Source organism: Phaseolus vulgaris, chromosome 2, assembly GCF_000499845.2.
Source record: "Phaseolus vulgaris cultivar G19833 chromosome 2, P. vulgaris v2.0, whole genome shotgun sequence".
Classification (NCBI taxonomy): Eukaryota; Viridiplantae; Streptophyta; class Magnoliopsida; order Fabales; family Fabaceae; genus Phaseolus; species Phaseolus vulgaris.
The window spans coordinates 37,625,389-37,737,534 of NC_023758.2; the positions used below are offsets into that span (position 1 = coordinate 37,625,389).

The 112,146-nt window shown below is 30.4% G+C and overlaps 8 protein-coding genes across 14 annotated transcripts; 7 read left to right on the top strand and 1 right to left on the bottom strand.

The window, feature by feature from the left end:
* The first annotated feature begins 12,941 nt into the window (after positions 1 to 12,941).
* LOC137811858 (probable protein phosphatase 2C 9) lies at positions 12,942 to 21,220 on the top strand. Its single transcript, XM_068613713.1, has 6 exons — positions 12,942 to 13,304; positions 13,487 to 13,583; positions 16,547 to 16,786; positions 17,123 to 17,399; positions 20,055 to 20,209; positions 20,816 to 21,220. The coding sequence occupies exons 2-6, from the start codon at positions 13,548 to 13,550 to the stop codon at positions 20,954 to 20,956; spliced, it is 849 nt and encodes a 282-aa protein (XP_068469814.1). The 5' UTR covers positions 12,942 to 13,304; positions 13,487 to 13,547; the 3' UTR covers positions 20,957 to 21,220.
* A 4,412-nt stretch (positions 21,221 to 25,632) lies between these two features.
* LOC137811860 (outer envelope protein 64, mitochondrial-like) lies at positions 25,633 to 39,395 on the top strand. Of its 3 annotated transcripts, none has more exons than XM_068613714.1 (13): positions 25,633 to 26,027; positions 27,233 to 27,385; positions 27,466 to 27,590; positions 29,758 to 29,883; positions 30,234 to 30,416; positions 30,594 to 30,735; positions 33,347 to 33,512; positions 33,718 to 33,852; positions 33,959 to 34,159; positions 37,833 to 37,960; positions 38,049 to 38,100; positions 38,476 to 38,545; positions 38,827 to 39,395. In XM_068613714.1, the coding sequence occupies exons 1-13, from the start codon at positions 25,783 to 25,785 to the stop codon at positions 38,907 to 38,909; spliced, it is 1,809 nt and encodes a 602-aa protein (XP_068469815.1). In that variant the 5' UTR covers positions 25,633 to 25,782; the 3' UTR covers positions 38,910 to 39,395. The 3 variants fall into 3 exon arrangements, 2 of the variants coding, with proteins under 2 accessions (XP_068469815.1, XP_068469816.1); XR_011081182.1 differs by having other exon boundaries at positions 25,649 to 26,027; positions 37,843 to 37,960; positions 38,827 to 39,215; XM_068613715.1 differs by lacking the exons at positions 37,833 to 37,960; positions 38,049 to 38,100.
* Positions 39,396 to 41,396: 2,001 nt separating this feature from the next.
* Positions 41,397 to 52,145, top strand: LOC137811861 (metacaspase-1-like). The gene is made up of 6 exons (XM_068613716.1): positions 41,397 to 41,880; positions 45,425 to 45,652; positions 45,991 to 46,321; positions 46,423 to 46,540; positions 46,619 to 46,798; positions 51,800 to 52,145. The coding sequence occupies exons 1-6, from the start codon at positions 41,589 to 41,591 to the stop codon at positions 51,857 to 51,859; spliced, it is 1,209 nt and encodes a 402-aa protein (XP_068469817.1). The 5' UTR covers positions 41,397 to 41,588; the 3' UTR covers positions 51,860 to 52,145.
* Positions 52,146 to 53,501: 1,356 nt separating this feature from the next.
* On the top strand, positions 53,502 to 55,788 carry LOC137811865 (metacaspase-3-like). Its single transcript, XM_068613721.1, has 5 exons — positions 53,502 to 54,057; positions 54,326 to 54,662; positions 54,732 to 54,849; positions 54,926 to 55,123; positions 55,599 to 55,788. The coding sequence occupies exons 1-5, from the start codon at positions 53,637 to 53,639 to the stop codon at positions 55,656 to 55,658; spliced, it is 1,134 nt and encodes a 377-aa protein (XP_068469822.1). The 5' UTR covers positions 53,502 to 53,636; the 3' UTR covers positions 55,659 to 55,788.
* On the top strand, positions 55,599 to 63,120 carry LOC137811863 (ABC transporter G family member 1-like). 3 transcript variants are annotated; one of them, XM_068613720.1, is made up of 9 exons: positions 55,599 to 55,718; positions 58,997 to 59,352; positions 60,706 to 60,785; positions 60,901 to 61,371; positions 61,469 to 61,555; positions 61,628 to 61,753; positions 61,844 to 62,038; positions 62,123 to 62,212; positions 62,364 to 63,120. In XM_068613720.1, the coding sequence occupies exons 2-9, from the start codon at positions 59,013 to 59,015 to the stop codon at positions 62,949 to 62,951; spliced, it is 1,977 nt and encodes a 658-aa protein (XP_068469821.1). In that variant the 5' UTR covers positions 55,599 to 55,718; positions 58,997 to 59,012; the 3' UTR covers positions 62,952 to 63,120. The 3 variants fall into 3 exon arrangements, with proteins under 3 accessions (XP_068469821.1, XP_068469819.1, XP_068469820.1); XM_068613718.1 differs by having other exon boundaries at positions 61,469 to 61,753; XM_068613719.1 differs by having other exon boundaries at positions 55,600 to 55,718; positions 59,000 to 59,352; positions 61,469 to 61,753.
* Positions 63,121 to 84,459: 21,339 nt separating this feature from the next.
* On the top strand, positions 84,460 to 86,571 carry LOC137811866 (protein EXORDIUM-like 2). Its single transcript, XM_068613722.1, has one exon. It carries the CDS (start codon positions 84,776 to 84,778, stop codon positions 85,682 to 85,684), a length of 909 nt encoding a protein of 302 aa, XP_068469823.1. The 5' UTR covers positions 84,460 to 84,775; the 3' UTR covers positions 85,685 to 86,571.
* On the bottom strand, positions 86,481 to 92,880 carry LOC137811867 (polyadenylate-binding protein 2-like). 3 transcript variants are annotated; one of them, XR_011081185.1, is made up of 7 exons: positions 92,720 to 92,880; positions 92,510 to 92,618; positions 91,640 to 91,710; positions 88,126 to 88,317; positions 87,919 to 88,046; positions 87,544 to 87,728; positions 86,481 to 86,704 (listed from the first exon to the last, which is right to left on the bottom strand). XR_011081185.1 is itself a non-coding variant. In XM_068613723.1 (6 exons), exons 1-6 carry the CDS (start codon positions 92,765 to 92,767, stop codon positions 87,680 to 87,682), a joined length of 597 nt encoding a protein of 198 aa, XP_068469824.1. In that variant the 5' UTR covers positions 92,768 to 92,880; the 3' UTR covers positions 87,427 to 87,679. The 3 variants fall into 3 exon arrangements, 2 of the variants coding, with proteins under 2 accessions (XP_068469824.1, XP_068469825.1); XM_068613723.1 differs by lacking the exon at positions 86,481 to 86,704 and having other exon boundaries at positions 87,427 to 87,728; XM_068613724.1 differs by lacking the exons at positions 86,481 to 86,704; positions 91,640 to 91,710; positions 92,510 to 92,618; positions 92,720 to 92,880 and adding an exon at positions 88,495 to 88,648 and having other exon boundaries at positions 87,427 to 87,728.
* A 10,869-nt stretch (positions 92,881 to 103,749) lies between these two features.
* Positions 103,750 to 109,691, top strand: LOC137811862 (ABC transporter G family member 1-like). Its single transcript, XM_068613717.1, has 9 exons — positions 103,750 to 103,895; positions 104,639 to 105,030; positions 106,765 to 106,844; positions 106,955 to 107,425; positions 107,518 to 107,604; positions 107,701 to 107,826; positions 107,936 to 108,130; positions 108,267 to 108,353; positions 108,776 to 109,691. The coding sequence occupies exons 2-9, from the start codon at positions 104,697 to 104,699 to the stop codon at positions 109,469 to 109,471; spliced, it is 2,076 nt and encodes a 691-aa protein (XP_068469818.1). The 5' UTR covers positions 103,750 to 103,895; positions 104,639 to 104,696; the 3' UTR covers positions 109,472 to 109,691.
* The last annotated feature ends 2,455 nt before the right edge of the window (positions 109,692 to 112,146 follow it).

Consider the following 112,146-nt stretch of genomic DNA (forward strand, 5'->3'; position numbering starts at 1 on the left):
AGCTAGGTGCTCATGACCTCGGATTTGAAGGAATGGAAGCCTTTCAAGTTGGCCTTCAAGGTTCGGTTGATCATTGGATTGGGGATTGTCTTGAAAGGTTGGTGCTCGTACCCCTGACTTTCCAACATTGTCGTATTCGGAGCAGTGCTAGTCTGGGTTCCCTTCAAGACGATCTACGTGTGTGGGTGTGGGATATTGATTTTTCCCGATGAGTGGAATTGCTTGGGGCAGCCCTACTGGGATTTTGCCATATGCCCTGAGTAATATGGGCTGTCTTGGGTGTTGCGAGCTATCTGATCTTGAAGTGCCAACAATTCTACCTTGTGTTGTTCTTTCAGGGACGCCATGTCTTGCTCATTTTGTCATGCCTCTAACTCAGGGCGTCCTTCATTGTTCTATGCAAGTTCTCTTCCTTCCTTCGGAAAAGAGCCTTAAGCTGTTGGTTCGTGTTACTTTGTGGATAACTCATGTTGATAGGGTGTGTTTAGTCGTTATAGTGATTATAGGAAAAGTTTTACATGAATCCCACTATGGGTGCCACATTCTTTTTATATAATATTTAAAACTTTGAGTCTCAAAGACAATATAGAAAATAAAATAAAAATAACAATGAAATAGCATAATTTTGAACTCCACAACCTCATCTAGTATTATTTATTATTTATTTTGGTGCAAGTCCTCTGAAATGTAATATTATTTATTCTCCTTACAAGTGTGATAAAAAAAGTATTACAATATATATATTACTAAAAAAATTATTAAATAAGAATTATTTTTAGATATCAAAATAATTAGTTATTACATTAACTAAATTAAAAACTATTTTATAAACTAAAAAAAAATTGGTATATAAAGCAGTTTTTATTATTAATAAAAATTTATAAAATAGTTTTTAAATTGGTATCTAACCATTAGTTACTAAATTTTTAGTTATTAACTGATATATATATATATACATATATATATTATTAAGTAAATATTCAAACAGACGTTTAAAATATTGGCGTGTTGACTATAAGAGTAAGACTTTAACATAAGTCCATTTTAAACCCTTAATTGCAATGCAAGAACTTTTATTTCTCTTAGGTGGTTGTTGTGTGGATTACGACAAAGTGTTTTGAAACTTAAATGTACTCATTGAACATTTGAAAGATGCAATTTTACTTTTTCATCTTATTCTTTGTTGTTTGTAGATTTATTGAAGAATTTCCTCAATGTAATGAAGGTCTTTATGATTAATGATTTGCACTTGTTTTAGTTTACTTATTTTAGTTGTGTTCTTTTCCATTTAATTTTTAATGTTATTAGTTTCCCTAACTGGGTTTTTACAACAAAACCTTAATTTGTGTAGGATAAGTAATAACAATAAGAGGTCTTACACTAGGATGCATGAGAGTATAGTGGGTAGCTTTTATAGGTTTAATGATTGTCCAAGTTCTTATGGTAGGATAATGGAATAAACTAATTAACAATCATGCTTGTGGGTGCTACTATGGTAACAAGACAATTATGAGAACATTAAGAACATCAATAAATCACTGAAAAGTGTTTTACACATCTTCCTTGGTATTTCATACTAAAACTTTGTATTTTTCAGTTATGAAAACTATAATTATTTATGGCATGAATATTGTGTTTTTGAAGCTCATTTCTTATAATAGATCATCCAAGTAATTATCACTTTTTTATTTTAACAAATATGAAAAATGATGGTAAGGGAAGGAATTTCATAAAATCAAAGCAAAGTAGAAGAAAGGAATTACAAAACCAAGAAAGTATGGGAGAAGAACATGGAGAATTGAAATTTTGGTTGCGATAGATAGATTATCGAAGGATTTGAAGTATTGAAGATAATCATTTGTAATGTTTGTTTTTATTATACTAGTTTATTCTGGGTTGTTGATCACAAAAAATAATTATTATTTTTTTTTTTGTAATAGTTGATATTGTTTAGTGAAGTTTGTTTTGTAAAGTTATTTAATGTAAATCCAATTATGATAATATACATGTAGAATTTAGGTATTTATTGTAAAATTTGGGTTATATTGACTGTAGAAGCATAATTTTGAAGGTAATCAGTGATATAAAACAACTATAAAGAAGAATGCTTAATATACATATAAAAAGACAATGCATTCAAAATCAGATTTTGTCTTAATTAATTTTGGGCACATTATCTTCCTAAATATTATAAGTAAAATTGTTTCAAATATCTTGCATATTGCAATGTGATTGAACTATATTTGTGGTTACAACAACAAAATGATACAAAAAGATGTCATTGCTAATGGAATCTTGGAGTTAGTATAAAGTAATGTTTTTGTTGGTTAAGAATTTGGTGCAAATTGGGCAACTAAATTTCAGTTGGTTATTGTTGGATATCTTGTGACAAAATTAGACTAGCTCCATCTTGTGACAAACTTGGACCATTTCCATCTTCTTTCACTAAAGCAACCTTCCTAGTTTCTTTACTTTTCTTAGTTCTGGATTTGGTGCACAACCATCTTTCTTACATGATCTTTGGTTATGTCCTAAAATACCATATAATGGTGGAATTGGATTGGAATACTTTGTCCTACCAATATTGTTAGTTATGTATATCTTGAATGAAATATCCATATGGTTGGTTACTTTCTACCATGTTTAGCCAAATATCACATAAGTTCTTTATTTCCATATTTTTTTAGCACAGGGGAGTACATGCATGCTCTCATGGTATATATATTAAGAAAATAAACCAACAATTAACAACATACATACTTACAATGAAACTAGAATATTTAGAAAATTGAGTAGAGATTGACATGTTAAACCTACATGTATCAATGTGGATATTAAAATTGATATTCAATTTTTAATTGAAATTTTAAAACTCAATTTTTTAGTGATGTTAATCTCCTAAACACATAAGACTCTAATGATTGTGTTTTATTTTTTCTTTTCTCATCTTGACTTTGTTTTATAGGAATTAAGTGAGTCATTTAGTAGCCAACTTCATTTTGTTATTTGAAATTGTTCTCATTATATAATACCTAACTTCTTCCAAGTACATTCAAATTGGCTTAGTCTTATGCCTCACAATCTTGGTTTTGAAAACTTCATGGCATTGAAAACTTCACAATTGTTGTTGACTGTGTTGTCAACTTTACACTCATATTTGAAAATAGACAATTGATCATAACTCAAATCTTCACTTCTTTGGATAACCAAATTTTATCTTCAATCTTTTGCCTTATGTTACCCATGTGCTCTTTAAATTTTGAAGTTGTTTATGCCCTTCTTCCAAAACAAACATCTAAATTTCAAGTCATTCCACTACTTGTTGAAGTATTCCACAAATGCATTGCATAAAACATATGATGCACATTTGGCATGACCTCCTTTAATTCTAGAATTGACCCATGTAAAAAAAATTACACAATTCATTAACCAATACAAGTAAGTCCTTTCATAAGTATGCAATTTTGAAAACCAAGTTCTTGAATAATATTAGTAAATTTTCAATTTAATCCTTAAAAAAGTATAAAATAAGCAAAACACTCAAGATTGCATGTGCCTTTTGCATGTTATTAATACAAGTTGTTGTTCACCTGATAACCTAAATCTTTCTAAAGCAAACCACTTCCTGTTTTCCTTATTCTCCATATCAATAATCACTCGAGCAACTACATACATGTGGTTGTTTGCATCCTATTTCACAGCAGATAACAATTGCCCATCAAAATATCCCTTCAAGAAGCACCCATAAAACCTAAGAAATGGTATGAACTTGTCTTGAAACCTTTTTTACAAGCATCCAAACATAAATACACTCTTTCAAATTGGGGCACAAATTTTGTTATACTAGTGTAGTCCATTTTACATGTTGAACCATAATTGCTCCTTAACAACTCATGAACATAGTCATATGCGTGCCCATACCGATCCTTGTAACTACCTTTTTATTCTTTGTCTTGGTACTTTCATGCCTCTAAATATTTTTTATCCTTTCATAAAAACATCAAATTCTCTTTTAAGGTAATAAAAAATCTTAGTACTAGTCTTTTAAGGTAATAAAATTCAGCTTATTTTTTTTAGTTGTTTAATTTGCTTATATTTTTAGTTTTATTTTATTTGTTGAGTTGTTTTTCTAGTTTTACTTTTGTTCTTAAATATTATTGTAAGAAGTAGAATATTAATTTGAATTGTGGGAAAAGTATTAATCGGACTTTGTGTTTAAATATTAGAATAATGAAATGATATAGACGTGGGTTGGAAAAGAAAATGTGTTGAATCCATATTCAAATTTAGTTGATATTGTGATACATGAAAATTAAACAAGATGATTAGTTGGAACATGAGAATGACAAACAATAAGGAATTAGACTACTTAAGCCAAGTGAATGTGTGTGAATCTTAAACACGTTGAGAGTTTCTCTGATGAATTTACAATTGAGGTTGTTTGATTTTTTTATTTTGTGTTACATTATAAAAGAGTATAAAAATGATCAAGCCCTAATATTTTTTATGTCTTGTTCAACATGTAATAACTAGTTAACAATAGAAAGTTTTGTTAGTTGTACCATAATTGTCTTGTTTTTTATTATCAAAATACGGATGTTGTAACATTCCTACTTTTAAATAACTATATTAATTATTTTATCCTTATTTTAAAATAAGAGTTTAACTCTTGAGATTAAATTTATATTTAAAAAATATATATTTCGTATTCTATCGAGATAAACTGAAAAGTAATTATAAAAATAAAATGAAAATAATTATAAAAATAAATAATAAGAAGAAAAGTAATAAAGTAAGTAAATAAATAAATAATAATAATTAATTATTATATATAATTATTAAAAATAATTAAAATAATTATTCAAAAGAATCTTCTAATAAATAAGAAAAAATTAAAATAAAGATGAGAAATTATAGGATTACATTCAATGTAATCATGACTTTTAAAAAAATTAGCCTATAAATAGATGGATGAAAGGGATATATATATATATATATATATATATATATATATATATATATATATAGAGAGAGAGAGAGAGAGAGAGAGAAAATTTGAAATATCACAAGAAATTTTAAACCTTTTAACAAAGATAAAGGAGAAATGAGATTAAATTTTTTCATATTAATCTTAATAAACTTTTATATGTGTTTTATTAACCTTTTATTTATTTTAAACTATATATTCTTTTACTATTTTTTTATTTCTATTATTTAATTTAATCTTTAATTATCTTCAGTTATACATTGATCTATTTATTTATTTCTATTTATGACACTTAATTTATCTTTAGTTACACATTTATAATTATGTCATTTAATCTATAGATCATGATCTTGTTTATTATAATTATATCATTAATTTATCTTTTGTTAGGCACTGATCATCTTTATTAAAGTTATAATGTTGTCATTTATTTTATCTTTAGTTAAACACTAATCCTTTTTATTAAATTTATGATTATATTATTTAATTTATCTTTAATTATGTATGATCCTCTTTATTAATTTATATCTTTGTTACTTTATTTTCCTACGAATACAAACTCGTATAATTTATTTACTTAAAAATCTGGCTTGGATTCTTACTTCTTTTTTTATTTTGTATCATTTTAAACATCAATTTTTGTATATTCAAAATATATATATAAAGTAATAATAAACATAAATTAAAAGTAAATATTTTTACTGAACTTGGATAAGAGATATATTCTTATTTTTATACTTTTTATATTTGTTTAAATGATGTGTACAAATTATCAGTTAAGATAAATATGAAAAGTCTTAATAGTCATTACGTTATATGATCCATGAAATGTCAAGAGTATGTCTATTAAGAAAAAGTCCTAGGTTTCGTTGCAATGAGTTGAGATCGGGCTAATGTATAAGTGTTTGTGTTTGAGAAGTCACAGTTTGGTACAATGTGAGATGAAATGCAAGGACCATGATGGGATCTAAGGAGGTATTTACCAAGTTGGTGAATATTTGGATAATCTAAAATAATGATCTTGATTAGGATATTCATAGACCAAACTTGAGACTAACATGACCAAGGTTAGGTAGTTTAATATCTATCACTTTTATTGACTCATAAATGGTCAATATTCTCGAAAAAAAAACTTAATTATGATTGTATCAATGTTTTTAATGATAAATATTCAACTACCTAATCACTTCCCAAGTAACTTTTGATGTTCATAATGGATCATCAGAAGTGAAATATGAATCCATATATTTGATCAAGTGAGACTTTGAGTCTTATGGTTGTAGATCAAATCATAGACCCCATTGTTTGTATTGTATCTTAAGTTTATTAAGCTTGATGTTAAGACTTACAAAGACCTCACTCTTTTTCGTGTTTTTCTTTCATATGCACATGTTGTATGAGTAGAAGTAGAACATACTCAATAAGAGTTGTTTGGAAAATTTTTGATAGAACTTCTTTAGAATATTGACACATGAGAACATAGTTTTAATGTCTTTAGAATGTATAAAATATATAAATAATTATCTATTTTGATATAAAACTCTTGTTATTGTGCAAAACATATATGTTTTTGTAATGTATTATGAACAATTACAAAGATGTAAAATATTGACATAGATTTATATATATGAGGTTATATTATGATTAATGTTCTCTATGAGAAATCTTATTAAAAAAATCTACTCCTAATTTCTAATTAAATAACAATTATTTATACAATAGTTTAGGTGTTATAGGTGTCTCAGACATGACTTTAGATGAAGATATGTCTCGTATTATAACTAAATTTGTTTATGTCTTTACATTGTCCATATAGTATAAATTGTTAAGAAATCTTCCTAACAATTGGATACCACATGTGACAACTCTACGAGGTTCAAGAAGTTTGAACATCATATCCATAGAAGGACTTTTGGCATTACACAAAGGGTATGAGTTTTTTTTTTATAAAATAATAAAATAAAATAAGTATTTCAGAAATATCTCAATCCTTATAAAAGAAAAAAACATAATAAGATCTCCTAACAAAGAACATGAGCTAGAGCTAGAGAATGATGGGAACATCAATAAGTAAATGTTTCAAAGAATAAAAGGGAGGAAATTTTTAATTTTCAAAAGTTTCTAGATCTAGGGTGAAAATCATTTTGTGTTTGAGACACGTTATTCATGCTTATCTTACCTTACCTTACCTTGTTTGCCTTGTCTTATCAAAAAAATTGTCTCTTCAATTTGAGTTCGACAAGTGCCTATCTTCTTGCATTCTTTGGCATTTTTCTCTATTATGACTTCTACTTGGACTTGAAAAGGTCCAACAATCTAAAAATTACTAATTACAACAAAATTATAATAATTAAATCCTAAAAATAATTACACAAATTACGAGAGAAAATAAAATAAAAAAATATGTTAAAAAAAATCAATCAAAGAGAATTTTATTCTAAAAATAATATTTAATTAATAAAGATCTTTCTCATCATAAACTCGTCATTCACTTTCTTGAACAGAATTCAATATTGAATTTCAGGAAAACCTACAGAAGAAGAAACTATTTAATATGTTACAATCAAAGATGAATGTTTCTTTTCTTTTTACTGCATAAAATAAAGTGGGTATAAAAAAAAACAAGTTATTTGCAAAAAAAATCTATTCCTCCTTCAAATTTTCTCAAAATAGAATTAATTTCATTTTCCAAAAAGGAGAAATCTTTCAAAACTTTTTATTTTCACTTAAAAATAATTATTTTCAAAGAACTAGAGTTTATATTTGCACATACTTATTATGCTAACTAAGATGCAAATAATCATTATTTTAATCTAAAGATTCACAAGAATTACAGTTAGCATTTGTTTTCTTTTGAAATTTCTAATTAATGTATCTTCTGTAATCCTTGCAAGACTTAAAATTTGGAGAGATATAGTATTTCATAAGTTACATTGTTTAAATATTCAACCTTAAATCATTGATCTTTCAAATCTTAGATATAAAAAGACACACTAAAAAAAATCAATATTATCTACGGATAAATTCAGCATTATCTAAGTAAAGCACCCACGTCATAGGACTCGAACCCAAGCCCCATATTAATATTGCAAGAAAACTGCAACAAGAGAAGAGTTAACCACTAGATCAGAAAAGTTCTTTGGTCATATTATCATTTTTATTATTATTAACATAATTTATACATATTAATATAATTATTATTATTAATAATAAAATAAATTATATTAATATTATTAGTATTAATATTCATATTATTAATATTATATTCATATTATTAATATTATATTCATATTATTAATACTAGCGAGAACACATGCGCTCACGCGTCTGTGTATCCGCATTTCTTATTTTTTCATTTATATATATTTATGTTTAATATTAAAATTTGAATAAATAATATTATTATTTGCACATTTATCTTAACAATATAAATTTATAGTATATTATAAATAAAAAATGACATTATCATTATTATATAAAATTATTATACTTTGTGTGAATTGGCTTAACCAATGCCATTAATTGATCATCATTCTAAGTGTTTTATTCTTTACAAAATTTATTTTCTAAGAATGTCACACACATTAACCACTTTTGCAATTCAAAACTGTTCATCTTCTCCCGTATTTCCACTAATATTTTTCTTTCTCTCAATTTTGAAGAGACATTCTTCTTTCTATGCAACTGTTTGAAAAGTAACCACTTTTTCAATTCAAAACCGTCTCCAACCTCTATTTCAATTTAAAATTGTTCCTCCACATATATTACATATTTTAGAGAAAATAAGAAATGACAACAATATCCATAATATAATCAAATATTTATATAAGGATAAAATAGGGAAAGAATTAAGAGCTGTTAAATAGGAAAATCCCTTTATATATATATATATATATATTTAATTAAATATGTTAAAAATAATTAAATAATCATATTTTTTTATCACAATAAATCAAATGTAATATTATTTTAATAATGTGATTCTTAATGAGTAAAGAAATTGAAGTTATTAATTTATAAAATAAACTAAACGTCTCTATTGGAAAAAATAAAATGTATATATTAAAGAAATAGGAAAAGAAAAATAAGATAAATAAAAGAGATGAAATATAAAGAAAATTAGCAATACACATTTCAGAATCTAAAAATTAGAGTTTTTTGAAGCATTGAGGAGACGGAATACATGGTGAAGTGGTTGTGATGAAATGTGAAGAGGAACAGTAATACACTGTTTCAGAATCTCAAAATTAGAATTTTGAGGAGGCGGGAGGCATAGTGGCAGCCAAGGAAGACTCTGTGCGCTTGCATTTAGATGTTGGAAGGGTCAACAATGAAGGCGTTTGCTCACGCTGAGCATCACAGCTTGGAACTTCTCTATTTCTTCTTCTCTATCTCCTTCTTCCTCTTGTGCTTGAGAAATATGAAAGAAAACGCACCAAAATTGAATTTGTTGAAAGAATACCAAAATTGAATTTGCGCGCACTTGGGACTCTGTAGAAAGAATATCAAATAGCATCAGACAATAGTTTTTAAGATGTTTCTATATTCTTCCTCTCTCATAGTTTTCTTATATATAATTTGTTTTGTCTAAAAAAAGTAATAGTGCATAAACCCACATTTCACCCCTCTCTCTCCACTCTTCTTTAATAAAACGTATCAATCTCTTCACTCTTCTGTCCATTAAGTGAGAACAAATAAAATAAAATTAAAAAATGCTTATTTAATAAAGAAGAATATTAGTTTTAAAACAGAAAAGTAACCAATTTCTCCACTCACCTGCCTATGAGAACAAATAAAATAAAATTTTAAAATTAAAAAACGCTTATTTAATAAAGAAGAATATTAGTTTAAAACAGAAAAGTAACTCATTTCTCTCCACTTTCCTGTCAGTTAAGTGGTGAGAACAAATAAAATAAAATTAAAAAACTGTTTTATTAACTTCTAAAATTATAAAATGTCCAAATAACCAAAATAAATTGATAAAACAAAATATTAAGTAAGGATAAAATAGGAAAAAAATTTATAGCAGTTAAAGTGGAGAATCCAAAATGTCCAAATAACCAAAATAAATTGATAAAACAAAATATTAAGCAAGGATAAAGTAGGAAAACAATTTAGAGCAGTTCAAGTGGGAATAAGAAATGACACAATGACCATAATACAATAATAAAATTAAATATTAATATAAGGATAAAATAGGAAAAAAAATTAAGAGCAGTTAAGAGAGAAATCCCTTTATATATTGTTAATATTATATTCATATTGTTAATATTATATTCATATTGTTAATATTATATTCATATTGTTAATATTATATTCATATTGTTAATATTATATTCATATTGTTAATATTGTTAATAATAATAAGTATAATAAAAATCATAATCATACTAAAGCATTTGTTTGGTGTAGTCGTTAAATTTTCTTTGAGTTATTCGAAGGAACCTGGCTTCGAATCCCATTCATTACACATTTTATATTTTGGTGCCAAAATTTACATACGGAAAAATCCGTATGTAAGCCTTCCCGCTCCATGGCGCCAAAAGTTACATACGGAAAAATATCTGTATGTAATGTTGATTTTACATACGGATTTTGATCCGTATGTAAGACTAATTTACCTACAAATTTTGACGGTTACTATGGAATATTTTCGTAGATAAAAGAATGTGAAGATTTCCTTAAAAACTTATTCGATGTGAAATTTTCATTAACTTTCAAAAGCAATTTTTCCTTTTTTTTAACTTTCACATCTTTATTTTTCATTTTCTTTTTTTTAGCTCTCTTGGTGAAAAAGGTTTCAATGAATATGTTTTTTAAATAATAAGTATTAGAAACACCATAATATATAACACCTCTATCAAATTGACATGGTCTTCTTAATAATAGTTTCCATAAACATAATCTCACAAATAATATTAGCATTATAGTTAGCAATAGAGAAAGAAAACAAGACTTGTTTATCCACAAACAACTCATCTTCTTTGTTTAACCATTGAATCTCTTGAGGACTTGGGCCAGGAATGGTTGATGAAAATAGTTTCCATTAATGATTTATTATTGACTAGAGTTACTGTAAGAAAAATATTGTCTTTTGAGAATCATATCATTATTACTACAAGAAGTAGAAGATAAAGAATTCGAGGAAAAAAGATGAATGCATACTATCCACATGTCTTTCTTCTTTTAATACCACATTTTTTTTTAGAATTAATTAGAAAAAGATTAAATGATAATGATCATTATGCAAGTAATAAATATTTTGGTGTAAGAAATCACACTTGAAGATAATTTATAGAAAAAAAGTATGTATATCAATTAAAATAATTTCCTTTATTATTATTATTATTATTATTATTATTATTATTATATTGTTATAGATTATTACTCTTATTCTATACATTGATGACGAAAAAAAGGGATAATAGTCTTCCCTAAGTTGTATGTTAATAAGAGGAGGAAAATATTAGCGTGTGTCTGTGATACATTAATCTGAATGGTTAATGTAAAATATGAAAGGTTGAAATTCATTTAGTTTTTATTTATTTATTTACGGTATTATTTTTTTGCATTAAAAGATATGGAAATTAAACTTCTTAAGTAACGTTTTAGTTTTGAGTCTAATAAATTAAAATTAGATGCTATTTTTTTTTATCTTTTGGATTTACTTAAAATGTATTCGCATAGTAAACCCTTTTATACTTTCATTTAATTGTATACCTAAAATAAGTTATTAAATTTTATGATAATTAATTAAAATAAATTTAAATTGATTTCTGATTACATAAAAGTGCTACTAAACAAATTTCACTGTCCTAATTGCACTATATAACTTTCAAAATAGTTATTATAAAAATCAATAAGGTTATCACAAAATATTATAGTATAAAACTATTTTACATTCTAGTATGTATGCCTAATTTAATTAAAATATGATGATAATGTAATATGTTACAATTATACAATTGAAAAATATATAATTTTTTTTAAGTGATTGAAGTGACGTTATTTAATGGTTAAATATGAATTATCCATCCAACATTTAGATCAGTTCAACCTAAATTTTGCTGGTTTATCCCAAATTTTTCACTTGTTCAACGGTTGGTTTGACGAGCAGTTTTTGAATATCAAACGGATCTTTCTAAAAGATAATTTTAATGTGGTCGATTTCTTCCTCTTTTGCAATTAGCTCTGCTGCAGCACCTGCTCTAGCTAATTATCCAGATAAATCTCATTTTAAAATAATCAATTAAATATAACATAGGTAAAAAAAATCCTTCTTTAATTATAAGATAATGCAATAAATTATGTTAAATACTGACTCGCCTAAATAGTTACGTGTTATCTTATAAATACATGTTATTATGTTGAAACAAATGTAGTATTTAATAATAATTTAACATTTAATAACAAACCGAGAATCACAATCAAAGACATAATAGCACAGTGGAAGACCAAACGATCATCAATTATTTCGCAAGTGTTAGAGTTCTAAAATAGTATAACTTTTAAACTAATAATACATAAAAATTAAACTGAAAAAAGTCCAAATACTGTGGTCCATCTTCCATGTAAATCTTGAAAAAATTAGAAATAAAAGTGTATGTAGTTGTAATTTTACAGCAGTTGAGTACAGAAAGGAGTATTGTAGAGTAGTGTTGTAATGTGGTTTGTTTTTCATTTTGACCCTTTTAGGGAGAAGAGTGAGGAAGCAAGAAAGAGAATATGGAAGGTTGAAAATTTGGGCGACCTTTGAGTGTACCCCACAGATGGGGTGAGAAACTCAAGCAATGAATGGGAATGCAGTAGAATACAAAACAATACCATCAGCTGGTTAGTTGTTGGGTTTATAGGAAGGAAGGAACTATGTAATGTTGTAATTATGTTATTATTGTGAAGTGAAGTGAATCCTCAAAACAAAAACAGCTGTAATAAATCATAGAAACAAACAAACAACGAAACAGTGTCAGCAATAAAACAAGGCACAGAGAAACTGCAAAAGTCAATAAGGGCAACCTATGCCTTTTGGCCCCCATTCTCATTCCGTTGCTAACAAAACTACACAAAGACTTTCTCAACAAAACCAATACCAGACGGTTATCTAAGTCTACTCTTCCAACCATCCCCTATTCCATCTTCCTATTCCTATTCCTATTCCTATTCCTATTATATCAATCAATACAATTTCGCTTCTTATGTGTTCTTCTCCTTCTTCCCTTTATTTTTTTTCTCTCTCTCCTTCCTCTAACAATTAACTAGAGACGACCCAATTACCTTGCAGATCTTTTTCCAGGGAAAAGTTTTGATTTTTTGATCGGTAAGGGACTTTTTGGATTACCACTCCATTATCTGGGTCTTGGGAATTTCCCTTTTTTTTTCCTTTTTTTTGTTTTTTTTTTCTGGGATGATTGAATTGCTTGTTTTATTGATCGGCCTTCTTTTGGAATTTGTTTAGTTTTGGACTTTCACTCACGTTGAGTTTTTTTTTCTTGTTTGCAGTTTTGTGATAAGAGTTAGATGTTGAGTGATAGACGGAAAGGTTAAGGTGGGGCTGGATTATATGGACAGTCTTTGTTGCTTCAGCTCTGTCAGCCAGGTGAGGAATTCTGTCCCTTTTGTAATATTTTCTTTTTCTTTTTCCCTTCTTTTGGAAATAATCAATCTTCATATGAGGATGTCATGTGGTGAATGGCTGATTGAGAATTTGAGAATTAAGCTCTGGTGCTGTGCTAGTGAATGGACTTGTGACTTCTCCAAATTTTATTTTCTTAATCTTACTCGATGAAAAAGGTTTTGTATATTGATTATTTCTGTTTAACAGTTGTCAATAACCAGCTCTTCTAAAAGCTTAAGCTTTTGATAGAGACGTAACAATGTTTTTTTTCATGTCTCTGACATGGTCGTCCGTGCAAGAATGTTTTGGACTTGAAGACTAGAGAATGAACGAGCATGCTTTATCTCATACTTCATACTGACATTTAATTATAAAGAACAGTGGGGCCATGGAGATTTTCCTATAATAGGATTGCACTACAAGGATTTTCTTACCTTGTTTAAGGATGCACTGAATAAGTATATCTAGGAGCCGGTGATTCAATGCTTGCCTTTTGAATATGGTATAGTCCTAGTGAGAGTTAAAAAGTAAATTAAAACTGTGGAGAGAAGCTTTGGAATCACATGGTTTCCGATTAAGCAAAAGGAGAGTATATGTAATGCAAATTCAGAAGAACATGTGCTAGCATTGGGTTGGATGTGAAAATTGGCAATCATACTATACTAAAAGGCTATGTGGTTTTGGTATCTTCTATTTATTGCGAAGTGACTGAGAAAAAGATGTAAATCATGGACTTTGGATTGAATCGATGAAATTGGTAAATGACTGTCTTATTTGTGATAAAAAAAAGGGGCTCACCAGGCTTAAAGGGAGATTGACTAAATACCTACAAGGCCAACTGTGTTTATGGTATGTCTTAGAAATTGGTTTTGGCTCTAATTCAACACTACAAAACTTACTTGTGAGGTGAGAGTTTTTTCTTACATATATACCTTAATTTGGTCATAGAATTAATTGATGTAGGATCTCCATCACATTTTCCTCGCAATGATAATTGGATATTTCAAGTGTGAAGTTTGCAGAATTGAACACTTGTTGGTGGTCTGATAATGACATAATAACAAGTGACTGGACAAGTCCAACAACAATAGTTCGGATAAACTCTGATCTTAGAATTTGAATTTTAGTCTAACTCAATCCACAAAGTTAGTTAATGATGTGAGAAGTATCTTCCATTTATATACTTTAATTTGGTTACATCAGTAGCCAATGTGAAATTACCTACACTTGAATGTTGGGTGGAGAAGTGCCAGCTAAAGCACGAGTATTGAAATATAATATTTTGGTAGATGAATGTACTTGCTAGATAAAATAGGATTAATGTTGGATATTTATAGAGGAATACCACCTATCGAGGAGCATTTGACATACTCTTGCCTGACATGATTTGTCCATGTGTGGAGGAGAACAACTAAATCCCCTGTTGAAAGAATTGATTAGATGGAGGATAGATCAATAACAGGGTAGTGGTTGCCTAAGGAAAAATCCTAGAGAAAACATTGAAAAAGCATATAATGTAAAAGTTCTTTCTCATAATTTGGTTTTAAATAGCAGACAGTGGTATTTTTTTATTGTTGTACCTGACATCTTTTGGTTTTGTTGTGCATACAGTAGAGTTTGCATAGAATAAACTCAAACCCTTGGTCATAGAAGCGCTAATTCCAAGTGATTATCTTCTGTTTTTCTCATGATTAAACTAATGGATTGTTGATCCTTCGTTATTTAATTTAGGCTATATAATCTCCACCTTTTTGCACTTCAAATTATGTGTGTGCCTTGATGATCCATTCTTCACTTCTGATGATATTCACTTTCTTAACTGCCATAAAATACGAACCATGGAAATTCAATCTGAGCTCTGGTTGGAAGAACTCCTTTACTTATGATTGAAATTTTCTTTTTACTCCATTGTTCTCTTTCCAAGCATTCTCAGAGGTACTGCAAAATGATTGTTGAATAATGTTCAGAAGAGAAGTGGATGGTTGACATGAGGCATGTCCAGAAGATCAGTTGATGATTAGAATGAGAAAATTTGAATCTTCTGAATTGGCTTGATCAACACATAGCTGGAAGAGAACATGATGAATGATGCAAGAATAGATCTAAATTAAAAAAACTGCCAAAAAAAGCTAAAAAAATATACCAACTATGCCAACCAATTTAGGAATAAGAACCAAGTAGCTATGATATGGCCTAATGGAAAGAAATGAGCTAAAGAAGGCGAAAGCAGATAAATCCATGTGAGGAGTTAATTCAAGGAAAAAGAGGTAAGCTAAGCTCTGGAAAGAATACAACACCAATGCTGGAATAGACCCCAACAAGTCTAACATGGGCCGGAGCAACCAATAGGAACAAATGTTATCAGACAATGGGAGTTTCTGATACTTCAAACTTGGTAGCAGATACAGCGATGGAATCAGATCATCAGATCAAAGATGGTTCCATGTCAATTAACTCTCTCAAAAGCTTAAGCTATAAGTGAAAGCCTAAAATTGACTTTATTTTTGTTTACAATTGGCATTTGCGAGACATGCTAATTTCAAATGGCTATTTTGGTGATGATTAACACAAAAAATGGTCTATTGTGCTAATCAGTGGGTTTTGTTCTACTTTTCTGTAATGCCTCTTTTATTTCCTTGTGGTGCCTTATACTATGTTTAGTTATGCTGATAGGCAATATTTTTGTACCATGCCAATGATTGATTTGTGGCAGTATCCGGGCATTGATTAAATAGTAGACACCATTGCTAGATGGAAATATAAGATCATTGAGTATTTAATATGTTTTTGACATTGTCTTAGTGATATCTTCCGACTTATATTCCCTTTCGATAATCACAGATGTAAATTTTTCCTTTCCTTTCCTTTAATATATATACATTATTGAAATATGTTAATCAAAATCTATAAAATCTTCTGTTGTATTTCAATTTCTCTATCTTTAGGTGGTTGGAGGACGTTCTTCATGTAACTCTGGCAAGGGCAAGAGCAGTCAGTCCTCAGTCAAATATGGCTATAGCCTAGTTAAAGGGAAAGCAAACCATCCCATGGAGGACTACCATGTAGCAAAATTTCTCCAATTCAAAGGGCGAGAGCTTGGCCTTTTTGCCATATATGATGGACACCTGGGAGACAGTGTGCCGGCCTATTTACAAAAGCATCTGTTTTCTAATATCTTGAAGGAAGTGAGTTGTTGAATCAAACTAAAGAGCTGTTATGATTTATTACCATAATTTCATCTGATTTATCTGGAAAAGGGTTTTTCTTCATTTCTATTTTATATTGCGTATAGTATACTGATTTCTTTTGTTCTCAACTTCCTATACCTTATGGCAATCAATATAAGGCTATCAACCATATAAAAGTATAAAACATTTTAGTTTTAGTCTTGAAGAGGTTGATAAGATCTCTGTCCTACCAAGATAAATTTGAAAGGTTGAGTACTGCTAAATTTGGTTTATTATACTTTTTTTAATATCTCAAATATATTTATGATTGTGAATTTGTTATTCTTTATCCAGGAGGACTTCTGGAATGATCCATTCATGTCCATTTCTAATGCCTATGAAGCAACAGATCAGGCAATTCTTACTCATAGTCCTGATTTGGGGCGAGGAGGATCAACTGCAGTGACTGCAATTCTCATAAATAATCAGAAATTATGGGTAGCCAATGTAGGAGATTCACGAGCTGTTGTGTCAAGGGGAGGGGAGGCTGCACAGATGACAACTGATCATGAGCCCAATACTGAGCGGGGCAGCATTGAGACAAGAGGTGGCTTTGTCTCAAACATGCCAGGTTCATCAATTAACCCTCTCCAAGTTCTCTGAGTTGTTGCTTTATGTGTTCAATGCTGATTTTTTGCTATAATGAGATATTACTAGTCTCATAATCTAATTTGCATTTTCAAATTACAACATGTGACTGTAAGAGAGATGGAGATGATATGTGTGAGAGAGATAGAGGTTTGACTCATGATTTTTATTCATTAGAAAAGTCAAGGATGGGTTGAATGAAACTATGGAAGTTTAAAAAAGTGAAGGATAGATTAAATTAAATGAAAGTAAGTAAGCTACAGTCCTTATAAGTAACCTGAATTTCAATGTAAGATATTATCCATATTGCTTTATATATGGCCACCGTTCCAGTTTTTAGGATGACTGAATCATACGAGATATCTGTAAAGTAGAATGATTATCAGATGGTTGTGGCTAATGCATGTTAAGTTGTTAACTTCACTACACTTGAGAATAAATTCAAGATAGATTTCTGTAATTTTATTCTACATACTTTGAGATAGATTTCTGTAATTTATTCTGCAGTGATTTTTTTTGAGAGATATTTTTCTCGGACTAAATGACAAATTATTCCTATATGCTTATGCTTAGTCTTTTCTTAGAAAATTGGATTAGATGTCACTGTCATGTGCAAAGCTGCTTGGTTATCTTTATCACAACACAACTTCATTTGTTGAATGTTCCCTGAATTTTAATTTTGTATTGTTTTATCCAAATAATATCATAGGCAGCTATGGCCAAGTTCTATACTCACCTTCCACCCTTGATCAAACAATGTCAATGTACTTTATGCATCAATATAACATATTTGTGTTCCTTTCATTCATACGATCCATTCTGGGTTTTGTCTTGTTGGAAAGTTGCCTTAATTGTGGACGGCACTCATAACCTGCCTTATTTACTACCATTTTGGGAGTTGTCTTAATTCTGGTCTTAAAAGGTTGTTGGTTTAGTCTTGCATCAACTAGAGATCTGACTTGATAAAACATATATAGATTAGGCAATTCTTACTTTATACGGTTTTGTGGGATTAAGTTAGACATTAAGGTCAATTTGTAATTTATATATATATATATATATATATATAGAAATTTATATAATTAAGTTTTAATTAATTTCGTATAAATCTATTTTCTATTAAATAAAATGTGTAAAATGTTCAGTATTTTAAATAGAATCGAGCTAACAAGCGGTTGAGTCATTCATAAGCTTGAATAAAGTCATTCACAAGCTTGAATTTTGAAAGAAAAAGTTCATATGAACTCAAGTGGAGTTTTGAGTCAGCTGAATCAAGCTTGATTTATTTCCGACCCTAGTGTGTGGATTATAATGCAAACATAGAAGAAAAAATTCAGCCTCAGATTGTCTATTTAGGTATTTTTTTTGTTGGGAGAACAGTTAAAATTTTCAAACAAATGCAAGTTGGTGGAAATTCAAAAAAAGTGTACTCCATGAGGTAGTAGAATATATGTTGACTCTTGGAGAATTCCACTATCATTATGAGAGGCTAGGTGGAGAGGTGGGACAATTTAAGTTTACTAAATCACATTTTTGAATGAAGTCATTTACCACCAATAGGAAGAGAGAAGACACTGTACTAAGTAAGACACACATAAGTCTATACTTGATACCATCTTAGGAAATGAACTTAAAGTTTAACTTAACCTTACAAAATCAGCTTGTAAGGTGATGATGTTTTTACCCAGTTAAATACTATAATTTGGACATATTTCTAGTCCATGTGGGATTTCCAACACTTATAATTGAGAAATTTTTTTCAACTTTGTTTAGAAAACTTGTAACCGAGCAGGCTTTCCAAATTTGTTCAAAAAACTTGTAATGAGAACAATTTTCTCAAAGTTAGTTATCTTGTTTAAAAGAGTGAACATTTGTTGAGATGTTCTTGTGAACATAGACAAGAAATGTAGCCAATAAGTTTATTATTTTGGAATGGAATCATTTGTTTCTAGGGTTTTCTAAGTTGTCTTTAAGTGATGCTCCAAATGGTTACTATTTTCTGTGTTAAAACGCTACCAGAGGGGCATGCTACTCATTTTTGGCTACACTTAAATTCTGTCCCAATTTATCACATGTTCACTTTGTAGAATGACTCTGAACTTCTCTGTTTGGACTTAGTTCTTCATTGAGCATCTTTTTCCCATTAATCATGATTTGTTATTACTATTACCTTAGTATCATTATGGTTTATTATTATCATCATCATCATTATTTTTTTCTAGAGAATAAAGGAAAAAGTATTATAGTTCAACGTAACTACTCTCTACCATCTATAGTGTCCTACACTTGGGATAAGTATTACACTCTTGAGGAGAAATCATACTAGGAGGAATGATTTGACATCACTGTAAAGTCCAAATTACATGAATAATTTGAGTGGATAACTTTATCACCATCACCACAGTTACTGTCAAATTAAAAGTTCTTTTTCAAATAAATTATATCTGCAAGACTAATTTGAAAAGAAAAAAAAAACGTTTTACATTTGAAATGAATTAAGAATCGTTTGATTACATTCAAAAGTTAAGATAACAAGTAGTAATAAAGTTTACATTCTATAGGGCATTACTTGGTATAAGTTTGTGAAATTTTACTTTCTATTTTGTAATAATTTCTTCATTTTTGTGGTTTATATCAGGTGATGTTGCAAGAGTGAATGGGCAGCTAGCAGTTTCTCGGGCCTTCGGAGACAAAAACCTCAAAACACACTTGCGATCTGATCCTGACATTCAGTGCGCTGATATTACCCCAGATGTTGAGCTTTTGATACTTGCTAGTGATGGTCTATGGAAGGTTGTTTTTATTCTCTTTTTCTCTGTTTTTCCAGTAAGGAAAAAAATGCACTTTCCATTCCTTAACTCACCTTGGATTTGTTATTTCTTTTACATCTGTCCTACAACTAATTTAATTCATTATTATTCCAATTTTTTCCCAGATCCAAAAGTTTGTCCCAGTTTCTAACTAACATCATTCCAATTGCTAATAGTGGCATCTTATGTTTGGACAAGTGCACCATTGACACTACATCTAGGATTTCATTTCATTATCATTCCAAATATTTTCCCAACAGAAAAGCTAATGAATGACATACACTTCCAAAAGGCTCTATTATTGAGTCAAATATATCAAGAATCACTAAAAAGTGTTACATAGGGTGTTGCTGCTAATACTTTTTTTAAGCCATACATGCAAGTTCCATTAGCATTTTCAGCAGGTTTAGTGATTGGAATGAGTGTTAAAAAATTTTAAGTCTCTTGTATTGTTGGTAGTTTATGCATGAAGCTTTTACATAAATGTTTTCTTGTTTTGGAAGTGTTAACATAGAAGTCTAAGACAATAGAAAATGAAACTAAATGACACATTGTTTTGGTAAATAATTATTCCATGCATTTATTCCAGGTAATGGCAAATCAAGAAGCTGTTGATATTGCAAGAAGAATAAAGAATCCACAAAAGGCAGCAAAACAACTAGCCACTGAGGCATTGAACAGAGACAGCAAGGATGATATTTCCTGCATTGTAGTTCGTTTCAAGGGTTGAAAAATGGAACACACTCTCTCTCTCTAAAATCAGGGTATATATTTATATTCTACAAATCAAGATGCAATTCCATACCCATCAAAATCCATTATTAATTTGGAATATCCTGCAAAAATAGGTTTTTCCCCTTCCCTTCTTCATATGTAAAAATATAAAATTTTAATTCTCGAATTTAGGTCGTGGCGTTTAGTATTTCTTTATTTCTTCGTTGTGTAGATTCACACCATAATTTTCTTTTAATATGCATCATTATTATTATTGCTATTACTGTTATTCATGCATTTATTTTAAGAACCGAATGTATTGAAGTGATCATAGCTTGAGTTGCTTTGTTTCTGGCAACAATTCAAGCTAGAATTGCAATTGTTAGAGTCATCCATTATTATTTAAAATTGATGTTGTGATTTTAAGTAACAATGATTATTTCCTATTGTATACTAGCTTTTCATAGAAGTGAGAGGAAAAAAAAAGCAACAGAGAACATTTTTTTATATAAAAGTTAGAAATTAGAATGACAATGCAAATTAATTTTCATATATATTTTTGAAACAATTATATGTATATTCTTTTAGCAAATATTACTTCTTGGATAGATACCCTCATGGTTTTTAGTTTCATAGTGTGTGTTAAACTTCCAAAATACCCTTGTTTATAATTAAAATATTAAACTTGTTTTCTTTCTCCCTCCATAGAAACAAAAGTATGGCCACCGGTAGTGAGTATTGATGTTGTATTTGTTGTTTCTTTTTCTCTTCTTCAAACAATTATCGCCATTTGTGCCCATCAACAAACATGTATGAGATAAATTTTCGCTGTTTGATTTCCTGAAGATTTTATTCGGTTTTTGCTTCGGCTGTTTTTACTGCACTTCCATAGCTTTTTCTAGCACCCCCATACTTCTTAACATACCAAAACTATCCTTTGTTCTATAAATGTTTTTCATTTTGAAATGAGTGATTTGGAAAAAATCTGAATTATAGAATTCGGAAGCTATTTTCGAATCTGAAAATACCTTGTGGATTCTATAATTCAAATTGTATTTCATTTAAGAAAAAAAATTATACAATTTAGAAAGTATGGATCATTCGGACTGTTTCGCTACATATTAGTTCATCTTAGATTTGGTCTGTAAAATGTGAGTTGGATTGGTCCACTTTACATAAGAATTGTGAGTTGATTTTATTGGTCTGTTTCATGTAAAAGTTGGCATGCGGATTAGGTCTGCATAAAAAAAATAATTAATAAATTTATTTTTTTAATATTTCTTTTTTATTAAATTAATTATTATTCTTATTTAAATGAATTAGGTAAATGATCTCGTATTATTACTTTCACAACACATAGGTAATAAGATATGGGTAAACAAAATTATTATGATGTCATCATTTTTTATGAAATTATAATTTTAATTATACTAATAAATTGATTACTAAAATATTTTATTAAATATATAATTTTTTTAGGTTAAGATAAAACAGGTAGATACATTATTAATTTTAATATGAAAAATGTATAAAATTATATATATTCAAATTTTATTATAGAAATCACTAAGGTTTGAGTATTGAAATCTAAATAATTTATGCATTTTAAAAAGACAAAAAAAATAATTAAATATTAAAAAATTATTATTGAATTTTATGAAGGTATTATGAATAAGAGATTAAAGGTAATTTCCTTCATTGAACATTTTTTTTTAATTTTGGAATGTGAAATTCATATGCTTTTTGGGTTATAGAATTTAGAAGTTAAAATTTGTGTTTTGTATTATACAATATTCTAGATTACACAATCTATAATACATATTTTATATTTCAGATTGTAGAATTTAGAATGGAAAAATTTAGAATTTTTCAAAATAGGAGGTTGCATGAAAATATTGTGGGGGTGCAGAAAGAAATTTTTATATTTTTAAAATATGCGGGCTAGCTCGCCCCGTCCTGCACTTGGCCTGCGTGGGCTGTGGGTTATGCAGGACAGACCTAAACAATCCAAATGCAAATCAATGAGACAACAAAAAATGCATAATGAACCCAAGTCGTTCCAGACACCAAAGCACCTCTATAAGCAACAACGGAATCAAACCCAACAACACAACACAACATAAATCTTTGTTGTCCAAAAAGGCAAACACACAACCTGCAAAAAGAGGCAATGGAGAGAGTAATCAGCAACGACAAAACAAAATATGCAAACTCCCCTTCAGTCCAGACAACCAAACCCAACAAACTAAAAAATACAAAGCATTAATGGAGACTATAGCGCGACACGATGAGAGCGAACACCAAAGAAGAAGACCAAACCCCAACCAATGGCGACGAAACTCTCGCACCACCCACCATCATGACCAACATCACTAGTACTCCAAAGAACCCAACCCCAAAACACAAAATGAAAAACACGACAATCGTGAACTATACGCGGTGCAATAGGGGAGACGAAGCGATAAATGTCATCCATCCACTACTACGACCAATATCACTGGAGATCCAAAGAACCAAATCAAAAATATAAATGCAAAGAATTGTGAGTAAGCAACGCAACGAGGGAGAAGAGAAAGCGAACGAGCGCGCCAGAGAAAAAAGTGAATGTTAAAACACAAAACTTAAAATTTTAAAATACCACATATAACATTGATTCCCCATGCAACTGATGTTATATGTGCTTAGTACATCTATTTTGAGTACAACCGTTGTAATATCAGGAATTGCAAAATTGTCACCGCTTAATGTGTAATGATTTGATCTTGAACATAATGCTTTACATCAATTTTCATTTAATTGATTTAATAGTTTATTGTAATATTTGTATTTTGCACTAATGCTTGTACAAATATTTAATACTTTTAATGTTATTGCACACCTGGACATTTATATGGTAATCATATTTTAACAACAACCTAGGGTTATAAGTAACCGCCCAAGTGTTGAGATGAAGCTGAGTAGGAGCCACGTTGAGCGCCTTAAGGACGCCCATCGTGAAGTTATCAAAAGGTAAATAAACGTGTAAGTCTGAAAACAAGCAAGAATACATGTAAAAGAAAGGTGACTCAGAGGGAGACCGACCCAAACATATGGTCTCAGTCGATAAGCATGGCTCAACCCTAAAGAAGTCAAGGCTAGCATCTGCCTTTAAAATTGGAACCCTCTCCAAAAAGTCTGCGACAGAGGTCTCGGTCGTAAAGGCAAAGGTGATCCTAGTTACCTTAGGATCCACTCAATCAATCTCTAGGGGGGAGATGACCTGCTCAAGGGAGTCTGACCGGCCGACAGCACCGTCCGGGTCGTCCCCTCTAGCCGCCTCCTCCACAGGGTGCAACACTTGGATTGCACCGACCGACAGAGGCTCGGTTGTAGAGGAGTTAGAAACAGAAGACGAAGATGAGGACGAAGGACGCACGGGACGAGGAGAATGGGGAGCCGAAGAAGAAGAGGTAGGACGAGACAAAGAAGACATGACTAACCTTGTGAAAGACGAAATACAACAGCTTAGGAGGACAAGGAGTGTTCGGGTCTCGGAGCAAATATCGAAGTAGTAGCGCAATGTCTCGGCATTGTTGGGACCACTATTTATAGCCCTCGAGGGTCTCGGGAGACGAAGCGTCGCAACCATCTCAATCGTTAGATCTTTTCGATCCAACGATCATTGTCGCTTGACGCCCAAAATACCCCTCATCAATACGGGTCACGTCATGCGTGCAGGCACCGCCTGATGTCACGTCAAGCATCGAGAACCCCAATCGTCACACCAAACTCAGAAGCCCGATCGAGATATCACTCTCAAAAGACTCTTCGAATTAATCATCCTCGAGCCTGAGGGGCAAGTGTACCGGTGAGGACCGTACGACTGATGTCACATCTCGGTCCCCATCACTGGATCGACTGAGGTAGAAACACACTTCTATAGGACCGACCGACAACACAAGTCCAATTATGTTCAATCAAGGTTAGTGAAGCTAATCCACGATTAGGAGTTAGGTAATGCAACCCTAAACGCGGTCCAACTCCTTAACCTGACCCAATAAGGAAGCCTACAAAAGGTAATATAAATAGCACATATTCCAAGAATCAGGTATGTCATCGTACAATGCTCTTAGAACTGAATACCAAACATCTTTGTTGACTTGAGCGTCAGAGTGCCTTCTGCAGGTACCCTCCTAGCCTGGATTACAAGAAGACCAAGAATTGAGACTAGAAAGGAAGAACAAGAAGTTTGCAAGGAAAGGAGCTGAAAGTACGACCGATAGAAGGAGAAAAAAAAATTCTCTCAATAATTTTCTAGGCCCCAACTTCCGTACTAGAACACCTATATTTATATAATTTATCATAATCCTGATATTATTAAAAGTTTTAATTAGACATTTAACTTTTTAAATTGGGATCAATTTGTTCTCTGATACATTCAACGTGACAACAAAATGAGACATAAAAAATGAAATGAATACTAATTTATAAAATTAAAAGACGTAATTGATTTTTTTTAATAACATACGGAATTAAATTAAATAAGTTATATATGAATAAGAAAAACGGAAGTAATTAACCAAACAAAATTGAGAGATATAAAAAGAAAAACAAAGCTGTAAAAAATAGAAATAAGGAAAAATAAATGGTGTTTGAATTTATAAATTAAAATTAAAAAAAAATATAAATGTAATTAAAAAAGGTTATTAAATTGCAGAAAAGAAGAATCTGGTGATTCCACTTCTTCCGTGAGAGTTTGGTTCTCTTTTTCTTAGCTATGCAATGCACAAAGCCATCAACACTAAAACCCTCCAAAAACCACTTTTCTAATTCCCTTTTAAAACTCCGTTTCTCTGCTTGATCATGTCCCAATCACTGAAGCTAATCAAGGAACATGCCTCCAACCCCAAATTCTGGTTGATCATCGGAGTAGGAGTTGCCGGAATCGTCGTTCTGGTGGAGACACGGCGTAGAACACGGCGGAATAAAACACACAAACAAGACTTTGGTGCTTTTGTTGAGCGTTTTGAGATACTTCCCTTTCCTCAGCTTCCTCCTTCTGCTGCCAAACAATCGCTCTCTGCTCTAACCTTTGCCATAAACGAAACGTTCGTCTCTTTTGACCTCCCCCCAATTTGTTTTTTGAGTTTTGCTTCAGTTTGATTATAAAAGTTGACATTTTAATTAATTATCAATGTTTTTCTTTAATGGGATTGAGAGAAAATTTGCTGATGTTATATCATGTTAGGTCTTTGATATCATGACATTTGATTTGCAATAAAGAACATTGTTGTTACTCTCAATCTCTGGTTAGGTTTTAGTATTCGTTTGAGTAAGGTTTACAATTTTCTTTGGTTTCCTGAGGTCAAGAAAATATTTGCTTACAGGTTTGAGGTTTGGTATATGATATATGGGAAATACATTCTAAAATTTGTTGAAATTTACAAAATTACGAGTGAAACTTATCCAATAAGAAGTATGTATTACAAAATTTTGTAATTTCTAATAAAATTTCAATCAATAATAATAGATAGTGTATTTAAGGAATATAACTTTTTTTTTATTAAAACTCATAGAGTAGACATCATGAAACCTTGACATCCCAGGTTGACTCCTCGAGGCCACCAATCATATGCCATCCTATGTAAATGCCATAAAAAGAAAAGAAAAATACAAACACATGGGTAAACACATGCAAAAAAAAATAACACTCCCAGGAAACAAATCAATCAAATTTAAGCTCTCGGAGGCTAACCTATTTTGAAAAAAAATGTAAACTAATTATAGGAGGCAAAAAATTAAACCAAGTAAAATCTTGCCTATATATAATCCCAAGATTAACTAAACTATCCGCACATCTATTGCCTTCTCTATAAGTGTGTGAAACTTTAAAATCCATCTCTATGCATATTTAAGTGCACTTCAACCATCTACCCTTCAAACTCCAAGCAGTCTATTAGAAAAAGCCTAAATGTGACCATCATAGAACATCCTTCTAATACCAAGGATGTCAGAATAGGTAGAGAAACCCCCAATGTACTTCCCACGACTACCTCCAAATATACCACCACCACCAGCCCTATGTCCCAAGCCACCTCAAGCACTACCATTCATGTTAACTTTAACCCACCTTGCACTTGGCATCAATCAATTACCCTGACAAACACTAGTATCTTTCCTTGGCTTCGTTTGAATATCAAAATCTTCAAAATAGTAAAATCAGTAAATATTTAAGGAGTGTAAGATAATGTCATTTGTTGTGGTTTCTGATTTAAATGATTTTTTGGGCTGTTTGTATTTGTTGGGGTTGCAGATTTGATGTGAAAGACTATGTGACGGGCTTTGGAAATCCTACGTGGAAGAGTACACACAAGAAAGCGGAGAAGACTGCTCTTGTGGTGACTGCTCTGCTCAAGAGTGGGGCCACTTGTGTTGGCAAGACTGTTGTGGATGAGTTCTCTTTTGGGTGATGAGTCCTTTAGAAGTCCTTTAGCTTCGTCTAGTCAACTGAAACCATTTGATATACTTAAGGCATTGTTGTGTCAGGATTTCTGGTGAGAACAAGTATTATGGAACTCCAACTAATCCTCGGATGCCATCGTGTGCACCAGGAGGGTCTTCTTGTGGTTCAGCAGTGGCTGTTGCTGCAGGGCTTGTGGACTTTGCTGTTGGTAAGTTTATGTTGTTACCCCTAATAACTTGAAATTCTATTTTTATGTGTAATAATACTTTTTAATTTTGTAATCATTTGTGAATCTGTCATTTTCAATCTAGCAATCCTCCCTTTATCTTGCTTTGGTGATTCTGATGCACTTGTGTTTTATGAATGTTATTCTATTAAGTTATCAGAAAACCAACCAAGCCGTTAACCCTTAGGTGTGTATGCAACACTACAATATTCTTTAGTAAATCACGTTGATTAAGAAACACTTTTTAAGGACCCTTTAAAATATTCTTAATAGTTTTACCTCTAGCTTTTTATGAGTTTTTTCTAGTTCTAGCGATTAGGTTACCTGCAATCTGATTTAGTTTGCTTAATGGGGCTTCTACAGCTTGTCCACATGTGTCCAAACTCCAAACTACCTAAGGTGAGTTTCTATCATCTTTTCTATGTTAGGTGCTACCTTGACATTTTTTCCAATGCATTTGTACCTAATCTTATCTTGTCTGGTGGTATGTCTACTCATCCAAGTCAACATCTTTGCTACATTGAGTTTAATTACTTTTTGAAGGTTATCCGACTTGAGAGTCTACATAACTAGTGGGAACTTCGTAGACTCTCGTAAGAGTCTTCTTCAAATGGAAAAAAAATAACTATATAGATGTTAAAATTTCAGCTACTGAATATGTAACAGATTTTTTTTTAACAAATAAAACTCTGAAGTCCAAACAAAAACCAAGTCCCCTAAGTAGATGTTCTGTGGCATAAAAAACGTGGGAAGAGAATTCCCCAAACACATAAGAACAAAATATTAAAGGAAGAAAAATCTCCAACATAGGAGGCAGAAACAGAGGATGAAAATGGGGAGCATGAAGAGCTTATCTCTTCATAAAGGAGAGGAAACATAGAGGAGAAGGAAATGATCTATCTAGAGGCTCAAAATGCAGTCCCTACATGAGCACTCAAAATTACGCTCGATATGGAGGAGAAAGAAACCATTGGACAATGGAATGCAGAGGTGAATCGAGGCTGAGCTAGGGTGAAAACAAAGCAAAGAGAAAAGAGGGAGGAAACCCTTATTGCAGTTCCTTTTGGAGCTCCAAATTTGTGACTAAACGATGTTCCCTGGTGTTGTTTTGATTAAAATTATTTTGCTCAAATGGACTAACTGACTCAATAGTAAACTCTTGAGTCAGCTCAAGTTTGTTTGAGTCAGCACGAGTCTATTTTGAAACCGAGTTTACATGCGAGTTAACCTGCAATTACTAGACTCATGATTGTTCGAGTTTGCGAGTTAAGTCACGAGTTTGATAACTATGCTGTTTTTGACTTTTGACTTTCAAACATTCTCTTGCATACAATATCACCAGTTTTGCAGCTGCGTGGTAAATTTTTCCTTTCAGCTGAAGTGGTTCTATTGTTTTGTCACATAACATATGAAGCACCCATCCATTTCATGTATCCTGCTTCAATTCTATAATTTACATCTTCCTTTATTCTTATTAGTTGTTCTATACGTTGGACCTGAAATACTTAAACTATTAGACCTGGAGTTTTTGTTGTTAAATTATTATATTAACTTGTTCTATTTAATAAATTAGTTTCTTCCCTCTCTTTCTATTGAACTAAGTGCCAATATAGTAAACGATATTTCAAATGTCTGGAATTCTTGCATTTTTTAATTTGAACTTGCTAAGATTACCATTTTGTTGCTTCATTTGGTTAATGAGAGAATTGGGGGATGATTCAAATTATATATCTTAATGCCTGTTTATTTAATTATTATTACAGTAAATTTGTTTTGTATGTTTTAGTTTCTCTTGTAAAAACAATGTTAAACGCTTAATTTAAGGAGTGTCCTCATTGTTGTCTTGTTCCTTAAACGTTCTTATTGCAGTAGTGAGCTGAGTAGGGGCTTGCTGATGTTATGAAATTAAAGTTATTCTTTATGGTGATCTATAACACAATAGCTGCATAAGTTTCACGATTCCAAGTCTTAGTTCGTTTTTGTGATGTTTTCATTATATTATTGCTGTATGGCATACTAACCATGATCTTTTTTATTTTATCCAGGATAGACTTTATTTGCACATGCAATTATATTGAGGCCTTGAAAACTTGTTACTTGATTTTACATAACTATATATTTAACATGGAAGATTATCGTGTCATGGCAGGTACTGATACTATAGGATGTGTGAGAATTCCAGCAGCATTCTGTGGTATTTTTGGTTTTCGACCATCCCATGGGGCTGTATCAACTATTGGAGTTCTTCCAAATGCACAAAGCTTAGACACTATTGGTAAGATTCATAATTTTTTTTGTTGCCATGATTTTAATCAATACTTGATCATAAGTTATGTGTATCAACTCTTGACATTTTGTATCATTTTCTCTTGTGGCTAACTTTGTTGTTTTAACAAAGAGCAATTAGATACATGGGTTACTTAGTAGTGCTTTATGTAGTTGTACAATATAAAGAGCAATTAAATATGTTAGTACTCTTGATTTTCCATCCGGAGTTTTTAAATATGATTAAGTTAGTAAGCAATCACCACATTATGAGATGAATGGAATTTGATCTTTTTGATACAGTAGTCTGTGCTATTTTATTTAGATTGTTTTTTACTTTGTTGTTTAATTGATTCGCAGGATGGTTTGCTTGTGATCCATCTATCTTGCATCGCGTTGGACATGTTTTACTTCAATTGAGTTCTGTGGAGACCAAAAGGTCCAGGCGTATCATATTTGCTGATGATCTTTTTCAGTTATCTACAATTCCTACACAGAGGACAATACATGTTATTGGTAAAGCTATTGAGAATATGTCTGGGTGTAAGTTTCTTGATCTTTGAAGACCAGTTCATCCTCCTTTCATATTAGTAATTAGTAAATTAATTATAAAATACTAGTTTTATATAAGAACAAAGTTTATCACTAGATTGAATCACCAAAAGAAAAGAAAGTTGTGGAAAATATGTTATGAAGTGTTTAGTCTATTTGGTTTTGCAGATCAGGATCCAAAGCATTTGAATCTCTGTCAGTACATTGACTCTAAGGTGCCCAGTCTAAGGCTTCATGAGCAATCAACACACCGGCAAAATGAAACATCTATATTGAAAACTCTCTCTTCGGTTATGCTTTCATTACAAGGGTATTCCTTTATAAGTTTTAAAGTTTTACGTTTGATTTATTATAATATTAATATGTCAACTTGTGCTGTATGCTTTTCTATTAAAAAACTATTTGAAAGAGAATGATGTTGTATGAGTAAGCACTGGATGGTTCTCTAAATGGATTACAATTATAAAAGAAAACAAGGTATAATGAATCTCACCTATCTGGGTAGCAGTAATTGGGAGTACTCTGAAAAAAAGCCGTAAACTGAACACATGGAAATTTATGTTGGATAAGCATAAAAGAAAATTGTGTTTGATAACAGTGGCAACTAGCCGTGTAAAATGTGCTGTTGATGGTAACTACCAAACAAAAGCTAATTTTCATTTCTATAATGTGCTCAGAGTTTCGAGCATTTATATTGGATTAGTAAAGTTCATGAATATCCTTACATTTTGTGCTCCAATAATGAGAAAGCAATTTGCTACAGTTGGTGTAATATTTCTATTGTAATTACATATTTCTTAAAACAGATCCACTGATGTAATGAGAATATACTTTTTTTGAATTAAACTTTTCTCCGTTGTCTGTAACTGTAAAATATCGCTTTTCCCTTTTTTAGCTTATTACTATTGAAAATATATATAAACTGCTCATTCTTATCCAACTTGTTCTGTTTTGTGAAATCCATTTTAAAAAGGTTATGTAAATTGTGTATAGTTCTTCATTCATTTTTAATGGTTCTTTGTTTAGCAAATATAAAGAAATTTCTGTTGAAAATTTAATTGAAAAGTTGTCAAAACTCAAAGCTATCAGAACATTCTACTTTTTAGCAAGAATTTCATTCACTTGGTTGTTTTAAGGGTCCTAAATTTCCTATTGTTTTGCTAATACGAATGTCATTATGCATATATGAATTTTGGACAACATACTATGGATATGCCTTGCTTAGAATATTTTCTTAAACAATTTATTGTTGGGAATTGTTGGACATCCTACATCGACTAGAAATTAGGTCAGAGTATACTATATAAGTGGGGTGCATTTCTCACCTTACAAGTCAGTTTTATAAGGTTGAGTTAGACAAAAATCTACTTACTAAAATGGTATCAAAGTTTTTTGGGCCATTATGCCATCGTTATCGAGTTCCTCTTAGACCACTTATAAACATCTAATCCTACTTGCAAGATGTTCCTCGACGTGAGAGAGGTGTGTTGGACATTCCACATCAACTAAGAATTAGGCCAGATTGTAATATATAAGTGGGATGCAATCCCCACATTACAAGCCAATTTTGTGAGGTTGAGTTTGGCATAAACCCCCTTACTAAGATAGGGAGAATCCTCACCTTACAAACTAGTTTTGTGAGGTTGAGTTAAGCATAAACCCAATTACTAATATGGTATTAGAGTCTATCTTAGCGAGATTTGTTAGGGCTATCATGCTATGTGCTATCGGGTTCCATGATGTAGTTCCATGGATGTACTTGTCTCGGCATGAGGGGAGTGTTGGAGATCTAACATCAACTAAAGATAAGACCAATTTACAGTATATAAGTGGGGGCATTACAAACCAATTGGTTTTGTAAGATTGAGTTAGACATAAATCCACCTACTAAGATGAATGATAACAAAATAAAACTTCTTAACACAAAGGCAATGGATAATTTATTATCCTGGGATTAATTTCCCCATGCTTTGTGTAATCACATTGAGACAATAAAAGAATATCTTCCACCCTGAAAAATAATGTGAATACGACAATAATGACACCAATCTCTCCGATATTGATGCTAAATAGTCTTTTGATTTTTCTCTCAGAAGGATCTTTTCTCACACACAAGTGAGGTTCTCTTCTTTGAAATCTCCCTATCTTGGTTTCAACAAATATAAATGTGGAATGAATAAAAGGATTTGGCTTTTATAGCGAAGGGGCTAATGAGTGAACCTTATATTAAGGGGAGCTTTTCTTGATTTCTTTACTATAGCTTTGCTTCAAACTCTCCCTTATTTCAAATCTCTCAAGTTGCAATTGCTTGGATTCCAATATATCACATATCCAATGATATATTGTACATTGATATCTTTGATTTTGTTTTGGGGTTAAAACTTGAATGTTTTACTATCATAATGCACAATGTAATTCTATCGTTGATTCCATAACTCATGCAAGAAGTATTGCAGGGAGTGTAGTTGGTCAATTTTTAAGCTCTCCTTGTTAAAACCATTGGTATGGATCCTAAGTATATCAAGAATGTTTATGGGAAAGGCCTCATTTGTGAATATAAGTTTGGGATTTTGATGCTAGTTAGGCAGGGTTACCAACCAAAAGAAACTCCACTTTAGGGTACTATGCTCTTGTTGGAGGTAATGCAACAAGCTGGACACGACTTATATGTTCTAGCTTGAAGGGGAGAGTTATAATTATAAAATAAGGTGCAAATCTTGTATATCAAGAATATTTAGATTATAAATGTATTATTAGGTATGTTTTTATTTATTCCAGTATCATATCTTTATTATTAGAGGATATGGTATCAATGTCCCTAAACCCTTTATTATTTAGACTTTATACAACTCAATGTCTCTATCATTCCTTTAGTTTAACCAGCTTTAAGTCTATTTGACATGTCTTTATCCCTTGTTTAGGTATGAATTTAAGACCAATTATGAAGAATGGGTTAAATCACTCAAATTCAAGTTAGGTCGTGTGTCTGATCATGTTATTGCAGCCATTAGTACAGTATATGATAATATAAAAGCCTTGTATAAAGTCAGGACTGAGATGCGAGGTGCTTTTCAGAGTCTATTAAAGGTATATTGTTTTCTTACTCTTGTTTCTTTTATAGATTTCCTTAGGCAATGAACTTTCATTTAAATATTAGATTATATTAGTGGTGGTCTTGAAATAAGATGATCAAGTAACTACCTCTTATTCTTATAATGAAGTAGCTCAATTCATTTTGGCATTATATGCTTGAATACTACCCTATTATCTCCTGGTTTTGATTGTCCCACAGGATGATGGAATACTAGTTATTCCTACGGTAGCAGACAGTCAATTAAAGCTTAATACAACAAAAGGTTTTTCTTCTGAGTTCCATGACAGAACATTTGCATTATCGAGCATTGCTAGTGTGTCTGGATGTTGTCAGGTAATTTGTCATCTTTTAGGTTCAGAGGTAATATTTTTTGTTGTTGTTTCTTATTCATTGTTCTATAATTCTCTGACTGATATATAAGCTTTTACATTATATGCAGGTTACAATTCCATTAGGATATCATGATGGTTGTTGTGTGTCTGTTTCATTCATCTCTTTTCATGGAGCTGATAAATTTCTTTTAGATGCCGTCTTGGATATTTATTCAACTCTTCGAGAACAAGTTAGTGTTGGTTTTGATTTGGTGTCATTACCTGATATTAGTGGCAACATGGAAACTTCTGAACTTTTGAAAGAGAAGGTTAGATTTCACTGAGCAATTCCTTCAAGATATCATTTCTCAAAATGTTTGTTAGTTTATTTATTTAGTTAATCCCCTTATGTGAAGTTGGATGCTGCCAAACATGGTATTTGTGTTTCAGATTGAAATGTTAAAGTCTTTTGATAATATTAGAAAGTGACTTTTAAGCTTAACTTAACCTCACAAAACCTTTTGCAAGGTGAGATTTGCATTCACTTGTATGATATGATTTTATCACATCTCTAGTTGACGTGAGCACACTCTCTCACACCCAAGATTGAACATCTCAAGTGTGAGACTATATATTTTTGGATGGTTTGATAGTGACTGACATGATAGGCCAACAAACCTTGCTAGTATAGATTTTGATACTGTCTTAGAAAGTGAGTTTTAGACAATGTTGTCAAACTCGATGATCCTAAGAGGTTCACATTTCATAAAATTACTGATAAAACAACCATTAAATTCGTAGATGTTTAGTACAAACAAACTATCCAAGGAAATGAAAAGAAGGATAGTCATCCTCCTCTTTCATCTTCATTAATTTCACGTTCATCACTACCAACAATTGGAGGGACCTCCAAATAATCCATAGGTGCTGCTGCAGCACCAGTAGCATCTTCGTCTTCTCTAGCTTCAACTAAGAAGTCTTTATTCGAAGCACCACTCCAAAGTTGAATTTGCTTCGTTCTCCTCCATAGTCCATTTATTATTTGAAGCAAAATCGTCAATATTATAGTCATTTGTTTCTCTAACATCCTTCTTCTTGTTCAATCATAAATTGGCAATTACAAACACCACATCACTCATGGTTTTTTTTGTAAACAATTTCTTTTTTTGATGTGGACCTAAATAATTATACAATTACTTAACACATCATAATAGCCTAATAGGTGTATAGGTAAATAATTATAAAATCAATTTATAATTTTAACTTCTTATCCTCTCAAAAAGCACTCTAATTACGCTCACAATTGGATGAACTAGGAGTCAAACTCAATACGGTAGTAAGTATCGTGTGATACACGATACGATTCATACGAAACGATACGATTTTGCTCTCCCACGATACGAATCATGGGAATAATCGTTTTTGCTCTCGTATCGCACGATACAAGTGCGAATTGTTAAAAAAAAATCGCAGAATCGCTTATGTATCGTGCAGTGTATTTGGGTTTGGTAAAAACCCTAATTTTTTTTTAACCACGAACTTGCTTCTCCTTCAACTATGATTTTCCTCTTCTCCTCTAATGACACAAACATAGTGACGCATGAAGAACGACGACAAGAGCGAATGATGAGGAAGCGAACTGTAGGAGGAGCGTGATAGGAGCAACAACGTCTGAGGCACGGGAGTTGCATACCAACTTGTGCTCTTCCTTATTTCGACTGTCAAGCGGCACCATACGAAAAGGAAGAGACAACTGCAGCAACAGTAACACGCCCATGGAGAATGAAGAGGCACTTGTGTAGAAGACAACCCTAATGTTGGCCACCAACCCAAATATATTTTTTTCATCTAACAAAGGAGTTGGGCCATATAATCCAGCCCAATTTCACCATTATAATATTAACCTAATATGCTACAACCACTCTTTTTAAATGTGGTATTAATTATATTTTTACATGTTTATATGTTTTATGTTATATTTTTAAATTGTTTATGAATCTTACGATTCGCTATACGAAACAATTCGCGATTCGAAATATAAGCTCTTCGATTCACGATACGATTCACGATTCAACTACATACTCTAATAGCAAATGTTTGTAATTTTGGATGTTCATCACGGTTAGATATTATTAGATATAATTAGGTATTATGAGATATTATAGATATTGCTAGATATCTCTATTTATGTAATGGGCTTAGCTCATATGTTTCTTTTCCTATATAAACATAATCCTATATGTTCAATATACATAAGAGATTTATTCTTTTTTTTTTCCTTTAATATGGTATCTAGAGCGTAGAGTTAGGGTTCCATTTTTATTGGTGAACCCACCGTTCACTGGAATTTTCCAACCACCGCCCCACTGCCTTGTCGGAGTCGTTGTTGGAATCGTCTCTGCAGACGCTGACGGAAGTGCTGTCGGAGCCTCCATCATTGCTACTGCCACCAATTGACTGGTGACTGGATTTGTCCTTATCATTTATGGCTTCTTCAGTTCGCTCTTCTGCTTCTGCTGCCACTGTGGCTTCTTCCGCTGCCATTATGTCGAATCCGTCTATTTATACTAATTATGTCAATGTTCATTTCTCCATTGACAAATTGGACAGAACCAATTATGACACTTGGACCTCATATATTAAACTATGGCTTAAGAGTCAAGGTTATGTTGATCATCTTATTCGTTCGAATGTTGCCGAAAATGAGGTTTCCTGTTGGTTGAAAATTGATGCTCAATTATGCATTGTTATCAAATCTTCCATTCACTCATCTTCAAAACAAAACAAATTTTTTGTACCAATAAGACATGTTCAGAAGTTTGGGAACAAACAAAATTATTATACACCAATGATACTCAACGTCTTTATGGTGTGTGCCAAAATCTGCTCACAATTGTTGTTACCAAACGTCTTGATGGTACACTAGCAGAATATATGGGTAAACTTCATGCTATTCTTCATGATTTTAATGAGTTATTACCTCCTACCCCCACTCCTGCTCAAGAATTGGGACAAAGATCCAAGTTCTTCATGTTATTGGGTTTACATGGCCTTCCTGATGATTATTCTCATGTTCGTGATCAAATTTTGGGGTCTCCTATCTTGCCCAATTTTACTTCCACTTGTTCCACCCTTCTGCGTGTGTCAGGTAAACACACCACTGATATAACGCCTCATGTTGATGACTCTTCTGCTTTAGTCTCTCAGCATAATGATCGTTCTCACCCTCTCATAGGTACGAAAAATTTGTTTTAAAGATGAGTGAATGGTGGATTTGATAACAATGCATAATTGAGCATCAATTTTCAACCAATGGGAAACCTCATTTTCAGCAACATTAGGATAGGTAAGATGATCAACATAACCTTGACTCTTAAGCCATAATTTAATATCTGATGCCCAAGTGTCATAATTGGTTTCATCCAATTTGTCAATGGAAAGATGAACATTGACATAATTAGTATAAATAGATGGATTCGACATAATGACTGCGAAAGAAGCCACAGTGGTAGTGGCAACGGAAGAAGCCATAGAGGACAAATCCAGTCACCGGTTAATTGGTAGTAGCAGCAAAGGTGAAGGCTCCGACAGAGGCTCCAACGAGATTCTGACGATGTCTCCGACAAGGCGGTGGCTGGAAAATTCCAGTGAACAGTGGGTTCACCAATAAAAATTGAACCCTAACCCTATGCTCTAGATACCATATTAAATGAAAAGAAAGAATAAGATAAATCCCTTGTGTATATTAAACACATATGGTTATGTTTATATAGGAAAAGAAACATATGGACTATGCCCATTACATAAATATGTAATAATATCTAACAGTTTTTATATAAGACATGGATATATACCTATTTTTCATCCCAACTCGTGATGAACAACTCAAATTTTATCTTGGCATCATATAACAAAATCATGCTTAGATTCATTTGCTTTAAGAGCAGATTGTGGTATAAATCTAGGACGGATATAAGCCACTCTAAAGGGCATACTTTTCAGGGAAATGCAGCATTCAAAGAAAGGCAGTGGAGTAAGGCACTCAGTTACTACACCGAGGCCATCAAATTGAATGGGACGAATACAACGTACTACTGCAATCGAGCAGCTGCTCATTTAAAGTTAGGATGGTATGAGGTTTATCATGTTTTTCAATTGGTACAGTAATATTTTGCACCGTTTCTGTCTTATTGGTATTTACCCTGTGAAGTTATGCAGCTTTCAGCACGCTGCAGAAGACTGCAGCAAGGCAATATTGCTTGATAAAAAGGTGAGAAAATGGGCATGAGAATGTCACAGTGGCTATGGAAGTTTTTCCCAATGTATTATTATAGTTGTAGTTATTATAATTTTTAAGCTATAATAATATCCAATCCTTGGAATGGAGTCTTACTAAGTGTCATATCTTCTAATATTTATTTTTATAGTGCTGGTCACACCCTCTTACCTGTAATAGATATCTGTCTTTTGCAGAGAAACTCATCATAGGTGCTTGCTTTTGTGTAGTTTGATAATGATTGATTTGGCAATTTAATTCCTATATTTTCTATGATTCCTTTACATTATGAAGCCAGCTAAATTTTTGCAAATATTTACAAAATGAATCTGCTTTGTTAAGAATAGTGCATAATTTATTTCCATGCAGAATGTGAAGGCATATCTGCGACGTGGAGCTGCTAGAGAATCACTACTATGTTATGAAGAGGCACTTGAAGGTAAGTCTTGATTGTTATGCAAATGTATTTGACTTCCACCTATTTTAATTCTATTAAAATCATGGATTCATTCCGTGACACTGGACAATGTCGAGGCAACATACGGCTTGTTGAGGCTTGTCTTGGTTGGATTCTTGCATTGGTGTATGGTTCATTGTTGCGACAGTAGTTGCCATGTTTGCAGCAGCACTTGTTTACTTATTCGTGGGTCATTGTCTTCCTAGTACTTTCATATATTTAACGCTGTTTCTCTCACTGTCTCATTTTTTCTTGTTATGCAGATTTCAAGCATGCTCTTGTTCTTGAACCACAAAACAAGGATGCTAGCCTAGCTGAGAAAAGACTTAGAAAATTGATGAGTTAACACTTGGTGTGTTTTTTTCTCCCTTGGTCTCCCCTCTTCAATATAATGTTAATAGCGTTGAAAATATGTACGTGATTATGGTTCCATTCTTGCACTGACCCCACCTTTGGGGTGAAGGAAAAGAGAAGAGATGAGCCACTATTGATGAGGTGATTCATTTATCTCATTCTGTGCATATCTTGTAAGAAATCTTATCCAACCCTGTTTAATTATGCTTACAATTTTGGATCTACATTCATGAGAATGGTGTAGTTGCCCCCTGTACATGTTAAGCGAATAGTGCAGCAGCTTATTTACTTTGCCTTATAGGTGTTGTTTGCATCTTCTTATGAAGGAAATGTTACTCATTTTTTAGTATTTTTTATAACAAAGAAAACCTACTTGAGGTGCTGGGTGTTAATTAAATAGTTCACACCAGTTCCTCAACCAGTGTGATTGTAAGAATACATTCATATTTTTTAAAAGTTACCCTCAACTTCTGATATATTTAATGAATGTTAATGCCTCATAAGTTAAACCTTTCACGCTGCATTTAATAATATGATTCTCAATGACCTTATTGTACAATACTCAGATCCCGTTTTTAAATTTTGCACAAACACTCATTTTATAAATGCATTATGGTTAAAATTAGAATAAAATTGAAATTAATAAAACATTAATTACAAAGGTACTACTTATTTGTGATTTAACATGTTTATATTTCATTCAATAGATCCAAACTGATTAATTTCAAAGTTTCAATTTATTGCTTGATAAATCAGCTTTTAAACATGAGCCAATGAAAAGTATAATGTGTAGCCAAACATGCTATATGGAACATACTATATCAATTAAGTAGTTTTATCTCATTTTTCCAAAAATTTCTATTCTACCTACTTAGACCAATCACTAAACCTATACCTAATAACGAGTTTTAAAAGTGAAAAAAACAATATTAGAAGAAAGTTAAGAGAACTCTAATACTTACCATGCTAGCCTAATTTTTTTCTTAATTAATAATTTGAGTTTGTTCTTTATTTTAATAATATAAAAAAAAACTAAAATTGAAATTCATTATTTATATTTCCAAATAAAAAGTGAGTTGTGTAGTTATCAGGTTAAAAGTTAAAAATTTCTTGGAGACTATACTCTCTTTAATTTCTTAATAGTAAATACACTCACATGTCTTAAAAGGTAAAAGAAAAACTTGTCCTTCACGCACACAGATCAACCCACAAGTAAATTCATCCATTACAAAAATTAAAAATAAAATAGGTCAAATAAATTCAATTAATTTTATAAATAGTTAATGATGAAGTTATTATTTCTCTGAAGTCAATAGATCCTTCTATCAATATTTAAAGATTAAGCTTATAATTAAGTTTTTCATGAACTCACCTTTTAATTTTTTTTTCAAAAATATTGTTTAAATGTTTTACAAAATTTAATTTTTGATTTTTTTTAAAAATGTTTAGTTGGTTTGAAATTATTATTTTTGTGATTGAATTTGGTATTCATCCATACAAAAAATATTAATGGAGGAATTGTATCAAAGTTTTATTAAATGCATCATACTGAATTAGATTTTTCATAAAAAAAAATGTAATAAGATATGTTTCATCCATTATCATCCAAAATAAACTACCATTAACATGTCTTATTTATTTTTTAAAATTGCGCTAGATGTTTTTCACAGTTAACAATACAGTCATCAATGGGTTATAACAAGGAAGTAAAATAATGTCAAATAATTATAAAAAAAAATAGTTTTCATAGGAAATAATACTGTAGTTATCACTTTCTTTTACAGTAGTCCAATATCAGTGACTTCATAGCTTCATACATAATAGGAAATAAAATCTTAAATCTTTGGCATATCAAGCTCTGGAGTGGCGTGAATATATGTAAAAACGTGAATTGATAGCTGATAAAAAATAATTTAATTAGATTAATTTATAATATTCTTTTTAATCACTTTTATACGTACTAATTACCAATTATTTTTTATGTTAATTTAGTACGAATATATTAATGAGATGCTTACTCATTTTTTGTGTGCAAGTGAGTCTATTAAGCTGAGAGCATCTGGTTCTTACTGCTATCATAGTGAGAATAAGGATCAGAACCATATCTTTCTTAGACGACGTAAATTTGATAAGGAATTCTTAACACATTTTCTTTTTCTCCTCTTTATGACTCCTTAACAACTCACTGTTATGGAATTATTCTAAGTCCAGTATTCATATGTTGACTAATTAACTAGAGAATAACTAAAGAGAGAAATAATTTTTGGCTGCAAGAGAACAATTTTAAAATTACATTGTACCACATTATAGTTATAAACGTGTTTTTTACAATTTGTTTTTCAGTGTAGAAGTTATCAAATTAACATTTTTATTTCTTAAGTACACTAACCTTAGCCAACACTAGTTAAAAGTAAGCATCTGCCAACTTTTTTATTCTATGTTTCTCTCTTTTTTCAAAAGACAAAGTTAATGCATGCACGCTTTCTGGGGGCCCTCACTTTCTCATTGTCAATTATGTACAACACAATTTTCAGCTTTCAACTTAGAAAAAGTTTACTTAACGTCTAGGTAAGCATGAACACACGGTGAGAGTTGGGAGCATATGAGTCTGCATCATAAATTTTGATGCTGCCCACATGCTTGGCCTAGGAAAAACTTCAGTTAATTAGCCATGGAAGCTACATCTAAATGCAGAAGGTACAGAAAGAGTGTTTTATCTCCCACAAATACATCCATGAATGGTTGCTATGCGTCCAAAAATATCTCTAGTTTTCTGTCAAACGGAGAAGCAAAAGTTTCCTGTAGATGTTGCAAAGAAGAGTGTCACTGCTTATTGCCCTCAAGAACAGTCTCATCACACTTTAGCAATTCAACTTTGGAACAACATAGTTCAAAGCAAGAATGTGGAATATGCCGTCCAGTGAAAAAATTTGGAACCAGATTGTTGATGTTGGGAAAAACGGGTAATTTTCCCACTAAAACAAAACCCTAACAGAGCTACCCGACAAATAATATTGAATAAATAAAGCGGAATAATAAAAGAGATAAAGAGGAAAAACACACCCGAAAATTGTTAACGGAGTTCGGCCTGTTTAGCCTAATCTCCGAGCACAGCAAAAACAACTCCCTTTTATTATTATGAGAGAAGATATTACAAATTGGGATATATAACAGTGAAGGAGAAGAGTTTAATTTATAACCCTCAAACCTCCTTCCCAAACAATGAACCCACCGATGTGGGACTTGGGATTAAGCCAAAATCAACAAATCTCCACCTTGGCTTAATTTCAAGTCCCACCTAAAACAAATCTTCTCACAACATAACAAAAAACAAACTTTACAGTGCTTCAAATTTGCGCCTCCGGGCGCCAACTTCAAATGTGCAAAATATTAACCAAGTCTAAACAATATTCAAACTTGGCCCTTGTAACCACCTTGCCTTGTAGCAAACATCTTCTTTATTAGAAAATTCTTCTTTCTTTGCAAATACCCATTTGCACCCAATTGCCTTCTTACCTTTTGGTAATTGTGCCAACTTCCACGTCTTGTTCTTCTTCAAAGACTGCATCTCCTCTTCCATCGCACCCGCCCAATTACCACTTTCTGAACTCAGAATGGCTTTTGGGTAAGTGGATGGAATGTCATCAACAACTGGAAGTGCATAGGCAACCATATCCATGAAACGAGCAGGCTTCTGAATATCTCGTCTTTGTCTTCTAACTGCAATTGGCGCTGATTGTTGTTGAGATTCTTGGGTAGGAACCTCTTCCTCATCTGACTCTTCTTCTGCCATAGGAGAGTCACTTGTGGTATTTCGTGTTGGGATCACCACTGTCGGCTCAAACTCCACCTGCTTCCGAACACACTCCACCTGTTGTGGAGTACTATCAGCTCCTTCTGGATTTACCTTCTTTAACATGGCAGATTCATCAAAGGTAACATCCCTGCTGATAATCGTCTTCTTTGCCTCTAGACACCACAAACGGTATCCCTTCACTCCAGGACTAAAGCCCATGAAAAGAGCCTTCTTTGCCCGTGGATCCAACTTTGATTCAATCACATGATAATATGCAATAGAACCAAAAACATGCAAAGAATCATAATCAGTTGCAGGTTTTCCAGACCATACCTCTAACGGGGTTTTGCCATCTATAGCAGATGATGGCAAACGATTGACGAGATGTTGAGCGTATGTCACAGCCTCAGCCCAAAACTCTCTGCCTAACTCAGCATTAGACAACATACAACGAACTTTCTCCACAAGTGTCTTGTTCATACGCTCCGAAACCCCATTCTGCTGTGGTGTTTTTCTAACAGTGAAGTGCCGAACTATGCCACAATCTTGACATACCTTCAGGAACGGATCACTCTTGTATTCTCCTCCATTGTCTGTTCGGAGAACCTTAATCTTCCTTCCTGTCTGGTTTTCAACTTCAGCTTTCCACTTAAGGAAAATTTCAAGCACATCATTTTTGTTCTTCATAGTAAACACCCAAACTCTCCTGGAAAAATCATCCACAAAAGTGACAAAATAATGCCTACCTCCGATTGACGGAGTCTTGGCAGGTCCCCACACATCTGAATGCACATAATCCAGAATACCCTTGGTATTGTGAATTGCAGTGCCAAACTTCACTCTTCGTTGCTTTCCCAGAACACAATGCTCACAAAATTCAAGTTTGCAAGCCTTCGTACCTTTCAACAATCCTTGCTTGGTAAGAATTTGCAAGGATTTCTCTCCAGCATGTCCCAACCTCATATGCCACAACTTCGTTGCCTCAGCATCCTTCTTAGAGTTAGAAGTTGCTGCCGCTACTGTCCCCACCACTGTACTACCTTGATAGTAATACAAATTGTTCTTTATCACGCCTTTCAACATCACCAGTGCTCCCGAAGTTGCTTTAAGAATTCCATCTCGCATCGTCACAACTAGGCCTTTAGATTCTAAAGCCCCCAATGAGATGAGATTCTTCTTCAACTTTGGCACGTACCGTACATCCCGCAAAATTCTGGTGGATCCATCATGATTCCGCAGCTTGATTGAACCTATCCCGACTGTCTTACATGGATTATCATTACCCATGTAAACAACCCCGCCATCGAGTTCTTGAAAATCAAAGAACCATTCCCGAATGGGACACATATGATAAGTACAACCTGAATCCAATATCCACTCATCTGGATACGATGATGCTGAAAGCGAGACAATTAAAGAGATATCTGATTCCACGTCACTTTTGCATTCTACAACATTTGCATCTTGTGGAGTCTTCCCTTTCTTCTGCAGTTTTGGACAGTCTTTCTTCCAGTGTCCTTTCTCATGACAGAAAGCACACTCATCTTTGGCAACGACTCGACCTTTAGACTTAGACATCCCTCTTCTCTCCTTTGTTTGGCTTTGCTGACGACCTCTTGCCACCAATGCTTCTTCTGATGTCGTTGATTTGGTTCTCATCTTATCCTGCTTTCTTAATTCATGACTATATAAAGCAGAACAAACAGCATCTAACGACACATTCTCCTTCCCGTGAAGGAGCGTAGTCTCCAAATGTTCAAATTCATCAGGAAGAGATGATAACAACATCAAAGCCAAATCCTCATCCTCAAACTTCACATCTAAATTCAACAGGTCTGCTACTAATTGATTAAACATAGTGATGTGTGCATTCATAGTAGTACCTTGTTGGTAGTCAAATCGGAACAACCTTTTCTTCATCAGGAGCTTGTTCTGACCACTCTTCTTCAGAAACTTGTCCTCCAATGCCTTCCACAGTTTGTGTGCAGAAGTCTCGTTTTTTACAGCGTACTTCTGCTCTCTGGACAGGCAGGATCGAATAGTTCCGCATGCCAACCGGTTGATGATGCTCCAATCTTTCTCCTCTACCTCTTTTGGTTTCTCTCCTTCAATAGCAATATCAAGACCCTGCTGAAAAAGAGAGTCCAAGACCTCTCCTTGCCACATGCCAAAATGTCCAGTGCCATCAAATATTTCCACCGCCAATTTCAAGGTGGACACCGGGAACCTCGACCATGATGAAGAGGAGCCCGACACTCTGGATACATCCTTGGCTTCTTCTTCTTGATTTGCCATTACAAACTCAAAATATAATATTCAATATTACAAATAATTTCAAACAACCCAAGGCGAACCTTCGGCTCTGATACCACTTGTTGGGAAAAACGGGTAATTTTCCCACTAAAACAAAACCCTAACAGAGCTACCCGACAAATAATATTGAATAAATAAAGCGGAATAATAAAAGAGATAAAGAGGAAAAACACACCCGAAAATTGTTAACGGAGTTCGGCCTGTTTAGCCTAATCTCCGAGCACAGCAAAAACAACTCCCTTTTATTATTATGAGAGAAGATATTACAAATTGGGATATATAACAGTGAAGGAGAAGAGTTTAATTTATAACCCTCAAACCTCCTTCCCAAACAATGAACCCACCGATGTGGGACTTGGGATTAAGCCAAAATCAACAGTTGAAACTTGGTAATCTAGGAGGTTCAAACAAAAATGAAAATTTGCTGAGTGCCTCGTTATCTCATTCAATGCCCTCTTCCTCAGCCTTTCCCAGCACTGGCAGGTATAATAAACGAGCGGTTCTCTGTGGAGTTTCTTACAGAAAGAAATTCAGGCTCAGAGGAATCATTAATGACATTAGGAACATGAAGGAACTGCTCATCAAGAATTTTGACTTTCCAAATGAGTGCATACGAATCCTCACTGGTATCTCTAGAAATTTGTTATTTGTTTCTGTTCATTTGATGGATTTCACTGTATCTTTCTAGTTTGTATTAACGCTTCACAAAGTCAGTCTGAAAGCACGCAAATACAGTAATTTGATACTTTACAATAGGAACAAAATATTTCTTAGATTATCTATAGATATTGAATTAAAGTTTAGTTCACAGATGATCTGAAAATTGGTTAATACGAATGAAATTACTAATACAGCTTATGTTGTTCTACCACTAATTTGTTTCTTGAGAAGTATCTCTCATACCTGTTTTCAGTCCCATTGTGCCACAAAGTTTTCTCATTTCAAAACTGAATGAATATTGCAGAACATGAGCAAAATGCAAATTTGATACCAACGAAACACAACATAATGGAGTCCTTAAGGTGGCTGGTGAAGGACTGTGAGCCAGGAGACTCATTAGTCTTTTACTTCTCGGGACACGGTTCTCAGCAGCCAGATTTCAAAGAAGATGAAATTGATGGGTTTGATGAGACTCTTTGTCCTGTTGACTATTTGATAGAAGGAATGATCATTGACAATGAAATAAATTCCACCATAGTTTGGCCACTAAAGAAAGGTGTCACACTTCATGCTATTGTTGATGCTTGTCATAGCGGAACAATTCTTGATCTATTGTTTGTCTATAATCAAGAAAGGTAAGTGCCTTTTTTTTTGTTTTCTGCCATATGAATTTTCCACTTTCCATTGACCACAACCCCATTAAAGGAATTTGAATTTGCATGGTGTATGGTTGTAGTGGGATGTGGGAGGATAACAAACCCCCTTCAAAAGAACCCATAAGAAAACATTCAAGTGGTGGATTGGCAATTTGTCTTAGTGCATGTGAAGATAATCAGACAGCTTCTGATAGCTCTGTAAGAATGTTTTGGATTTTTATTTTGACAATGCAATGTAGATGGATCCTCATGGTGGATTTTGACCAACCTACATAGGTTTTTGGTAAGGGAATGAATGGTGTTTTGACTTATCTTTTCACAAAAACAATCAGAGAATACCCTGGAATAACTTATGGTCGTCTCCTACAAAATATGCATGAAGAGATTAAGAAGATTAACCGAAGCAGATGTAATAACCTCATATGCCAGCCTATCTTCAATCGTAAAATTCCACAGGTTCTATTCCATCACCATTCATTAAGTTCTGTAAAAAACAGACACTCACTCACACTTAAATTCTCTCTAAAAGAAACACTCTTCTTTGTAATTCTCTCTATTGTATTTCTTTCTGTGGTGTATCTTACAAATGAGAGAACATCCTTTTTATAGGCTTTAGGAAGCTCTTCTAGAAAGATCTACATTATGACCTTAAAATCCCACTTACAACTTTTGACCTTTCACCTATCCAAACCCTCATTCTATAATATTCTAGTAACTTCTAATTTTAAAACCCACAAACTAACATTTAAAGTTTATTCAACAAAACTCCCCCATAAACTTAAATGTTTCTACCATCCATCATGCCAATCATCTTCTTGTATTTGTCGAAAAGTACTTTCGGTAGCGGTTTTGTGAAGATATCTGCAACTTGATCCTGACTTGCCACATGCACCAATTCCACACTTCCTTTCTTCACATGATCACGGATAAAGTGAAAACGAACGTCAATGTGTTTGCTTCTTTCATGGTTCACTGGGTTCTTTGCCAACTCAATTGCTGATTTGTTGTCAACTTGAATCACAGTTGCATCTAGTTGCTTTAGCTCCATCTTACTCAACAAGTTTCTCAGCCATATCGCATGACATACACACCAAGATGCTGCCACATATTCAGCTTCACACGTCGATAGCGTCACGATCGGTTGCTTCTTTGAAAGCCAAGAAAATGCTGTGTTGCCCATAAAGAATTCATATCCCGATGTACTTTTCCGATCATCTATGTCTCCGCACCAATCGCTGTCAGAGTAACCCACCAACTTGTAATCTTCTGCTTTTGAGTAGAACAATCCGAGTGATACAGTACCTTGGATGTACCGTAGGACTCGCTTCAACGCCTTCCAATGTGAGTAAACCGGTTCCTCCATGAATCGACTTATGATGCCGACACTTAATGAAAGATCCGGCCTTGTGCATGTGAGATAACGAAGGCTTCCTACCAAACTCCGGTATCTACTTGCATCGACACGTTCTCCTCCATCGAACTTTGAGAGTTTTGCACCTGGTTCCATTGGTATTGATACTGGGTTGCAATTTTCCATCTTGTACTTCTTCAAAATCTCCTTTGCATATTTCTCCTGTGATACAAAAATACCTGTCTCTTTTTGTCTAACTTCCAAGCCAAGGAAAAACTTCATCAATCCCAAATCTGTCATCTCAAATTCCCGTCTCATTGTGCCCTTAAACTCTTCTATCATATCATTATTGTTACCCATAAAAATGAGATCATCAACATAAAGAGCAACAAATATCATGTTACCTCCATTGTTCTTTGCGTAAAGAGCATGCTCGTAAGGACATTGCTTGAACCCGTTCTCCTTGAAGTATGTATCGATACGAGTATTCCATGCCCGCGGTGCTTGCTTCAACCCGTAAAGTGCCTTCTTCAATTTTAGCACCTTCTTCTCCTCTCCGATTTTCATGTACCCAGGTGGTTGTTCGATGTAAACTTCTTCTTCAAGCACACCATTCAAGAATGCCGACTTGACATCCATTTGAAATATCGACCATTTAAATTGAGCCGCTTGGGAAATGAGCAATCGAATTGTCTCCATTCTTACAACGGGAGCAAACACCTCATCGTAGTCAATTCCCTCCTTTTGTTTGTATCCCTTTGCAACGAGTCGCGCCTTGTACCTCTCTATCTCGCCTTGAGCATTCATCTTTTTCTTGAATATCCACTTCACACCAATGGGCTGACTTCCCTCTGGCAATTCTGTTAGCTCCCATGTGTTGTTGCGGTCAATCGCTTTAATCTCCTCATCCATGGCAGTTTGCCACTTCTTGTCTCGCACCGCCTCTTCAAAGCTGATATTTTCAGCATCTGCCAAAAGACATACTAGGTGTACCTCATTTGTCGAATCATACAAATCATGCAAACTTCGAATTTTAGGTTGTCGTGGTTCATCTTCATCATCGGTTGTTTCGGAATTTATACTTGTCGGTGATGATTCTCCAACTTCAATCATAACCTCTGAAGAATTGTTCCAATCCCACTCGCTTGCTTCATTTATTTGCACATCACGACTCACCGTCACCTTCTTGCTTATTGGATCAAGTAGCTTGTACCCTTTTGTCTTCTCATCATACCCAATAAAAACATACCTTTTGCTTTTGTCTTCGAGCTTCGTTCTTCGTTGATCTGGTACGTGTGCATAAGCCACACTACCAAACACTTTGAGATGAGAAACTGTTGGCTTTTGTCCGCTCCATGCCTCTTGTGGTGTTTGATCATCTAACTTCACATGTGGACATCGATTTTGCACATAGATGGCGCATTGCACAGCTTCCGCCCAAAATTCCTTTGGCATCTTTTTGCTCTTAAGCATTGTTCGAACCATGTCGAGAATGGTCCGATTCTTCCTCTCGGTCACACCATTTTGTTGAGGAGTGTATGGTGCAGTTAGAAATCGCCTTATGCCTTGCTCCTCGCAATACTCCAAGAAAGTCGTTGAAGTATACTCGCCACCTCTATCAGATCGTACAGCTTTGATCTGTTTATCAGTTGTCCTCTCCACCATCACCTTGAACTTTTTGAACACCTCAAATGCCTCGGATTTTTCTTTCAGAAAGTAAACCCAAGTTTTCCGTGAGAAATCATCAATGAAGGTAATGAAATACCTTTTACCGCTGAAGGACTCTGGAGTAATTGGTCCACATATGTCGGTATGAATCAATTCGAGAGGTTGCTTAGCCCAATATTGAGCCTTCTTTGGAAACGAGGTTCTCACATGCTTGTTGAGCACACATTCTTCACAAAATTTTCCCTCGTAGTCCATGTTGGGTAGCCCGTGCACCATATTCTTCTTCGCTAACTCTTTTAGTCCACCATGATGTAGGTGACCAAAACGGAGATGCCACAACGATGCCTTATCTTCTATGTTGACTTGCAAACATTTTTCTCGTATGCTTCTCAAATTCAGCTTGTACATCCGATTTCTTGCCATCTCAATTCGGGCAACCAAACGCCCTTGCTTGTTCTTCAAGTGTAGGAGTCGATCTTTCAAAAATATCGAGTAACCTTTCTCCGTGAGTTGCCCCATACTCAAAATGTTGGACTTGAAGTCTGGTACGTAATAAACATCTTGAAGTGACCCAATTAAGCCATCCTTTTGTAAGTAGCAAACCGTACCTCGCCCTTTGACCTCCACCTTTGATGCATCTCCAAATGAAACATGACCATCTTCAATCTTTTGCATATCTTTGAATAGGTACTCATGACCGCACATATGGTTGCTTGCTCCAGAGTCGAGGTACCACAGAGTGTCATTGTTAATGTTGACTTCATCTTGAGCCATCAAGAGAACACCTTCATTCGTTTCGACTTCCAAGGCTAGGTTGGTTGTTTCTTCTATCTTTATATCAGCACGACAATCTTTTGCAAAATGCCCCACTTTACCACAATTGTAACATTTGTCAGAGTTACAATCCTTCGCATAGTGACCATATTTGTGACATTTGTAGCACTCGATGTTGGAATAATTCGATCGGCCGCCTCTTCCTCTACCACGTCCTCTTCCACGCCAATTTGGTTGGCTCGACTGTTCCTTCTCCTTATAGTACCCTTCATGGTTGCTGCCTTTTCCACCACGACCGTTTCCACGACTTCCACGACCACGCCCTCTATATTGAGAATTTTGATGATAGAGTACCTTTTCGTCTTTGATTGACGCCTTGGTTTGAAGTGCTTGCTCGAGTGTTTCCTCCTTCTTCTTCTTCTTTCGTTGCTCGTGTGCCTCGAGAGAACCGGCGAGCTCGTCGACTGTGAGCATCGCAAGGTCCTTTGACTCTTCTATCGCGCACACAATACTCTCAAAATTGTCTGTTAATGTTCTCAAAATCTTTTCCACAACTCGTGCATCGGTCAGAGTTTCACCGTTTCGGTTGAGTTGATTCACCACAGCCTGTACACGCGTGATGTAGTCAGATACACTTTCTGACTCCATCATCTTCATGTTCTCCAACTCGCCACGCAGAGTTTGTAGACGCACTTGCTTAACTCGGTCAGCTCCTTTGAACACCTTCTCCAATATGTCCCATGCTTCCTTTGAAGTGGACGCACCAGCAATCTTCTCAAAAATTGCCTCATCAACAGCTCTATACAACATGTACAAAGCTGCCTTATCTTTCGATCGCATATCTTTCAATGCCTTGGTTTGAGCTGCCGTATAACCCGTGGTATTGGTTGGTTCTTCAAAACCTTCTTCGACCACCTCCCATGAATCCTGAGAACCGAGAAGAGCTTTCATTTGAATGCTCCAGTTGTCATATCTGGTCGCCTTCGTTAACCGTGGTAGCGGTATTTGACCCGTCACATTCGCCATTGGCTCTTGATACCAAATTGTAAAAAACAGACACTCACTCACACTTAAATTCTCTCTAAAAGAAACACTCTTCTTTGTAATTCTCTCTATTGTATTTCTTTCTGTGGTGTATCTTACAAATGAGAGAACATCCTTTTTATAGGCTTTAGGAAGCTCTTCTAGAAAGATCTACATTATGACCTTAAAATCCCACTTACAACTTTTGACCTTTCACCTATCCAAACCCTCATTCTATAATATTCTAGTAACTTCTAATTTTAAAACCCACAAACTAACATTTAAAGTTTATTCAACAAGTTCTGTGTTGAGGCATACAAGAAATATCCATACTATTTATAGTGTTTGTTTCCTCAATTTATACTCATCAGATGTTTTAAAATTTGTCAGAAATTATGATATTGCATGAGTCATGTTTCTTATATAAATAGCATGATTAATGATTTTATAATTATCAATAAATTTTAAGTCATAAAAGTAAACATATATTAGAATGTGTTCAAAACTATGTTAGAACACTCCTCTTTCTAAAAGTAGATGCTAATTGGTCATATTGCATCAACAGCCATGTCTAAAAATGGCCATGCATTATTTACTAAATATATAGTTTTTTTCTTGATGAAACTGAATACATATTGCAGGATCCTCTTCTATCATCATCAGAGAAATTTGATGTCTCTAGGAAAAAGTTCACCTTGTGAGATCATTAAGTATGAAAAGACAATCCTGCTATGAGTTAATTGGTAGCAGGAACTTGAATTCAGCATCTCCACTTGTTTTAATAATAATATGAATGAGTATTTGTTTTCAACTTCAAGCTTAACACCAATGATTGTGGTGTTGAAGAATATCAGCATTTTACTTTCAGTAACTGTAGTGACCTATTGGAATCACTCTGCCAAAAGTGAATTTAGATGGTTGATCAATCATTTTGGAATATTATCTTACAAAATAAATAACAAATGGATCTGAAACATTTTAGTAGCATACGAATTTTTACCATTGATTGGTGAAAACTGTTAGAATAGAATTCTTGACATATGATTCCTTTAACTAATTGATTTGAAATTTTAAACAGATAATTTTTTTTATAAAAAGATTGAATCTAGTATGATAAAAATAAGTTGTTTGAATGGAAAATTTTAAAAAACTTAAGAATTTAAAAGAGTAATTTGATTTTAAAATTATATAATTTTAAATTCTACTTCATAATTTATATATTTTTTTTAATTTGTTATGCATTTATATTCAATGCTTAATTATGGAGTCTTAATTTTTATATATTATGTTTTGTTAAATATATAAAAGTATTCTATATATATATATATATATATATATGTTTTGTTTTATTTTCTTATTTTGAAATTATTTTAAAATTTAGATAAATTAACCCAATTAACTTACCCCGGGACAAACATGTTAATATTTTGAAAATAACATTTTAAGTAAGTGGAGTCTAACTAACCCATTTAAAAGGTGGAGACAAGGTAAATTGAGTTCAACGACCTAATTTAGCTTGTTTGGATAAGTATAATTGTAATATGTATGGATTGGGTTATTATGAACATATTTGACATGGTTTTAATTTCAGTTATAGAACTTTTAATGTGGATGAGCTTCAACATAAACTAAATTATTCTTAGAAGTTAGATCATATAACAATAATTTATAAAACTTATAATGGTTTATTTTTCACTAAAAGAAAATAAACCATTAACTCGGTCAAAAGTTAACTTAACAATACTAATTAGTTAACATCTCACTGTATTGAACTCTAAAATCATAATCATGATGTTATTTGAACGATATGGTGCATGAGAAATTATGTTAGATTTTAGGATAAGATTGATGTTTCTAGGGCTATTAATTAAATATTTAACTTGTCTAGTGGGAAATTCGTTTAAAGCTTCAATGAATAATTATATGTTGGATTTCATAGAAATTAAAAGTTTTTTTTATTAATACTCGTACTGGTAAAGTTCTTTGTCTTTTTTATGTTAAATGAGAGTTTCCTTTCCTAGACTGAGTTAAAATTAACACTAATGGAGCTATTAAGGGATATCATGATCTTGGTACTTGTAGAGGTATTTTTGGTGGGAGTATGAAAAAATTTATTAGTATTTTATGTACGTTTCTTAAAAGTTGCTTTTAAATTATACAGTAACTCTATCAAATACTCGTAAAGATATTTATGAAAAGGTTTATTCAACCGAATGAGATAAGAAGAAATAAGAAAACTATATTTCATTGGTTCCTTATTCCTGATTCTTGATTAACGGTAATCTGCATTCGACAAATAAAAAACAAGCAAGTCGATATATTCACTCTCCACTTGGAAAAGCAATCAGAATCCTATTCTGAATTCGATCACAGAAACATTTGAAAAAGCAATTATATATAGTTTCCTTCATAGTTTGTATTACCTTCATTCTTTCACCATTCCATAACAGCTTCTTCAATCACAGAAAGGTGAAAGAAATGGCAAGTAGAGAAGAAAAATGCATCCACTGTGGAATTGTACTCATGGTGCCAGCAGAGGTGAATGTGTTTGAGTGTGGAGTGTGCCATGGAATCACCCAGATTAGACCCTCCACAGGTCCCTGGAGTCAAGCCTACAACTCCTTTCATAGTTTCACAGGTCGTTTCAGAGGGTTTTTAAATACCATAAGGAGTACTAGTGGTGGTTCTTATGGGCCAAATAGTTATGGCTTTTATCCTCAACCTCACTCACTAAGGCCATCATTCCATGTCTATGGCTCAAAGCGAGCTGTGGTGTGTGGAATTCGCTACCATGGGAAGAGTTACAGGCTCAAAGGCTCCATCAATGATGCAAAATGCATGAAATACTTTCTCATTAACCACTTTGGATTTCCCAGTGACTCCATTCTCATGCTCACAGGTCTTCCTATACACTTTTTTTATCATACTAGGTTTAGTTCTTATGCGTTTACAAAGTTTCTGCTATGCTTTCTATACCCAAAAATTCTTTTTCTACTTTTCTCTTTCGACTTAAATATTACTAAACTTTTGTTCTTTCATAATTTTATTATTTAAGCTTTTTCACATGTTTTATCTATAAAGACTGTTTTACCAAACTGTTAGTAAATCAAAGAAATATCATCACATAACTTTTCAGAGTCTTAAAGATGTACGTGATTTGTGTGTAGATGATAAGGAGGAGAGAAACCCACAAAGGATTCCTACGAGATATAACATTCTGGTGGCGATGAGGTGGCTGCTACAGAATACACAGTCAGGGGATTCACTGGTGTTCCACTTCTCTGGACATGGCACTCAGGAAATCAACATGGATGGGAACGAAATTGATGGGCTTGATGAAGCAATATGCCCCGTTGATTACGAACAGGAAGGGAAGATAATCGATGATGAGATCAACACTGCAATTGTTAGGCCCTTACCACGTGGAGCTAAACTTCATGCAATTGTCGATGCATGCCACAGTGGGACTGCTCTTGATTTATCTTTTCTCTGCAAGATGAACAGGTCAGGTTTGGGAATGTGCTTGCTTTCTCAACTTCAGTTTCTGAGTTGAATAATCTTTGTGTGATGCAGGGAAGGGTGTTACTCGTGGGAAGATCAAAGATTTGGCAGAGCTAATAAAGGTACAAATGGAGGGCAAGCTATTTCGTTTTCAGCTTGTGAAGATGGTGACACCTCCATGGATACTTCTGTACGTAATATGTTTTTCCCAGTAATTCCATAGAAAACAGTTAGAGAATGAAAAATTGATGAATATTGGTGTGTAGGCCTTAAGTGGCAGTGAAGCTACTGGTGCATTGACTTATAGTTTCATCCAAACGGTGCTAAACGAACCTGGTCTGAGTTATGGTCGGTTGCTGAGTGGCATGCGTTCAACCATTCGTGGGACAAAAACAGGCATAGTGCAGTTAAATGGTCCAATTGCTTCCCTGTTAAACAGATTTCTTGGCATGGAACTAAGACAAGTAATACTTTCTCTCTTTCACACATTATTATAACTATATAGTAAATAACTACAATTTCACTATACTATTTCATTTTTTAATATGGTATCAGAGTCATTTCGAGCCTATCCTAGTGAGTGTTTGTCCTGAACCTATCGTGTCACCCGCTATCGGACCACCCATAATATATAGTCTCATGCACGAGTTGGCAGTCTCGGCGTTAGGGGTGTGTTGGAGATCCCATCGACTAGAGATTAGAGTCTTTCATAATCTATAATTAGGTGCAAACCTCACAGTATAAACCGGTTTTGGGATTGAGTTAGACTTAAACTCCATTTTTAATAATAATCATGTTAAGGTGACACAGTTTCAGAGTTAATCTGATTACATTGACATCAGTTTAAATATATACAAGTTATTGTAAAATTAAAGCTGAATGTTAAAAAATGGGATGTATGAAATTAGAATTATAAATGGTTTCTACTTGGATTTGCAGGAACCACAACTATCGTCTTCTGATATGTTTGACGTCTATGCAAGTCGTTTTGTACTGTGATCGCTAATTGTCGTCAGATAAAATAATTGAGATTACATTACTCAATTTTTTTTACATATGGTGAGAGTTTTCTTGTGAATTTTCTGTGAAAATTTATATTAATCAAGTTTTTTTATGATTTTTTTGTAAATTTAATAAATGCGCATAAAAAATTGTAGTATTGTTAATTATAAGCTAGTAACAGTGGGAGCGATTAAATATGAAGTATTGAAAATAAATTTAAAAAAGTAATAGAGATTTGTAAGGATGATAGATTTTTTTTATGGGAAATGGCAACTCAACTTCATGTCGATTTTGAACATGGAAGTGAGCCAGATTGATAATCCTTAACATATAAATCACGTTGATCTATCTTTCTAACCACTTAACTATAGGAATATTATGAGTGTATTTTGTAAAAATAAAAATTAAGTATACCTTATTTCATTAATTCATAAATTAGTTTAATCAATAATATAAAATATATTAAAACAATTATTTTAAATACTTTTAGGACAAATAATAATAATAATAATAATAACTTCTACTTTATTTAGTTTTTATTATTATTATCCTTCGTATCTTAATGTCTTTTTTTTATCTTTAGTCTTTTACCTATTATTATGTTTTTTTAATTTTATAAAAAAATTATTGCATCATTTTAGTATTTTAGGTATTTTTTTAAAAAGTTATGTAATTTAAATTAAAAAAACTAACATTACAAATGAAAGTTATTATTGTTTTATTATATGATGTTATGTGAAATTTACATACATTAAAAACTTTAAAATGAATTTTTAAAAATTAACATATTATCTAAAAGAAATAAAAATTTAAAAATAATTTAAAATAAATAAAAATTAAATTAAATTAATACTTATTACACCAACTAATTTAAATAAATTTATTTATTGAAATAAAAAATAAACTCTATTGGCTAAGGCGATGTAAATACAACAACAAAAAATTAAATATAAATACATTGTTGTCCAAGATCCACGCAATAAGCAATAAGATCACATTGCTACAATAAAAATAAATAAATAAATAAAATTATACACAGATAATATTTGAGTATTAATCCAGCTGAGGCTACGTTTTAAAAGTAATTACAAAATTCATTTTATTTGCATATCTGACCCACACACACTGCCTTTTTAATTATTATTTTATTTGATCTTCATTAAATGTGATTTTAGAGTGGGTTTGAACTAAGTTATTTATTTGGCAAATTCTCCCCTCCACCTTCGTACCTTTCTGATATACCTTCATATAAATGGTTAAAAGTCAATTTTGATTTTTCTTTTTTAAATTTTAAACAATTCTAAATCAATCATAACTCCACATTTTTATATGTATCCTTATATTTTCTTGCAACCACAATACTTTCATCATTTTTCAGTTATAACGTTTGAAAATTCCATTATTTAATCATGTGTGAAATGATTGATAAAAAAATTCGTTGTATTCGACATTTTTCAATGTGAAGATAATTTTTTAGTTTTATACTTTATTTTTGTAATTCGCTGTTTTCTTTTTCTAAGTTTTATACTTCAAAAAATAAAAAAACTAACAAAAATAAAAACACCATAAAATTTACCTTAAAAACCAATTCATCACCACCTACTATCATTCACTACAAACAACCATAACCACTTAAAAAACAAAACAAAAAAATACACCCTACTCTCCACCATACTCATAAGGATATTATTAAAATTAAAAAAAAAATATAGAAATACACTAAAATTTGCTTCATTTATTTTATGCCTCCTACCTAACATTTTTGTGGGATAGTTAATCTGCATTTTTCGTGTAATGAGTCATCTTATTTATTTTTATACAATGTGATACTTTCTTGAATTCATATCAAGGTATATCAATATAAAATGCTATAAAAACATATACCATAAAACTTTCATGATCTGACATGATAAATATACATGTAGTATCTATTGTATACCAAAACGTGCATATCTTAACATATGATTTGATCCTCTTTATGAGAAAAATAAATAAACATATATAATATGATTCTCGTGATCAAACGTTTTCTTTTCATATTCTTATTTTGAGAACGTGTAACCAATAGTTATTATATATATTTTAAAATGATTTTCATACCCAAAAAAAAATATTATTTTCATTGCAATAAGATATTGGTGGGTTTATTTGGTGATATAATAATTCTATTTTCTTCATATCCATGGCGGCAAGTAGACTTAAATGGTACTTCATAAATCCAATTTATGTTTCCTTACAGATTTTACACGCAGATTTCGTGCATCCTGTTTAGAAGTCGATCATACTTTATAGAAATATTATTAGACAACTTTGTTTAACACCTAGATCATAAAAGACTTTAACATAAAAGTCAAGATTTTAAATTTTAAATAAAATTATAAACTATAAAAAATAAATAATGATTTTATTTCAAAAATAACTTTTACATTAACAATTTTTTTATAATAAATTGTTTATAAAATTCTTACATTATGAAATTTTTTAAAAATATATCATAACCTGACTTTAATTAAATTTATTTACAAAATTATTAAAAAACTATATCATCGTACTTACTTACAATGCAAATCTTTTCACACCCAAAAGTCAAATATATATTTAATTAAAACTTTTCTTGCATCGTGCCACGACTTCAAGCAAGCTAAATCACATAAGGGTTTACAAATTAGATGAAATATTAAGTTTAAACATAACTAACTAACTATCTATAATATCGGCAGGTTCATTTCAATACAAAATGGTTACTTCTATAACTTTATGTTAGATGGACAATACTTTTTTTGTGTAGCTTATATATTTTCTAATTAGATTAATAAAATAGAGTTGTTAACTTTGTTTTTATTTATTTATTTAGGAAAACTTTGTCTCTCTTCTTTATATTTTAAAGAGTGTAATAGTTTGTTGTATATTTTATTATAGATTACCAATTTTGTATAGTTCTCATGTGTTCTTTATATTGTTGAAAAATATTTATAATTTTTAAATAAATTACACTGACATTCTCTAATGGTGTCTTAATTTTTAAATAAATTACACTGACATTCTCTTTTTAGTTTATTGATATATTGCATACAATTCCATATTTTATTAAGATTTAAAATCTCTTAAAAGAAAAAATGATATAATATTTCTTAAACAATTAGAACGTTAAAGCAATGTTTATTAAAAGAATTGAAATAGTTAATATAAGGATGGGAGAGGTATGAAGAAAAAGTGAAGTAAACATGAATAGGTGAAGTGTTATATACTCTTGATGTTATTGTGCCTTCAATTTTACAAATGCCTTCTGTAACACGTTCTTGTGCACTTAAACATGGTTTGATTTTGTGTAACAGCAGCTTTTACACGATAATGCAAGGAAAACCAGATCCCTCCGCCACCTACCCTCTGTCATATACACAATCAAACATGATATTGATGGAAACCCCCAATTGTAGTCCTGCTCCTTTGATTATGCAGTCCAACCATGAGTTTGTTGCCACTGTTGAGGAAGAAAGAAACACAAGTACTAAGAGAAAGGAAGAAAGGATCTTCCTGACATGGGAAGATTTGCAGGTCACAGTTCCAAATGGAAGGAAAGGTAGGAAAGCAATTCTTAAGGGTCTAACTGGTTATGCCAAACCAGGGCAACTCTTGGCAGTAATGGGTCCTTCTGGCTGTGGCAAATCCACACTTCTTGATGCTTTAGCAGGTAAATGCATATTAATTCTATTTTCTTTGTACAATTGGAATATCATTGGATCCTCATATCATTGGTAAATGCATACTATTAATGTCAGCTACTGTTAAATTTATGGATATTATCACTTCCATGTAGTATCACTGATACTACATTCGTGAAGCATGTTAACATGTAGGTTCGTTGTTATGTTTTGGTTTTACAAGTTCTACAATTCCTAAACCTCATGAATGTATTTTGTATTTATATAAAAGTTGAAATATGTCTCATTTAATTTTTACTGATAAAAAAAATATGTAAAGTGTTGGTGAAACATTAAAAGACTGCATAAAACTGAGTTTTTTTTTAAGGAGATAGAGTGAAGATTTAACAATATAGACATATTATCATCTCTAATTCAAATATTTTATCCATTTTATATATATATATATATATATATATATATATATATTACTCAATTATTTTATTGAATTCCTAACAAAAATAACATCAATAAAAATATAAAAAATAATCATAGTTGAATTATAATAATATAAAATGAAGGTGATAATAATAATAATAATAACATTAGAATAATTTCATAAATTTATAATTGAGTTTTAATTTGAAGTGTATTAGCTTTAATATTAACTCAATTTTCAATAATATACTAATTAACAACTATAAATATATTTTATTCTTTAAAGTGTGCATCATTATATTTTAGAAAAGTTAAATCCTTCTAAATAACTTTTACGTGGTAGATATTTGAGGAAGTAATACTCGTTTTTTTTAATAAAGTTTAGTTTAATCCATTTCTACCGGACAATTTTTTGGACTGTTAATTAATAAAAAAATACATTTATAAAATATAATTTCAAAATATTAACAATATATATCAATACTCTTCAACCACTTGTGTAAAATATTAACTAGTTGTTTTCGTTTGGAAAGAAGCTTGTTCATTCATTTATGTAACAAACCTACGAGAAGGTTAAAATAAACAATTACTCTATAGTTTTACACAATTCGATTATTTTTATACAGTTTATTTTTTGAACCTTCTTCTCCATAGCTAAACGTATTTGAAAATTATTTTTAATGGCTACTATTTCAATAATTGAAACCATATGAAATTATTAAATTTTACGAAAATAAAATTAAACTTAGTTTAATGGTCTGGACCAAAACCTAAAAGTTAGAATATTAAGAAAATAGTAAAAATATGTTAGCACTCATGACTATGTGGTAAATTTAATATTATTTTATCTCTACTTCCTCTCATTCTCTTTAGAATTATAAGAATTTGAAAACAAACTATTTTCAAAGCATCATTTTGATAGAAAAAATGTGGAGGTTTAGTTTATCCTTGTGAAAAATCTGCAGGGAGACTGGTTTCAAGCTCAAAGCAAACAGGGAAAATTCTAATTAATGGCCATAAACATGCACTGGCTTATGGAACATCTGTAAGTGAAATCCCTCAAAGGCTTTTGTTTGAAGAAAAGGCAAGAACATCCCAGGAACCACTATTTGAAGGAAATTCAATCTCATTAATCTCTTTTTCTTACCTTGTGAAACCAGGCATATGTAACACATGATGATGCTGTTGTATCAACATTGACAGTAGGAGAAGCAGTGTACTATTCAGCTCATCTCCAATTTCCAGACTCAATGTCCAACAGAGAGAAGAAGGAGAGAGTAGACTTTACAATCAGACAAATGGGTTTACAAGAGAGCACAGACACAAGGATTAAAGGGAAGGGTTCTAAAGGCCTTAGTGAGGGGCAAAAGAGGAGACTAGCCATTTGTATTGAGATTCTTACAAGCCCCAAACTTCTCCTTCTTGATGAACCAACTAGTGGCCTAGACAGTGCAGCTTCCTACTATGTCATGAGCCGAATTGCAAGCCTAAAGATAAGAGATGGCATCGAAAGGACAATTGTTGCATCCATCCATCAGCCTAGTAGTGAAGTTTTTGAGCTATTTGATCATCTTTGTCTTCTGTCTTCAGGCGAAACAATATATTTTGGCACCACTTCTGCTGCAACCGAGGTTAGTAGCTGAATTAGTCATAAACGTTGTATATAATTAAGAACAAATTCATTTGAGATAATAAATTGTAATTAATTGTATTCTTGATTGAATGTAGTTCTTTGCTTCAAATGGCTTTCCTTGTCCATCTCTCCACAACCCTTCTGATCATTTCTTGAGGATCATAAACAAGGATTTCGTACTGGTGAGAACATTAAGATGCCAATGCTTTAGAGCTGGCAACAAAACCTTGTTGATTAATCTTTATTATTTTCAGGGTGATAAAGAACGCTTCCACGTAATAGTACCCAAAGAAGAAGCAGTGGATACCCTTGTGAAGTTTTATAACTCTTCTGAAATTAGTAACCAAGTTCAGAAAGAAGTAGCAGCAATAGGTGAAAGTGTAAGTATAATATAACATATTGCCCGGGTGAACTAAGCCAATTAGAACAAGGATTTTATACATGAAGGACTAACTTTTTGATGAATTTAGGAATATGGTTTCATGGGGAGCAGCAAAACACAAACTGCATTTCTTACTCAGTGTCGCGTTCTTCTGAGAAGATCTTCAGTGCACTTGTTTCGTGATGTAACCAATTATTGGTTGCGTCTAGCTATGTTTACTGTAGCAGGTATTAGTATGGGAACTATATTCTATGACGTTGGTTCAAGTAATTCATCTATACAGGTAAAGTAGATAAAGTGCTTCAGAGTATGGCATTTAAAGCATAACATATATAATAATAATTTCTTTTCTTCATGCATATTTCAGGCTAGAGGGGCACTGGTCTCTTTTGTTGCTACAGTCCTAACTTACATAAACCTTCTTGGTGGATTCCCTCCATTTGTGGAACAAATGAAGGTAAAAAGGCCATTCAAAATGCAATTATCAACATGCACATGCTTGTTCCAACCACTCTATAATCCAAACTAGATTAGGATTGAAGAATAGCTTTGATAAAAGAAGAAAAAAAAATGTGATTATTCCTAACATGGTTTTGTTTCTGATTCAGGTATTTCAACGTGAGAGATTGAATGGGCACTATGGTGTTGCTGCTTTTGTCATTAGCCACACGCTATCACCGATTCCATATATGGTACTGATGTCAGTGATTCCTGGAGTGATCACTTATTACCTTTCTGGGCTTCATGCAGGACTTGAACGTTGCATCTACTTTTCTAGTGTATTACTTGCATGTATACTGTGGGTTGAGAGCCTGATGATGGTTGTTTCAAGTATCTTCCCAAATCCCAACACTGGCATCACAGTCTCCGGTGGAATTATGGGAGTGATGATTTTAACTGGTGGATTCTTTCGCCTTCCAAATGATCTTCCAAAACCATTTTGGAAATACCCTATGTACTATGTTTCCTTCCACAAATATGCCTTCCAAGGATTGTTCAAGAATGAATTCATTGGTCTGAAGTTGACTAGTGATCGAGATGGAGCTACCTACATAAGTGATAAGGAAATACTAACAAAGACATGGCAAGTGGAAACGAGTCACTCCAAATGGGTTGATCTTGCTATCTTAATGGGAATAATTGTTTCATATAGACTTATGTTCTTGGCAATCACTAAGAGTAAGGAGAGAAGATAAAGAGCTAATTAATTGCTCAAAACTTAGGTCTTTGGACTTTTAAAAGCTCTCCACATAGTCTTATACTATAGAATTATTGTCTATGTTATTTTAGAGAGAAAATGTTCAATATATGAATAATACTTAATGCGATACAATTAATATAGCAGTTGAGTGTGAAACTTAAAAACTTTAACCTACACTATTTTGTTATTCTTTTACTAATGTAATTTCACTTATTAATTATTAAAATAGGTAAATTTAAAAAGAAATATTAAAATAAATAAGTTGGGCCAATCTGTAGTTATCTTATGAAATTGCACACGAAAATAGCAAAACACACTACGGGTTACAAAATTGATATAAAATTAAATAATTATTAAGAAGTGGATTTTAAGTCTAACTCAACCTTATAAAATCAGGTTTGCACCCACTTATATACTATGAAATGTTCTAATTTCTAGTCGATGTGGGATCTCCATCACGTCGAAGTTACAAACTCGTGTGTATGACTATATATTATGGATGGTCCGATAACAGTCCGATAGCGAGTGGCTTGATAAGGCCAACAAACAATCGTTCGGATAGGCTCAAAATGGCTCTGATACCATATTAAGAAGTGAACTTTAAGTCTAAGGTGAGGTTTGCACCCACTTATATATCTTCGATTCTATATTCATTTTATTTATTTAATATTTATATTATTAAACCTTAAATCCAATATATCAATTTCATCTCTGTCAAAAAAAAATTAGCTTAATTAATGAAAAATTAAAATTAAAAAAATGTATGCAAAATTTATAATTTATTTTCCAAAATTTAAGAACTGAAATTATAAAAAAAGATAAAATAAAATAAGAATATGTATTCGAAATAAGAAAGGTCAAAATTATAATTTAGCTAAATGTTTTAAAGTTTCAAATTAACTAAGGAGTACTGGTTGTTCTTTCACTTCCATATGTTCTTGTGTTATTCCATGGCAGTTACTTCCTCGGCCTCACAATGTTATGCAAAGATCAAATTGTCTCTATTATTTTTTAAAATTTCTAAAATGCACTTGAACTGTATTTATTTTCTTGCATTCTGAATTATGGAATCCAAAAAAATTTTGGATTGGCACTTCCAGTAAAATTTCAGATCCACCAATCCATAATTCAAAATATGCATTTCACATTTAAAAATCCATCATTCAAAAAAAAACATTCTGGATTCACCAATCCGTGACATAAATATGTATTCTGGATTCAGAAATTCATAATTAAAAAAAAAAAAAAAAAAAAAAACATTTTTGATCCCCCAATCCGTAACAAAATTAGGTTTTCGGATTCAGCAATCCAGAAATCAAGAATTTATGCAAAATTTGCTTCCAAAACACCCCCTCATCTCGAAAAAAAATGATTCAGTTTTGGATTAATGAATCCATAGCACACTCCCAGATCCCGATTTCCGGTAACCACGGTGCCATTTTTCAAATAAAAGGTCAAGGCAAGTTTTGGAATTTAAAAAATTGTGGGGGTGCAGGAAGAAGAAGCCTCAGCCCATTAATCATTTGCACCGTGGATCCAAGCCCGTTCTTGGACTGGGCTTTAGGGCTTATTATGACACGACTAGGTTCGGCCCATATTGATGGTTTCTGAGCTCAATTATTGTTTGTTGGTCCATGTTATTATTTTCGCTTTAGTTAGATAACAAAAATCTAAGGTGGTGCACAAAATAAAATTCAAAGTATTTTAAAATTTTGTAGATATTATAATTTCATGTCGTAAATGTCCCACTCATATTCTAATTCAAAAATAATAATAAAAACATAAAACGATACCAAAATTAAAATAGTTGTTTAGTTAAACCAAATTTTACAATCAAATATTTTGTTTATGTAAAATCAAATACTTTTCTAGGTAATTAACTTGACTATGAATCTCTTATAAAAATCAATTAGTATTTCTAATTATAAAAATAAATAAATTTACCAAATCTCCTAAGTTTTATTGAAACCAATTATTTTATTAGTAGTCGTAAGTTTGTTGAACATTTCTTTTGATTAAATATGTTTATTAAAACCTTTAATCAGATAATGTTATTTCCCTTTTGTACAATATATTTTATTTTACAACCCATTGTAAGTGTATTGTTATGTTATTTTAAATTTACCTTTCCCTCTCACTTCCATGTACTGTAGGTTTGTATTTTATTTTTTTTTGTATGTTTCATTTTTAAGTTGAAAAATACGTACATGTCTGTATTTTAAATTTATGTTTCCTACTTCCATGTACTGTATGAATGTAACCCATGAACTAACAACACCTAATGTTGTTTTGCTTTGTAGATTAGTAGCAAGCATCAAAAGATAAGGCTTACATTATTTTAATAAATGACAATATTAACATAAATTTTATAAGTGGTTCCACGAAATTAAATTGAAATATATAATCATTTTAGATGAATTATATTATAGTTTGAGTAAACTAAATCAAAATGATTTTTTTTAATGGTTCTAATCATCATTCATGCATAGTTCGTTGCATTAATTAAGTTTGGTGATGAGCCAACAAATTTCTTAATTTAATAATGTCTTTAACTAGTATAACTAATGATATGGTGCATGCATGCTAGAAATATTTGGACTAATAATTATACTATATATGTCTGTTGGTTGTGAGTCAAAATAAGAGCCACAAGAGGTATAGAAAACAAAGAAGATGGAAATTTAAAGGAGAAAGTTAAAAATGAAAAATACACATATATATATATATAGACACATCAGAAAATATTCTTATTACACGATGAGACTATCCCGACTAAAATAAACACACACACGAAAACACAACATACAATAAATGAAAATAGGTAACTTAAATTTAAATATAATCTACTTGAAAAATGATAGGTATTTTTGTTACTTCATGTAAATTAAGTTCATGTTGTGTTAGGGAATAGAGGTTTTCATTTTCATTTCAAGTCTTTTTCTTTCACAAATAAAAATTAAACACATAAAAAGGTTTATGCTAACTAATTCACACCTTTTTTTTAACTAATTAATTTATACTCTTGATTTTCAGTTGTTGATAATTAATCATGTTCTTATCTAAAAAATAGTAATAATGTATAAGAGTTCTCTTTTTATTTGTCTTTATAGGTGACATCTTATTCATATTTTTTTTATATAAAACTCTTGTGTTAAGCATTATTATAAAACTTGACATCTCATTTAGACGGACACATCAAGTAACAACAATTATCTACCATCACATGAAAAAAGTATTATAAAAAAAAAATACAAGAAAATATGGAGGGACTAGACCAAAACTCATATATTAAATAAAACGGTACATAGGTAATATATACCTATTAAAAAAGAACTCTAAGAAAATACTAGATAGAAGCCTATAATATCAATAAAAATAGCCTCTATGAATAAAGCCTAAGTTAGCAAGTTTATCAGCATATGCATTCCCTTTACGAAAAATGTGAGAAATCTTAAACCTAATTTTCCCACAGTAGTTAAGACAAGTTTTCCACCTATTACAAAGCATTCAAGGAATATTAGTCCTAACCGTAAATGCATCACAAACCAAGGTAGAATCACATTCAGTCATAAACTAGTAAGATGAATCTTTTGAGCTTGTTTAATAGCATGTATAACTCCATAAAACTCAGTTATTAAAGTAGTCTGAACATCAAGGAAAGTAGAGAAACCACCAATAAATTTCCCCATACTCTCACGGAAAATACCACCATAAGTAGCAAAACCAGGAGAATCCCTAGCAGCACCATCAGTGCTTATTTTAACCTAACCTAAAGAAGGAAACTCCCATCAAACTAAAAAAGGAGAGATAGAATTTTACCACTACGAGTATTAATACCAAAAAAACTTAAGCACATTGAAATCAAACATATCCTTACGAATAGAATTTTTAGATGAATTATCCACTTGACAAATGATCAAAATATCCTATAGAAACATCAATTTTAACCTGAAATCTAACATAATTTCTCATACGTCATATCATCCAAATAGAAAAAATTATCACAGCATTTACTAATTTTTAAATAATCTTATTTTCATAGTTAAAAAATTTAAGCTCTTTTGAAATTTAATGTGTTAAATATTTGTTAATATTCCTTTCTTAATGGGAACATAAAAGTATAAAATGACTGAAAATTTGGAGTGTAAATTTTTCTGTCACTCCATATCATATTCTTTTAGTTTGAGACTACACTTAAAATGATATAGTTATTTTTAAATCTTGATTTGACAATTATTTATACAGTTAGATAGTTTTTTTAATTTATATACATCTTTCTTTCATAAGATTCTAAGAAAAATTTTAAAAACAAAGTTATAATAAAATTATGAGTTATGAAACATACAAATATATCATATCCGATTATTGATTCTAACAATATTTTCAAATAAGAAATTTGTTCATTTGAAGGTGTCTCTCAAAATACTTGATGAGTTGAAAGTGTCTCTCAAAATACTTGATGACGAAACAGATTTTCCTTTTACATTCATTTCATCTCATAATTTAATTTTTGTATCCATTTTATTTATATTTGTTTTAAATGTTTTTATTAATATAATTTATTATATCTGTCAATTATTTTCTTTTTTTTACATGATTTTTTTAGTACTTTCCTACGGTTTAACATCACAAATCTCATTATTCAAACTAAATAAATTAAATTAATGTGTTTTTTAGTTTAATAAAATTCAATCTATATGTATAGGTTGACGGGTAGATAGTTTAATTAATTCGAATGATATTTTCACTTTATTTTTCGTTCGTACTTCTAGTTTCAAAATACACGTTCTTCGATATTTTTCAATAAAAATATAAAAATAAAATTATTTTATAATATTTAAATAAATATAAATTTATTTTATAAACTGATTTTATTAAATTAAATTAAATTTAAAGTTCACTTATTTTTTTATACATATGATTATTAGTTATTATTTTTTTCAAGTTGAAATCACTACTATTAGTTAATTGACGCCCACTTGATTAACATTAACATTGTATAATTTATATTATTTTATCAGTTGGTATGCAGGTGACATGGTGCTTTCAACTGAGATCTCATATTGAAGCCTGCGTTGATTCTATTCTTGGACAGTGTTCATCTATGGAGACTCCAATAAAATGTCTACCAATCATTTTTCTTTTTTCTAGTACCATGTCTGGTCCCACTGCTTGTTTCTCTCTGACTTTAATCGACCAAATTAAAAGACTTTGATGTTAATCCTTTTCCTAACCATAGAAAGCAGAAGAAGAAACAAATTTTAAGTTCAATCAATGGTCACAAATAATTGATTTAGGTTTTTAACTTGCTAGCTACTATTCTATCTTCAAATTAATTTCAATTTTCTTAAGCAGATTTAAACATGTGGTCTTCAAAATAAGAAAGGCAGAAAATTCTTACTTTTGAAAGATTACTTTGTTTATTTAGATTAAACTGGTACAAAGTTAATTACATTATGTAATTAATTAATAATCATCTTTGCTCTTTGTCCCAAAAATACCAGTAGCTATAAAAACAGACTGGCCAGTGATAAAGACAGCATGTGACTAAGTCAAAATATATACACAAATTAATAGATAGATACACTGGACTCAATCTTCTTAAATAAATATTAAGTTTAAAATTTATAAATAAAAATAAAATCACACTTAAAATAAAATACTTTGCAAAAAAAAAAAAACTCACTAAAATTAGTGACTAATCAAATAAATAAATATCCATACCGACATGTTATTTAATAATAAAGTGTATGAGGAAGTACATGGATAAGTGATGAGTCTAATTGGTGTTTAAGTTGTCAATTCACTACTTGTGCTTAATTAATCTTCATTGTGTTTTCAATTACAGTTTCTTCCATTGATGGGGTCTTTGGTATTCAATTTCCCTTCAATTATGAAGCTCTAGGGTATGTTGTACCATTCAATCATCTATCTAGTCATTTGATAAGACATGTTCTTTTATCTATAAAACTCAAACTTCTAATATTTAAAAAAAAAAATCTGTATTTAATAAATCAACGAAATATTAATTTAAAATGAAAAATATTTTGACATTTGAAAATTACATTAACCACGTCTAAAATATGAAACCAAACATAATATGGTACTTTTCCCCTAAATATTTCTTCTTTTTTATCAATTAAATTTTGCAAATAAAAAGTCTATATGTATTAAATGTATTTATTAATTGAAAAATAACAAAAGAAAATAAATCATTTAAATATTAAAATTAATTAAACATTTTTAATTAATAATTTGTTATAAACCAAAGAATTAATACTTTGTAACAATACATACTTAAAGGGTTTTTTTAAAATATATTATATATGTTATGTTTTATGCTGGTGAGCTATTTCTTCTTATTTTTATCATTGTGAATAATTTGGTAATTTATCATTATTTGCCGGTTTTCTAATTTTCAATTGTCTCATTTAGACAAGATGTTCAGTATCTCTTTACTTGCAAGTTGAGAAAATAATTTAGATCTTTTTAGTAAAATTAATTATGATAGTGTAACTAGTAGACGATGGGTTAGTTTTTAGTTGATAAATTAGTTTTTAACTCATTTAGTTTATAAATTTGGAATTGATAAAATAACTATTGCCTTAAAAAAAATTAGTAAAACTAAATGATAAGCTAATTGGTGATGTAAATGAAATAAAAGGACATAATTATATAAGTTTACATGATAATTTAAATTTTTATTTTATAATTATGGAATTATAATTTTAGATTTTTTTTAAGTAATTATATTTTTATTCTTCTCTTTATTTTTTAAAAATTGTATATGTTTCTTTATTTGAATAAGTTCACCAAATGGATATTAATCAAATTTCATTTTTATTTATTTTATAAATTATTTTTTATTTATAAATTTAAACTACTATAGTATTAAGTTTTTTTATAATTTTCATAGTGTGTAATTTTCATATATAATCATAGAATGAAACACTCTTTGATTCAATTTGTAATGTTAATTTTTTTAATTCAAACTACATAAAAAAATTAAAAATTAATCTAGCAAATATTAAGAATAATGCAGAAATTAATTGTCTCGATGAAATTAAAAATACATATATAGTATTAGAGAAAGGAAATTAACGATAATAAGAAACATAATAAAATGATAATAATAAAAGACGATTAAATAAATTATAATTTAAATAAAATAGCTTGTAGCTTATAAGTTAAAAACTCTTAAAATAAATATTAAATACTTTTATATTAGTGAAATAAATTTATAAACTAATTAATAGGCCATAATCTAGTTAAATAAACTAATAGATAATTTATTAACCTTCTCAAACGCTCTGTCAATACTTACGTTGATATTTGTATTAATATTATATATAGAGAGAGATACACTCATTATTCAACGAGATAAGACACATTTAAAATTCATATTTCTCATTATATTCTAAAATAATATCTAAATTTAGACCCAAATCTTTATAAGATAATGTTATTTATATGGAAAAAAAATATATGCAATGCAGAAGTATTTAAAAATTAATAAAAAAAAACTCTAAATAAGATAACTATTATAATAGAGAAAGAAAGAAAAAGTATAAAAATATACTATATACACAATATTCTATAGTCTATAGATGACACTTAATCCGTGAATGAAGGAAAAAAACTGTTAGCTTTGGTATTGAAAAAGAAAATTACTTTTTTTAATTACAATTTATTATCTAGTCTTCCTCTTTCTTTAACATTTCCATTCTCAATTTTCTATCTCAAATTTAAATATCAAATTTAAAAGTTTAATTAATACAAATAATTGAACAATTAATTTCCTATTAAACTATCATAATTGGTCCTTATAATTGGTACTGTGAAGGTCAAAGTGGATGCAGAAAGTGTGATGTGGGTCAGTGACTCTGAATTCTAAGATCTCAATTATTGGGTGTTACCACTGTTTAAGCCTGTTTCTGTTCATATTCAATTTTCGTGGCCTCACTGTTCTTTTTTATGTATGTCAAGGTCATTGTATAGTACATACACTCTTTTTTAAAGAATAACGACTAATATAAAACTTAATAGATGTACAGAAGAAAAAGATAAACAAAAAAGTGATAGATATAATCACAAATAAATAAACATTTATAAATAATACAGAAACATATATATAATTGAATTATCAGTATGATTTTTATCAAATATTATATTATTCAATATATTAAAATTGATACTTCTTTTATATAAATAGAAGTTGACATAATATATATTTTCCACAACACTAGCGGATAACTTCTTCAAAACTATGTAAATCCTAAATAAGTGTTGACAGCATATTTAAATTCTTAAATTGCTACCATCATGTCAGCATAAGTACATACCCAATACTTAAAACTTTCTTATTTAACATTCTTGTGTTGCAGCATTGATAGTGCACAGATAGGCACCTGCTCATATATACTCCAGTAAATGGTAGACATTCACATTATTCTTCAAATCATAATTTTCTAATTATCAGAGATAGAAAAATATAATAAGATACCATCTGCAGTTAAACTATGACTCTATATTTTACGAGTTCTACTTTATATTTTACGAGTTCTACTTTGATATTTAATGCTCACATTACTCACTTAGGACTGCATGCAATAGTTTAAAGTGAGAAAACTGAAACATGCCGGAAAGTAATATCTATTTTCTTATTGCCAGAAACACTTTCTTCTACTCAAGGATTAAGTTGTTTCTACCATGGTGAAAGCTATCATGAATTCAAACTATTGGAATTATTATGAAACAGATTCTCTAACATCTCATTGTCTCAAAGGAGTAAAAAATATCTTATTAAGGATTTACCTCAAGCGGTGGAACAACACGAAATTGTCTTAACCTCAAACTCTCACAATAGAACTTCTCAAGCTTCCTCAAACCACTGAAATCAAGAACACAGTGTTGAGAATCATTCTGGAATCGTTAGGGCTAGACCTTCAAAAATAAAATTACACAACACACACCTCCATCAATATAACACACAGAAAAAAAGAAATTGAGATGGGACAAAACCTAGGGTTGAGTGTTCACAATCACAATCCCACAGTTTCATGGTCGCACATTCTCTCGATCGCGTTCTCACGGTCGCAGGCTCTCAACTTCTCCATCACGGTCGCGTTCTCACAGTCGCACACGTTCTCACACACTCTTCTCACGATCGCATGCTTTCTTGCGTTCTCAACACAGTGCTTAAGCTCGCACTCGAAAAGAGTTTTTATGCACGCACTGCTCAATGGCTTTGTTGAAAGCTTCAAAAAGTTTTTACTATTTTCTCCACGCACCCTGAGCAGTTTTCAAATAAATTAAAAATTATTTATTTGCGTAGGCTGAACCTTCACAATTTTATTATTTATTTAAATTTAATTTCAAAATAGATAACATGTGTTTAACCTTCAAATTTTTAAATTTGTATTATTATTTATATTTTCAATAGTGACCGTTTGACCAACGCAACCCTTTTTTTTATTTTTTTAAATTCTCTCACTTTTTTTTCGTAGTTAATTTTACTTTGAAAAATGTTTTATTAACACCCTCAGTCACTAACACAGACTTGACACCGCTTGCGTGGCATTAATTGACGCTGCTGACGTGACATTTGGTGAGGATGTGACACTAACTCTATATTATAATATATGACCCATAGCACACGCAAAACTGGTTACCCGTGTGTCTGTAAGTGGGTTACTTATGTGACGTTTATGACCACCCACTCTTCATGAAAAAAAAAATCAATTTTTTTAATAAGAACCATATATTACATTGGTTAGATGGCTTAACCGATGTAATAACCCTACTAGAACTACCCATCCACAGGTTCTCCACATATACTGGCTCACGCAAAACTGGTTACCCGTGTGTGTGTCTGTAAGTGGTTATCTATGTGACATTTATGATCACCCACTCTTCATGAAAAAAATCAGTTTTTTAATAAAAATCATATATTACATTAGTTAGATGACTTAACCGATGTAAAAATCATATATTACATCGGTTAGATAGCTTAACTGATGTAATAACCCTACCAGAGCTGGTTACCCAGCCATAGGTTCTGGCACACGCAAAACTGGTTACCCGTGTGTCTGTAAGTGGTTACCTATGTGACGTTTATGACCTACCCACTCTTTATGAAAAAAAAAATCAATTTTTTTTAATTTGGATCATATATTACATCGGTTAGATGACTTAACCGATGTAATATGGGTCATTCTGAGTAAAAAAAAATATTACATCGGTTGTTTCTAAGAACCAATGTAATATATTCTTTTTTTACCCTATTTTGAAGTTCGCGCTGCTCATTCGCGCGCAATATCACTTTGTCACGTTCGCAGCGTCAAATGTGTGTCATGTGCAGAGGGTGTCAATATATGGGGACTCTTTTACTTTTTGGCGTAGTGATTAGGTATAGGTAAAAGTTATTTCATTTCATAAAATCATTAAATAACAATTAATTTAGAGATAATAAATAATTAATCGTTATATTGATTAAGTTAGATAATGTTTTATAAACTAAAACACTACTAATATTTAAAATAGTTTCTATTGTTAATAAAAGTCTATAAATTAGTTTCTAAATTCATTGTTAAGTATCAAAGTTTTAGCGGCTAACAACTTTAAATTCTAAGTTAATATTTAATTAAATTATTGACTAATTTATAATTTAAAGTTATTAGTAATTAATATTTTGATAGCTAATATTAAATATCAATTTAAAAATTATTTTATAAATTTTTATTACTAATAAAAACTACTTTATATCTATCTACTTTAGTCAATATAATGACTAATTATTGTTGATCATTAAATTAATTGTTATTTAATAATTTTTTATTATAATTTAAGTAATAAGGAATTTAGTTCTTTAATTCTTAGGTAAGATGTTAATTAGTCAATTATGTATAAGTAATAAGAATAGACATTACGAGAACTTTATTCTCCTCAGTTATGGTTTATATTTGACTTAAATATGTTTAGTTGAGGTGTAAAGTAATTTTAAACATCAAAAGTAGCAAACAAAACATAATTAATTTCCTTATTATAAAATAATCACTTTTCTAAAAAAAAGTAAAACGAAAGGAACAGTGATAGAGAGAAAGAAACCCTAGTCCGGTGTTGAAAGGAAATAAATTAATTTAGTAAGAAGATATATCAATAATATAAATATAAAAGGAGAAAATAACGTATAAAGCTATGTTGAATAAACTTTCCACATCTCTACATTTACGTTTTTGGAAGGAACGAGTGTTTCAATAATGTCGGTGACCACTCAAACATTCATTACATTAAGAGTGTAAAGTGTTTTTTATTTTTTTATCTAATTATAAAATTGTTCTTAATCTTACAAAAACATAATAAACATGATTCTTAATTAACAGCTACGGAGAAAATTTAAAAGATAAAACTTACTAATGTTTGGCTAGAATATGATTCTGCTTTGGTTTGTATTGTGTTTACGGCTAGAACTAATGTTCCTTAGATGGATGTTTCGTAATCGATGAAATACTTGTCTTAATTACTGTGGGAAAATCATGTTTAGAGTTACTCATATTTTTTTTTGTAAAGGAAGTGCGTGTGCCGATAAGTAGACTAATTTATGATTTATTTATAGAGAATTTTTTTCATTTGTATAATAGGCTACCATCGAGTTGGTTCTTAGAATTATTTATGAATATATATAGTCTATCTATGCATCGTTTTTGTTAACATATGAGTTTTGGTCTAGTCCCCCATATTTTTGTATCACTTTTTTTCTAATATTTTTTTCATGTGATAACAAATTATTGTTATTACTTGAGGTATCAACATAGTCAAGTTGCATAGTGGTGCATAACAAGAAAGCTTTTATTTTAAAAAGAAAATAGTTAACATTTTGAAGACTTTCTTTGGATTAAGCTAGGAGAGTTATGTATAAGTATGCATGGAAGTATGTCTACTAGGAGTGATTAAGGTTGTTATTATGTATAAGGGTTTATTCATATTTATTCATTTTTTATTGTTGATAAAAAAATATTAAAAAAAAATCTTGTATTATTTTTTGTTCTTGTATAGATTAAAAGACTTCATCCTCTTCTCACTAATTTGGTTTCGATCTCATATTAATATGAGGTGCTGGTAGGTCTTGATCTTAATCTCAAGTAATGTATTTATAAAAAGTTCTATGATGCTCAAATTAACTTTTCAAAAGTAAAAAATAATAAATATTATAATAAATATGTATTTTAGTTTGATTGTTATTAATCTATTTATAGAGTGATGTTGGATTTCTATATCAATTCAACTTAAATTAACACGAATATTACGTTTAATTTTTGTAATTAGTTTAACTTGATTTAATTACCATAAAATATAAGATGTTGTTTTAGGTGACTATGTTATCGAGATCAGTTTCGAATGCTTTATGGTTAGATTTTTTTGGCCTTCCGTAGTACAACTTTGTTGACCTTGAACTAGCTCATGTAACTCAAGTGTTTTGACATCTTTGGAGCATTATTTCGAAAGGGTGGTCTTTGGGGAAGGAGAAAGGAAGGAAGACAATAAGAAAAGGTGGAAGAAGATCTGAAAATGATGAAAAAGATGAGTTTTTTTGTCAAGTTGTTTTCTGGCCTTACTATACCACCACACCTAAAGAAGTTGGTATAATTCTGAAAAAGTGGGGGAAAATAAAAGAATTGGAAGCTTGCAGCTGTATGGGGTAGGTGACCCCTTGGTTGACTCTTTTTTTTTGCTGGGAATAGATGCCATGGTCCCCCAACTCTGAATTGGTCACAATTTAAATGTGAATCTATGACTACATATAGAAAGGCATGGGAGGGTAGGATTAAATTGTACTTCAAAAATGCCCCAAATGTAAGACAGCTGGAGGACCTCATTCCTCCATTATTATTATATTAAGATTCACTTGTGTTGCTTCAATTTTGTTTTGTTTTCCCCCTAAGGTCACAATAGGTGTGCTCGATTTGGTGATGGTGGGTTTCGTTTTTATTAAATCATCAATGCTCTCACTCTCTTCCAATCATAGGCATGCACAATAATGTTCTCACACGTATTGTAGACCCCTTTCATAAATGCACTAGCCGTAGCCCATGACTCACACTGCCCTAAAATAATGACCTACACAAATCTCACATTGCACGCCACGCCGCAACCAAACACCTCAAATCAAATACAATACCAAATTAGTGTCCCTACTTACTCAATTTATATCAAATATTAAACAAAATCATAATCTTATGTTACATGGACACTGGAAACACATTGATATTCATCTCATTTTTGGTGTGATCTTAAAAAGGAAGGAGTTAATTATGTAGTTAATTTTTTTATTGAACTCAAATTTAAGTTGTAGATGTTCTGACCAAACCTCTAAAGTTAGATGATTTTTTAAGCATTAAGCTTGTTTAGAGTTTGTTATTAGAAGTAAATTGTTGTTAGATTTAAAGGGGAGAATAATGAGATAATTTTATTGTTTGAGTACTTATCTTCTGTTAAAATAATTCATATTAATTAGGATTATATGTTATTGTTATTTTTTGTTGATTCCAATTAACATGTGGCCATTTTTTTGGGTTAGAATTACATAAACATTATTTAAACTAAAAGTTTTAGTCATTTACATATACATGTCATTCACAAATTATTGTATTTTTTTGTTGGTTGAATTTCTTTATTTTCAAGAATATAAGACTAGATTCCATTTTTTTATGAGAAGTGGGGTTAAGGAGGTTGAGCTCATCTTTACATTTTGCTTGGATGGGATAATAGAAAATGTGGGAGCAAAAAATGAAGAGAATTGGAATAGAACATGACCTTATTTACATTAGATAAAAACATAATCAATTATATGGGACACTCCATAAAAAAAATGGGTTATTTGTCTACATAATCGAAATGGATCAGGTTGATATTATAAACTACATAATTGATGATGCATGCTACATGATAAATAATGAATCATGTAGCTATTAAAAATAATCCTTAATTTTACTACAAATCATGTGTGAGTGTTACTTTGGACAAAAAAAAAAGGAATTTTTGGATAAAGCAGTAAAGTCAATATGATATATATACGAGTTAAAACATCTCAAAAATTTGGTATAATGTTTTTCTTGCAAATATAATAAATATAAACTCACTATTTATATTAAAAATTCAATAACGAAGTTTTAGTAAATGTAGTTTTTTTAATGATTATTCAATAAAAAATTAGTCAGGATATTTTTAATATGCAACTTAATTGAACTCAGATAACCCAACTTTTTATAATTAATTTGGCAACACCAATTATTGAAATTGAGTTCAAAGAAGCTCTAAATCTTTCAGAATGAAAATTAAAATCTATAATTTAAATGAATGATTAATTGGATGAGTTGTTTGATTTGGCTTCATACTTAGCCTTTCAACCAGTTCTGTCGTTCTGATGTGAAGGGCCAAACCATGACGTACAGTAGGTGGAGCACCATTATTGCTAACTACAGTTTTCCTTTTTCTTTCTTCTATTCTTTGTCCTTCTCATACGTTCAAATTATACAAGTACTACTTCACAAGTACACATTTCAAATTTATCCTTTTTACTACGAAAAATAATATTAAAAATGTGAGCAAACGATAAAAGCAAAAAAGCACATTGAAATCCAAAAGCTTCACTGCACAATTCCAAAACCATGAAAAAAAGGTAAAGAAAACGTGAGTAGAAAAGTGATAAAACTAGAAATGTGACATTTATGTTTATTAAAAAAAGTTAAGCTTTTCCCTTTTACGCATCTGGTCATCGAAAAACAGCTTTCAAAGGAACTGTAGCATTCATGCACTTATTTTTTTGTTAAATGAACCTGTCCAGTTGGAGCAGACATTTTGCGGGTGAGTTAGTACTAAGAGGAGGATGTGAGTGACACGTGATGTTTGGCTTATCCATTGCAAAAACCATATTCAAATCAAAGTTTTGTTAGCTCCGTGTGTTGCCGACGACCACTCTCCTTTTCTTCACTCACGCAACACGTGACTCTTCTTTCACCTTTTTCTAACCCAAACTTCTCACTCTTCCTTTTCTCTCTTTTCATAACATCATATAAACCCCAACTAAACAAAAACTCAGAAACCTCACTTCAAATTCAAATCCCCTTCCTTAGCTTTCCACTTTTCTCTTCTCTCTCCATCTCCCTCAAACAAACTGCCTTAAATTTCCTTTATGTTCTTTCCATCTCTCTCAACTTATTACTTCAATTTAATTATTCATTTCAAATCCAACCTTCTATTTATTAAATATATTATAATACTCTATTATTCTCACGCTGCTTAGAAATTTCAAACTTCATTTATAATATATAAATATATAACAGAGTGTAAATATTATTTTATAAATTAATTTTATAAGATTAAATTAAATTTAATTCTTAAAATGATATTTAGAATTTATCTTAATGTGTTTATCATGTTCTAACTATTCATAAATATTTAATTAATATTTAATTATATACACAAGTTGATACTCTCACCCAAAAAAATTATATGGTGATCATATATATCAGAATATATAAAATAAGTTAACTAACTTAGTGAATAAATTTTATAAGATTGAGTTATACTTAAATTTATTTTTTAAATATTTTTAACTAAATTTTATTTTTTTAATATAGTAAATTAACTATAAGTGTACTCTTAAAATAATACATCTAATTAATGTTAAATTCAATGAATTTAATATTAGACCAAAAATATACTCACAGTGGAACTTTCTTCTTTTAATAAAATAATGTTTAGTTATAGTTTAATAGGATAAGATCCGTTAATATAACCTGCCTTTTAAACGAATTTTAATTTAAAATAGATTTGTATGAATAGTCGTAATCCGTACTTATAAAGATTTTAAAAAAAAAATTAATATGCATATATATAATAACAATTGATTCAATCTATTAAACTCTAGACTAAATTAAGTTTGGTGATGTAAAACTCATGGTTAATTCATTAAAATCTATAAGTAAAATTAGTTTAACCTAAGATATATATAAAATATAATTACAAATTTTATTATTAATTTTCTCTAACAGGTAAATTAATTATGTGATATAACAATGTTTATATTATAATTTAATTACAAATTTATTGTCATTTTTTATTTATTTTGAAGTTAAATTTATAATTTTAATTTCTTCCAATTTTTTCACATTTAGTTACTAATTTTTATATTTTTAATATTGTTTGCTATAGTTGGTAAAAGATTTACTAATGCTGTTTTTTTTTTTTAATGGCACAATATTAATTTTTAATTTAACAACTAATATTTTCATATACAAAAAATATACTAAAATATCAGACGCTTTTTAAAAAAAATACACTATATTCTAAGAATATCATGTAGAGAATGTACAAATTTATTTAAAATAAAATAAAATTCAATTAAAAATAATTAAGGTGGAATAAGTGAATCATGACTTTTTGATATATATACCCAACTTATTCACAATAAACTGATCGAACTTATCTACACTAGTGAAAACATAGGTGTAATGTATTTACATTTTTTTTTTTAACTTCTTCGATGATAGAAATTTAACATACATACATAAGATGATAGAAATTTAACATACATACATACATTCATAAATAATTTTGGATGAGTCGAAATTGAAAAACAAAAAATAACATGTCAAATAAAAATGATGAATTGATTAATCAACCTCTTTTTTCTTCTCCTCTTATATGAGTTTCTCTTCTTCTTCGAGCTTTTTTCTCTTCTTCCGTTGGTGGTTTTGGGATTGGAGAGTGTGATGATGTTCGCGTAAGGTTATGATTCACTTGATGGTAAATACAAAAGAATGATGATTTTACCAAAAAATTATCAGTTGCTTGAAATGGAGTGGAAAAAGTGATTGAAAATAGAGGTTATTTTATTTTATATGTGAGATTTGGTGTGAGAATCTGTTGTTGCCTTACAATAAGGAATTAAGGGAAGAGTGTGAAGTTAGTTTGCATATAAAAACTATTCCTTAACATTATTTTATTTTATTTTTAAATAATTTTATTTTTTAAGTAATTCATATGAAATGATCATTACAAAAAAATCACTAAATAACAACCAAATTAAGATACACAAAATATATATTGACTAAATTATATACTATTTTAGATACTAAAAGAGTATTGGTATCTAAAGTGGTTTCTATTATTAATAAAAAAATCATAAAATAATTTCTAAATTGGTATCTAAATTAGCTATCAAGGTTTTAGCTACTAATATTTTAGTTTCTAAATTAGTCTACAAAAAACTAATAAGACTAATTTAGAATATAAAGTAACAAATAACTAAAATATTGATAGCTAAATATTAGATATTAATTTAGAAACTATTTTATATACCAATAATTTTTTTAATTTATAAAATATCTCTAATTTAGTCCAATAACAACTAATTATTTTAGTTTTTAAAATTAATTTTTATTTAATAATTTTTTTAATAGACAAAATACATCTTTATACTAATAAAATAAAATATATTAAATAAGAATAGAATAAAAAATTATATAAAAAAAATTATAAAGAGAAATCATCTTTATATATAAATATAGATAATAAATTTTTAAAAATTTGTCCATTTCAAATATCCAACTTATCTACATATATAATTTTTTCAAAATTCGCCCATCTCAATAATTTTTCTTGAAAAATTCCACCAACTCAATTAATAAACCACTTTTTCCCATATATATGTGATACACATTGATACTTTTCCATATTCGTGTCATCATCATCTCTTCGCATGCATTAAATTTTCTTGTTCATTCAGAACAGGTTGTAATGGAATTTTTGTTTGTTTCCTTCGATGCCATCTTTACACTTTCAGAAACTCCATTTATTTCCTTGTTACATATCCGTCCCAACATGTTCTTCCAAATTTTCAAAACCATTGAAGATAAACAAATTTAATTGAATTTTAAATTATTCATAAATTTTTATATAATTTTAATTATAATTTTTAAGTATTTAAATTTTTTATATTTTTCAATTGATTTTTATCATATAATCGTCACTTCTCATTGTCACTTTTCACATATCTTTATATGAAAAATAAAAAAAATAGATAATTAAATTTTAAGCTTTTTATAAATTAAGGTGTCTTAAACTAAATCTCTATTAAGAATTTTTGTTTTATTAAAATATTTATATTCTATTATGGTCATGCCATTTAATTTTATTATTAAGTAAAGTGACATGAATTTTATTATTAAATGAAGTGTCATAATTTTTTAATTTTGTAGTTTCAAACATGAACTTTATATATATATATATATATATATATATATATATTTATGATATTGCGTTTCATTTTTTAAATTAATAACTACAATAAAAATCAAACTAAAATAATGTGGAGACACAAAATAATATTGTTTGATAAAAATAATTAAGGTTCTACAACTTGTTTTTTGTATTGCCTTGTCTAAATTTATTATGTTATGTTTGAAACTGTAAAATCAAACCATCATATCATCTTAATAAAATAATCAATTGAAAAATTTAAAGATTTTAAAAATCCAATAAAATAAAATTTGGTAGGAATAAAAAAATTTATGAAAAACTTAAAACTTAATTATTATTTTTTTATTTTTCAAGTAAAAACAAGTAAACACTGACAATAGATAACAAAATTAAACAGTAGAAGCTTGATTAAAAAGTTTGAACACTAAAAATAGAACGAAATTTTGAATTAAAACTCAATTAAAAATATCAAAATTTGAGGGACTTAAAACTGAATTAAAAAAATAAATTAATATAACTAAATAATTTTTTTATTCTTAAGTTTGAGTGTGGAAGTCTCAACTTGAAAATTCTGAGTCTATAACGTGAAAGATACTCCTACATGCATATTTGTATGGTGTTGGTGTGGAGCTAAAAGCTGGCAAACATGACTATCATTGAAGAAGATGACCTATTTAGTATCTTCTAATGAGCTTCCTAACCCTAAATTCCAAAGCTCTTAGGTACACCCATACCCATTTTTCAAACTCAACATCACTCACCTTCACAACCTATTATTATCTCAACCTTGCATCTTTGTTCATTATTGCTTAGGTTAAGAAAGAAAGAAAGAGAAAGGAGACAAGTAGTAATGTGAGATGATCTTCAAGGCTATATATATAATAAGGTTATATTTATGTAAAATTACGTATATTTCTAAATAAAAACAAACTATATAAAGACAAGAGTAGTTTGAAAAAACTCAGAAAAAAAAAACAAATTGTTTGGTAGTTTTATACAACAAACTTTTTAGAAATAAAAAGAAAAATTTAAATTGTTAAATTGATTTTTTCAAACTTCTTTATAACATTAAAAAAAAATTGCTTAATTTTTTTATTATTTTATTAAGTTGTTGAATAAATTTTATTACAAAAATACATTTTTCAAATATTTTTAGAGATAAATTAGTTTAAAATTACAATATTTTTCTGAATGGAAGACCTAAAAAATGATGAACCACTTGCAAACGTAATACTCAAAGAGGAAACATGACAATCTCTATCATTACTTGAGAAAGTATGGCTTGCCACCCTATCTATTTATCAATCATTATGTGGTCAATCTATAAATAATTCATCCATTACAAAAAATATAAAAAATAAATTAAATTAAATCCAATACATTTTTCTATCAATTTTTAAGGTATTAAAATTAATTTGAATAATTTTTTTATAATTAAATATTTCTTAAATTTATATATTTTTAATGATTTAGAAATATACTTTTGAATTTTTTATAGATAATTTATCTTTTGAAAACTATTTTAACATTTATTTTTTCAAAATATATCCTTATAAGTCATCAAATAGAAACCAATTTTAAAGACAAAAAGTAATTAATTGTTATAATAACTAAATTAGATACTATTATAGTGACTAAAAAAATTATTGGTATATAAATTAGTTTCTATTATTAATAAATAATTTTTAAAAGATTAGTAGTTATTTAGATACTAATTTATAAACTATTTATCAATAATAGAAATTAATTTAAATACTAATAACTTTTTAGTCCTTAAAATAATATTTATTTTATTTAATATAATAATTAATTATTATTTTTATATTTATAATTAATTTTTATTTAATAATTTTTGTAATGTATTATAAAAAATGTGAATGGATGATTTAAATTTTATTTTTATCAAATAGATCAAGATGGACGAATGAAAGTGTTTAATAGAAAAAAGTCAGTATATTTTTTATTTGATTTATTATAATCGGAAATAAAATTTATCTAATTAATTCAGTTATTTTCCCATTGAGTAAGTAGATCTAACAAAATTAAAACGAGTCATTTCATGAATTTTAAATTAGCTTATTTTTAGATTAATTTTAATTTAGGCAGTATAAATATTAATTAGCCATTGCTCACACACTACCCTCTGAAGTTAAAAGGAAAGTTTATCATCATAAACATAATTTAAACTAGAAGAATTACATATTCTTTCTATCATTCTAGTAAAGGAAAGATTGAGATAACATCTTCATTGTTGTAAAACCAAAAAAAAAGCCGTTGAAATTGAATTAATGTATAAAACAATATACATGTATTATAACGGTAGATTGATTTTTTTTCTTTAGTTCCTAGACTTATGGAATATTTGTAATAAAAAATTATTAAAATGAATATTTATCATTGTTTTTTATGTAAAAAATTAATTTTCAGGGTAAACTAAATTATAATATTATAATATTCAAAACCATGAAATATTTAGTTTGTCATGTAAAAAATTTGAAAATAAGTTATTTCAATAATTTTCTTATTATAAATATTTAATAAAATTAAAATTTAGACTAAAAATAAAAATCAATTTTACATGAAAGTATATCAAAAAACAAATTTAACTTAAAAATTAATTTATTACATTGGTTATTACTAATATTTGAAAATTATTCTTCAAATATATATTGTGATAGTATGTGTAACTAAACGTTAGACATGAATTAGAATTAAGATATTTTAGGAGAAATATTATTAGAGTAATAATAGAGTAACAATTCATTACAATTAGAAAAAAAAATTTGCTACTTTAGCAGCTATATATAATAAAATATATCAGTTTAGAATTGTTATATGAGGTAATATAATTTTAAAATTATTTAATTTCTTTACGATGATATATATTATTAACAAATTTTATTTCTCTTTATAGGTATAATTTATTGGAGGTTTAAAGACTCTATATTAAATGTTAGTTTACATACATCGATTTGTGTAATAAAATATTTGAAGAATAGAGAAAAGAGTTGCATGCGCGGATAAATTAAATATACTGAAACACTCTTTCTTCCTGGAACTCTGCATCTGACGTCAATCTCATCAAAGTCGATGCAGACTGAATCACACGCTAACCCTTCCAATTATATGGCTCCAATCTCACCGTCGAATAAAATCCTACGGCCCATATCCCCACTCCAATTGCAGGTGGGGCCCAACTAGCCAGGTTTAAATTGTGCTGAAACGCATGCTAAAGCATTCTAGGGATTGCGAAATAAAAATAAAAAATTAAAATGATATGATGCAATATTTAAAAATAAAAGAAAAGTAATATTTAGATGAGTAGAAGTGTGAAATGGTTGGAAAATGGTAAGAAACATAATGAAGTTGAAATTTGGACAGGCTGTGAAAGAAGTAGCGAATGAAAAAGGGACACGTGGAGGATGAGGATGTTGACACCTCAGTGGTCACAGCTGTCTCCGCTCATCAGGTATATAAATAGGTCTCACTATCTTACTCGTGTCCATCGTCAATTCATTTCAAACACTCTCTCTTCACACTTTCCTTCTAATCCACAACATGCCTTCTAATTACAACGCTGCCATCGCCTTCTCTGCAGTGCTCACGCTGCTCCTCTTCCCCTTACTAACTGTAGGGGAGCTTGTACAGGAGCAGCCACTTGTGCTCAAGTACCACAACGGCCAGCTCCTCAAGGGCCGCATCACCGTCAATCTCATCTGGTACGGCAGCTTCACCCCGATCCAACGTTCCGTAATCGTCGACTTCATAAACTCGCTAAGCAAAGCGCCTAACGCGGCGCTTCCCTCCACTGCCACGTGGTGGAAAACCACGGAGAACTACAAGGGGGGATCCTCTGCGCTGGTCGTAGGGAGCCAGATTCTGCACCCGGCTTACACGCTCGGGAAAAGCCTCGAGGGAAAACACCTGCTCGCGCTCGCCTCCAAGTTCAATCAACTCAACTCGATAACGGTCGTCTTAACGGGTAAAGACGTCGCCGTCAAGGGTTTCTGCATGAGCCGCTGTGGGACCCACGGCTCTACCCGCGGCGTCCAAAACGCTACCCGCACCGCTTATATATGGGTCGGAAACTCCGAAACACAGTGCCCCGGGCAATGCGCGTGGCCCTTCCACCAGCCGATTTACGGACCCCAAACGCCGCCATTAGTAGCGCCTAACGGCGACGTTGGCGTTGACGGAATGATAATTAATTTGGCCACCCTTCTTGCTGGGACTGTCACGAACCCTTTCAATAACGGTTACTTCCAGGGCCCCCCGACGGCGCCATTGGAGGCTGTTTCGGCTTGCCCGGGGGTTTTTGGAAGCGGGTCGTATCCTGGATATCCGGGTCGGGTCCTGGTGGATAAGGTAACCGGGGCGAGCTACAATGCGCATGGTGTGAATGGGAGGAGGTACCTCGTGCCAGCGATGTGGGACCCGCAGAGTTTGACATGCAAGACCCTCGTGTGAGCGTGCGACGTGGCGTGGGATGATGTTGATATTGGTCGATGGGAGCGGAAGCAGGGGATGGAGAATGGATAATGGATAATGGATAACGGAGTAGGATCGGAGGAAGTGTGTTTCTAAATTCTAAGCCTAAGCCTGCTTTTGTCGTTTAGTGTTACGTGTAAATTGTGCTACTAAAAGACTATAGAGGAAGTGGAATGTTGTATAAATAGTAAATTATGAATAAGGAAGAATAAGATTAAAAAAGGGGATATGATTAATGTGATATAGATATATTTTATATGTGTGTGAAGTTAGGTTGATGAGTTTGTTTTGTGTAATTTTAAGAAAAGGGATGGAGAGTGGATTTTTTTTTTTTATGAATTATTGATATGTTTGGGTAAAGTAAGATAAGGTGGTTGAGGAATGAAGCGGTGGAAGAAGAGGGTTGGTGTTTTTGTTTGTTTATGGGTAAATGAGAATAAAGGTGGTGGTGTTGGGGGCCTGGGAGACCATTATGGCGAGGTATCGGTCATGATGATGTTGGTAGGGTGAAGTGAATCTCACAAAGTGTGTAAAAGGCTACAGGGGTGTCATTGTTTTAGATAGTTTTGGTGGGTCCTTTTTCTTTGCAATTATGTTTCTGATAAGTATTGGCTTCTACCCTTCTCAACGTGAAGATTGGGGTGAGGTAGGGTGAAAGATTGATGGTCTTCCTTTGAAATAAGTAGGAATTTGATAATGGCATGGCCTTGGGCAGAACACTCTGATGGGTGGAGTTACACGCTATGTCCCTTTCTGTTTCCCAACCAGTTTCTCATTCAACAAAAGTCAGCTTTAAATAAGAACTGATGGGTGTGTTAGTTTATTCATGCCACAAATTTGAATAATAAAATTTACACTTTTATACAGATACGTGGTTATTTGATTTTACCCTCTGCTATAAAATAACTGTCATAAGCTGAACTGGACTATGCCTCTACGCATCGTATTCTCGACTCAGTTCTTCCACATTTTTCAGTGCTTTTTCGTCACAGTTTGCCACTGCAGTTTTATACGTACATGTCAAGGAAATATTTGAATGAATAGCTAAATAGGCATGGTATGACTCAAATTGTTAGTTGACTGTCTTTAAGAAGGCATTTACAGCAATCTGAAGTGTAAACCACGCAAGTTCTTCTGATACTCAGTGCAGAGGGTCACAGTATAAGGTTACTCAAGAGAAATTGCATGGACATATTAGCCTTTCACTTGCGTGAAGAATGACTCGAACTTTTTACTGAAATCTTTTCAAAATGATTTCCAGTATTTTTTTTTTACCAAACTGCCTTTAATAATTTTATAACTTTTAATCCATAATCAATAAAAAATTTGAAGTTCTTAAGATAGAGACTTCCTTTCATGAGAAGATATTGGAAAAAATAATTAGCCACAAAGTACTAAAATAGATTACATAGCTATTTCTCTCAAAATATGTTATTAATAAATTTAATGTCACTAAATAAATTAACCAATTTAATGAAAAACGAATTAATTGAAATGATCTTGTACACAAAAATGCAAGTAGTGTGACCTTCGGGACAACGTTTTCCCATAGCCGACTATTAATTATCATAGGTTTTGACTTTTGACAATCACGACACAGCTAGTCTAGGACAACAATAAGAACTAGGAACAACTATTGCTTGGATTTTCGTAAAGAAAAATGAGGCCTACACTAACAATGGAGAGATGCACCTACACATTACAAATTTGAGAGAAGAAAAAACCCAACTTAAAACCCCACAGATTAACATTTTTTTTAACAAGGATACTTTTACAAAGAAAATTTGAATATATATCAGATATAAAAAAAAATGCAGAGGAATACATCGTAAGCTTACAAGGTTTGCTGCTTAATCGGTGGCCGGACCATTCCCTCATACTGAATGGCCTACATCAACCATGACACTAGAACAAGGAGTAGGTTATGTCCTTCCATCCATTAAACAATACTTCTAATTCTGCATAATTAGACATTCAATAGTAGGGGCTATAGCGCATCCCCATTCTAAACCTTGGAACTTTTCTGCAATAAAAAGATGATGAGTGTTACATGTCCACTATTTACAGCAAAAATAGAAAACTTAGAATGGGGTACCAGCTTCCTGCACCCCAAATAAATCAATCCACTCCGCCCTTCATTTCTGGCGTGGGTTGATGTTTTTGTGGTCCAAGATGAAATGCCCATGGAAAGGAAACAAATGAAAATAACATACCCATATCCAAAAGGAGCATAAGCAAAAGGAGGTGCATACGGGGCTCTGCCTCGAAACCCCTGGTAAGGATTAGGCCGGCGAGGACGATATTGCTTCATCCCTGGTATGTTGGTCCTCTTAGCAGTAACCTGCAAAACGTCCATGACAGAATGGAAGGTTAAAAACGAAAATGCAGATATTTTTTAAACAAGACCCTCTTGTTCTAACCTTCAATTGACGCCCGTGTAGTTCAGATTCATTCAGCAACAGAGCTTCTTGAACAGCCTGCACTTCAAGAAACTCTATGTAAGCATAGCCCTTTGGTTGGCCAAACTTATCAGTTCGGATGGTGACTCGGTTTACGGTTCCACATGACTGGAAATGCTGCTGCACTTCTTCTGGAGTACATGAATAGTCCACCTGTGGAAAATATCAATCCTAAGAGATTAATTGATGACAAAGCCACACGGAAAGCCAATCAATTTGCTATTGGTTGTCCATGGAAACTGTTGTGCATTGCAACTAGAGCATTATGATAATATCGAGAGTTCTAGAAATTAGTAAGCAAATTTCTAATCAATAATTATAACAAACAACCATGCAATATAATACACCCATTGCCTATTTAAATGGTTTGTAATTTTGATGTCAGTCATCCACTCCACTCTTCTCTTCATAATATCCCAGGATACTATGCAATTTACAAACTACAAAACATCAATTTTAACTCAATAAGATATATGAAGGAAACCAATTTATCACGGAACTAAAAGGAACTTCACGTACCGTTTTTGGCTTCTCAACCCTCTTTTTCTTTCAGATTTTGTGGTGAATTAGTTAAAATATCAGTAAAAAATAAAATTGATTCAAAATTCCCTCTTGATTCCAAGGAAGTAAACATAGAAATGTCAAGGACCCCTCACCATGAGAAAAAATACCTATTATACTTTTGAGCACTAGGCACCGCCAAAAGCATCCGTTGGCTTTGCTATCAAAATGGGAGATACCACGAACTGTCCTTTAGCTACAAAATCCTCTTCCCACCAGTAGGAATCCACGTTCTCGATCTGCAATCTAATCCATTCTTCTGTTCATCCCACCACAAAAACTTTGAAAGTTTCTATGCTATGGGCCTGTATTTTCACCCTAAATTGTAGTTAGTTTTACATGTATTTTTTTTTTCTTTTTCCTACCTTCCTCTTCACTATCAAAATATGATGTTTTGGATTTGACTCCTCCAAAGTGAGGGGAACGCGATATAGAAGATAAAGTATAATAATAACCAGTAATTAAAAGAAATCACAGATTGAGATCATAATTAAGCTAGATTTTTTTAAACATGTATTTAATTTTATCACGATTATCGACCACTGGTTTTTTTAATCAACAATTACAAGTTCAATTTATCATCTAAAGTGCATATCCTCATTTTAGAGGAGCCAAATCGGTAGCCCACCATACTACAACTCCATGAATATCACCTTCCAAAACAATTAATGCTTTAGCTTCTTAAATTTTGTCAATCCTTCCCTTTTTTTTTGTTGCATAATTTGTTTTCAAATCTTAATTTTGTAAACTTCTCACAAAATTTTCTCTCCAGCTAAATATTATATCTTTTTATCACATACTTCCAACTGCAGCACTACTAAACCAGAAACCTGTAGATGAATGCATAACCTGCGATTGGAGTCGGGCATATGTCAATTAGGACACCACCACTTGAAAACACAATCAAACTTTGAAATATCAAAAACACATTCAACACCAAAAAAAGAAATTTCTCACCATCTAAAAGTTTAAATTAGTAGCAACTTAAAAATTCAAAATTTCCAAGATTTAAGTAGGTGAAGACTAATGCATTAATCTTTCAATTAGCAGTGAGGCATTCGCATTATACACGAGCAACGAACATGAACAACTTTGGCTAAGATACATTAAGAGAGAAAAAAAGTCAGCTAAAGCCAATACTAACTGGAGTTAGACATACACAGAAAAACGCATAAAGGACCAATAAATGGCCATGTACATTTGATCACATGGAGTAAAACAAACATCTGAACTGAGTATGAAAGTCAAAGTTCAAGAGGAAACCATTGTATGACCCAGATGAACAACTATGAGTGGACTGAGAAAAGCTATCAATATCATTTTATCGGTGTATAAAAAAAATAGACTTCCCGAGGTTAATTTCAAATAAGGTTGCACGCACAGTAAAATGGGATGAAAATTTATTCCTCCAACAGTACAGGTTAATATGAACAGCTTAGGATTTTGAAAGAAGCACGTTCTAAATAAAGGTGAGAAATTTGGGGCTTCAAGTTGCTTAGCAACAGTGATGGAAAGACAAGCCAATTGAAAAAGGTCAGGTGGGTAGGGCAGGTATGGATTTGAGTAAGAGGCTATAGGTAACAAATCAAGGTTGGTCGGGCAGGTGTGGATTTGAGTAAAAGGCTATAGGTAACATATCGTAGCATAACGGGTGAAAGAGAAGACATGTTGCTAGGGTTTGTTCCATGCCCTTCAAGAGCTTCGAATAAGAGATACAAGGGAAAACCAAAATATTAGATTTAAAAGGAGCTGTATTCAGTAAAAGTTGTGATTAAGGTTGAGGTTGAACATAAGCCAGATAAAACATAGGATCTAAATCATGATACGATACAACAAAAGAAAATGCATTAGCGTAAGAATCAAATTTGTAAGGTTCCAAAATCATAATTTCTATACAGACTACAGAGAAGCTTTATGCCATCAATAGTCTACTCATCCTACATAATCTTGTTATCCTAGATCTGCAATCTGGATTAAAGTTATTAAACTAACATGGATACTTCATGGTAAGCATCCAGCTGATTCACCATTGATTTGAATAGAAAATCTTTGCAACAAAGAAGCCTTAAATTAGTCAACTCTTGTCAAAATAATCAAACAGTAAAATCAAATATTCTTCCGTCTTTTAATGGACATATATCTATATCTAATCAACAACTTGCTTTAATTTTTCCCTCCTTCTCTTTATCTGAGTAAAAATCTCCTCTACATCGCATTGCTTCATTTCCTCATGTCAAGGTGCCCTCAATATCACTTATTTATGACTGATGCAGACACACAAACAACAAAAACAGTAACTAAAAAAAACAGTATGCTGAACTAAAAGCAAAACCTAAAAATAAAACAGTAAACAACAGCAAGAAACATGCCAAATGCTGTTCAATATGGCTGTTCGGATAAAAGACATTTTCATCTTGCTGCTGGGAATATATTCTCACTGTCAGAAAAAAGAGAGACCACTTATGGATGTTGGAGTTCTATTCTATCACATTCTATTATTCTTACATTGTCACGTTCACATGCAGACACACACATGTGTGTAATATCAAACCATGAAATATGTTTTTCATAACATTAAGGTTCAATTGGTTCCCTAATTATGTATAATGATGGAATGCTAGAGTCTAGACTTTATAGAGCCTCAGGATTAAGAGTAACGAGATTAAGTCCAAATCCTCAACAATTAATGCAAACACAACATAAAGTCATGTGACTCCAGGAATCACAATCTATTTTGTTCCAAAAGCAGCCAACACACTTAGACACGTTGCCTTGCTATGAATTAATAACTACAGACAAAATATATAAGTTAATTTCAGTAGCATACACGGCCCATATTAGGAAACACGTCAATTAAAGAATTAAATAAGCAAAATATAAAATTTAAATGTAAACAGAAGAAGAGACAGCTCACATTGCCGACAAAGACTGATCGAGAATCTACTTCCTCTTTATTGTTCTGACTCGAAGCAGCAGGAGCAGGAGCTATTTGGAGATAAGAATCAATAACAGAAACAAGAGTCCAAGAATCGATTGTAATGAAATGTCTTGCACACTAAGAAAATACAGTGGTCACACCATATGCAAGGAGAAGAAGATAAATCAGAAGGAAAAAGACAAAGGTAAAGACAAAAGAAATAACATTCACAATTTTCTTTTAAGGTTAAGAAAAAAAGTCAAATAAAAGAGACACGTGGGGAGACGATCGGCTGTCAATGAGGCCTCTCTCATTCACAACAAGCATTGCATCCTGCTATGCATTCTCTTAACGAGAAAAGCTGAAGCCTTGAGCACTACGGCACTCAAGCATCCCCAAGTATCGCCCAAAATCAAATAATCCATGCATTAACCCAGAACTCCATATTTGGAAACAAAACTTGACAAATTTTCAGCTAGCATCAGTCTATAACACAATTATCGCGAGTGTAACAAAACATCTTGCCATTCACAACCATGTTAAAGAGCCTTTCTTAACCTCTTAAGTGAACTCTTCGGTCTTCGACAAAGGAATCAATTGCATGACACAGTATACATTACCAAGCATGCAGCACACGGAATCCTATTTTTTTTAAGGTAATTAACTAAAAATTAACTAATTGGAAGAATTATGATCTATGTTAACAATGCAAAACAAACAAACTAGAGCTAATTCTCACACAGAACACAGCCAATTCAACCCAACTTATATCAAATACATATAATTTCACAAATAACATAAAAAAGTTGAATATTTAATTTTTCTTTTGAAAAAGTAGCAAAACAAATAATTTACGAAAGAAGGTACCTTGAACAGATCCCATTTCCTTCTCGACCTTGGCCTGCATCTCCCGCAAAGCAGAAGCTTCGTCTTCCATTTCCTTCAAGCGCTTCTTCATGCCATCCAACTCCAAGCCCTGCAATGCAATCGGCATTGATGCGTGAAGCAATGTTGATTGAAACGGAAATTGATGCAGAGATGAAACGCAAAAGCAAATGGAATGAACGCATTGCATACAGCTTCGTTGCTGTCTGAACCGAGCATTTCAACGTCGTCGTTTTCCATGTTGCTCTCTCTGTTTTTCTGCAATTTCCCCTTCTCCGCCTTCACTTATACTTTACCGCAACAACCATTTCATTTCACAATTTAATTTAAGTGTAAAAGGGTCTTTTCTCACCAAACATATAATATACTCTTTAAAATTCTTTTTTTAAACAACTATCTAAATTTCTGACATAATAATCCTAAAATTTAATACATTTTTAAACAACTCTTTTTTTATTTTTCTTTTTTTAAACAACTCTTTTAATTTGTAATAATTTCAGCTAAGCCACTAAACTTTATTATTTATTTTAATTTTGATGTATAATTATATGTTACTACTATTATTTCAGTTTGAACTTGATTAAAACAATTAATAAATTATATTATATTTAGAAATTTTAGAAATTTTGTTAATTTTAAAACTAACGTAATAAGGCAATACACTTTCAAGACCAAAATAATTTTTTATCCTTAATTTAAATATACTTCGCATATAATATTAAAATGATTTTAATATAGTTGAATAATAAAATATCATAAATAAATAATGAGAATATTAATTTTATAATAATTATTTTAAAATTTATAATGACTCGGTATCACACTGATTATTATTATGTATGAAAATTAAACATTTTCAATATCTCATAAATTTTCCATCATGAAAAATGGCTCTTCAAAATACCCTAAACCAAAATTCATGCAAAGAAAAATAAAAATTAAGAGTAGTTTAAGCAATCAATTAAAAATTTCAAAAAGTAGATAAAATAATATTATCTGACGTGTAGTTCTCATAAAGATAATAAAATAATGATTGAATTTCAAAAATTTAATCAAACAGTTTCTCGTTTTGCATTTACCAAGTATAATGAAATTATATGATATAAATACACGTCATTATCATAAATAATTGTTAATTAACTTACAATTTTTGTGTTTTTTTTAAAGTTTGAATATTTTCTTATAAAAAGTTAATCAACACAACTAACATTTTACATTTTTATAATTATTCATAGTATATTACAAAAATACATAAGTTATGTACAATGATAAGAGTTCTACATAAGAATAAAAAATTATCAATATATTTAATATCTCTCAATGATATTAAAACTAAGTTGTTCACGAGTCAATATTCTAGAGAAGATCTTTTAAATTTTTCAAACAATTCTTATTGAGCTAGTTCTTTTCTTTACTAGGCACGTATGAGAAAAAAACATGGAAAGTAATATAGTCTATTTAAGTCTTAAATCTTAATCTTAATAAATTGAAATACAATACAAACAATATAAGCCTAGGATTTGACCAACAACTATAAGACTTAATTTCACTTCATCAAACTTATAGACTCATATTCCACTTATGATGATTTACTATGAACATCAAAAGTTACCTAGAAAGTGATTAGGTAGTTAAGTATTTCTCATTAAAAATATGTACAATCATAATTATTTTTCTCAAGAATATCGGTTATTTTTCCAGTCCACAAAAGATATATATATATATATATATATATATATATATTCACTACCTAATACTGGAGATGTTGAGAAGGTATCAAATGGTTCCAAGTTTGGCCTATGAATATCCTAGTCCAGGACAGTACTCTAAACCATCCATATGTTCATTTACTTGATAAGTACTTCTTTATACCCACCATGATCATTACCTTTCATCAAACAATGTACTAAAAGGTGACTTTCTAAATACAGACACTCATGCATTAATATGGTCTCTAGTCATTGGAAGAAAATCTAAGACTCTTTCTCAATTGACATATATACTCTTTGACATTTTCAAGGATCACATAATGTGATGACTATTAAGATACATCATGTTTGTATTAAACAATAAACTTTACAACAACCCAAACTATTAAGTTGCATCTTTCTTCTATTTCGTCATATAACTTACCCTTATAAAAAGAACATGAAACTCTTACAACTTAATTAGAAATGACAAACAAAATCATAATTAACTATTTAAACATATATAATTACTAATGATCACCAAATGGACTACCACACAAATAATCAAACCATATATTCCTAGAGGTTTATAACCAAATGATCGATTCTATAAAGAGTTCACTATACCTGATGGTGTTGCCTTCATGACCGATTTGATTTCTTGAATTTTTGTTGGAGTTGGAGGAAGCTTGATGAAGGAGATGGACCAAGGATGACTCCAATGAAGCTATGGTTTCCTTGAAGTTGCATGAGAAGTAGGGATAGTGATTGGTTGGGCCATATCACTTGAAAAAGGTGAAGAAGAAGATCAATGTGTCTATCCTAGAGAGTCTAGACAAAGGAGTGAGAAAACATGCAAACTTGACAACAATTCACTCATATGTTTGTTCTTAATAATTCATGAGCCAAGCACCTCAATTTAGAGAGAGAAGGTTGAACATTTTGGAGCCAAAATTTGAAAATTCAAAATAAAACTCTTCAATGAGAAAGTGCCACGTGGAGTCACGCTTTCCATGTTTAACTCACACATTTCATGCTAAATCATCTCCACTCCTAGGTTGCCATGTGGGCGTCCATGTGCTCCTACCAAGGTAATTTTCGTCCTCCAATATGTCCTAGATGTTTCAGGGTTACATTGGGCTCAAAGAAGCTCAGTTGTTACCTTAACTAGTCACTTTTAATCCTAAGTAGACATATTTTACTATTGGCCTAAATACAAGCCCAAAAACCTATGCTACTTGGCCCAAATATTTGGTCCATTATTTTATGCTAATAGGCCCAATACATGGCCCATTAAATCCTAAACAACTTATACAATTTATTTAAGCTAAAGTTTGACCAAAAAGTAATGTTGACTAGTTAGAAAAAACCTAGTCTTCTTGTGTTCTTTTGACCAAAGTTTTAGTTTATGTTTTGATGACTTGGAGGTTTTCTTAGATATGTTTGTACATTCCTTAACCCTAGAGTTGTCCTATTGATTGGACTTAAAAAAATAAATAAAAGTCTAATTAGAGCCATATGTGCAAATAAATCCATAAACAACATTTAGGTCCTCATGCTCTTAGTTATGTGGTTGTGTGTGACTGGAAGCTCTGCAATCAATACGAAAATCCATATTTAATCATTATCATATTCATAGTTTCAAATTTATCTTATGTTCATAAATAAATTACATAATCTTATAATTAAATAATGTAATTCAAATTTGTTATCATGTCTTGATACATATAAATATATTGTACCTACACTGTATACAATCAATCTGTAAAACTTATTAGTTTCTAAGTAATTCTAAATATAACATTATATTTAAATATAGTAAACAATTTGAATCTAAATTTTCAATATAAATTTTAAACCGAATGATAAAAAAATCCAAAAACTAAAAAAAAATGTTTTGATTAGTTTTTTTAATCGAGTTTAGTTATTTATTTAGATTGAATCGATTTTTAACACCCGTATTTACAGAATTTGCATCCCTAAATTAAAATTAAGCTATTTTACTTATTTTTTAGTGGATCTTACTATGTTATATCAACTTAACAAATTTTAATAAATTTTTTTTACCTGGGATTTGGGGTGTTGGGCTTGAAGAAGTCTAGAATTTGGTCTCGGTTGCATGTCATTGAAATGTTTGTTTCTTATCCACTTCATAGCTTCTTTTGACACCTCATATTTCTTAAAGTATAAAAAATATCCTTTATTCTATTATTTTTTCATTTTAGATAGAGTGATATGGAAAAACTTTGAATTATAAAATCTGGAAAATACTTTTCAAATAATCCAAAATGAGTTTCTTAAAAAAAATACACTTGAATTATAAAATCTAGAAAATATTTTTAAATTATAGAATTCAAAAGGTATTTCAAAATTATAATATTCAGAATGTATTTCTGGATTCGGTAATACCTTCATAATTCTATAATCCAAACTGTATTTTCTTAAAGAAAAAATATTCTATGTTGTATAATTCAGAAGGAAGGTATTTAAATATCTTTCAGATTAAACAATCCAGGAAGTGTAAAAAGAAAAAAAATACATTTTTAAATTATAGAATCCAAAATGTATTTTTTAAGAACAAAATGGTCTTTTGCCTGACGTACGAGGATGCAAAGAGGAGTTATGAAGGTGGAGGAAGAAACAAACCACTAGGAGTTAGCAAGCTTGCACTAAGCTAGGACTCACATGATACTATTTTGGCAAATTCTTCCTGCACCTCCATACATTTCCTCTGCACCTTTATATATTTTTCTAATTCCCACAATACACTTTAAGTATAGTGGAGAGTGTGATGTCTTTTTCTTCATTTTCAAGTGATGGTGATTACTTGTGGTTGTGGTTGGTGGTGAACAGTGGTGGTTGAAATAAATTTTGTGGTGTTTTGGTGGCTATGTTTTTGTTCGCTTATTTGTTTTTCATTTCTTGGGAAACTACACAATCCAGAAAAAAAAAATAACGAGATGCAAAATGGAGTACAAAACTAAAAAAAATAAAAATCTTCGCACTAGAGAATGTTGAATACAATGAATATTCTCGTCAATTATCTTACACACGTTCAAATGATCAAACTACTCTCTCAAACACTGGGATTGAAGAAGAATGAAAGTGTTGCAGTTGAAAGAAAGACATGAGTATGAGGTGCGAAATGCAGTTTGTGTTATTTAAAAATGTAAAGTTATGCTTCGGATTATTTAAAATTTTAAAAAAAATTAAAACTAACTTTTTTTTAATTTATATATAAGGGTGCTGGAGATGAAGGGAAAATTTATCTATTATTTACATACACAACTTTAAAACGAAAAACTTACTTTTACTTTTCTTTTTCTTCAAAAAACTAGTTTCTCTAAACACTCCTATTGCACTCATAAGCTACAAAATTATTAAACGTTCTTTTGTTTTTTATGTTTGAGGGGATATTTAAAAAAAGCTGTAAAGTAACTTTTACAGTATAAAAGTATATATTTTTCTTACATTTTAGGGAGTACTGAATAGAATATAAATTTTTTAATTTTTAACATCCAGAAAAGTTTTTGTTTTATGAATATTAATAATTTTAAAAAAATGTTTTAAATTTTATAATATACTTTCTAAAATAAACTTATTTTTTCTAATATTTCAAGAAAAATAACATATAAAAATAGAATATCATTATTAAAAAATTATTAAATAAATATTAATTTTAAAGATAAAATATAATTAGTTTCTATATTGACTAAATTAAATAGTATTTTAAAAAAATAAAAATTAATATATAAATTAGTTTTATCACTACATGAAAATCATGAATTAAAAAGAATTTTTAGATACCAAAATAATTAGTTGCAATAGTAACTAGAATAGAGACCATTTTAGAAACTAAAAATAAATTGGTTTTTAAATTAGTTTCTATTATTATTAAATAGTTTATAGATTGATATTTAATTAACAACTAAGATTTTAACTACCAATTATTTAGTTTCTAAATTTGATAGAAAAATCTTGATTGCTAATTCGATACCAATTTAAATACTATTTAACAATAATATAAACTAATTTAAAAACCATATTTTTTTAGTTTCTAAAATGGTCTCTAATTTAATTACTATTGCAACTAATTATTTTGGTTTTACAAATTAATTTCTATATCATGATTGTTTGTAGTGTATATTAACAAATAGTTTTTAAATTAATATTTAATTATCAATTTAAGTTTTAGTTTTTTTAATATAGTAGATAAATAACTTGTAAATTCATTTTTAAATTAGAAATTAAAATAAAAAGTAGTAAATAAATTAATTTTATTATATTATATTATTTGAATAATGTAAATATGTAATAGTATTATAATTAATATTAATAAATTAAATTTTATTTATTAAAACCTTCAATTTCATGAATAAAAGTAATAATTAATCATGCAATCAAAATAATCTTTTAAATATAAAAGTACAAATAATAAAATATATAACTCTTCTAGAAACTTTATCACTAGAATAAAATATATAAGAAAAGCTTAAAAACTATGATATAATAAAACCAAAAAAGAGTTGTTGTACACGTTTTTTTATACAATCTTCTGTGAACTGTTATTTGCGTCAGCGATTACGTAATATGTAAGGTTGAACCATAAATTCAGTTGGTAGCTTATTTATTGGTTTGGAAAAGATTTTGTTAACCCAAAAAAGTAAAATACATATTTGAACAGGTTTTGATATTTATGGCAAAGAGATAAGTGGCTCCATGGTAGATAATATGAACAGTCGAACAAGATGAGCATACATATGATTTGTGTATGAAGTTTGTGCATATAGTCATACATTTTAGAAAACTACGTTCTATCTCTTTTCTATTTAGTCACTTAGTTAGCATGGTCAAATTTGGTTAGTATGGTCAAAATGTTATGTATGGTTGATGGTGACATCGATAGAGCATCGTGAATAAAAAATGTACTTTTTTGAGTTTTAAGATTAGTGGGATGAACAAAAACATTAATCAGATTTGGAGTTGTGTGTGAGTAACGATGGTAGCTGAGTTGTGAAAACATAAGAATAAGAAGATTTTTAAAAGCGGCAGGATATATCACATTGAAATTTTTTCTATGGTGCAAGTGAAGGTATGCTTATGGGTGAATTCCAAAACCTATGGGATAAGTTTTTTTGTATTTTGACTTGTATCTTGAACCTTTAGTATGCATGAGATCTGTTAGAAAATGATAGGGGTTTATGTTGAAATGTGGGGTTGTTTACGTTTGTCAGCCATGATCCTTAATTTTATGTGTTCTGGTCTATGTAAGATTTTTTGAAGATTGACTCTGACAAGCTTTGTATAAGAGTTGAGGTATCTCTGAAATATCTCAATTTAATTTATTCATTTTTTGTTGATAAAAAAAAACTTCTTAGCAAATTTTAAAGCAGCAAATGAAGTTTTAATTAGGGTTGTAGATTGTGGGCTTGAATAGAATTGGTGATTTTGTGATATTTTTTATATAACTAATTAATTTTAATAACTTGGATCAGAATTTTTTCAGTAAAGGTCAGGAATTTCAACAAAATAAATTCTCTTGTGATTTAATTGATTTATAATAACTCTTACGCAATCTATTTTCAATTGTTTATTGAAATGGTTTAATGTCAAACAATTTGAAATTTCACAAAATTTATTAATGAAACAAATGAAATTATGTGACATTGATTTGGTGTAAAAATTGCTTAAAAAAATAATGTTTTAAATGAAAAATACTAATGTTTAATCAATTATAAAATTAAATTTGGTCTTGTGAGGATCAAGATGTATCTCTTATTTTAAGTTCTTTTGTTTAAGATATTCTTTTATTTATTTTGTGGGTGAGTGTATAATGTATTTATGAATATATTCTAATGTTTAAGTTAATTAAGATAAATGTGAAATAATAAATGTATTATGCGTTGAGTATTTAAGTCTAAAAATAGAATTGTAAATAACACATGTCAACTCACAAAATTAGAAACTAATAAACCAATTTCTATTTAATATCAAATATGTATTATAATAACATAAAATGTAGTTGATTTAGTTTACTTAATTATATTTATAATTTTTAAAACTTTTTATTAAAAGATGATTAAGTGTTTGTAAACATGTATTTGTCGTCTGAGTCTTAACACACTACACTAGCATATGGAACATGAGACATAAGTTTCTTATCCTCATCAGTTTCAATATAAATAAACTTATAAAAATATATAAACACTATTCGAGTCATGCCCATGAATTCAACATGTTCGATACCAAAATGTCTTCGCATATTTCTAATGTATTGGCTCTAACACAAAAATAACTTCTTTTGGGAACAATCCTTCTTGATCTTCATTCTCAAAATCTTCTTAGTTGTGCCTATATTCCTTATCTCACACTCACAACCTAGTAGTATTCAATCTTATGATCTTAGTTTCGTCTCAACATGTATTCATCTACATAAAACTACAAGTAGACGAATTCACCTTTTTTTCACTTTCTTATGATAGACATATGGATCATAAGAACATTTGTTATACCATTGAGATATGAACCAATTGAACCTCTTATATGATTGTTTTAGATATTGTTTCAGTTTGTATAACGACCTTTTTAGATTATGCAGATAATCATCCTTCCCCACCATCCTGAATCCCTTTTTGTCGCATCAAAATGTCTTTCTCCAAGGGGCCATGGAGAAATACCATCTTAACATCCAACTATGAAGCTTCATATCTTGACTTGCAATAAAAGTAAGCAAGACCCTGATGGACATGCGTTTAATTACTGGAGAAAACATCACATTGTAATTCTCCCTTCCTTTTGGTTGTGGCCTTGCATATTTTTATTTTATTTTTAGTATATTTGTGCAAGTGATGAATTCTTGCAAAAGCAAAAATAAAAGTGAGACAAGTGTATCTCTTTTAAAGGATTTTCACTCAAGTAAATATCAGAGTGAGCCAATGTCTCTCTTCTTAGGATCGCGACAATTTGGTCACTAAAGTTAAAATCACGATAAGATAATTCTCTTTCTTTTACGAGTTTCACTCGAACAAATATCATTCGCTCAAGTGGTGTATAAATGATGTTTGTATGTTTCCATAATAGTGTTGTATGTAGATATCTTTATGACATTATATACATTTTTTAAAGATGAAGATTATGAACATGTTATATTTGATTGTATGAGATACATAGTGTATGTTATAAGAGGATACCTAATAAAGTATTATGACCCTTATGAGTGTGTGAGAGGATACCTGATATGATATTGTATAGTATTAAACATGAAATTCATTAATAAAGAAGATACCATGACATAATTGATAATTTAATCATATAAATTAAGAAATTAAGTACTAAAAAGTTGAAAAAGGTTTTTGTACCAAGATTTCCTATGACATAAAAATCTAAAATTATTAGTAGTTAAATTCTTGGTAGTTAATTAAATATCAATTTATAAATTAGTTTATAAATTTTTATTAACAATATAAACTATTTTAAATATTAATAATTTTTTAGTTTATAAAATAATAATAATTTAATTAATATAATAACTAAATATTTTTTTTTTCTAAAATTAATTTTTATTTAATGGTTTTCTTATTTTTTAATGTCTCATGTGAATAATAATATTGATAATTAATTTAAATTTTAAATAATAATAAAACATGTATTAATCTTTGTTTAAGTTAATGTTTTTAGACTGAGACAAATATTCTAAAATTATAAATATTATGTTTAATTAATTATGAATGAGCATCTTATGATAAATATGGTAGCGTGTTAACACATCTCCTAACATAAAATTATATTTTGATAGGTAAATTTTTCTAAATGTTTTTTTTCCCAATATTGTTTTCTAATAAATATTGATAACGACTTTTTTCCGTCGTCCCACCATTCAGATAAACTGCATTTAAAATTATGTTTTATTCTCAATACCTATTATTTTTAATCTTGTTAATGATTTCGGTTTCATTCTATCATATGAGCTTCAGTTCTCACAATAATTCTTCGGTGTTTGCATACTAATTTTTTTTACATAATGATAACTAAATTCCCCTATATACAGTTTTAATTAGTGGAATAATACTTTTATATATATATATATATATATATATATATATATATATAAAAACATAAACCGTACAAGAAAATTATTAAATAAAAATTAATTTTAGATAAAAAAATAATTAATTGTTACAGTAATTAAATTAGATACCGGAACTAAATAAAATTGTTGTTAAATAGTTTCTAAATTGCTACCAAATTTATAATTTAAATAATTGGTAGTTAAAAATATTGGTAGCTAATTAGATACCAATTTAGAAATTATTTAATAATAATATAAACTACTTTAAAAACCAATTTTTTTAGTTTCTAAAATAATTTTTAATGTAATTATTATTGTAACTAATTGTTTTGATATTTAAAAATTGATTTTCATTTGATGATTTTTTTTAATGAAAGCGATAAAAATATATATATATATATACACAGTACACCTCAATATTTAATATTTAAATAATAAACTAATAACACCTTCAAAATACGATTTTGATATGATAATTTTTTTAATATATTTAAAATATAAAAATTAGTATATTTTGAAGATAAAATATAGTAACAGCATAAAAAACCCTCCAAACAAATTCAAATTTATTAAAAAGGAAAAACATGGATCACAATTCTGTACTGTTACAACAGTTGCTAAAGTTGTGGATCACGAAAGTGTTCTTTATATATTCATATTTTTATACCCTTGGAATCGCATTCTTTGCTGTGGTTTTGAAATTTCCACTAAGATGTATATAATAAAGGAGGAAATAGTAATAAATTGTTAAATAATATACACTGTCATTTATTTATTACAATAATAAATTTGACATGTCAAAGTATAAATATGCTGCTAATTTTAATATGAACAAATGGGTGGCGGCTGATATATATATATATATATATATATATATATATATATATATATATATATATATATATATTGGAGAAGGGAAGAGAAACACGGAAAACAAAGACCAGAAAAACCTAATAATAATAAAATAAAAACATAGAATGCTTATAATGTTTGTGAAAGTTAAATTATATGAAAGAAAATATTACTTTAGATCCACATTATATCCAATGCGTATAATATTATATCTTAATATTATTTATCATATTTACGAACACTTTGAAAAAATGTAAAAGTTAGCCAAATTAACTTATTTAAACCGTCATAATTAGAATTTTATTACATTTTTTTCTTTAATTGTGGTGGTTTAAATAAGTTATTAAATTCGCAACATTATTTGTAAGCTAATTAGGAGACAAAATTCACGAAAGTTTCATTACATAAAATTTGTGAGATTGTGAAGCATGTTAGAAGAAAAAGTGTAATTAATTCTGAAAATTTATTTGATTAGATAATTTATCTAAAGTAAAAAAGAATTACGTGATTTTGTTTGAGATGACGCATAAAGTTGAGATTTCAAAAGAAGGTGGACCTTGTAGAAAAAAAGTAAGAGCACACGTAATTAAACAACAACATGTAGTTTTATATATAATATGGAATGAACACGTGAAATATAAAGAGATTATGCAGAAGAAAGTGCGTTTAAAAGGAGGATGAAGAGCAGCCAAAAAGATGAGAGATGATTTGGATTGAAGAAACCAAAAATGGAGATGAATTATACAAGGGTTACCTCCAGGTTCTTTTTCTTTTTCATTCTGAATTGTTGCACACAAATTGAATTAAAGTTTAAATTTATAGTCCGTGTGTTCAATGTATTCATGAATCTATGCATATCTGATATAAATGTTCTTATCTTCTTTTAAGTCTTCCTTGGAAAGTGAAATCTATCATAGTAAGTAGAAACTAGTTTTCTTCGACAACTGCATGTTCGGGAAACAAACGAAACAATGTTTGTTGTCCACCTGCTTCCTCTACGTCGTGGAACTCAAGCCACACATGTCACAATAATTCACATACGTATTCAACTAACTTGTTGTCGAACGTTACTGTCTAAATCTTAAAAGAGAGATGATACATTAATACAGAAGAGGAAAAACATACTCTTCATATTTTAATAAATTAATATTTTATTTATTTTTTATATTTATAGTAAAGAAACTATTAGAATAAATTATTATAAGATTTTTTATTTGTTAAACAAATTTTCAGTAAAATTAGTATTAAATATTTTATGTTAACTTATTATTAACATAAATATTATAATATATTTTATATTGAAAATTAGTTTATTCATTTCAATAATTTTTTATTACAACCTAAAATTTAAATTAAGGACACAAATAATTTTTTTGTTATAAGACGGAAATAAAAAAGACATTTAATTTTTTTTGTACTTTTTAACTAAACAAAAAGAGAGGAGAAAATTTGGACATGTAGGTTAATGTAATTAATCTCTCTATATATTTGGTTTGATTTCAGAGACATTTATTGAGAAGGACAGTGCAGTCTACAAGATCTGCATCTGTGTGGTTGTTAAATGGGTTCTCTTCTTCTATATAATTCAGCTGGTCCTAGTGATTATGAAACTAAACCTAACTCATCAAGGGTTGAAGGCCCTACTACAATGGAGATAGAAGAAGCATGCAGTGCTCCAAAAGCAAAAGGGAGCAAAAGAGGAGAAAGTTCAGGTTGGAGAGAAGAGGAAGGTATGTGTTTGACATGGAAAGATGTATGGGTGACAGCTTCTGTGGGAAACAATGGAAGCAAATCAATTCTGCAGGGCCTCACTGGTTATGCCAAGCCAGGGCAGCTCTTGGCCATAATGGGTCCTTCTGGTTCTGGAAAGTCCACACTTCTTGATGCCTTAGCTGGTATGTATCCAATTCAACCTTCTCAAAACCTTCATTGCATTTTTTTCTCTTTTAATTTCAAAATTAACTTTCAAACAACCTTATCACATTAATTAAACTTAAATTAATCCACTCAATCAAGCTGTCTTTTGATTTTGACGTTAAACTCTTTGAATCATGTTATCTTTTGATTTAGACACTCAACTTAAACTAATTCATGGAGTGAACAACACTTCTTATTTGTTTATCTCTATCACTTTTTGCGATTTTCATTTTCATGATATTTTATCCTTTTTAAGAAATATATACTCATTTTTCTTCTAATAACAAAAAGTTACAAAAGAAAATTAAGAAACTCATACCTTTATGTGTATATATAGATTATTTTTTTAATTTTATTTAGAAATTTGTTTATTTTTAATTAAGAATTGGTATCTCTGAAGAAACTTTTTCTTAAATTGAAAATAGAAAATGTATCATAAAATCTTTCCAGTGATAAATTTAGTTTTTTCAAATAAAATAATTCATCGTGGTTAAAGAAAATCAATTAGATGTTCTGTATAAGAAAATAGAGTGTCTAATTAGAAAACCAAAAAGTCAAAAAAAGCTACATGACTTTTGTGAAGCATTATACGTAAGTCATAGAACATTTGAACAATATATAATATCTTTTATATATTTCTCTCTCCATATTGATTACCTACTTCTCTTTCTCATCTTTATTTCCCTCACTCATTTGGACGTCTAATGTTGCTACAAAACTTCTATTTAATGCCAAACAGGTTTTTTCTTACAAATATAACAAAACAAAGAACGAGAAATACATCCATAAGTGATTTTCTTGATTCTTAATAGTCTAGTTTTCTCTTGAACTAACATACTGTGTAATTTATACACATTCTATTTATCTTTCATGATATAATTCTTTTGAAAAAGACCATACTCAAACGATATTGAACACAAAATGAATTGCATAAAAAATTCTCATTCATTGTCATTTGTAGAGATTTATCATCTCAATTAGATATTCATGCATATCATAAAAATTTTCTAGTCTATGATTCTCATTTGCATTATAATAGTGAGAGAGACACTTGCCTCAATCTTTAAGATACCCCATATGAATAAATAAATTCTTCAATCTCATTGCTTTAATTTGTATCTTTACAATTTTCATATTTGTCACACTTTTTTTTATGATTAATGATAAACATCCTTCATTAAAGTGACAAAACTCTTTCTTTTCTTGTGTCAGCTTCAATCAAATCAATTAGTTTTGAAAAGAAAGATAACTTCTCATAATAACTAATAGAATGTTTTACTTTATTAATCATATTTAGACTCACAATTATATTTTAAATTAGTTACATTTTAATTTAATTTACTTATTTTTCTATCACGTGTCACTTCTTTCAACTTAGAATGTTCTATTACTCCACTCGTTGTTACCTGCTTAACTAAATTTTCATAATTTTTGTTATGTCACGTCATATTTAAAGTATTTGACAGTTTCACTTTAATAGTAATAAAATTATTTTAAAACTTAAAACAAGCTTACATATTACTCCAGTCTCCACCTTTTTATACTCTATATACCAGTAAAAGTTATATTTTAATATAAAGATATGTTATAATTTTACTGTACCAGACAAATCAGTTCTAAATGCAAGCATGATCTGAGAACTCGTACCAGTAAGATTTGAACTTCTATAGTCTTGGAAAACATAAATGATGATATAAATTCATATTATACAGGGAGACTAGGTTCCAACACAAGGCAAACTGGGGAGATTCTTGTCAATGGGAATAAACAAGCACTGGCATATGGAACCTCAGTACGTACAAAATATAAAGTTCATTAAAAAAAAAAAATTTGAAATGTTAATTAGGATCAGTAGCCACATGATGAATTAAACATTCTTTGAATCCATGTTTGTGACCACAGGCATATGTGACACAAGATGATACCTTGTTGACAACCTTAACGGTTGGAGAAGCAGTGCACTATTCTGCTCAACTCCAGTTACCTGACACCATGTCAAAACAAGAGAAGAAAGAGAGAGCAGACTTCACAATCAGAGAAATGGGTCTTCAAGATGCCATTAACACAAGAATTGGAGGATGGGGTTGTAAAGGGATTAGTGGGGGTCAGAAAAGGAGAGTTAGCATCTGCATTGAGATCCTAACACGCCCTAAACTTCTCTTTCTTGATGAACCAACTAGTGGACTTGATAGTGCAGCTTCCTATTATGTCATGAAAAGAATTGCTACACTTGATAAAAGAGACGACATTCACAGAACTGTTATTGCCTCAATACATCAACCTAGCAGTGAAGTTTTTCAACTCTTCAACAACCTTTGTCTTCTATCTTCAGGTAGAACTGTTTACTTTGGACCTGCTTCGGCTGCAAGTGAGGTTAGGGACTGAACTAACCTTTTTAATATACCACTCTTTTGCTCATTTCTAATTTTAAGTTTCACTACTAATTCTGCTTTTGTTCGATGTAGTTCTTCGCTTCAAATGGTTTTCCTTGTCCTTCTCTCATGAATCCATCTGATCATATGCTGAAAACCATAAACACGGATTTCGATCAAGTAACTAACTTGACCATGCTTCCATAGAATTGGTGTCTTTTACTGTAGTCAACGAATAACTAATTAACACACAAGTATGGTTGAATTATTTATCAGGACAATGAGTTAGGAGGGAATGAAACAATACCCACCACAGAAGTGATTCAAATCCTTGTAAATTCGTACAAGTCCTCTGAAATGCACCAAGATGTTGAGAAAGAAGTAGCAGAACTAACTGAAAAGGTATCTTTAATATGGCTAAGTAGATCTCATACCTTGTACCTAAATTTGGTCAACAGTTAATTATAATTTATAAAATATTAGTGTTAAATTTTCATGGGTTAATTTGCAGGACAGTTGTTCAACAAACAAGAAGAGAAGTCATGCTGGCTTCCTTAGTCAGTGTTTTGCTCTTACCAAAAGATCATCCATTAACATGTATCGTGATCTCGGCTATTACTGGTTACGCCTTGGCATATATATTGCATTGGCTATAAGTTTAGCCACTATTTTCTATGATCTGGGTACAAGTCAACGCTCAATCCAGGTAATAGAGGAAAAGTAACACATAATATACCACTCATATATATATATATATATATATATAACTTCTAATGCAGTATTTGGCTTTAATTTAGCTAATTAGTATCTTCTAAATCAGAATTCACTTCTCATTATTTCAGGATAGAGGTTCATTCCTTATGTTTGTATCTTCATTCATAACTTTCATGACCATTGGCGGATTCCCTTCCTTTGTGGAGGACATGAAGGTGATTCAACCTTTTCTTGTTGTTTTTCAAATAGATAAAAGTGAATTATAGTAAAGTATTAATCTTAATTACTTCTAATTTTAGAAGTTCTTAAAGAGTTAAAGTATCATTTCATAGATAAAGTAGTCTTTCTATATATCTATTTTCTTACTAATCATGTTATAATTTTGCCTAACGTGATAACTAGTGTTGCATCTTTTATAATCTGGCATATATATTAAGTTCATCAAATTAGCAATTTTGACAGAAAGATCAATTTGATTTAAAAAAAATGTTAAAAAATGAAGCTTTTTAAACTTAGTGGAACAAACTGGCATAAAACATTTAGATGAGACAACAAAATTATATTTTTTGTTTTTCTCAAATTTATAAACTAGGTTATTTACTGTCAAATTCACTTTTTGTTGTCATTGGTCCTCCAGGTGTTTGAACGTGAGAGACTAAATGGACATTACAGTGTGAGTGCATATGTGATTGGGAACACCTTTTCATCAATCCCATTCTTGCTTTTGGTTTCAGTAATTCCTGGATCTATAGCCTATTACCTTCCAGGTCTTCAGAAAGGCTTTGAACACTTTGTATATTTCATCTGTGTTCTCTTTTCATGTCTGATGTTGGTAGAGAGCCTTATGATGATAGTTGCAAGCATTGTCCCCAACTTTCTAATGGGCATCATAACTGGAGCTGGAATTCAAGGAATGATGATTTTGGGTGGTGGGTTCTTCAGATTACCAAGCGATCTTCCAAGGCCATTTTGGAAATACCCAATGTTCTATTTTGCATTCCATAGATATGCGTACCAAGGATTGTTCAAAAACGAGTTTATAGGACTGAGATTCGCTTCAGATAATGTCCAAGGTGGCTCCTACGTTACTGGTGAAGAAGTTCTGACAAATACATGGCAAGTAAACATGAGTTACTCAAAGTGGGTTGATCTTGGAATCTTGGTGGGGATGATTATTCTGTATAGAGTTCTCTTCTTGGTTAACATCAAAACTACTGAGAAGCTGAAGCCAATCATTGTATCGTTCATGTCATCAAGAAATTCTCCCAAGCGAACAGTATCTATCATGCAGAATCCCAATGCCACTCCTCTTCAAGAAGTTCAAGTTATCTAAAGTTAATGAACCAGGTTCAAGTGTTGGACCAAAAATAATTTTCATATTCGCATCAGTAACATTTTGTATGACCAGTGCTTTTCATCTTTCTGCTTCTAAAATTTATATTCATAATTATAAAAAATGTATAAGAAAATGTCTATCTAAAAGTTATATAGTTTCATTATGCCACTTCACTCTATCTAATACAATACATGTACAAATTATTTATTTTTTATAATGTGTCCTCTACCCACTTTAACAAATATTAAAATTTGTTTTTCAATATCAATTTTAATTTTCTTTAACTTCCGAAAAATACCATCAGTACTTTTAAGAATCCCTCTAAGATTCAGCTCAAAACCCATATCAATCCATCCAAGAACCTTTCTATGTTAGCCTAGAACCATTCCCTATAACATACCTAATGCTAGATGAATCCTTTACAAACTAGAAAGAACTTGAAATTATCCAAGAAACCCTTTCATAAAATCCTCTCTGTCATTATCTTTTCTTTACTTTGAAATTGAATGAAAGATTTTCCCTTTCAAGAGTATTTTAATAATTACAATGATATTTATAATATTTACAATATTAATAATAATATTTATAATAATCTTTTTAATAATTAACTTCTTCTCCACTTCTCAATTTGTGACGGATGAATTGAACTTTTGGATAATGAATTTTGATACTGTACTATCTTATTCTATTATTCATTTATATTATTTAATTTAAACTTTTAATATGTTGACGATCTTTCAATCTAGTTAGTATAATAATAATAATAATTACAATACTAATAACATAATTATAATAACAAAAATTATAATATAACAACTAAATAGTCTTAAACTAGGGTTTAGAGGCATATGTCAGTTGATTTGAATTTATAACCCATGACAAAATGTCAATATAATATTTAATAGTTAATAATAACTATAAATAAAATAATAATAAATAATATTTTTTAAATATTAATAATAATATTATTATTTATTATTGATAAATTTGGATCCGTCGATAAATTATAATTTATTAACAAGTATATAATCATATTGGTGTTATAATGATATCATTGAAAACTATTTAGATCGATGATATTTTCTAGTGATGTTGTTTTCTGCATGTTTTTTATTCATTTTTAGTATGTTTTCTTAAGTGATGGATTTTCGCAAAAACAAAAGTAAGATTTAGACAAGTCTATCTTTTTTGGAGGATTTTAAATGAGGTAAAAATTAGAGTGAGGCAATGTCTCTCTTCTTAGGATAGTTTTCACTCTAGTGACAATTTGGTCACTAAAATTAAAATTATTAATTATTTTTATTTTGTATGAGTTTCACTCAACACAATACCAGTTGTTCAAGTAATATTTTTGTGATGAAAATGCCTATAAATGATATTTATGTATCTGTATGTAGATATCTTTTATGACATTGTATAATATTTTTTAAAGTAGAATATTAAAATCATGTTATATATGATTTTATGATATACATATATGTTATAGGAAGATACATAGTGAGGTATTGTGACCCTTGATTTGGAAGTAATAAAACATGAATTACCTACTCATAATTACTTACGAATTTAGATTCATAGATAATTTAGAATTTACACATGAATTTTTCTTACAAATTTGAATTTATAAATTAGGACGGAAACGGTTACATACAAATATTTTTTTATCTATAGAAAACCTCCATATGTAACAATTTCTTGTTAAAACTCACGACAATTACATACCGATTTTACTTATAAATTTTTTGGCCAAACTATTTCTTTATTATAAATAAAAAATTCATAGATCTTACCTATAAATTATTATTAGTAGATAAAATTGAATTATCTAGAACTATTACCGACAAATATTATATAGACATTACCTACCAATATTAATATTATTATATTTTTTATTCTTATTATCAATAATAATAATATTATTATTATTATTATTAATTATTATTAGTATTACTAATATTATTATTATGATTATTAGTATAATATTGTTAGTAACATTATTAAAATTATTATTAATATTTTTATTAAAAATATTAATATTATTATTGAAAATATTATTAGTAATATTATAAATACTATTTTTACATTATTATTATTATTAATATTATTTTCAATATTATTATTAACTATATTAACATTATAAATATTATTATTAGTATTATAAATTTAGTATTAGTAATATTATTAATGTTATTATTATTGATATTGATAATAATAATATTATTATTGTTATTAATAATTGATCATAATAATATTAGTAATATTATCATTTCTATTAATAATAATAAAATTATTATTATTATTATGAAAATAATAATAGTTATATGATCAAAATTTAGTTAGTGTAATGATTAAAGATTTTATGTGTCTTTATGATATTTGGTTTCGATTCTCAACAAATTGTTATTAATAATAGTGATAAGATTAATAGTATGATAAAAATAATAATAATATTGAAATTATTAATAAGAATAGAAATAAGAATAATGATAGAATATTAACGTCCGTACATAATACCTACATATTTATCCATAATGCGTAGTGTGATTTTTTTTTTCTATTAACTACGGATTTCTACTGTAAATAACTATAATTTTTTTAGTGAAATGACTATTCTAAAATTATAAACAATATATTTAATTAATTATAAGTAAACATCTTATGCTATATATGGT

What these genes read in the sequence shown, in the direction of transcription:
- LOC137811863 (XM_068613718.1), top strand. Translation starts at nt 59,013, where the DNA reads ATGCAAGGAAAACCAGATCCCTCCGCCACCTACCCTCTGTCATATACA. An exon ending in CACTGGCTTATGGAACATCT is followed by an intron (nt 60,786 to 60,900) that starts GTAAGTGAAATC and finishes TTGTGAAACCAG; the next exon opens with GCATATGTAACACATGATGA. An exon ending in CAAGTAATTCATCTATACAG is followed by an intron (nt 62,039 to 62,122) that starts GTAAAGTAGATA and finishes TGCATATTTCAG; the next exon opens with GCTAGAGGGGCACTGGTCTC.
- LOC137811867 (XM_068613723.1), bottom strand. Translation starts at nt 92,767, where the DNA reads ATGGAAAACGACGACGTTGAAATGCTCGGTTCAGACAGCAACGAAGCT. An exon ending in GTTCAGACAGCAACGAAGCT is followed by an intron (nt 92,619 to 92,719) that starts GTATGCAATGCG and finishes ATTGCATTGCAG; the next exon opens with GGCTTGGAGTTGGATGGCAT. An exon ending in GATCAGTCTTTGTCGGCAAT is followed by an intron (nt 88,318 to 91,639) that starts GTGAGCTGTCTC and finishes TATTTTCCACAG; the next exon opens with GTGGACTATTCATGTACTCC.
- LOC137811865 (XM_068613721.1), top strand. Translation starts at nt 53,637, where the DNA reads ATGGCAAGTAGAGAAGAAAAATGCATCCACTGTGGAATTGTACTCATG. An exon ending in CTCCATTCTCATGCTCACAG is followed by an intron (nt 54,058 to 54,325) that starts GTCTTCCTATAC and finishes ATTTGTGTGTAG; the next exon opens with ATGATAAGGAGGAGAGAAAC. An exon ending in TTTCTCTGCAAGATGAACAG is followed by an intron (nt 54,663 to 54,731) that starts GTCAGGTTTGGG and finishes TGTGTGATGCAG; the next exon opens with GGAAGGGTGTTACTCGTGGG.
- LOC137811861 (XM_068613716.1), top strand. Translation starts at nt 41,589, where the DNA reads ATGGAAGCTACATCTAAATGCAGAAGGTACAGAAAGAGTGTTTTATCT. An exon ending in AGACAGCTTCTGATAGCTCT is followed by an intron (nt 46,541 to 46,618) that starts GTAAGAATGTTT and finishes CAACCTACATAG; the next exon opens with GTTTTTGGTAAGGGAATGAA. An exon ending in TCAATCGTAAAATTCCACAG is followed by an intron (nt 46,799 to 51,799) that starts GTTCTATTCCAT and finishes TACATATTGCAG; the next exon opens with GATCCTCTTCTATCATCATC.
- LOC137811866 (XM_068613722.1), top strand. Translation starts at nt 84,776, where the DNA reads ATGCCTTCTAATTACAACGCTGCCATCGCCTTCTCTGCAGTGCTCACG.
- LOC137811860 (XM_068613714.1), top strand. Translation starts at nt 25,783, where the DNA reads ATGTCCCAATCACTGAAGCTAATCAAGGAACATGCCTCCAACCCCAAA. An exon ending in ACAAAGCTTAGACACTATTG is followed by an intron (nt 29,884 to 30,233) that starts GTAAGATTCATA and finishes ATTGATTCGCAG; the next exon opens with GATGGTTTGCTTGTGATCCA. An exon ending in CTTTTCAGAGTCTATTAAAG is followed by an intron (nt 33,513 to 33,717) that starts GTATATTGTTTT and finishes ATTGTCCCACAG; the next exon opens with GATGATGGAATACTAGTTAT.
- LOC137811858 (XM_068613713.1), top strand. Translation starts at nt 13,548, where the DNA reads ATGGACAGTCTTTGTTGCTTCAGCTCTGTCAGCCAG. An exon ending in CTTTGTCTCAAACATGCCAG is followed by an intron (nt 17,400 to 20,054) that starts GTTCATCAATTA and finishes GGTTTATATCAG; the next exon opens with GTGATGTTGCAAGAGTGAAT. An exon ending in CTAGTGATGGTCTATGGAAG is followed by an intron (nt 20,210 to 20,815) that starts GTTGTTTTTATT and finishes CATTTATTCCAG; the next exon opens with GTAATGGCAAATCAAGAAGC.
- LOC137811862 (XM_068613717.1), top strand. Translation starts at nt 104,697, where the DNA reads ATGGGTTCTCTTCTTCTATATAATTCAGCTGGTCCTAGTGATTATGAA. An exon ending in ACTTCTTGATGCCTTAGCTG is followed by an intron (nt 105,031 to 106,764) that starts GTATGTATCCAA and finishes CATATTATACAG; the next exon opens with GGAGACTAGGTTCCAACACA. An exon ending in TAGCAGAACTAACTGAAAAG is followed by an intron (nt 107,827 to 107,935) that starts GTATCTTTAATA and finishes GTTAATTTGCAG; the next exon opens with GACAGTTGTTCAACAAACAA.